The sequence below is a fragment of the Ixodes scapularis genome, unplaced genomic scaffold (genome assembly GCF_016920785.2).
Source record: "Ixodes scapularis isolate PalLabHiFi unplaced genomic scaffold, ASM1692078v2 PGA_scaffold2__306_contigs__length_199485367, whole genome shotgun sequence".
Classification (NCBI taxonomy): domain Eukaryota; kingdom Metazoa; phylum Arthropoda; class Arachnida; order Ixodida; family Ixodidae; genus Ixodes; species Ixodes scapularis.
The window spans coordinates 65,865,068-66,009,246 of record NW_024609857.1 but is presented as its reverse complement, the minus strand read 5'-3'; the positions used below and the strand labels follow the sequence as shown (position 1 = coordinate 66,009,246).

General features: G+C 45.9%; 1 protein-coding gene across 1 annotated transcript; it reads right to left on the bottom strand.

Moving 5' to 3' along the window:
- Positions 1-33,557: 33,557 nt before the first annotated feature.
- On the bottom strand, positions 33,558-110,273 carry LOC121047713. Its single transcript, XM_040503180.2, has 14 exons — positions 110,114-110,273; positions 109,475-109,542; positions 102,594-102,743; positions 98,900-98,947; positions 81,493-81,639; positions 77,771-77,809; positions 72,582-72,710; positions 71,622-71,660; positions 66,767-66,895; positions 48,238-48,282; positions 46,824-46,946; positions 44,549-44,587; positions 43,771-43,830; positions 33,558-33,668 (listed from the first exon to the last, which is right to left on the bottom strand). Exons 1-14 carry the CDS (start codon positions 110,271-110,273, stop codon positions 33,558-33,560), a joined length of 1,287 nt encoding a protein of 428 aa, XP_040359114.2.
- Positions 110,274-144,179: the final 33,906 nt, after the last annotated feature.

Here is a 144,179-nt window from a genome sequence, read left to right as displayed (position 1 = left end):
CGACGCACGAGACAGCTCTTCGACAAAAACCCCGAGACTGGGACAAAAGGGACGGACAAACACAAAGGGACGGACAAACACAAATGGACGGACAAACACAAAGTCCCTTTTTGTCCCAGTCTCGGGGTTTTTGTCGAAATGTTTAACCACCACCAGCTCGTTTGCGCCCTTACCTTTTGTTCACTAAGACAGCTCTCCGTGGGAGGCTCGTGTTTCTATGGCACATCGTCAAGTGCTTTGCTCCGATGCCCCGATTGGCTCACGAGGGTCGTAGCTTTATATCCTGTCTTCAAAGGACTGGCTCTCACAACGCTTGAGCGAGCACTTAACCCCTCGCCTTGTCCTGTGCGGAAGGTACTCCGTGATAATGGTTTTGTCCGGTTCGACATTCTGACAATATACAATGACACTTTTGTGAGCTGCTTGGAGATGTCTTCGGGGTAATCCGAGAAGTCAGACATACTGCTTTGGTACAAGATTATGTTCTGTATACCCAGGGATGGACCACACCGGACGCTGCAAGTCGTTCCAGCCAATGCAGCGCTGCGAGCGCTTCATTTGGCCTCGTGCCACACTCAGCGCATGTCACGTGTCACACACTCGGAACTGATTTACCTCCGATGGCTCGTAGCGTCCGCTGCGGTCCATTTTAAGGTAGAACGGATCGTAACAGAGTACGCTGCTTTGTGTTTGCGAATAATGGATCGCTTAGAGTGGTTCATTGGTAAATCCTGCTTGAGTTCAGCCTGAGCTCGCAAACTCTGGACACAATAAAACTATGTGGCGTAGAAATAAAAGCTTCTGAAAATGTCGGTATCGTTTTTCTTTTTTTACTTGTAACTTTTGTTATTGCTTGGGACCGAGTTCGGCCCTGGAAGCTGTTTGCCGCACTGTAAATTTGTCCAGTTATTAGTGAGTGTAATGATTTTCATGTAGGTGATAGGCCCTCTTGGGAAGAACACATCAGAAATAGTTCAATGCTATATCTTGAAGACATTGCCAGATAACAACTCACAAATATTGGGTAAAAATGTCAAAGTTGCCTAGTTCGTGTATTTCGAAGCGCTGCATTTCGCATGGAGACAAAATAATGCAACATGTTAATGGAACACCACGCGATATAGTGTAAAATATTTTCCTCGAGAAAAAAAAGAAAAACGAAGTTTTTTTTTAATTGCACGCTGAAGTTAGGGAACTTTTCACATTGAAGCACGTTTGAAGCGTTGTAAATATTTTCAGTTATAAAACTAGAGTAAAAAAATATTTTTAGATGATTTACCGTTCCGGAAAGAATATACAAAAAAAAATTCAACGCTATATCTAGAAAATATTACGAGATATGCACTCCTAAACATCAGATACAAATATCAAAGTTACACGCACGCACACACGCACGAAGGTACACAATAACCTGAAAGCCAAATGCAGTGGCTGATGTACGAGTAGTGATCAAACTGTTTCTGCGGTTGACATCATGGGACGTCGCGTTCATGTGGGAGCTGTAAAGGTTAGCTGATCAAAAATGCACAATCATGACAATCAGAGCACATATCTCCAACATTTTTTACCATCAACAACCTTCTCTCCCCCCCCCCCTTTTTTTTTCTCGCTCAGAAAAAAAGAAAAGAAAAAGAAGGGAGATCATTTAATGGTGCGACTTTTGCCGACGGTGCACGCGCGCAAAAGTACATGTCAATCGCAAAAGTGTTATTTTCAAGATAAAGTACACAAGAAAGTGAGTGTCGCTTTAGATGTCATTATAATTGGTTTTAGTAGTGCAACCATACAGTAGCCTAACCACATAGTTTAAACCCAACTACGTGAAAACGATCAGTTCTTTTGTTGACCCGTTCAAGACTGGCAGTTGTTGAAATATTTTAGCAAAGCGAAAAACGGGTATCGGCGCAAATGATAATCTCTACGCAAACCCGAGCCCCTGAGACTTCAACAGTGCCTCCGGTATATGTGTGCGTGTGTTCACCTCGATTAGAGAAGTCATTCCAGATATAGTCACGGCAGTCCGGAAAGTCGAAGTGCTTCCGTCGCATTCCAATTAATGCTCGGAGCCTTTATTCTTGGCTGTAGGTATAGGTTAGGTTAGCTCGCACCTCACGTGTGAACCTAAGAACAAACGATTCCGTCAAAGCATTTTATGCTGCACAGGTTACGCCACCTCAGCTTATCGGATATCAGTGATACATTACAATAGACTTGAGTAGCTCTTGCTGTGTTGCAACTTACAAGCACAAGTAGAGAATTAAAGAAAAAAATATTATCTTCTTTTTTTATTAAAAACGAGCTTGCGAGAGCACGGTTATGGTCTCATCTCATATGTTGCGCTGTAGTACAGCATGGCGACACTACTGATTCAGATACTTTGGAGTTACTAGCGCATCGTAAAACCTCATTGTCATCGGCGGCTTCCTGAACAAGGTTGCGGCATGACAGTAATATATTATATTGCGCCTACATTGCACTGTTTGCAACAGCAGACTGATATTCCATTATCGACAAGCAAACTCTACCTGCAAAAATTAAATGTAATACGAAGAGAATGCCCATAGTTTTAGTAATCAGTAATTTGTAATGTGATATAATTAAATTTTAGTGATTTTTAAGAAAGGAATCGGTAATGTAAAACAGTTAGTTTTGGAAAATGCTTTTGCCATCTCTCGCCTAGAAATCTCAAGAGGGCGACTGTACTAAAGTGATTAACCATTTCGAGAAGAGATAATGAGTTGAGAAAAATTAACGCAATATTGTAATTACACTCCCAAAATTTGACGGGTGAACTTGTACTTTAAACTTTTGTTTACGGAAAGGTGGAGTTCTAGTCACCGGTGTGGCCACGTGCAATATGACGTCTAAACGCGGCACTGGTCACTAGTAGGATCTCAAAACGCAATATAAAAATGCAAGGAACCGAAAAAAAAAAAAGGGCTCTGCTTCGTATTATGGATTTTTGCAGATCTCAATATTTGGAGTTTCGGTCAAATTTCAGAACAAAAACAACGGTCTGACAGCCCCCAGCACTGTTTATTTCAACGTGTGTCCCATTTAGGCAACACCAGGTGGGTTGGGGTAAAAGCACCGGACATGTTAGAGTACGCACGCTGGCATGAATTCCCGTCCCGTAAACACTTTTTGTAAGGCTCGCCACTTCCTCTTCAAGTACCCAGGGTCACAATACACTCTGTAGTACCGTATTTTCCGGACTATATAAGTTTAAAAGTTGAAAATTCACCCGATGCGGACTATCTACAGGTGCGGACAATACAATGATATAATTTTTCTAGATCCTTCACTATGACAATCGTGAAGGATTTTATGAGTAACGGACTATACTAATGTTGATTTACGTACGATAAAGCTTCATCGTGAGCTAATACAGTAGGCGTTTGTCAAGGTCTGCTGAGTATGATACTTTTTACGTTCGGACTAGGTGCTAAGTGCGGGTTTTGCACTGGGTGCCGTTTGTGTACCGGGTGCGGACTATCTAAGCAAGCACTTTTATTTTTGACGCAAAATATTTCCCTGCGGACTATGCACCGGGTCCGGGCTATAGTCCGGAAAATGCGGTAGTTCCTTCAAACTCTAGGGTTCTTGGACGATGGCCCTTAGCCTATGCCCATCCTCACATGGCCTTGGGTCACTTTACATGGACCGCAGAAGCAGTCAAATGCTCGGAGTAGCCAAGCATGCTTATCGCAAAACAAAACAAAAATTCAGAGACAAAACCGAGAGGCTACGGTCTGAAATGCTGCAGAGAGGAGAGTTCGGTTTCGGGCGCTTCTCTGGTATCGCCGGAGGAAAGGGGTCGCTGTGCCTCCCGCCGCAAATCGCCCATTATGCGCTTAGCTTCGCTTATCTGGCCCCGAGATGCAGCAACAAAAGGAGTCTCCCCGCCGTCAAGTCAACTGTGGGAGAGGAGGAAATGGGAAGTGTGGCGAGGGGAACTTTTTTCTGGTTGAAAAATATTTTGCAGGTTGGTCTTTGAGCGCCGCGTGGTGGCAAGTTTTGAAACTAGCCCGAATGTCTCGGAATCTTGGCCTTGTTCGTTCTAATTTTTTTTTATTACTTCTGTGGCGGCAGCCAAGAAACACTAGTCTAGGTTAGTGTTTCTTGGCTGCCGGCACAACATCGACCAGATGTAAACAAAGAAATAAGTACAGACATTTCGTTTCCGTACCCCTTTAAAGGGATGCTGAAACAAACATTTCTGTCTATAATTAGTGTCGCAAAATCTTTCCATGAGTCAGCAGCCACCGGTTTGCGCGAGCACACGCAACGACATTGACTTCATCATATCCCCCATTCAAGCTTATTGAGCGTGAATATGCTGACGTCAATTTCGTTGCGTGTGCTCGCGCACATCGGCGGCTGCTGACGTATGGAAACATAGTGCGCCACTTATTATAGATACTGAAATGTTTGCTTCAGCATACCCTTAAGCCTGCACAGCATCTGATATGGGGAAAGATGACAGGCTAATAGAAAGCTGACAGTGTGGGGTCACGGCAAGCATCTTATGAGTCACCGAGAGCAGCGTGCTATCATGCCACGCGAATAGGAGTTCGGTAGCAGGCGCACCAGCGGAACAGGCAACCAACCAATCGCGCTTAGCCAATACCACCTAGAACACAAGGCATGCGGATGACGTCATAGTTAGTGGACGCAGACCAAGCTTGACGAGGTCACATCACAAATACTAGTGTTGGACCGAATCTCCCGAACTTCAGGCTCGGCAAAGTGCGGCACATGCCGAATTTTCGAAGGAAAGTTCGGCAAAGATTTGGCGAAAATTCGGCAAACGTCTGCGCACGCGCGAGAACACGACTGGGCCATGCCATGGGGCCATGGATTTCAAATGAACGCCGTGCGGTCGTGCGGCTACCATCGTGCAGTTTAGTATTTCCGGTTACGGCGAGGTGTGGGGTAAGCGACGTGGTAACTGTGCTTTTTCAGCCTTCATTAGTGTGATTCTCTTTGATATTTCCTGCCGCAAAACCATAAGATCGACCAGGAATTAGCGCAGTCCACTTAGCCAGTGACGAATGATGTGGTTGATTCTGGATAACGTGATTTTAATTTCATCTCTCCAGTGATGCGACGACGTGCTTGCAACTTTGACCGACAAGTACTTTAAAGCACTCCTCGCAATTATAGCAATCCTGTTTCCGGCTCACAATAAGTTTGTGCCTAAACAGAAGAATATTGCTTTTTAATTAGCGTTATTTCGCGGTATTTATCTATCCACATAAAACTAAACATAGAACTATCATGCTCGACGTTACACATCCGACATTCCTAACCCTTCCCATCTTCTTAAACATCCGCTTGTGCCCTAACATCAGAAACCGGAATTTAAATAGTTAGAAACGAGACGTTGCGAATATGGGAAGCACACTTTTATGCAAAGCTGGCGTCAAGTGACTCGAATTGAAAAACATGGATATTTACAATTATATTCTTGTCAAGGCTCAACAGCCGTTGCATTGATTTTCGCCCAAAAAACGGTGACTCGCAGAGGAAGTGAGAACACAGTGATACCGCTTTTATTTTCACAACGTAAACACTTGTAGGCTTGCGCTCATGAGGCCTCAAAACCGAAACTGGGCTATCGTGACTGAGCACTGCGGCCGCTACTATACTCAACCTCGTTCTCACACGACTTCTGCAAATAGTCACTGAAAAATTGCTAGTAAACACACAGAAATGACACCGATACAATTATTTTGTAGAATACCACCTGATTTTGTAATAACTGTAATAGTATGCATTTTAAAGCAACCCCAAGAACGGTTTTCAACCGAAAAATACAAAATTTCATGGCTTAAGTCTAGCAATAATGTATTTTTGCCGAACCTTTGTCAAATCATTAGAAAAGTTCGGCAAAACTTCGACTTTGCAAAATCCCGAGATTCGGCGCCGTATTTTCGCTTCAGAAAAAGTTCGGCTCATCACTAATCAATACGTCACAGCGATCAAAACGAATCTATAGTAGTACGAAGCTTGGCTTGTTCTTCGTTTCGCGCTAGCTTTTTTTTTTTTTTTTTGCGCTTTAGAGTTTTTGCGGTATGTGCTGCACTCTAAGAAAAAAGGGAGGAGAAAGGTAGCAAAAGCGACTGTTCCTCCTTGTTGCGGACAAGTTGCCCAGAGAAGGGAGGAACGGCAGTTCAGATGAAAGGAGGAGGGCGAGTTCCTCCTTGTTCAGTTGGCGCAGGGGTATGACATCGCGCTACTGACCAAGTGGTCAACGGTTCGATCCCCAGAAAAGTGTTTTTTTTTTTTTTTGTAAAGTTTTTTTTTTTTTTTTTTGTTTACCAAAACACACATAAACAAACCCAGACCGATGAAAGGAAAATTGAAGCCCTTATTATTCTCCAAGACGTTTTCCTCCTCCAGGCAGACCGGAGAAAGCTTTCGCCCTCCCGACCTATCTTCTTTCGGTTTCGCTTTTCGAGCACATCGCGCACATTGTTTAATAAATTAATGTTGAGTTGATTGAGCTTCAGCGGCAGCGAAGGCCGCCTGTAATTCCGTCTTCTAGTCCAAACGTGCAGAACATTTCGGTTGCATTGACGTTTTTACCACTAATTTTATCAAACGAGCTAACGAAGCCGCTAGAAACAGCGAAGTTCCGGAGCAGTGCCAGCAGCGCTACATACACTGGGTAAGACGGCCGCACTGATCTCTATGACAATTGCTGGATCGCGCTTCCCCGCTTGTTCGCTGCAGCGCAAGTGAAGCCACCAGGCTTCACTCGCTTGGGATACGATTTGCCGTTTTTGCTAGCCTTTGCTGCGGTTTTCCAGCGTGCTGACGACACGTTTTCTACTCGTTCGTCGTCATTCGCCGAAGAAGTTTTTTGAAGACTCTGTGTATTGTTGAGACTTTCCGTTGTGAACACGTGGAAAATTTTACAAAAGTGCAGTGTCGCAGGAAAAAGGCACAACGCGTCGAAAGGAAGGGCTGGCGGCGTGTTCAAAGCATCCTTGGCACGCCGAAGTGCCGTGTCTCTGTGCCTTCGCACGCTTGGATACCGACCAAGAACCGACGCCGTGTGTATGTGTTCAGCGAGTGCAATGTGCGTGAAGCTGTTCGTGCCTCTGGATCAGCGTCTTTTCCCCTCGCGGTTTAGGAACGAGCTTAATCCAGCGTCCACTAGCGACGGAGGATGGGGAGAAGGTACGTCTTTTTTTCGTCCTTAGACGATTTACACAATACCGTGCACAACAGCTCCTCATCACTGATCAGTGCTGGCTTATTATCAACCTACGCGACTCGCCTAATTGTAATTGGTCAACAGATTGCACACGACCATATCGGCCGCGCTTCAAAGATTTTCATTCTCGCCGTCTTGTACTTTTGCTTTCGAAAACCCCCCTGGCTCCACGTACAACGTTGCCCCATTCGTGCTCCCACGGAATCTATTAGAGTAGATTTGGGACATAGCCATGGTTAATATAGAACATAAGAATACGTACAGATCTCCCCCTTTTATTGATAGCAACTCACCGGAATAGCTGGACGATCCAGAACTCCGTGGCCGATATATATAAATGATCTAAAGGCATCTACGCGCGACGCACGTTCAGAACTTTGGCGCGGCGTCAATTCTTGACCGGTATCCAAGCGTGCGAAGGCACAAAGATGCATCACTCAGCGTGCCAAGGAAGCTTTGATCACGCCGCGACACCGGCGACACGTTTTCGACGAGTTGTACCTTTTGATACGGCTTCACGCACATTGCACTCGCTAAACACATTCACACGGCGTCGGTTCTTGGTCGGTATCCAAGCGCGCGAAGGCACAGAGACACGGCACTTCGGCGTGCCAAGGATGTTTTGAACACGCCGCCAGCCCTTCCTTTCGACGCGTTGTGCCTTTTTCCTGCGACACTGCACTTTTGTAAAATTTTCCACGTGTTCACAACGGAAAGTCTCAACAATACACAGAGTCTTCAAAAAACTTCTTCGGCGAATGACGACGAACGAGTAGAAAACGTGTCGTCAGCACGCTGGAAAACCGCAGCAAAGGCTAGCAAAAACGGCAAATCGTATCCCAAGCGAGTGACGCCCGGTGGCTTCACTTGCGGGAGCGGCAAGCGCGATCCAGCAATTGTCATTGAGATCAGTGGACGGCCGTCTCCAATTTGCGGGACACACGCGGAACTACAGCAGCGAAACCACGAGGAACTGTGTCGACGTTTTCGACGTTATGGAAATCGCGGGAACTGCGTCCAAGGAAAGGCAGGTTTTCCTGCCGGCTGCCAGGGTGCCTTCCGTGCTGAGTGCGGTTCCGTTGTCCCGTGCCGAGTGCCAACCGGCGTTCAACGTGATTCTTCTGCGTGTCAGCAACATCGTCAACGTGGTTCTGTATTTCTTCGTGTCAGCGACATCGTGATGGCAGTGTTGTGGGTTGTGAACAGAAGACTGGAATTATCGCCGATGTGACCGTGTGTTCGCGTATCAGTGGTGTAACAACAAGATGAGATGACGTAAACTGTCGGGCATTGATGCCGCTGGTCGGGCCGTTATCGGAGGGGCCGGGGTATCGCAGGATGACATTCCGCTTTACATTAAAGAGTTTAAAACCACTTGAGGGATTAGGTGCAGTCGATCGACGTGTGGATAGTCATGTTGGAACGCTGGTCTGAACGGTAAGCTCCTATCATACAGTGGCCAATGTGACTGTCGGTCCCCGAGAGCGATTGCGCTCTGGGGAAAAGACAACACTACGAAAGTATGACGGAAAGTACGTATATTTATAATGGAAGTTTAGCATAAAAAAAAAAGACAGGCAAAATCGAAAAAAAAACAAAAAAACGCTATTCTTTATGAGTAAAGCTATACGCACTCCGGAGTGCGCTTTGGACGGAAATGGCTATACGCACTCCGCTTTTCTCGTATAAAAAGAGTGGACACAACGAGTTTCCTGAGCGGTGCCATGGCATAGCCGTTAGGGTGTCCGCTTCATACTCAAGTGGACGCGGGTTCGATCCGTGGTGGGCCTACTTTTTTTTTTTTTTTTTTTTTTCTTAAACATTTTGTTTTGTCGAGGCATTTGGCGATATCTACGACATTTCCTTTTTTGCGATGAACAGTAAAAAAAAAAATCGAATGTTGTCGAGAAATTTTGCAGAACTAAATGGTATCGGACTCCCTTTCCGGAGGTGCGATCGGGGACAGCGGGGCTTGGATTGCCGGCTGGACGCCGCGAAGCGGCGTGTACTGGTTACGCTTTGTAATTAGCAGCCGATACTGTCGCCGCGAAGCGGCGTGAACGCAGGCGGGGGGCTGTGTTAACGAGCGCCCCAGTGATTCACGCGCCGTTCGAAAAGGGTGGCCCGAGCGGCATGATCTCTTGGAGGAGTGCGTATAGCCATTTTCGCGCGAAGCGCACTCCGGAGTGCGTATAGCTTTACTCATCCTTTATTTTACTGTTTAAATATATTACGGTTCCTGTAGAAACTGCCCTCTAAGTGGCGCGCTGGGATGAGCGCTAGACGTTTTCGAGCTCGCAACGGCGCAGCTCCGTACACTTAACAGTTGTCGCAAGTCGCGGCTTTGACTGCATTCAAGTTGATCGAAAAGCGATTTCTCTGCCCGTGAAGCATCACTTCCAGCTGAGTGGATATCCGCTCTACAGAGATTAATTCAAGACGGCAATTTCAGCTTTGCGCGAACAGCACAAATGGAAAAACGAACACTACAATATAAATACTGGCTACGAAGGGCCATGCGGGAAAACAAACTCATGGCTTGGAACCACATTGGAGCGGCTCGATTTATTGGCTTTCAAATAATTATGGCATGATCGAGCGTCTTCTTTTTAATAAGAGATTCATCCCCTGAGCCCTTAAAAATAGCCTCAGATGTATGACATTGCTGGAAAAAAAATGAACATGTTCGGAATATTTATTTTTGCTTAGGGAGTCACCGAAAAATTCCGTACGTTCAAAACGACCACTATAAAAGACGGAAACGCAGGTCTCGCTAGTAGTGATCGGGGTAGTGTGCTGTTGTATTGATGTCTCTATGTGCGATGCCTGTGTATGCGTTCAATATATGTTGACATGATGTTTGTAGTGTGCGCAACGTGTCTACATGTGTTAGAGATTCCGAAGAAAAGGAAACGCAATTGTGGCGTAAGAAAATAAAAATATTTTTTTTTGTAAAACATGAATTGGGCGGTACCCAGCGCCACCTAGCCTAGCTACGCGCGATTACTCTGCTTGACCCTGCCATCTGGTGGCAAGCGATTTAACATCCTTTTACGCTACGCGGCTACGCCATAATTTCGTGTTACCGTGCTGAGATAAGCCAAGAGGTTGCTTCGGATTTGCTTTTTTTTGAAAGCGGCTTTTGGTTTTGCGGGCGAATGATTTTCACTCCTCCGTGATGTGCGGTTGACGCAACGGTTGACGAAGGAATTGTGGCTCGAGGAATAGCAAAGGTAGGACGTAAAGTGCGCGAACTGAGTGCCGGTTGTCTCCGTTGTACATCGCAGTGCTGACGATGAGAAGACTGAGTGACTGCATGCTTTCGAAACGTAAGTTTCTTTACCTGCAGGGGTAAAGAAACTTCGGAAATAAATACAGTTCGCGGAAATCTCGTGTTACGTTTTTATTTCCTGCTCCTCTCGCTTCGTGCAATAGACTAAGTGTTCTCGTTAGGCCTTACCGAGCTCGATTTGCTCGATTCGCTCGATTCGTGGCCGCCATAATGAGATGCAGTCGACGGAGGAACTTTTCCTCCCCTGCTTAAGGGACGAAAGTTTCTCCCTTTCTGAAGGAACATATGTGTCAAGAGCGTTCCTCCCTTTAGGGAGGACTATACTGACCCTTTTTTCTAAGAGTGTGGGGCTACCAATTTCTTGGGAAAACGGCTGACCGGGATCTTGATTACGTCAAGGACATGTTCTGCAAGCAATAACCGATTCTAATTCAAGCTCGCGGCGCCCGTCTTAGTGTGGTCGACGGACACGTCGTGACCAGTTCTACAACACATAATGTGTTGTTTTTCGTTTGTTTTGGCCCAAAAGATGTGTTCAGCCAGCAATGTCGAATTAGACAAAAAAGAAGAGTTTGGTGAACTGTATTGATCGACTGATGTGTGTTCTTTTATTTATTCGCTTTGAAGAGGATATGTAAATTCTTCAGCAAGGATTTAGGCAAAGGACTTGCACATGCTGCAGATTAAAAATGGGGATGACTATTTATTCAGTCGCGTTTCAATAGGTTACGTAAAAATACGCTGTTTAGTAACTTTGAAACATAAATGCGCCCGTTCACACATCACTGTCCTCTCATGTTTTATACGGTAGATATGTGCTTCCGGTTGCGCTTCCAGAGCTACTTCTCTAACTGGTTGTAACACTTCGTACGAAACTCGAATGTCCCGATGACTTGCGGTCGCACCTCGACTGCTTGTGATGGTCCCTACACAGCACATAAAACAAGATAGTCCCTGTAACTCGCTAATGGAGAGTTTTAGAATAGCGTAAAGACCCTTGCGTCAGCACTGCGTACAACGCACGCTAGCTGTCGACGTAGCGTTACGGAGCGCGTTGAACGCGCACTTTTAGTATAGCCGAAGGCAAACGCATACGTAACGATACGTGAAGACTTGCAGCGCCATCTAGATGTGCTCCTGCGAACTGCCTCAAACAATCCAAGGCGGGTATTCGGTCAAGCAAATTTAACACTGCGAATCTCTTCGCTTTGCTACGAAGTGCGTGAATCTTTTTCAGTTGCCTGTTGTTAACGTGTTTTTATCTTTTTTAGGGCTGTGCGACCAGCAGTTCGATCTATGGTTCGCTCCAGTGTGTTGTGGGATCCCTACTATCTTATGTTGGCCTTGTCATTTGCTTGGAAGTATGCAAGCAATAGGTCGCACCGCTCGCGTACCGACCGCACGGTAACACCGTTTTGGGTTTGATGGTGTTGCCAGCGTTCTCGGCTACCGACACCCATCTTCATGGGCGCTCAAAAGGGTTCGTCGCGTTGATTTTTTTGAGGAGGTTGTGGGTCGCCTGTCAATACCGCCCGGTCAGGCCGAGTTCCACTCGCTCCGAGGGAGTCACACGGGGAAGCCCTACCATTGGGAAAAGGTCTTATCTGTACTTAAGTTCAGAGTCCGATGAAGAGGAGGGCCAAGGCTGTTTAGTGGTCCGGGTCCTCAGTTGGAGGCCTTGCTCGGCACCGGCTCTTTCGTCCGTCTCCAGCTCCGAACTCCGCGTGTCCTCGCCCCCCACGACCCTCGCCATTTTTTCCTTCTTCTTTCTCTTTCTTCCACAAGGTTGAGGTCATCTTCAATGGTGAAGCGAAGCCGTACAACGCGCGTAGCACTTCGACTCGTTTGGCTCACTGCCGCCATTTTCCAAACTGGAGTAGTCTCGCGCTTTCCCGTGCGCGACGAGAGCAACAAGAATGGTACGCAGGGGACCGCTACGTACGCTCGCAAAAAGCGATAGCGAGCGTACGTACGCATAGCTCGCCGCAGTACGTACGTATGGCTCATGCGCAGTATGGAGGACGCAGCGTTAACGCTAACGTAGGGGGCTTACGTTTGCTGCTATACGTATTACTAAAACTCTTTGTATCAGGACGTATCGGTCGTAACGTATACGTATATTTTTTGTGCAAGCATCGCGATGTTTGTGCACACCTTTGAATATTTGGACAAAATACTGTCCTTCAAACGGGCTTGCAACCACCCCTGCCTTCAAGGTTCTTCCATCGGGACGGCAAAAACCGCTATTTCGCTATGAGACCTGTGCTCATTTGATTTGCAGCACTTCGCACAGCAGTGGCTAGGCATTTTCACTGATGCATTCGACGCTCCGTTTGAACGTCTAACTGCATCGTCCGCTACAGCAATGTTCACTCGGTCTGAATCTCTGTTTCATTATCTGCTACAACAACCATTGAATCATGCAAAGGAGCAGCCGATGTAGAAGACAATGGTGCTCATCCCGGCTTCCTAGGGGGCGCTGGATGGTTCCACTAGTGATGACGTTTAGTGAAGGAAACACGCAGGCCTTGTCTTCTAAGTAGTATTGGTTCAGCATCACAGTTAATGCACCCTTTTAAAAATTCAGTGCCGCCTAGTGGCTAAAATACCAGTTGAAATGTGTGTATGCTAATAATGGGTAAAATCTAACATCTATTAGGGGGATCGGTGGCCGAGTGGGCTAGCGCACAACAGCGAAAGCTCGCGCTGCAGAACCCAGGGATCCGGCCCGCTTCGATCTGGATGGGCATCTTACCGGCGTGCAGCTATGTATCACTACTGCGTGGTGCACGCTAAAGAGCCCAGGTTAGCGGTTGTACCGCACTGGTTAAATTGCTCATCTACAGCTGAGACACCAGCCGCGCACTGAGGCAGACTAACTTCCGGCTGTACACACAACAATTTGCCACTCACGCATACACACAACAATTTGTTTTTGCTAGCATCTATTCGTCAACGGCAGACATGCAAAAGGTTGCGGTGCTCTTCGCTGTACATATCTTTCTTTATTTGTTTCAGTTTAAAAATTGTCCGCAAACTATCACTCTGTCTGAGGCACCTGCTCGTGTATATCGCTTGGTAATATTCAACACATTTTATTGTCCCGAGTAGTGTGGGGCGTGCCGAAATCGGGCATTCCAAGGATTTACATGCAACCCTGAAATTCGTAGCGCATTGGAGCTTATGAATCTCGTCACGCTGACATCGAACAACAACGCGGTATAAAACGTCCTGCCGCTTGATCTGTAAGACTTGTTTTTCTTACCTCCGCCGAGAGCTATTCGCAGCACCCAAATTAAGGGACCTTCGCGCCCGAAAGGGCATCATGGACCAACGAGGGCCTCCCGACACCCTCCGACCGCCAATGTTTGACCCGGGAGGGACGACTTCAGTGATGTTCGAACATGGTGTCATGAACAGCGATCTAAGCCTATCACCTGAAATGGGAGACACGAACACTCGAGCTGCCAATACAGAGACAACCACGGCCACATCGGGCACAATAACGAAAGGCATCCAGAACATGCCGACCCAAGAAACCGTTTGCAAATTGGGCCAAATAGAAGTTGACAGGGAAGATGGCACAGGTCAGCTGCAGGGGACCCAGCCCGCCGGCCTCCAGACCCACCAAAGATTACCACCGCCGGAGGTGAGCCAACTTTTTCAAGTTCTGGCAGGAGTGATTGAACGCCAACCGGCAATCCTGGAAGCTCTGCAACAATTTATTGCTCGATTTGTGCCGCTACCACAAGAAGTCCTGAATAACCCGCCCCAGCATAAACAGAGAGACCCAAGGCAGTACCCACGGTCTAAACGAAATAACGATAGGTCACGGTCGCCCATGAGACCAACTACTGGGGACCGCGAGGCAGAGTCTTATCAAGGAGTACAACAAATGGAAAATGATGGCCGCTTCCCATCGGCAAACCCGAAGCCACAAGAAGACGGCTGGGCTTCTCAAGCTGGCGCGTCGACGTACAGCACGTCCCAAGGACCCGCGCCGGGTCAATCCGTACCATCGGCACCGCTAACTGCGACGTCGGTCTCCTAGACAGACGACGACCAAGAATGGCCGCTCCCAGGCGCTTCCTCGCAAATAAGAAAACGAAGCCCACAAGCGACGGAAAAAGACGACAAATCTACACCGGGGCCACTTCCGGTACAAACTGTGGTGCTTCGCTTCGTGGGGAAGAAAGAAGTTGGTGCATTCACTGGAAAAGAAATCCGCGATGCAATCCAGCATGCCGGCATTCACGCTCAAGCGGACTACAGCGTCCACCGGATTGAGAAAGCGAATGCCTTGTCCATCATCACCAGGGACCCTAACATCACTGCAAAGCTCATGACAATAAAGGAAATCCGCAAGGGGGACGAAGACAACACATTCGAACCATACAAGGCCCTCGCCGAAAACCAGTGCCGCGGTGTTGTGTACCTACGTGGTCAGGGTAATGAGGTGTCTCCTGTACAACTTCTGGAGGAGGTCGTGTGCAGAACCCAGAAGGTGGTAGCAGCGCGCCCCTTGGGGAAGAAGGGCAACGTGATACTCGTGCTATTTCAGGGCCAGACTTAATTGTCCTAAACGGGTGGCGTACATGCACGAGGTTTTCGCCGTTCGTGAGTACCGCCCGAGACCGCTAGTCTGCTTTCAATGCCATGCAATCGGCCACAAAATGGACGTGTGCTCACAAAAAGGTCAGCGCTGTGGAACGTGCGGCCCCCAGCACGATGGTATGGAGGAGTGCACGAAAGTTCCAAAGTGCGCAAACTGTGATGGAGCCCACGTGGCCACGAGCAATGAATGTCCAAAGCGCGCAATCCCACCGCGGCGCACTCCGAAGAAAACTAAGAGAACGGAGGAAAGAAGCAAAAAGCCCAAGCCTCTACCACCTGCAGCTGTACCAGTGAGTCAAGATGCCGGCGTGTCGTATGCAGCAGTGACAATGGGAGCATTCCAACCCACTTCATTATTGACGCATCCACCCCAACAGATGGACATGCCGACGCAAATTCTACAGCTTCGATACGCGGGATTTGCCCGAGTTGAAAAACAGCTGTCCGAGCTCACAGCGGCCATCCCCAAACTCATAGGCACTCGCAGTGACGGATAGTAATTCTCATACACATACAAACACCCGAGGGGAAAAACACATCCACAAGCGCAACAAGCTTCGAGTGAACCCACAACCATGGATCCTGCAGTGGAACTGCGGTGGCTTACAACAGAAAATTTATGAATTCAAAACGCGTCTGTCAATACTTAACAACAAGGCACCTGACGTTATTCTTCTTCAGGAGGCTAACGTAAGGAATCTTAAAATTAGGGGATACAACACTTACATTAACCCCAGTATACAAAGACAGACATCAAATTTCGGTATTGTAGTTAACTTATAAAGAAAAAGCACAAGCAGGCAAAATTGAACTCCGAGGCGTCATGTTGTGATGCCCGCGAAGTCGCCTCCACGCGGGTCAAGTTTGGAGACACACCCATCAACATACATAACACATACATAAGACCGTGCGGGGACTCGAACGAGGTCAATTGGATAAAGGGCTTGGTAGAACAGAACAAGCATATCATCCTAGCTGGAGACTTCAATGCCCGACATACCGCGTGGGGATACCCGAACAAAAGCGCCAGGGGAAAGCACATCAAGAGAGCATGCCTTGCAGCTGGGCTTCAGCTATGCAACGACCCTGACACTCCAACACGGCTGGCCCAAGTCGCGAGCCAAAAAGACACGTCTCCCGACCTCACTTGAGCCTCTCCGCGTCTACAGGTGCAATGGCAAGTCCAGACTGATCCATGGGGCAGTGACCACCTCCCCATACGCATAAAGCTCCCCATCAGCTCCTCGCCCAGGCGTCGAGTCACTTCCACAAAGTGGGACAACTTCCGCACCGCAATGAGCCGTCCTGCCAACGTCCCATTCGCAGACCGGATTCAGCAAGCCCTTCGGGAGTCCCGTGCGGAATACAACGTGAAGGAAGACACACCACCTCCCGACTTGCACCTGATCAAGCTGTGGGACAGGAGACTGAAGGCTCTCCAGCGCTACAGAGCCAGGAGATCCCTCCGGAATAAGATCCGCCTGAATCGCACGACAGCAAAGGCCAAAAGGTACACAATCGAGCTCCGCCACACTATCTGGCGTAGCCTGTGGGACTCCTTTAACGAACGGACAGGCTACCGCAAGCTGTGGCAAGCCTACAAAGGGCATGCCGGGAAAACAAAAATGTGCAACACCGGAAGCAATCTAGCGCTCCGCCTTGACATCAAGGAAGAGCAGCTTGCGGAAGAGGCAGGAAGTTGTTTCTTCCCCCAACAGCCCGAGCCACCCGCCGCCGAAGTCTACGCCCGGGAAACCATCTTGCACGAACAGCCGGCGGACGCTCTTTTCACGCTCGCAGAACTCCTGGATGCTCTTGGCGCGGCACGAGCAAAGTCGGCACCTGGACCAGACCGTGTAACCATCACCGCGCTCCGGAACCTTTCACAAGATGCCATAAAAGAGCTCCTTGACACATTCAACACCATTTGGGTGAACGGTGAACTCCCATCCGACTGGAAGAGGTCTACAGTGATCCCTATCCCAAAGCCCGGCAAGACACCACACGCGGTGGCTAACCTCCGCCCGATCTCCTTGACGTCCAACCTTTGCAAAGTTTTAGAACGCAAGGTCACAACACGCCTGACATGGATTCTTGAATCGACGGGTGCTTTCCATCCCATGCAAACGGGCTTCAGACCTCACCTTTCGGCACAAGACAGCCTGCTCCTGATACATCATGATCTCTACGAGCGCCGGCTTTTTAAAAGCCAACTGCGTACGCTCGTGGCCATTGACCTACGGAAAGCATTCGATTCGATACCACACAGCACAGTCGTGGCCGCCGCAAAGAAAAGGGGTATACAGGGCCGATTCCTGAATTTCATCAAAACATTCCTACAGGATCGCACGTTCCAGGTTTCTATCGGGCAAACCAAAGGTCAATGGAAAACAAACAATATCGGTGTTTCACAGGGGGCGGTTTTGTCACCGCTACTATTCAACATCGCCATGGTTGACCTGGCTCTCACCCTTGAAGCCATCCCACAAATTCGCTTCACCATTTATGCGGATGACGTCACCCTGTGGACGACGGCAGGTGGGGCGGATAGCCAACAACGCTACATGCAGAGCGCGCTTGACGTTGTCATGACCTTCGCCATCCGATCAGGGTTGGAGTTATCTAAGGAGAAGACCACGTACATGGTTATACCCAGCCGACGCAGGAGCGCCCGTACCGACATCCAACTGGGGGGGGGGGGGGGGGGGGGGAGGGAATCCCCATCGCCCAGAACAACTCCGTCAAAATCCTCGGGGTCCCATTTGACCACAAAGGCGGTGCAGTCACTTGGCTTCGGAGAGTAAAATCGCAGTGCAAGGAGGGCCTAGACTTGCTCAAGGCTATCTCGAGCAAAGCCTGGGGTGCACAGGATGATCTCCTCCGGCGACTCGTCCGTACCCTCCTAATCTCGAAGGTACTGTACGGACTGAACTACCTCCGCCTTACGAAGACTCAAGAAACCACACTAGTAACCATGCTGAGAGCGGCCATGCGGGTTGTTACAGGGCTCCCCCGCTTCACACCGGTTGAACAGCTAGAAAGGACCGCTCAAATGAACACCATCCGTGAGATTGCCGAGGAGATGCGGATAAGCCAAGCTCAGCGGCTATCTCGCAGTCCTCACGGGCGAATTATTCTTGCCTCGATTGGCCGTTCCGACCTAATTGACGGCCCACTCATGCCTACACCGACGCCACTTTGGGATGCAGAGGCAGTCACTCCCATCAAGCCCCTCCCAAGTCATCAAGGACCTGATCACCCTGGACGACGTGCTACACAAGTAGCCATCCACCGCGCTGAAGTCAGCAAGCTTGCCGCGCACGTGGATGTCTTCTACACGGACGCGGCGAGAGACAACAACGGCCGCACTGCGATTTCCTGGCATTCCCCTACACGCAATGAGACGAGCCACAAGCTTACCGCATGTACGCGGAGCAGTTGCATGGCGGAACTTCTGGCAGTTTTGTTCGCCGTTGAAAGAGCCGCGAACATGCCACGAGCAGAAACTACAGAAACTCGAATATACACCGACTCCCAAAAGGCGATGCGTGCACTACAGCAGTCGAGCACATGCAACGTTACAGTTGCGCGCATCCGCGAACTGGTTCGTCAAGCCGCGGCTCGACAAACAATCACCATCGCGTGGATACCGGGCCACGCAGGCGTTCCAGGGAACGAGCGGGCGGACGGGGCCGCGAGGGCACTGCTACAGGCAAATACTCAGCCCTCACAAGGCCCGGTCCCCTCGCCCGTTCAACGGGACGTTCCACCTGACGAGGGCTTTGATCTAACCGAAAAGAAGAAGGAAGAACAAAGAGCACGAAAAGCGCGCCTTGCAGCGCTCCTACCTTCAAACCCCCACCCGATCCCTCGCGGGCTTCCACGATGGGAGCAAGTGGCACTACACAGGCTCCAGACTCGGACTATGATGACTCCTCCCTTTTGGCGTGCCAAGTTCTACAAGTCAACAGATGAGAATGACACAGGTCCTGACCCTGGATGTCCACACTGCGGTTTCCCTGAGACTTGCTAGCATCTTGTACGGTCCTGTGAAGAGGCGTCACTAGAACGGATAGCGGCAATTAACACCTTACTACCGCGCCTTAGACCAGTGACCCTTCGGGAATGGACGCATCCGAGAACCTCAGCACCCGCAGAACGAGATCTGATCTTCGCATCAATCATCTCCTACCTCCGGTCCTCCGGGATCGGACGGTACGTCTAATCCATCACCATCCCATCACTACCCCTCTCCCACTCCCCCTTCCCGCATGCCACATGAGGTTTCATAGACCAGAGGCATGGAAATTAAATAAACGTTTCAATCAATCGAACAACAACGCAGCAAACTCATAGATTAATGTAGCACACAAGGGAAAGAGCGGAAAGTCCGGCCGGTTCGCGGCCCAGATACGCCTCCAATCCCGTCCGCGAACCGGGGCTACTACGAAAAGTAATCTGTAAGATTACTGTTTAAAAATAATCCCGCTAAAAATAGTTGTGCTTTAGTAATATGTCAAGAATGTAAAACTTTCATAGATGTCCACTCGGTTCTCCGTCAGGCAGTTTTGCAGGTGGTGCGTGCCACATGAGAGAAGTAGACGACGACTGATTGTCATGTCAGATGGACCATTACGGTGTAGGCCTCAGGGCAGACGTTCCACTTGTAAATAGACTTGTAACCTTTTCGCTATTAAACATATAGCATTGACGACGTCGATGGGGTACAAAGCAGACGCGCTCGGCCAGCAAGGTACGATGGGGGCAGCCGCGACATTTGGCACCATCGGCAAGTTCGTGCCGGGTACCGACGCTACATGGCCTTTCTACCTGGAGTGACTGGAGTTTTACTTCATCGCGAACGACCTCAAGGCAGCCGAGAAGATGCGTGCTGCGTTAAGGGCGGTTCAAACAGATTCGGAATACGGAACCCGGGAGCCGGAACCCGTACTAACGTAATCACTTCCGGCTCCCGTTTACGGGAACTGACGTCACGATTTTATTTGAACGGCGCGCGGCACGGGTCTCCGAATACGGGAGTGACGTCACGGCGGCTCTCAGGCAACCAATCAGCGGCTGTCGTCAAACCGGGTCGTCGCCTGGGCAGTCCGGGCGCGCGGCGCGCTCCGTCTAGATCGGCACTCGCTTTGTTTCGTGATGGCGTCGTCTCGGCAGGATCCCGGCTACGAAGCTCGAATTGCCTCACTTATGAACCTTTGTGTAGTGAGGTGCGTGACCAATGCAAGAACTATCAACTGGCGTCGGCTGACTGCTTTCGCGGCTGCGTGTGAGCCGTACCTACGGAGCGTGAAGAAAAAAGAAGCGAAAGGCCGTCCGCGAGTGCCTGCAGCCTCGAAAAATGATCTGCGAGCAGGGATGGGCAAAATACATGCAAATATGTATCGAAATACAAATACAAAATACTTCGTCAAAAATGTATTTAATTACAAATCTAATTACATTTCCAAAAAAGCATTTAAGTACAAGATACGAATACAACCAAATGTATTTGGTCCCCTACAAATACTTTTTTAAATACATTCCTCAAAATTTGTGTCAGCGACATTAGGGCACCTGCAACGGGTTTCTAAGTATCTCATTTTAATTTTGCATTGCAAACTCGGGAGTTAGTGTGCGAGGCTCTAGTAACGTAATAGAAATATAATCACAAAAAAAAAAATGTAATCAGCTTGGACGTAATAGGGGAAAAAAGTACAGAGCTTCAAGCAGCTTTTTTTGTCGATTACATTTTGGTATAGACCAACAAAGAACTGAGACGACCAAGACGCGCAGCACTAGCCAGAGAATTTTTTTTTTATTTTTGCAACTCGCACTAGTTACGAAAATCTGAACGACCCGCGCATTTAGAATGTTCCAGGCAAAAATATGGATGGAAATCAGGCTGGAAAGGATCAGAAGTTGTCACAGGCACTTATTTAGCCAGTCTACCTGTGAACGTCGATTTCTTCACTATTCTTGCCCTGGACTAGCACCGTAACCACAAAGTCACTAAACATTTGTGCTTGATTGAGAGACACTGCATTCGGTGCAGAACGTAGTTTTCTTCCTGCTCTGGACACGTCTTAGGATGAGCAAAATGAGTCGTGACAAGAAATTTGAGGGATGTATTTTCGCCCACAAAATTGTATTTAATTACAATTGTATTTGAAATACCCACGTTTTAGTATATAAATACACACGTCAAATACATTACCCAAGTTGTAATTAAATACAAATGCAAAATACACAAAGTATTTGAAGTACGTGTTTCAAATACTTGTATTTGAAATACTGCCCATCCCTGTCTGCGAGTATGCCACCATCGTGAGACAGATGTTCGAAGACCCCGACGGCCGGGAATTCTTCGAGTGCTTCCGAATGTCACGAGCGAGGTAGGGTGTGCTGCTTTTTATTTTGGATTAGTTTCATGTTATATATCAAGTGGCGTTCCACATGGGCCCGCGCGTCGCTCGCAGGAATACTCACCTGGAGCGTGCGCTCCCGCAGTGAAAGCACGTTTTTATCATTTTTAACGCAGCAGGATCGCAAGAGCAGCTTTCGTAAGAGTCACACGCTTGTCAAATTTTACTTCGTCTGTGCTATAAAAAAATAGCAATGGCATGCACATGTGCAGCTCGTACGACACGCTCTTTCGGTCCACTAAATCTGGTCACGGTGTTGTGCTTCTTTGAGTGCATGCATGACGGAAGCCCTTTGTGCTTCTTTGTCCTTTGTGCTAGCTACGATGTGTGCTTACAAGCTGCTTATGAGTGAATTCTGCACGAAAGCTCGCGCTGCAGAACCCAGGGATCTTGGGTTCAATCCCCACCTCTGCCCGTTTCGATCTGGATGAGCATCGTACCAGCAGACGTTCGTGTTTCACTACTGCGTGACGGGTGTTATAGACCCTAGCCTAGTGGTCGTACAGTACTGCATAAAAACTGGTCTACAGCGCGTACCAGTGTCGTTGACCTTTTTAACCTTTTACGTGTCGGATGTAGCTCGCACGCACAATGGTTGCAGCTAGGCACGTAGCCAGGATTTTGTTTCGGGGGGGAGGGAATCTTGTCGCTCGCAGAGTGCCCGAGGCTGGTAAAACATTGTGTATAAAAAAAGAAAATGAACAAGTGAGTTGCTTCATTACAATTGTAGTAAACAAGCGTGCCCTCAAAGCTGGAAGCTTAGCACATCTGCTTATTAATAACATCCCACTGCCTTTCCGGTCTCTTTGCAGCCAGCAAGCCAACCACTGCCTGCCTCTACAAACAGCCTTTCTAAAGGCCACTCATATTTGCATTGAAGATGCCGTTTCATCGGGTTGCAACCACCTCCCGTGTCTCCGAAACAGTGTCAATAAATTATTAAAAGCAGTATCGAGTTCTTTCACTTGTCCCGATCCTTGTGGTCGCTACGATACCCGTCGTAGATCCAGGGGTACCGCTAAACCCGCTGAACTAATCCATAGGCTTTCTCGGGTACGTCAAACGCAGCGGCAACTTCAGCCCTCTTCGCGTAAGCGGCACTCTTCTTTGCAGCTTGAGCAGCTTTCCTCGCGTCGGAGACGGGTGGAAAGGTCATCTTCGCAGCCTTTGTCGCGAGCAAGCACGGTGCGCCTGCGTCGGAGGCATTTGCACGCGGAACTGGCGGAACGACGGAACGACGTGAACGCCGGTGGCAAGGAGGGCGGAGAAGGGAAGCGCGCCGCGCTGATTTGCCGCGGAGAAAATACGGAAATCTACGTCACGACCCGGGAAGGAGAAAGTTGAAAATTTTTCAACTCTTCAGTTCGGGTGCCGGAAGCCGTAATTACGTCACCGCCCGTACGGAGGGAGCGCCGACGTCACTACGGGTTCCGGCGCCCGGGTCCGCAGTCCGGGTCTGTTTGAAAATCGTTCTCTCTGTTTGCCGGCTCTTCCGTCCGAGACAAGTTTCGAGGATATCGTCTCGAAGCTGACGGCTTTCTTAAACCCTAGGCCGTCCGTTATCGTGCAGCGGTTTTAGTTCGGGAGGCGCGACCAGCGGCCGGGTGAGAGTATCGCTGATTACATCGCTGAGCTTCGTCGGCTGTTGGAGCACTGCGACTTCGGGTCGACGCTGGACGATATGCTCCGAGACAGATTTGTCTACGGTCTCCGGGAAGAATCTTTTCAATGGATTCCACATGATTCAAGGTAACTCTCTAACTAGCTGTCGAAACTGTCGTTGTTCGTTTGGCAGGGTTGCACCTCCCAGAGGGGCAAGGAGAAAAACTCGGTCAGTATGCTGTGCGTCGCAGGAAGCACGCGGGGCGAAATCTGGCGATGTTCCACGCCGAACGCCGAATGAGATCCAGAGTTCAATCTCTCCCGCTGCCTGTTGCTACGTGTCGTTGTCTGGGGGAAAGGGAAGGGGGGGGGGGGGCGGGGTTTAGCGCATCTGCAAAGATACTATAGAATAAAGTGCAGCCTTAGGTTCCGCCAAACGCGACATGCAGCAGGAAGGATCCTTCACAAGCGTCTGTCCCTGCGCGCTAACAAAACGTTTAAAATAGCTAAAGAAAGACATGAAATTAACAAAGACAACTGCAACTCGCGCTTTTAGCATTCTGTCTAATAGCTAAGTATACTTGCCATTCAGCGTTTTGCTATTTTCTTCTTTGAGAAACCAGACCGCGACCTAAATACATTTTATTTTATTTTTTCGGAACGCTACTCCAAACTTGAGCGCTACGGGCCTATGAGCGTATTATCGCATCGGGATCGTGTAATTATCACTGCGTGACGTCCATTAAATGGCCAAGGTTAGCAGCCATACAGCGCTAAATTGCTGATTTACAACCAAGAGACCAATCGCCTTGTTTGGGTGGCATACTGATTTCACAGACCAAGCTTTTGTGAGATCTACTAATCGCTAATCACTAACACTACGTCAAGCGGTACCGTACCAGGCGCTGTCCAAACACAAAAAAAAAATCAATATGCTTTTCAGCATATTATATGTAGGAGGATTGCTTATCAAACCTTTTCTCGAGAAAATGACTCAGAACTCTGTCTGTTCTGATTCGCTGAAGGAGAAGTCTGAGAAGAAAACAGCGCTTCACCAGTATTTCCTGATGCTAAACCGTATAATGTGCCCGGCAAATTGTTTGGGAATCTAGTTGTACCCTCAGAGGCTGCTCTAGATTTTATCAGGCAGCTAGAATCTCACGTCCTTATCATTGTAGAGAGTGTAGCACATGTTCCAAATGTGTGTGTTGTTTTGTTTGCAACACCGCCGGGGTGTCGGTTCTTTTCGTCTCTGTTCCGAGGAGTGTCATAAAGGTTTTTAAAGATGTTTTGCTGAGTACGTCTCTGTTGGCATGCCCGTTTCGTTAACAGGGACCTAGATAAAGTAAGTTTCCAGTCTGCTTTTTCTGCGAGACAATTCGACAAATTAAAAGGGCAATGCTGTATTTTTTTAATGTGAAGTTATGTGTACATATTTAGGAGGTATTTTATTTAACAGTGCAGCTTCGGTTTCTATAAATCTGCCTGTACCTGGTTTAATCTACTAGGTATGGTTTGGTGCTTTCTGTTTTAATGAAAAACAAAATGTTAAAGTATGCTGAATTAATCTACCAAGACTGATGTGGAAACTGTCTATGGCGCTATGGTACACCTCGCTAGCAGGTGGCTTTTGGGAGGTTGAGAGGAAATATTTTTTATCCTGCGACCTTTGACTTTGTGACACTTTCTGAGCAAGCTGTGTATTGCTTGAGCTTCGTAAATTTTCATGCCACATGTTCTTGGTTGGCAAATTATTATTACGGATGTTTTCTCTGATGTTTGTCTCGTTCAGTATGTTGAAAATGATTCATTATGTTAATAATAATTTCCTTTTGTAAATATAAATCGCTGTCTTAGAAAACATGTTACTCCAGAACTGATTCATCTGTACATAATTGAGCTAAAAATAAATTGTGTTTGAGTTACTTCCTGTTTTACTTATAATATTTCATAAGCCAAGATTCTCTTTGTCTAATTTTAAATATTTTACCGCAACAACATATACATTTTGTTCTCTGATGTCGGCTAATTTTTACTTCACAGAGTATGCAATTCCTACTTTTAGAACTGCACTTATAGGTAGTAAATACTTGTAAATACAATAAAGATTTTAGCCAGAATTGCAACTAAAAGAGGAAGAGGCCGTGTTTTTTTGCCCGTGAGCCAAACTGCCGCATTCGAAACAAAAACTACCCCTACCGGAACCTGAAAACTGCCAAATGAACATTTTATCCCGTTCAATAGGTGCGTTGCGTATTATCTGGACGGCTGGAGCCTATGGCAGTTTCCGCTCTTTACCTTGTGTATATTACTCTATTGCGGACTAACGTCTGTAATGTTAAGGCTCCAAGTCTGCATCGGTGCCTATGTTTAAATCATTCACTTATCAGCCATCGTAAGGCAGCCATTAGCATGTACAGATCATATACACTTATATGATGGTAGCTATTGAGGTGGACAGATTGAATTTCGCAAAGGGTATACTATGTCCTGCCTTTCTATATCTGTAAATACAGTTTATTATGGTATGGATGTGTCTGTCTTACATAATCTGGTGGCTATAGCTGATAAATACCCACTCTCGTGAACGTATATTCATGGACTGCACTGATGTAGCCTAATCTGGATATGTCTTCGTATAGACAAGCATTGTACAGTGGTGCTGTCGAGTAATCACTATTGCGTGATTTATATTCAGGACGACATGTTGTGATGAGGTGGACTATGGAAGCGAGAAGAGAGGAAGACGAAGTGGGGCCGGGCAGTGTGGTGCGCGTGAAAAAGAGGGCTTCTGAAGGCAGATCGGCAACTGCGACGCTAAAGAAGACATCGGTGGGCTCCCGCGGTCCCGACGGCAGCAACGACTGGTTCTGGACGGGCGGCTAGAGGCCCGTGAGAGCTAGCCCTGGCCAAGGGGACCGCCGCCTACGCCGGAAAGCGAACATTCCCCAAGCCGACCCAGAAGGCAGCACCCGTGGCCGCCGCCGACGACGACGTGAAGGTGCGGTGCCTGACTCGAGTGAGACTACGTCATCTATTTTCGTTTTTTCTTCTGTACATAATACACCTCTCTTTCTTTCACTCGCCGTCCTCGGGTTCTTTGTCCTTTATTCACCATCTTTCCATCACAATATCTGGCGTCCGCGACAGGACTCTCTAATTGTTAACAACCCCTAGAGAGCAGAACCCCGGGACGGCTGTGTGGGAGGGATAAGAGCATGGATGCAGAAAAATTGCTTGGCGTTGGTAAAGAGCTCGGGTACGTGGGCGAAGAACTCCGTACCTGGGTTGAGCAAGAGCGTGGTAGGCAACGCGAAGAACGGGTCAGATTGCGAGAAGATGCGCGGGAAGCAGCTAAGGAGACACAGGACACCGCTGACCGAGAGCTCCGCAGGCTCCAACAGGAACAAGAAGTGTTACAGCTGCGCCTGCGCTTACAAGAGAATAGCGGCTCAGCTCATGATGAGGTCCACCACACCAATGGCAGGGGAGAGAACTCGGGAGCACAAACTTGTCACCGGAGTCCCCACAAACTAATTCCACCATTTAATGAAAAGAGAGACGACCTGGACGCGTATATCCAAAGGTTTGAGCGGGTTGCAACTAGCCAGGATTGGCCTCGAGAAAAATGGGCAATGTCCTTAAGCTTGTGCCTCACCGGTGAGGCATTGACAGTTGTGGGTCGAATGACACCAGAGCAGTCATTGGATTATTCTAAAGTCAAACTTTCCCTGCTACAGCGGTTTCGTTACACCACTGAAGGGTACAGAGAGAAATTCAGGGAAAGCAAGCCAGAGGAGGCAGAGACGGGGAAACAATTTGCAGCCCGACTTCTTGGGTACTTTGATCGCTGGGTTGAAACTGGAGAAATTGCGAAGACGTTCGAGGCCCTGAAAGATCTGATAGTTGCGGAACAGTTCTTAAAATATTGTCACCCAATGCTATCAGTCTTCTTAAAAGAGAGGAACTGCAAGACGCTCGAAAACATGGCAGTAACCGCGGACCACTTCTTAGAGGCGCAGGGCCAAACTAACTTGGCAAAAAGGAACAACGACAGCCTGAACAGTAACAAGGGTGGAGATCGTAGTAAGGAGGATACCCGAATGCCACCCACCGCTAGGGGGAGGAGTCAATGTTTTCTCTGCAACAAGCCAGGTCACAAGGCAGCAGACTGCTGGGCGAGCACCAAGGCTCAACGCTTACCCGTGTGTTGGAGATGTGGGAAAACGGGACACAAGGCAGCAGCATGTAACTGGAAACCGCAAGACAAGCAGGATAGACCTCCTCAGGCTTCCTGTATGCTTTCCGTTCGACGAACACCTGACGAGACCGACCCAGATGACACATATGTCCTACTGAAAAACGGGGACAAAATCCCAGTGGTGAATGTGGCACTTGGAAAGGCTCCACGATTTCTAGTAGAAAACATGCCAGTGGTTCGGGGAGAAGTGGGAGATCGAGCTGCCACAGTATTGCGAGACAGTGGGTGTAACACGATTGTAGTGAACAGAGACCTGGTTACGGATGATCAGCTAACTGGGGTTTCCAGTCCGGTGTTTTTGCTGGATAGGACGGTCAAATATCTGCCAGAGGCAGAAATTGATGTAAGAACGCCTTATTTTACAGGCAAGGTATTGGCGAAGTGTATGGAGAACCCTCTGTATGATTTGGTACTCGGGAACATTGAAGGGGCGAGAGGGATTGATGATCCAGATGAGGAATGGGAGGGAGAAGGATCAGGGAGATCTAAAAGAAGTGAGGAGAGTAACATGCTGATAAGCACGTCCGTGCGGCACGAGACTGCCGGCAGGATGACCCAAGACGAGGGTGAAAGGATGCCAGACGACGATGTTCTGGATAAAGAAAGAAAATACGCAGGGGCGCTCAGAAAGGGGCGCTCAGACAGCCAAAGGACGTTTTCCGAGTTACCAGTCATGACATTGGATCCGATTGACATTGACCACGCTAAGCTGAAAGAGGCACAACGTAGTGATGAAACACTGAAGAGGTGTTTCGCTGTCGTTGGCACAGCGTTTGTGTCGGGAAAATCGCAGGAATCCGAGTTCTTTCTACACAACTGTATTCTCTACAGAAGATACAAGGACTGGTCGCAAAAACAGTGGAAACAGCTGGTGGTCCCCAAAGAATTTCGGCAGATTGTGTTGAAGCTCGCTCACGAGGGGATCATGGCTGGCCACCAAGGAACAGGAAAAACCACCGATCGTATCCGTGAGGAATTTTATTGGCCGGGAATAACAGCGGACGCGAAACGATTCGTGAAATCGTGCGACATTTGTCAGAGGACTATCCCGAAACACTTGGTTATCAGGGCACCCCTAGAAAATATGCCTATCATTAGTACACCATTCCATAGAGTTGGCATAGATATCATCGGACCTATCAATCCGGGTTCAGAGTCCGGCAGCAGGTATGTTCTGACGGTGGTGGACTTCGCAACCAGATACCCTGATGCAATCCCATTGAAGAGCATTGACACCGCGGAAGTCGCAGAGGGTCTGTTACAGATATTTGCCCGAGTAGGCTTACCACGAGAAATTGTGAGCGACCGAGGGTCATGCTTCACTTCAGCTTTAATGAAGGAGGTCAGCCGCTTGCTCTCGCTCAGACATCTGACCACGACGCCTTACCATCCAATGTGCAATGGATTGGTCGAAAGGTTCAATGGGACAATTAAACAAATGATTAAACGGATGTGCCAAGAAAAACCGAGGTGTTGGGACCGGTACCTTAATCCGTTGCTCTTCGCGTACCGGGAGGTGCCGCAAAGCAGCCTAGGATTTTCACCCTTCGAACTTCTTTATGGCCGACATGTTCGCGGTCCTATGACAGTGTTGAAGGAACTCTGGACAAATGAAAGCATAGACCCCGAAACGAAAACAACCTATGGTTATATGGTGGATCTTCGACGGAGACTAGAAGAGACTTGTAAGACCGCCCATGAGGAATTGAGGAAAGCTCAAATGACCCAAAAGAGGTACTACGACAAGAAAAGTGGAGTTAGACAACTGAAAGAGGGAGACAGAGTCCTCATCTTGTTGCCAACGGACAAAAACAAGTTGATTCTGCAATGGAAAGGACCATTTCCAGTATTAAAAAGGAGGAATAACGTGGACTACCTAATAGACCTTGGAAGAAAGTCTACTGTATTTCACATCAACATGCTCAAAAAGTACGAAGAGAGGGAAGTTCTATGTGCTCCCCGTCAAGCCCTGGTTGGCATTACCATCGAAGAGGAGTCAGAGGAGCAAGACATTCCTAGTGTCTGCCTTAGCCAACTGGAAGGCTACAACGATGTACAGATGTCAGAGGAGCTAACTGAACGACAAGCAGGAGAGGTCTACCAACTGCTAGAAGAATTTCGAGACGTATTTTCGGACTGTCCCGGTCGAACCAGTCTCGTACAGTGCAAACTGAGATTGACAACGGACACACCAATTCAAGTACGCCCGTATCCTGTCCCTCTAGCACTGCAAGACGCTGTGGAAAAGGAGGTAGACGAGATGCTACAACAAGGCATTATTGAGAAATGCGACTCAGGCTACAGTTCACCGGTGGTTGTCGTCAAAAAGAAAGACAAGACCACAAGGCTCTGCATCGACTTTCGTCAACTGAACAAGGTTCTAGTACCTGATTGCGAACCTATCCCCCGCGTCGACGTGATGTTCGCTAGAGTGAGCACAAAACGCTACTACTCCAAATTTGACTTTGCGAAGGGCTACTGGCAGGTACCAATGGCTCCAGGGTCAGAGGACGCAACGGCTTTCTCGACAACAACGGGATTATATCGATTCCGGTTTATGCCCTTCGGCATCAAAACAGCCCCGGCAGTATTTACACGGCTGATGAGGAAGATTCTTGATGGCGTACCGGACGCTCACCACTACTTTGATGATGTTTTAGTTGCGTCTGACTGCTGGGAAGATCACTTAAAAGCAGTGCGTCAGTTTTTGACCAGGGTGAGAGAAGGAGGACTAACGATCAAACCCAAAAAGACAGAGATTGGCTTCTCCAAAATAACATTCCTGGGCCATAAGGTTGGGCAAGGATCCTTCGAGCCTCTAACGGAGACCCTGGAGAAAATCCAGGACTGTAAACAACCTCGAACCAAAAAAGAAGTAAGATCATTCCTGGGATTAACAGGCTACTACAGGGAGTTTATCCCAAACTACGCGGAGACCGCACTTCCTTTGACGGAGCTGACGAAACAAAGAGCGCCTGACAAAGTTATCTGGGAGAACAAACACGCAAAGGCATTCGATGAACTGAAAAGACTGCTTTCCAGAAAGCCTATCTTGAAATCACCAGATGTGACGAAGATATTCGTACTGAGGACAGACGCCTCAGAAAGGTCCTTGGGAGCCGTGCTCATGCAAGAGCACGACAACGTTCTTCATCCCAACGCTTATGCTAGTCGTAAACTACTACCCCAAGAGATCGCCTATTCCACCATAGAGAGAGAATGTCTAGCTCTCATATGGGCAGTAAAAAAGTTTCATGTATACTTGTTCGGAAGACACTTCATCATACAAAGCGATCATCAACCGTTGCAGTACCTTAATTCAGCCAGAAAATTAAACAACCGGGTACTGAGGTGGAGTTTACTACTCGCCGAATACGACTTCCACGTCGCGTACATCAAGGGAAGCGAAAACTTTGGAGCAGACTTTTTGAGTCGCTTGTAATCTGCACTGGCACATCACTGTCATTGTGAAGGCATGTCCATCCCTTTGTGTATTCTATGACAAGATGAAAACATGGCTTACACATGCAAGTTTGGGAAACACAAGCAATATGATGGCTTGCGAAACTGGGACGTGAGAACGCGAACAGCCAGCTGAGTGAGTGTCAACACCAGCCAAATTACTTAGTTTAATTTAGAAAAGTAGTGCGATGTTTCTTACTCATGTTCTTGGTTTGATTGTTTGTTTGTCCCTTTTTGAAACAATTGGAACAATTGTCTTAAAGGGGGGGTCGTGTGATGAGGTGGACTATGGAAGCGAGAAGAGAGGAAGACGAAGTGGGGCCGGGCAGTGTGGTGCGCGTGAAAAAGGGGGCTTCTGAAGGCAGATCGGCAACTGCGACGCTAAAGAAGACATCGGTGGGCTCCCGCGGTCCCGACGGCAGCAACGACTGGTTCTGGACGGGCGGCTAGAGGCCCGTGAGAGCTAGCCCTGGCCAAGGGGACCGCCGCCTACGCCGGAAAGCGAACATTCCCCAAGCCGACCCAGAAGGCAGCACCCGTGGCCGCCGCCGACGACGACGTGAAGGTGCGGTGCCTGACTCGAGTGAGACTACGTCATCTATTTTCGTTTTTTCTTCTGTACATAATACACCTCTCTTTCTTTCACTCGCCGTCCTCGGGTTCTTTGTCCTTTATTCACCATCTTTCCATCACACATGTGTTAAAAGTACAGAACTGGTTACATTCCTAATCTACAGCGGGGAAACCAGAAATAATTTTAATCACATTAACTCCACATAGTCTAAATCTTCATCTGATATATCACCTACTGCGAGTAAGTCACGTCTGCACACCAACACGTGACTATAACGTAACGCCGCTGTCGGCACGGCCCATGAACTTGCAGGGAAATCTCAATTCACTCGATTCTGGTTGGCTTGCACGCGTATCCGGGAACATTAACGGAAACGTCGTACTTGGAATTGTGTAGAGGATTAATTAAGAAATTTAATGACGTCGTGAAACCTCAACGTTTCTGCAGACCTTCTCAAGCGTTTTTACGGCATTGTGTTTACAAAATCTGCTCTGTGACATTACAGTCGGACATGCGATTGTACTCTATGGTAAAGGAGATTTTAAATTATGCATAGGTGTTTCGACAACAGATTGCAGATCCACAGGTCAACTTGTGTATCTTCGGGTTCAATGTCTCCGACATGTGATGTGGGTGTGGGCGGCATATCTTAATATGATGGAAACTTTCGGCAGAGTGTAAGCTGCGGTACGGTTGCTTCTAGCCACCGTAGCTGCGGATCGTGGGCCCAGCGGTCACGTGCTCAATTCATGCCTCAAAGTGACGGCACGAGCTCCCGCTGGCGAAGCGAAGCTCTAGTGCAAGCTCTACTAAAAGTCCCTTTTATTAATTATAAAACATGCTGATATCGAAGTAGAAAACGTGTGGCTCATACGTTTTTTTATTATATCGCCTTTTTGGTCAAATTAAGCGAACAAGATTTTTTCCGAATAAATGTTTAAAGTGCACGCGAGCTGGTGTAAATTAGTCATGACTTTTGAAACCAAAGACTGGTCAAAAAAAAAAGAAAAACAAATCGCCAAGAGAAGGAAAAAAATGAATACTCCTGTCAGACGGCATTCTAAAGGTCCTTTTCACTAAGCTCCTTTATAAAATCGGCCTGTCAGCACGCAATGTTGAGTGCGCACGTGCCCTAAGGCAAGCGCTTGTTCGCCGATTTTATAAGGAAGCAAGTTCCAAAGACCTTCAAAACCCACGTCTGACAGGGGTATAAGACTTTGCCTGTGCACTCGGTCCTTCCCTTTTACTAAGTTTCCTTTTTGTTTTTAAATCAGTCTTTGGTTTCTACCATAACGATTAAAATTGTTTCTTTCACTTCCCTTACAGGGAACTAGCAAAAACTGCGGTGGTGATGTAAATAGATTATGTACAAATAGGAGTGAAGCCCAAACGACAACAACCAAGGGTTTTGAGGGCACTAATATTCATGCCGCGTGTGCAGTGCAAACCTTATTTAAGTTAAAATTAAGACGACATGCCCGAGTGTATTTCTTTAGGTAGCTGTGCATTTTGCAGTCACTCAAGAAAATATCCAAAAATTTTGCATTACCAACGAGGTTTCACCACGTTGCGTTCATACGATCACCTTCGTTCTGTATGAACAGTAGGTTGCTCTGCACTATAATGGGTGTCAATAATGATTTCTTACATTGCCAAGGCTAGCGTAGCTTCCGCAGTGCTCCAACACTCTCCATGCTAGTCGTGCGAGCTCGTGCGAATGAGGAACAAGACTAATTCTTACCAGGTACTCTCACAACAGTGCGGGGCTGCAGATCTGTTAAACTCCGTTAGACATGACAGCGTAGCGCAAAATAGTTGATGCCCGGTAAAAGCTGATGCTGCTTATCTCTTCATATATATCTTCAATTATTTCTAATAAAATGGTAGTATACGTGTGAAATATATAACGCTGACCACCACAAGACAAGTTTTCAAACAATACGCTCAAATAATGTCAAAAAAAAAAAACGAAGTCAGTTTTATTGCGTAATACCATGCATTTCGGCTCTGTGTTTTTTATGCTTACCTTTCATGTATTACCGACGAGGTAGAGATATGCGAACGAACTCCTGCAGTTGACAAAGAGCAATGTTTATTTGCGGCGTTCACCCTTTTGTCGGGCGCGTTTTTCGGGGGTTTGCGCTGGCGGCGGAGGTCTTGGGTTTCATAACGGCTGCCTGACTGCGTTTTTGTCCGATTACTTCGTAGACGCATTTCTAGACAAAACAAAACAGGAATCATGTTCGTCAAGCTTCTATACGCAACAAAAATTTAAACTGATAGTCATCCAAGACCAGGGTTGCTGCTAGAAGGAACCCGACGTTCTCAGTTAAGTATCTTAAGTTAGCATATTTCTACTTTTTTAGAATGTTAAACTGTTGGTCTTGTATCATAAATGTGAAGCCAATTGGTAGGTGATATGTTTGTCTATTGAAAAATAGTATAAACTCTAAAGATTTGCAATTTCTGTACTACTGCGTAGCGAGCAAAGAGACGGACATAGTTACGACTATTTTTGAAAATAGAATGACACAATTTACAAGTGTAATATAAGCAAATATAAGGCAATTCCTCAAAAATTATTGATTCGCCGAGTTACCTCTGGTCTAGACAGTTAGCGAACATATCAAAGTGTCTTCTACTAGTTCTATAGATTTATCCTTTTTTTACAAAACCACATAGCACTGGAAGCGCAAGTATATCTGATCGTCCATGATCACATATATTGCCGCGCGCAGACTTGCAGAAGGTTCTCGTTTATTCTTCCTGCGAACATAACTTCTATCGTTTTTGTTGTTCTAGAAAGTGCGTGTTCATTCTCGCCCCAAGCGCGCTACGCTCGAACCTTCCCCGCCGAATCTTCGAGATAGTGACTCACTCTAGATAAGAGGCCGCCCGCAACCTTGTCGAGCCAGTTTTCGCCCAGCGTTGGACTGTGCTGCTACGCCGACTTCGACGCCCGCGACGCTCCGTTGTTATCTTTAGTACCCTTTTATTTTTGGCACAAGTTCGCCACATTAAACGTTTATTTCTTTCTGTTTATTTATTGTTTATTGGTCACCACCCGTGACATTTTGGCGGAGGTGCGGGGTACCGCATGCCCGTGCAGCGTTCCCCTCCCAGGACCCGCAGTACAAGCCCGACTCAAAGCTCGCTGAGAAGACCACTCAGCGCGGAACCTGAAACTCGGACCAGCCGCCGCACCAAGGGAGAGGATCCGGGGTTTGCTCCTGGACAAACCCAAGCCGAAGAAGACGACGATGGACAACCAGCCGCAGGCCCCCGCCGCTCCTGCCGTCGTCTACCTACCCGTCGCTCCTCGGACACCGGCTCCCTTCCACGGCGAAAGCCACGAAGACATCGACGACTGGGTCCAACAGTACGAACGAGTGGCCCGTCATAACGGGTGGACACCGGAACAGTGTCTGCAAAACGCTTACTTCGCCTTGGAAGCCACCGCCCGGAACTGGTTCGAGAACCACGAAGCTTCGATCACTTCCTGGGAGCAACTCAAGGCTGAGTTGCGAAGAACGTTCACGAACCAACAACGAAGAGAACGCGCGGAAGTGCTTCTTCAAGCGAGGGTTCAAGGCCCTAACGAGAGCGTCGTTAGCTTCGTGGAAGATGTCCTGCGACTGAGCAACCACGCCGATCCCGAAGCATCCGAAGCAAAGAAGCTCAGAGTCTTGATGCGTGGCGTCAAGGAAAACATTTTCGGTGGTCTTGTGCGGAGCCCGCCTACCACCGTCGAAGGCTTCACGACAGAGGCCACCAACATCGAACGAGCCACCCACTATCACCGAGTTCCCGGCCTCGGTTCCTTTTCGCCTTCCGGCTGCAACACCACGGACATCCGCGAGATGATCCGAGACGTCGTCCGGGAAGAGATCAAGAAACTTCTACCTGCCGCCGCAAGCCCAGCTTCGCCCTCAATCGCCGAGATTGTCAGGGAAGAAGTCCAGCAAGCGCTGCAGCCTGAGGTTCTCGTTAGCACCGCCCCGGAACCACCGACGTTGAGTTACGCCGCAGTGGCCCGACGGCCACCGCCTCCTCGTCGCACCTATGTCACGCCGCCCCGACGTCAGTCTCCTGCGCCGCAGCAGGACCGACGCCACGACGACCAGGTCCAGTACGCCTGCCCGGAGCCTCGCGCACCCCGCAAGACCGACGTGTGGCGAACGCCCGACCGACGCCCTCTGTGCTTCCATTGCGGGGAAGCGGACCACACCTACCGCCGATGCCCATACCGACGACTCGGGCTACGCGGGTTCCACCCGAACGACCCGCGCCCCCATCATGGTGAACGCCCTCGGGAGATCGACGAGTACCTGCGACGACCTCAGTCCCCCGAGCCTGCGTCCAGCCGAGAGTTCCGGTCGCCTTCGCCACGACGTCCAGCTTCGCCGATGCACCGACCCCGACGTGAAAGCCTGTCACCCCTCGCTCCTCGCCGGGGAAACTAGGCGCGGCAACCCCTGGAGGTGGAGTTGCCGAAGACGACCGACGTAAAGAGCCTCCAAGAACGACGGAGCGCTCCCACTCTCCCGACGCCACGCATCGCAACGAAGCTTCTGCATCGGTGTCCAACAACCTAAACGTTGTTATTGACGGCCACGACGCATCAGCACTCGTGGACACCGGAGCAGACTACTCAGTCTTGAGTGGGAGGCTCTTTCGCCGTCTTCGAAAAGTCCCGACGCCGTGGGATGGACCTCAAATACGAACCGCCGGAGGGCACCTCATCACGCCGGTTGGGAGATGCACTGCCCGCGTCGAGATGCATGGTGAGACGTGCCCTGTCAAGTTCGTCGTTCTGCAAGACTGTTCGAGGGACATTATTCTCGGAATGGACTTTCTCTGCGAGTATGACGCCGTCATCGACTTCAGAGCAAACCGGATAACTCTGCGAAAACCTGCTTCACCACCGGAGGAACCCAAAGCGACGTCATCCGCAGTCCGAGTCCTCGCAACTCACGTAAACTTACCGCCGCGGTCGAGTGTTTTCGTACCTGTCGGGATCACCGAAGCTTTCTGCGGCGAAGTTCTGCTCGAGGTGAGCCTCCAGTTGCTTCTAGGAAGAGGAATAGGCGTCGCAAGAGGGGTAGCAGAACTCCAGAATGGCCGCACTGTGGTCCTCATGACGAACTTCCGAGGCGAAGCGCAACACCTCACAAAAGGGCGCAGTGAACACCGACGACATGGCCCGACGTCAACGAGACGATCCTGAGCTGCGCGCACTAATAGAGCACCTGGAAGGGCGTGGGAGTGCCATACCACGTGTTTTTTCACGAGCCCTGCCGACCTTCGCCATTAGACAAGGAGTTCTCTACAAAGAGAACTTCGGCAACAACAACTCGACGTGGCTGCTGGTAATCCCGACCGACCTTCGAGAGGAGATCTTCCAAGCTTGCCACGACGACCCGACGTCCGGACACCTTGGTTACAGCCGGACACTGGCCCGTATTCGTGAAAAGTATTACTGGCCCAAGCTCCCCAAAACCGTCCACCTATACACACGATCATGCCATGAATGCCAGCGACGAAAGAAACCTCCAACGAGGCCGGCCGGACTCTTGCAGTCAATTCCTCCGCCAACGGCACCCTTCCAGCAGATCGGAATGGATCTACTTGGCCCTTTTCCGCCGTCGACGTCGGGAAATCGATGGATCATCGTTGCCACAGATTATCTCACGCGGTACGCCGAAACGAAAGCCCTTCCTTTCGGAACTGCTGTGGAAGTTGCCAAGTTTTTCATTTCATTTCACTGTCTACGAATGAGTTTGAATATTTAAAACGTGGTCTGGGAGACTAACGTGACGTGTGGTGTCTGATAGTGTGCTCCCATTGGTATATAAGTTTGTGTTTTTTCCTAATAAATTCAGTTGAGAGTGCGCCCTGTGTCGTTGTCAATCTACTCTTTGTCCGTGTTTTTTTGGCGCTTATTTTCCCACAATCCATTGTCCTCCGGCACGGCGCTCCCGAAGTCCTGATCTCAGACCGTGGATCCTCGTTCATGGCCCAGCTTACACAAGAAGTCCTTCGTCTCAGCCACACCAGCCATCGTCGCACCACGGCGTACCACCCTCAGACCAACGGGCTGACGGAAAGACTCAACAAGACCATCGCCGACATGATTTCCATGTACGTCGGCGTGGAGCACAAGACATGGGACGAGGTGTTGCCGTACGTCACCTTTGCCTACAATACGGCCGTGCAAGAAACCACCGGGGTTACACCCTTTCAACTGGTTCATGGTTGCAAAGTGACGACAATGCTGGACGCAATGTTACCCCACGAACCGGCTGTCGACGGAAGCGACGACTCCCAGGTGGTTGCCCAACGGGCAGAAGAAGTCCGTCAGCTCGCCAGACTCCGGATTCAAGCCCAACAACGTATCGACACTGGCCGCTACAACCTTCGTCGCCGGGACGTCCACTTCCAGCCGGGAGACAGGGTGTGGGCCTGGACACCGATGCGCCGACGTGGTCTGAGTGAGAAACTCCTGAAGCGCTACTTTGGACCCTACAAAGTGCTTCGTAGACTCGGGGATCTGACCTACGAGGTGATGCCCGATGGAATACGGACTTCATCACGCCGCCCTCCAAGACCAGAAGTCGTCCACGTCGTGCGCATGAAGCCGTACTACGCTCGATAGGACTGTAGATCTTATGTGTTCCAAATGACTCTCGTCTGTTGCTTGTTGAAAGATGTGGTTGTGTTGTCCCTGTTTTAATTGTTTTATTCTTTCTTCATCCATGACTCTTTAGTTTACCGTTATTTCTGTTTACTTTGTTTTCGGTTTGTGCTGCATCGGGACGATGCGCTTTTAAAGGGGGGATAATGCCGCGCGCAGACTTGCAGAAGGTTCTCGTTTATTCTTGCTGCGAACATAACTTCTATCGTTTTTGTTGTTCTAGAAAGTGCGTTTTCATTCTCGCCCCAAGCGCGCTACGCTCGAACCTTCCCCGCCGAATGTTCGAGATAGTGACTTACTCTAGATATGAAGCCGCCCGCAACCTTGTCGAGTCAGTTTTCGCCGAGCGTTGGACTGTGCTGCTACGCCGACTTCGACGCCCGTGACGCTCCGTTATTATCTTTGGTACCCTTTTATTTTTGGCACAAGTTTGCCACATTAAACGTTTATTTCTTTCTGTTTATTTATCGTTTATTGGTCACCACCCGTGACAATATTATTCGGGGTATCTAGTGGTGAAAACATATATTGCTTATTCACGCTAGTCTTTATGCAAGCAAAGCTTTTCTGGAGCAAGAAACTCGCACCACGCCTTTGCTGTCTCCGCATGAAAGCTAAGGAAGGAATCATAAACAGCTCTTCGAACACATCGCCCCGAATAATAAGAAATATTTTAATGCAAAATATCTGTATTTTGTTACTTATAACTGACTCTTTCGCTTTTAGGAGCTAAAAGCTTTTGAAAAAAAGGATTGGTCGCATGCGGAATAAAAAATAAATTTCAAAATTTGCAGAATATACCTTTGCTATTAAATTCTATATAAGCACGTTTAAGCACGATATAAATGAACGAGTTAAGTACCAATTCGATCACATTCCGTAGCTAACCTATCATAAACGTTGGAGATAGTTTTGAAATACAGCATAAATAATTTTTTTTGGAGCAACATTTCTACGAAATTAAAATTAAAAAAAAAATCAAGAACTCATATTGATTAATGTTTTCAGAAAACATGAACCAGGAACAAAAAAAAAAACGCCATCGCTAATTGCATTTAACGGTTCCTTCAGGCATAAAAAAAAAAGTTACCCGCGCGAGCATGCCCTTAGGAGCATCTGCGGTACACAACTAACCAGTGTATATTAAGATTCTATAAATTGAGCAAATGGCACCGTGTAACTTTTTATAAAAACGAAAACAGCGTAATGTATGCCTTTAGGAATCAGTTGATAAAACCGGGCAGCAGGACAAAAATATGATATATAATAATAGGGGGGAAATCATACAATTAACTCGACTGTGAGCCTTACTATCGTCACCGACAAAACGAGAACGGCAGCGACAGCCTCTCTCGGATGCCACGCCTTCAGCACTCGCGCGTCGCCTTTCACGATGCTTCGGCTGCACGAGCACGATCGAGGCTCACAAGACGCTGAATTGCTATCGAAGGCAGAAAGGTCGCGCTGGAGGCGGGAAGACGAAAATACCTCTCTGCTGTTGTTATCATTCTAAGCCACGGATCCACATTACTCGCTCTGCTAAAACGAAGCACACACCTCCAATACTCACTGCTTTCACCGATGGCATCTCTACCACCGTCACATGAGGCCCCAAAAGAGAAACAGTTTGACATCATAGACATGTACCCTCCCCTACAGCGGCAGAGGCACAGTCCATCGCTGAAGCCATCCTCTTACAACCGCACTCTGCCGACTCCATTACCATCCGCTCAAATAGTCAGGGAGCCCTCAGAGACTTCTCAACCAACTCCGTACCGGCACACATCAAACGCGGCCTTGCATCCTACATGGCAGCCCAGCCCCACCTCCACGTCTCCTTTGAGTGGGTCCCCGGAAACTAATGAATCGCAGGGAACGAAAGGGCCCACGCCCTGGCTCGCGCAAGCGAGACTCCGAGCAACCCCAAATCCTTGCCGCTAGACTACAACCCGAAAGAGGAACGCGCCGCTCATCGCAAGTCTCAACGACAGCGCCTGAAGGACCTCCGCCTTACCTGCCGCACCCTTCACCCTCTCACCTCTAACCTCACACGCAGCGGGGGTGCATACGTTCGCCAGGCACAGAGATTCTCCCTGCCATGTGACCTTATAACTAGGGTTCCGTGTTTTTGGTATATACCGATAAATAGCGGTCATTAACCCGCGAGACGTTTTTTTACATCGAAGCTGTTAAGGGCTAGTTTCCCCGGGATCGTGTCATCCCAAAGAGATGAAGACCTGTATTCTTCTTGTCCTTGTCTGTTTTACGCTATTTTGTATGTTTAACTAAGGTGAACCAACTAGCCCAGCAACGTACCCTACTAAATGAAGACACCGAACTCTGGACACCTACCACCATCTATGAGCGACGGCGGCAAGTCACGTATCTGGTTGCCGCCTTTGCTCACAGATGGCGGCGGCCTTTCGACCCTGGCTTGCAGACTTGCAACCGGCCATTACTTTCTATTGTACAGCCCCGCTGGTCTTCCTTCTTCATCAGACTGAAACGGCTGAACGTTTTTCTGACTCGGTAGAAAACGAAAAACACTAAATTCAAGCTGCCGAAAAAATGGCAGCTTTACGGAAATAATCTTTAGGCCATATTTTTGTTTTCTCGTTGACCCGGAACACAGCCTCACTGAGCTGTCTTCGGGCTCGTCCCTTTCTTTTTGAAACCATGCTATTGCCCCGCTCCCTTCCCTTATCTTTTTAGCAAAACAGTTTCCAAGTCTTTTGTCCAGGCATAGGTTTCCTATAAAATAGAAGAAAGAAGGAAAGGGGAATAATGGCGAGGAGAAGGGAGGGGGGCGATAAGGTCCACAGACTGTGTCCTCGTATCATGGGCGTGCGGAAGGCCCAACGCCGGCCCACTTCGTAGTCACTGTTCGGACGAGTTTTGCGTGCCCGTTAGAACGTTTAGCCGATCATCACAGCAATGAAATCTCCGGAGTCTGAGGAAGTACTAGTCTGCCATAAGTACGTAATCATGGTTCATCTGGAGTTCACCCTTGCTAGCCAATGCTTTCCTGAACGGCAGGCGTTTGGTGTAAAGACCGACATACTCTTATACACGATGAGCTTTGACGTCCGAGAGAAATGTGTGCGCAGCTTCCGCGATTTCTCCCTTTATATTCAGGCAAAGTGGGAAGCCGTTGTAAAGAGGAACATTCCAGCTAGTTCTCATTTCTTGAGAAATTACTTCTGGCACCAAGTGCAAGTTGTGGACCCAGCCAGAGAGCAGGAACTAATGACAGCAGAATCATACTTCAGTGGTCTGTTTTCGCCTGTTGTGAGCTCCGCCGACCTACCATCATTGAAAGAGGAACTCCTAGAGTAGTCATTGTATAAATTTTTATCTGCTGAAGTTTGCATTGACAGCTTCTGGAGAGCGCACAGCACGGAATGGCCAGTCTTGTCAAAAGCTTCTATTGATTTTCTTGCCATCTCTGTTTCAAGCGCGAACGTGGATCGTGCGTTGTCTAGACTTCGCTTCGTCACCCGCAAGGAACGTGCTTTGATGACTGACAAGTCTCTGACAATGTATATGTCAATTTTTTTTTAATAAGTTTAAGTGTTGATGTCATGCTTTTGAAAGCGTCACGCTTTCTGTTATATCTATACGTGTGTGCATTCATCGTGTGACGTGCTTTGTATGTGCTCAATAAACGTGTGTAATGTGAGGTGCGCCACGGTTTTTGTAGTGATTATGCAGTCGCTTTGCAACACAAGCCCTGATAATCACCGATTCCTTTTCGGCATTGAAATTAAACGCCGAAAAACACCGATTTCGAAGGGAGAAAATAAACACCAATTAATAATTCCCAAATTTGAAGAAAAATAGATACCGAAAACGCGGAACCCTACTAATGAAGTTAAAGCAAGGGTGCAGGCAAGCTGGTTGAGTATACACATTTTAACCCAGGTGAGTGGGGACAGGGAGGACAACACGACACAGATCTCCCCCATATAATGAACCACCCCGGTACCCCCTAGTCAGGTCTGCGGCGCCAATCCCGACGCCAGACACATCTACTGAAAGAGGTCAGCATTTTTTAGGTCCCCCTCACTCACAGCCACACTCACCTCAGCAACTCACTCACTCTCACCATCACAACTACAAACACCATCAAAGTCACACCCCACCTTCAGCCCTTCACTCACCCTCACTGAACCTCACGCCCCTCACGCACTCACCCCGTCAAGGCCCTCACGCACTCATACCCCTCACGCACTCACGGTCCTCACAGCCCTCACACCCCTCACGACCTCACTGTCTTCACAGTCCTCACTCACCCTGACACACATGAATTTTCAAGTTCAGAAACTCACGCAATTTCACCTCACCTGTGAAAATGAGAGTGAGTAAGGGTCCTCATGGGTGAGGCCTGCCGAGGTGTGGCCGCGAGAAGTCACAATACCTGCGCGGCCGCTTACAAATTCTCTACGCCTTCAAGCAAAATTAATCCTCACTGAGAACTCGTCGTCCCGCACAAGCCCCACACGCAAACGCAAGCGCTTCATTTGAGCTACAACCCTCACGAAGGGATGCCCCTTACTTCCCTCACCACTCTCGATGCCCTTACACCCCTCAGGCACTCTCGGTCCTCTCACCCCTCACGCACTCATAACCCTCGCGCACAAAGCGCCCTCACGCCCCTCACAGTCCTCATGTCCCGCATGCACTCATGCCCTTCACGCACTCACTAGCCACACAGCCCTCACGGTCCTCACGCCCCTCGCGCACTCATACCACTCACGCACTCACGATTTTACAACCCTCACAGCCCTCGTGTCCGTCACGCCCTCATACCTCTCGCGACCTCACGATCCTCACTCACCCTCACGCTCATGAATTTTCGGGGTTCAGAAACTCACTCAACCTCATCTCACCTGTAAAGATGAGGGTGAGTGAGGGTGAGTGAGGGCCCTCATGAGTGAGGTTTGGCGAGGTATGTCTACTGGTCTTGCCCTCGCACCAAACAATCTCTCCACTTTCTTTTTCCACATCTCCTCCCTTCCCACATTCCCGTTATCTGGAAGAGCTGGGACAAGACCCCTCCCCCCCCCCCCCCCCCCCCGTCGAACTTCCGTCCTGTCCTCTGGCCTCACCTAGTGCAACACACTTCCCATGTGCGGGACCCCTTGACTTCGACAACACTCATTCAAGCTCCGACCTGACCGCCAAAGCCCCCGGGAAGCCTCACCATCTTAGTAACCACTGCCCGGACATGGGCGGCTTGAATAAAGGTTTTCTCTCTCTCTCCCCCTTTCTGATACCCCGATACACACTTAGCGCTGGCGCGTGGCTTCATCTATAGTTTCATTTGCGCGAGAACACGTGCGGATGACCTGGGGAATCAAACCTTATGCTCGCGCCAGCGGCTTTGACAGCGTTGTTCAATCATTATTAAACATAGTGTAAACAGAGCACACAAATTAAAAATGCTTATTAGAAGAATATTAAAAATGTAACCTATGAGGTGATTCAAAGACCCTTGTTTTTCTGTATGGAATACAAATGTAACTGCAATATGGCCAAGTCTTCCAATTAAACAAAAATAACGAGCGTAATTACGTTAATAAAATTACAGTGAAGTGGAAGGGGGTCGCAAATTTGGCACAAACCTCGATCGCTTCCGTCTTCTGTTGAACTTTCTCCAAGTAAGCCGCATATTCTTTGTATAACTGCAATACATGCCACAAAGAGTTTCGTTGCATCTTTTGTGCACACTTTCAGCATAATAGCAGTATCCAAATCTCGTAACACAGTAACATAAAACCAATAACAAGCAAGTCGAGAATGTGTAAAAATAGAAGCCTATATTGACATAATTGACAACCGCATAAAAAAAATTCTAGTTCTGAGATCTGCAGCTGAGATCGAAGGAAACATATGTTTTTGAATATATTGGAAGACCGCAATGTCATTAGCAATTTGTGAAAAAGAAATATTGCATAAAAATGTTACCCAGAAGCGTTTAGTAAATACTGAATATATCACATGGTTTCAAAGATATACTGTGAATCAATCCCTTGACTCTGTCACTGCATTACATCACTTATAACCCAAATAAAAGGAATTTGAACCTTAAGTGCGAATGGGACACAGACTCTTTTATATTTACGTTATACGAACCACATAGTAATTGATGACTTGATCAGCTGCAGATGTAACGATTCAAGTAAATTTTGGATAAATTACTTTTATTCGAGCACCCCGGCAAGTACTCATGTCTTTATAAATAAATAAATATATATATATATATATATATATATATATATATATATATATTTTTTTTTTTGGGGGGGGGGGGGGAGGGTTTATTTTTTTATATATTTTTAAACATAAGAAATTAAAAAATTTAGATTGCTTTTGATAATTAACGATACATTGTAGACTCACGGGATGCGATTTTTCCTTTTTGCTGTAGCATGCATCCACCTATGGAATAAATAGAGCACGTGTATAGGATCAGGTCTGGAACAGCTGCCCACCGATAACAAAAAAGAAGTCATTTTAATGAATAGCGAAAGTCGGTCTGACTCGATAGAGGTATGAATCACACTAATTCGTATCATCTCCTCCTAGCGAGGGTAAGCAGTGAACCACATGTGCGCACAAAGAACCGAATTCGCCCTTTTTTTTAAGGCAACAAACTCATTGGTGCCATCTATTGAGTAGCCAAGGCACATTTCTGGTTCACGTAAATTTCCTAATCTTTTACTCTAGATTATTTTATAATAATAGTGACTTAAATCTGGCAGTGCTATAAGTGGTTGTTTCCCTAGGATAGCGTGTAAATTTGATTTCGCAAATACTGCCCAATTCGCCTTCTAGTTCAAAAACGGAATTGGTTGGAGGCTATTTGCACACTAGCTCCACCACGTTTCAACTCACGCGAGAAAGAGCGGATAGCGGACGAAAATTACAATAGTCCCACTTCCTCTAAGAACAGAAAAAAAAAACAAAAAAACATGTCGATGTTTACGCAACGAAAATTTAAACTGTTCTTTGAACTAAATATTTTTTCCCGATTTATGTTCAGTAAATATCCTCGCATTTCGAGAATTGCAGAAACCAATCTTAGTGCCATCCATTTTTTCTAATACTGTGTTTTTAGAAACACTTGTTTTCTTAGATGGCCCCATGATGCGCGCATGCCCTCATAAGAGAGAACGGTATAGAGGGCGAAAGGTCCGGGCTTGTAGCTCTTAGTTTGTTCACAATTAAGCTGAATGAAAACATATACAGATTCCTCACAAAAACTAAATAATCAAATTAATAAATTCAGATTTTTGATTGTATAAAAAACTATACATGGCGGAAAGCTGCTACTCCGTATGAATGCGGAGCTTGCGGGAGAGATGAAATCCGAAAGTCAGAGAATAAAACGTTGCATGTTTCAAGATATGAAACCGAAAAACAAATTATTTCTATAAAACCGGGGTCACGCTGCTTCTAAATCATACAAATGGCAGTCTGCATATAGGTTCCAACGCCAGTCACCGCGAAATCCGTGCTTCAAACACCGCATGGCAATGACTTCAGCGAGAAAAGTTTTACACGCGGCATTTGAACCACGGATATTGCGACGACTAATGTTTGCAGAATAACCTTTGTATGATGTATCAGCAGTGTTAGCCCGGTTTAAGGCGACGTACTCTTAAACATGACAATCAAGAGAAAATAGCATTGTTGATACGGGCATTTATTAGTATTATTACTATTAGAAAAAAAAAATCAAACCGTAATATTGTCACCAAGAAAGATTATCCGTTTTTCTCTCTTGTGGAAAAGAGGAAAGGACGTAAGATGAGAAGTGGAATACCCCATTCACATGACCGTAAAGGTACCTTTAGTTGAGGGACCTTTATTCTCTGCGGCCAATCAATTAACGATCTTCCGCGCGTGGCGTGTGCTCGCGTCCCAAGAGCACGGGCTCATTCGCCGATAATAAAGGGACCTTTGTTAAAGGTACCTTTGTGCTGACCGTGTGAATGGGGTATAAAACAGGTTGGTTAACCTGGGTAATTGTCCAAGTTGGCTACTCTGTGCTGTGTGAAGGGGATGGGGAGGTTAAAAAAGAGTTCGAAAGAGGAGAGAAAAGAGAAAATAAGAGGCATAAAATTGCGAGTCCTGATCACCAAGGACACGGTACAGTTCACGAACACCGAGAGCCACGAACACCGAGGCAAGATGCTTGCATTGAACTGAATGCCACAAGAGTCCACAATGCGATTTCTTTGTTTGACTAATATTAAACCTAAAGGGTCGTCAGCTCATAGAGAAGTTATATTTTTATTTGTTATATTTTGCTTCAGATAACGTCACGTTTTCAATATATTGCATTCTACAATCATCGCTATAGCGTCATCTCCACACGGTGTTTCTTCATTCTGAGATGCCTAGTTTATTATTGCGGTCCAAAAAAATCTGGGTTCCAATCTCTCTTTCGCAACCGGTAGATTCCAAATAGAGTCTGAAGTTTATATTTAGTTCCCAGATAAATATTAATCAGGTTAGCCGTGCTTTCTTTGGAGATATTAGTTGATTTCTCTCTGAGCTTCCTGCGAGACAGGAAAGGCACGGAAATTGGTTGAATGTAGCGAATTCGTCTTACAGTGCCTTTACGTCGCGAGAAATGTTTTACATATTTCACAGGGAAGAATAACGTTACCGTGCTTTCCACTTTTCCAGCGTCGACTGTGGTGTAGATCTCTGAGGCGCACTGCGGGCACTTTCGGGGCGCCCTCCCGTGGGACGTGCAGTAGACATCCACGTATCCGGTGGGACCGGTGGGCTGGACACGAGATAGCACCAGTGGGTTTTTACTTATCTAACATTAAAGAGATTAAACGTAGCTGCGGCCTCGAAATATAAGAATATCAATGGCACAGTTTGATTTCAGAAACCAGATGCTCCCTGCCCCGAAAGGGAGCAGAAAAAATATGTTCCACTCAATGAGGCTCATTGCGTCAATATATGTGCAATTTAGTTCCATAGCCAAGCGTTCTTGAGGCCACGCCTCAGGGAGTTTGCCTAGAAAAGCTGTCCCGTGCGATGACATTCATGGATTCCTAATGTGTCGTCCCTGGTGGAGACGTCTCCAAATCTGCCTTGACCCCAGCGACCGCGGTCATTGTTCGCGAACCGCTGACATAAGAAACGTTATCCATAACCTTTCTTATCGTTAGTTTTTTATAACGTTTATCTCAGGGTGAGAACGGCAGGAAAGTTTTTCTGCTATCCCGCCTCCTGAGCGAGTTCTCTTACCTTTGATAATGTTCCGGCGTCTCGCCAATACCGCGCCGTGCATGCGCGGCCATAGCGCCGACGGAAGTCAAAGCTTCCTGCTCGCTGGATGCATGGGCAGTTGTAAGAGACGCCGCAGACACCTGTCCCCTCAATGACTACAGTTAACGTTGTCCCAGCAGAGGTTGTGCATAAGGGCTCATGTATCTCTAATCACTCATTAGAATCCTACGGAAGGGCGATGCTAATCTTATTATCCAATGGTTGTACGCCTCCCCATCCATTAGCATGTTCACGTAATCCCAACAGAGTTTTCCTTGCTAGGATTCAGCGCCCATGCTAAATACTCTTCGCAAATTAACTAATCACACAAACTCTTTCTCTCTCTCCCCTTCGTTTACACATGTATTATACGAGAAATTTGAAGCGCATGCTGGGTTCATTGAAACATCACAGTTCATCCAGGTAACAAATAAGGTACCTAGATTTTCGTATTACATGTCAGTTACACAATACTTACAACTATAAAACTTCACTATAAAATTTTGCAGCTCACAAAACCTTATATTTGTTGGTAAAAGTACACTACAAAAATGACTCAAATTATTTTATTTCGACCTTAAGGCTTACGCATGTAATAAAAATGCGTCAAATCTAGTGAGTTGATCTGGCACAATAATTGCATTACACATAGCGTCGTAACATCTTTGCGTGCGTCAATAATACTGAACATCTTCATTTAAAAAGACCGGACTCTACGTGAAAAATAAATTACCAGTAGATGAGTATATTTTTTGGCGTGGTAAAGTGCCAAGAACTGTCATGTCGACATCACTTACCCCGTCAACAATTGTGTCTTCTTCGTTTTCAGCACAGGTCAGGTACTGTCCAGGAAGGGGAAGATGAAACCACAGACCTTTTGAATTACCCTTAACACTAAGCACTCAGCTAAAGATGCATTGTTTAATGAAGAGTGCCATTCATTTTTTTTTCTAAGCACAATGCACACTTATTATAAGATATTTACACTATGCTTAGATCAGATAAAAAAAATCTACTACTCGTTTTCGTGCACTTCTTCTCTATAAAAGGGGGGGGGGGGGGGGGGGGTGACGAGGAGGGGGTGGGAGTATGAATGCGTTAAAATGTGAGTGTAGTCAGCATGTATATCTACGATTATTACACGAGATATTACCTTAATTTCCCACCACGGTAAACTCTGAGCCTCGTCTCCTTTTTCTGAGTACGCCATTAGAAGTGTGTAAAAACTCCGTTTTAGTGCGTTCAGAATCTGTTGATATTAAAACGGGCAGGAGCTGAATTCTAACTCATAATTAGGGTTCAGAGTTTTCGGTTTAAACCGATAAAAACCGATAAAAGTACGCCAAATCTATTTTCGGAAATTTGGTTTTAACCGAAAAAGGTCAGTTTTTAGGTTCAGCGTTTTCGGTTTAAACCGATAAAAGCCGATAAAATACCCCAAATCCATTTTCTAAAATTTTGTTTTAATTGCAAATATTCAGTGTTCTAGGGCCGCGTCGAGATAGGCGGTAAGAGGGTGGGGGAGGGAGGAGGGGAAAGAGGGCGTTGCAAGGTTCGACAATGTGTGACATTTTCATGACTGCCCCCTGCCAAGGTTCAACATGCAACAAAAAAGTCTTGGGTTGTCCTTCGCGAGATGTCTGTGTCTTTTCTGTGATCGGGCTTAGTGTGTCAAGTCCCTGGCCCTAAAAAAAGTTCGAGTGTCGGCTAGTATAAAGTCTTTTGCTCGGTGCAAGCTCTGCCGCCAGAGTTTACAGAGTACACGAAATATGTTGTGCTTCAAAACGTTGCACCGTGTCTCTTTTGGTAGTAACATTTGGTTGATTGGCCGATATTGGCTCAGGCAGCGCTTCATCTCCTCAGCCCGCCAGTGTCCAGTGCTAACGTTAAGAGGGCATTCTCGAAGATCAGTGTCATTAACAGGAAAGAATGAGCGTGGATCAGCGAGGAGAATCTGGGGAAGTACATGTCTGTTTGCTATAGTAAGATCACGTAATCCTGATGTACAGAAGGTGAAGTTCAATATTTTCGGGCACTAACTTGTTTGTACTTATCTGTTATTTTATTTATTTATTTTTTTTGCAGTTGCACATATTTGTTAAATAAAGTGTCTACGTTTTTGTCTTTTTTTTTCAACGTATCTGCGCCGTTATTCTTTGAGTGAACACAAATATCAGAGCTAGAAGGATCACCTGATCCGGTGTTCGATGGTGTTTCCTTCAGATTCACCGAAAAAAAAAAACGGTAAACTTTTGTGGGCACAGAAACCGATACACCAAAGATTAAAAAAAAACGAAAAAAAAAAGAATTTTAAAATAAACACCGAATAAAGTACGTCGAATTTTGAAAAAACTAAAAACCGGAAACGTGCAAACCTACTTATCATTTCAAGGTCTGCAGCACGACTCTTCGCTTCTGTGCCACTGTGCACGTAAAGGTTAACACAAGAAAAATTAGCAGGTTCATCGCTACATTATATCATTGTGTTTGACATCCCATCTTTTTCATCTTGATGATTGAGCTCTAATTTATCGTTTAGCGCCACTAGTCCCCCTACTAATTTGGCTGTTTTATCTTAGAATATATGAAAAAAAAAAAAAAAACTAGCATCGACATTTTAGAACATTAGGAATAGTTGAACAAAGAAGGCAAACACATGTATTCTCGCAAAAGGGATAAACAACAAGATGTTCGTAGAAAGGGCAGCCGTCCGTCCCGTCTATCCGCGTGCACGGCTGGTTGAAGTACGCTCTCCTATCTTTTGTCTCGGAGTGCTTTGTTCTCACATAGTTCGTAAAGTGGGGCCATGAGGAGTGAGACCGGCGCAATCCAGGTGCGCGAGATGAAAGTGTGAGGGTGGTATTATATATGTAAAAAATAGCGTCACGTAAATGAATGTAGTTGCCTTTTAGGGGACACTGTTTCGTTGGACCTTATTTTCTACTGTCAGATTTGATATCTGTGTTGGCTTCCTTTTAGCAATAATGCCGTCAGCGAGAAAAGAGAATTGACCAATAATCTCTAGGCCGTGACCTTGATTTAAATGTGCTACAATGCATGAAATGCAGTATTGAAGGTGCGATCGTTTAAAATTAGTTGGAAGACGTTAAACCGTCGTTTGGGGGTGTGAAGAACCAGTATTCTCATCAATTTCCCCAGTACATTGAGCGGGGAAACTGGGTACATAAGTCACATTGCGTAAATTTTCCCGTTAAATTTAGCGGAAAAATTAAATTGGTGTACAACTCATGTGACGTCCACTTTCCTGCAAGAATTAGTGGGGAAATTGTATTTAGTAAACAGGATAACTGGGCGAGTTAAGGTATGGATTCATAATGGATCAGCGCGAATTTTTGCAAGGACAGAGGAAGGAACTGGGCAGGGCGAGCGCTCACTAACAACTGAAAGGTTTATTTTCAGGAAACCACGAAGAAAAATATACGAAACACGACTCTCTAATCACGATGTAAATGCGCATGCGCCTCACAAAGTTGGGTGCTATCAGTTACACAATGTTATATGCGTCATCCCCGATCTAAAAACTCCACCTCATTGTCCAGCAAATTCAAGGAAGCCTGACTCACGCGGGCTGACCCCTCCTTCTTTATTCTATGAGCTTCAACAATCTCTCAAGCTTTTTGGTCCCTGTGTTTATACAAAACAACGGCTTTTTCAAGTAACGGTGTGCAGGCGCAGTCCCTGCAGTGTAACGCCAAGTGGGAGCTTGCCGTACCTGTTAAAGAACTACGGTGTTCCCGCAGGCGAATGTTGAGGCACCGCCCCGTTTGTCCGATGTATTCGCCTCGAGATCGAACCGTGCCGCCACCGTGCGGCCGAAATTGGAAACGCGCGAAAGCGGGGAAACCGCCGTGCGTCGTCTGCTACGGGCGCACGCTCAGAAGCATGGATCTCGACGACACAAGCCCGTTTCAGGCTGAGCTTGACATTCTTATTAAACGTTTTATGTTTTTGTTGCCGTTTCTTCTTACTAAAGGTTGTGTTGTATCGTTTGCCATGCGTAGAAATTCAGCAAAGCGATTATTTTTAAGTCGGAAGCTTCCATAATCTTAGTGTGTTGTTTTTTATGCAATCGCTGGTCCCACGTATTTTTGCTATCTCGCACAAACCGTGACTTTCATAAAGCATTGAATGTTTAGTGGGTCTGTGGTTTGATTAGAAATTTAACCCGACTGATCGCTATCCTTCAATAGACTAATCAATCACTTAATCCGTATGTTGATTTTTCCCCGGTCATATTGCGTGAAAGACGTTAAAACTATATATATATTTTTACTGGTTTTACTATGTCATAAATGGCATATTGGATTCCCATTCTAAACTTCACGTTGTGAGTCCTACATAAATATGAACACAGAAGCCTTTTAAAATGAAGTATTTTTAAGTTATTATTTAAACAGTATAATCACCCTCGGCGAAATGCCAAGCACGCTGAAGTGGTTTACCGTGCAAGCCTGTGTCACAAAAGAAGTAAAGACGCCAAAAATATTAGAGCAGGCATATTTTACTCCTTGATGACTTTCTCCAGCACAAGACTCCACCGGCAAAAAAAAAAAAAATTGCAATAAAAGCATCACTCGAATAGTCGGAAAGTTAATCGATAAACTGCCGTGTGTCGTGGTGCGCGTCGTTTGCTTGGGTTGCAAAGTCTACCGTGTTTGAATACAAGATTATTTAGCCAGAAATTTATAGTATTAGCCTCTTGACATCCGCGGCTCTCACCGAGAAAATTGAAGCGGGTAAACCCGCACTACCGAGAAACGCATTTAATAATAGAAACATTGTTACGTTGCTCGGTTACACTCGTTTATTACAGTCACGGCAGATATATTAAAACAGTTTGCTTCACTTGTTTCAGTTGTGCTGCCAACGTTCAGTTTGCAGATTTTAACTAGAAGAGACACTCTCTCCTCATCGGAACGCAGTAGATTTGTTCAGACTCCAAAATCCTTACCCACACTATGGCACAGTAAAAAGGCAGAGGAACTCAAGAGCATGTTAATTTCCAATACAGCGCTAACTTATCTTCATTCTAAATATTTATATTACTGCAAAAGCTAGACGTTAAAAAAAAAAAAAGCCCAGAAGCTGCGATTTCACAGCTCACAGTTGCAGTATTATATTAGCTGGGTTGGAATTTATTATTATTTTTTAATTCCCACGTTGATAAACCGATACATCCATTCTAAAAGAAACAAATATTTAACATAAATATTCCAGTTTAGCCGCAGACAGCCATCAGTCGTGGTGATCCATGCTTTCCAACGTCTACCTAGAGCAGACGACGCACCCACAGAAGCGATTATATAAATTTGGGCCGCACGCTGGCAACACGATTCGATCTTCACTGAAGCATCGAAAAGTACTGCATACTTTTCCGCTAGAATTGTTTTCCCACCGATAGTATGCGACAAAATAAACGCAAGAATCTACGCCGTCTCGCGCGCGACCGTGGAGAGCCTATGGGGCGGCCGTTTTCCTATCCCCGCTTTGATGATGATGATAGCGCGACCGCAGCGCCACCTCTAGGTCGATCTCGAGGCCAATACCTTCCCGCAGGTGAAGGGTATCTTGTATAGACGCTTTGCAGCTGCTGTGCATGGACGCCGCCATAACTGACCTTCAGTTTTTGTTTCCTCCTATTCCGTTTATTTCACTTCATCATTACCATAGAAGGCCAGGTTATTGCCACATTGAATTCAACTGTGTCTTTTTCTCAAGCATCGGCCTTTGTAGAGGATCGTTAACTACCGTTTTAGTTGCTCGGCATCTCGGTAAGACAAGAGAAGGTCACCAATGGCGGCTGTAATTTGGCGCGTGTGCAAAGCGTCTATACTACACCCAAGGTGCATGGCACGAACTCAATGCGGTGTTTTATGCCGCACGGGCTCTCCCCCTGTTTCTCTACCTTGTTAACGCGCTTTTCCACTGCAGAGCAAATACTGCTTAGGTTGTTACGTGCCGAGAACACAACATCTACCCCGAACTTCGAGGCTGCTCTTTTAAAGCCGTGTGACATGTGGTGCACATACGGGATGATTGTGACCTGCTTTTTTACTTTTGTTGCTACTTTTCCCCGCGCCTCACCCTTAATGCTTTTCACTATTGCTTCCGCCGCCGAGGCGATTACCGATTCCGGGAAACCGGCGTCTTCTAGTCTGCCTACCTGGGCGGCAAGGCTTTCTCCCACTCTGTGGTAGCAAGACTTTGTTACCGCGGACAGAATACATGATTTTGCAATGCCTCTTTTGACGAGCTTGGAATGCCCCGATCTAAAATCAAGGAGATTCTTGGTGGTCCTGGGATGATGCCACCAACAAACGTGGCTCTGGCTCACATCCACGCTCAGATCCAAAAACTGGATTGTCTGGTCTTTTGGGGTTTCAAAAGTGAGCCTCAGGCCCAAACCCTGCTCCTTGAACGTTTTTAGCGCGAAATCAAGGGTCGGAATAAAGTTACCTTTGTCGACGAAAACTAAATAATCGTCGACATACCTAAAAATCTTTTTAGCGGGGGCCTTCAACAGACCGTCAAGTGCCCTGTCAACCTTTGCAAGGAAGATGTTACTCAGCACGGGTGCTACCCTGGACCCTATGCACACTCCAGACTTTTGCACATACACCTTGTCATGCCACCCGATAAAGGTAGCTCTCAAATAAAATGACAACACTTCTAGAAACCCTTCGACCGGAATCCCGCATTGGGACCTAAACGGGAGGGCACAAGGATGCGCTGGTGTACCAGGACGCAACTCTGGCCTTGCACACGTAAACCGCATTCAGTGAAGACAGCACGTTGGGGTTAGACAGAAAGTCGTAAGAGCACTGAAAAGAGCCCCTTGTACTAGAAATTAGACTTAGTAAACAGGATAACTGGGCGAGTTGGTATGAATTCATAATGGAACAGCGCGAATTTTTGCAAGGACAGAGGAAGGAACTGGACAGGATTGCGGTTTACGTGTGCAAGGCCAGAGTTGCGTCCTGGTACACCAGCGCATCCTTGTGCCCTCCCGAGCTACATGCCATCTTTGGTTCGATGGCCCCCGCGACCGGACACTCGAAAAGGATGTGCCGCATCCTTCGCTCGGAGTGGTGGCAGCAGGTTCGTTTCTTCAGGGATTGCCTACGGATAGCTTGCAGTCGCCAGCCTGAACAGCCTGGAACTAACCACCGGTTCCAAGACTGGTCAAGGACATCCATCCAGCTCACCGAGTTTCTATGGAACCAGGTACGCCCCAATCTACCTTCGAAGAAAAAGCAGCGCGTCAAGGAAGGCACTGTACTCGTCCCCGGCGACCAACCAGTCCCGGAGCAACACAGGCGGATCCTCAAGTTGGGCCCGAAATTCTGTTTTGAGCCGGCGCTGAAACGAGTGGACAAGCTGGCCCTTTCAAGGTTGGTGTCTCGCCAGGTTCCGGAAGAGGACAAACCGAGGTGTGTCGCAGGATGCGTTGATGGGCTGTTGAGGTTAGAGGGGGGTCCCTACGAGGAGTAGGAGTTTAGAACCTGTTATTGACTTTCTCGCTACTAGTGGGCTACGTGCACTTGTGTCCGATAAGGAAGGCTTCTTCGTCATCATGCCGGAGGACATGTTCGCTGAGAAGGCGACCTGTGCTGTGCAGAAGAACTTCAAGGCGGTCCTAGAAAGACCAGCGAAGGTTAAGGAAAGAGTCGTGGAGCTTTTGGAAAGATTGAACCTTAAGCAGGTGTGTGCAGGGGTAAAAAGGGAAAAGAACCTCACTTTGGAGGTTTTCTTCGCGGCCAAGACGCATAAGGCGGAAATTCCGTTTCGCACCATTGTGTCTGAGCGCGACACCTGGTTGCGTGTTGTGTCTGGGTACCTCAAAAAGCACTTGGACACGTTAAATGCCGAGGACCCTTTCGTGATCCCTAGCTCAAATGCCGTTGTTTCCTATTTCTCGGATAGTAACCCTGTACAGCGTTTAGCATAGTAACCCTGTACAGCGTTTAGCATAGACGTTGAAGATCTGTATTACTCAATGCCCCACGATGACCTCATGCGTTGCGTAAAAGAATGCATTACGGACCTCAACGATGAAGTTGCGTTTAGGTCCCAATGCGGGATTCCGGTCGAAGGGTTTCTAGAAGTGTTGTCATTTTATTTGAGAGCTACCTTTATCGGGTGGCATGACAAGGTGTATGTGCAAAAGTCTGGGGTGTGCATAGGGTCCAGGGTAGCACCCGTGCTGAGTAACATCTTCCTTGCAAAGGTTGACAGGGCACTTGACGGTCTGTTGAAGGCCCCCGCTAAAAAGATTTTTAGGTATGTCGACGATTATTTAGTTTTCGTCGACAAAGGTAACTTTAGTCGGACCCTTGATTTCGCGCTAAAAACGTTCAAGGAGCAGGGTATGGGCCTGAGGTTCACTTTTGAAACCCTAAAAGACCAGACAATCCAGTTTTTGGATCTGAGCGTGCATGTGAGCCAGAGCCACGTTTGTTGGTGGCATCATCCCAGGACCACCAAGAATCTCCTTGATTTTAGATCGGGGCATTCCAAGCTCGTCAAAAGAGGCATTGCAAAATCATGTATTCTGTCCGCGGTAACAAAGTCTTGCTACCACAGAGTGGGAGAAAGCCTTGCCGCCCAGGTAGGCAGACTAGAAGACGCCGGTTTCCCGGAATCGGTAATCGCCTCGGTGGCGGAAGCAATAGTGACAAGCATTAAGGGTGAGGCGCGGGGAAAAGTAGCAACAAAAGTAAAAAAGGAGGTCACAGTCGTCCGGTATGTCCACCACATGTCACACGGCTTTAAAAGTGCAGCCTTGAAGTTCGGGGTAGATGTTGTGTTCTCGGCACATAACAAGCTAAGCAGTATTTGCTCTGCAGTGGAAAAGCGCGTTAACAAGGTAGAGCAACAGGGGGAGAGCCCGTGCGGCATAAAACACCGCATTGAGTTCGTGCCATGCACCTTGGGTGTAGTATAGACGCTTTGCACATGCGCCAAATTACAGCCGTCATTGGTGACCTTCTCTTGTCTTACCGAGATGCCGAGCAACTGAAACGGTAGTTAACGATCCTCTACAAAGGCCGATGCTTTAGAAAAGGACAGTTGAATTTAATGTGGCAATAACCTGGCCTTCTGTGGTAATGATGAAGTGAAATAAACGGAATAGGAGGAAACAAAAACTGAAGGTCAGTTATGGCGGCGTCCATGCACAGCTGCTGCAAAGCGTCTATACAAGATACCCTTCACTTGCGGGAAGGTATACGTCGGACAAACGGGGCGGTGCCTCAACATTCGCCTGCGGGAACACCGTAGTTCTTTAACAGGTATGGCAAGCTCCCACTTGGCGTTACACTGCAGGGACTGCGCCTGCACACCGTTACTTGAAAAAGCCGTTGTTTTGTGTAAACACAGGGACCAAAAAACTCGAGAGATTGTTGAAGCTCATAGAATAAAGAAGGAGGGGTCAGCCTGCGTGAGTCAGGCTTCCTTGAATTTGCTGAACAATGAGGTGGAGTTTTTAGATCGGGGATGACGCATATAACATTGTGTAACTGATAGCACCCAATTTTGTGAGGCGCATGCGCATTTCCATCGTGATTAGAGAGTCGTGTTGTCGTATGTTTTTCTTCGTGGTTTCCTGAGAATAAACCTTTCAGTTGTTAGTCAGCGCTCGTCCTGTCCAGTTCCTTCCTCTGTCCTTGCAAAAATTCGCGCTGTTCCATTATGAAATTGTATTGATGTATATGTAACTTGTCGTCAGGTCACTGGACGTCAATTTTCCCGCTAAATTTAGCGGGGAAACTGAAAATGTTTTATTCACATGACATAAATTTTCCAACAAATTTTGTGGGGTAACTAAATTGTTGCCAAGATGACGGGACACCAGCTGACGTTACGTAAGCTTTTCCGCAAGGTATAGGGGGGGAACTAAATTGATGCGTAGCTCTGATGTCGTAAGGTCATGTGACATCCCATTTCCCGTTAAATTTAACGGACACACTTAATTGGTGTATAGATTACGTGACATCAATTGGTGTCACGTGACCTAAACACCAATTTAGTTTTCTGGCAAAATTTAGCGGAAAACGCATGCGCAGACGGAAGGACGGACAAAATTTTCGATTTGCAGGTTCCGTTAAAACGTCTGTCATGCTTTAAAAAAAAAACATTTAAGTGTGTTTAGCGACTACACTATTCAATAATAACAAATTGCCTGTTCTATTTTACTTTATTCCTGTTCGCTTAAATGACTTTTATTGGTATTGATTATTAATACGTTCGCTATCAAGTTCGTCTTGATCCCCTGCCATCAGTTGCGTTGCTTGATTGCTATAAACGAGGGGTCTAGCTATGAACTGCTTTGGGAAAGGGGCGGGATCGGGAATCTGCCTTTGTCTCGAGGACCATAAGAGAAAGTAAATAAATACATAAATAAATATTCTTAGTGGGGCATTTAAAGATAAAAAAATATATCATAAAAATAAATAAAAAGAATGTAAGGCTCACTTTATATTTAAATTCAATAATTATCTGAATATGGCATTACACACTGGTTGGGACACGGGAAACTCGTTAGGCATAAATCAAAGCGCATTGGAACTTTGGCATATTCACACAGGGCAGAAGTCTAATGAGAATGATAGAACTGGATGCTGACCATATGCAGTGGATACTGCTGTAGAACCGGATTGAACGATCTCAAAAGAACAACTGTTTATGAAACGTATACACTGAAGTTTACGTCACTACAAAGACAATTCGAGCAGAAGACGCGTTAGCCTCGTCCTTCATTTAGGAGGACCCAACACAAAGAGAAACCCGATCCACACCTCGGCCACCCAGATTCCCCCATTTCTTCTTGTTCTGGTCATAAACAACACCACGCTGACCACGACCGAAAAGCTCTGTGTACCTGGGTTGAGTTTCCAAACTCCGTCGCCGCTCGCCCCGGCTCAAGTGATTTGTGGTTCGAGCCAGTCGACCGAGGAGGACGTTAAACTCTACCTGCAACATCCTCCCCGCAGATGAGTTCGGCTCATCTCAAGTGAGTAGGGGGGACGCTGAACAGGGCGCCTAACCTCTGAAATGTTACATAATTTTACCATGTAGGCGCGCACATTTCCGTCGTGATTTCGAAAACACTCTATAATGCTGCCGGTTCTCCAAAACAGCAGAGGAACGTGGTCGTCACGCACAATTGCAACATCACCGACATTGAGACTGCTGCTGTATTAAGGCTTTCTGTTCAGCTGTTCTTTAGCTCAACTGTTCTAAAACATTTTCACTAATCGCTGGTGGTGTAACCATCTCCTAATCAGCTCCGTTCGAGTGGATGTCACGCCTCCTCTTTTTATGATGAGGTAAAGTAGCTAGCCTCCTACCACAAAGGAAGTGAGTGGGAGTAAAGACATTTGGTTCGTTTGGTTCGGAGTAGACCTACGTCATTGGTTGATAGTTGATCACAGCCACAACTTCGGTTAGTACAGTTGTGATATGATTGACATCAAGTGCAGTTTTTCCTATGTTTTTTTGCTTTTTTCAGGCAACTCTTAACCGGTCTCAACACGCGCTGTCATAATCCACCCCACCATGGGGCTGTTTTAGTTATAAACTTCCGAGCGATCTAGTTGGTGGCGCAGTATTCTTTCAAAGCGGAACTACATAACATTGCGTACATCTGCTTTAGATCTCTATCAGCTCGTTTGAAAGTCAGTGTATTTTCAGAACACATGATTCGAGGCAACCCACGCCTTGACACAAATTGTCTGAATGGCGTTGGTAGAAATATCCAACACAAGTTCTAAATGTATCGCTCGCGTAACAGTGAATGTAAATGCAATTACATATGCTTTGACCCTGTTTGGTCCGGATTTCACGAACCTCGGTCCAGTAAAGTCCACGCCACAGACATCGAACGGTTCCGCCTTTGTTACGCGGTCTTGAAGGAAAGCTGCCATCGGGGCGGCCATGTGTTTGAGCTTGAGTCGAAGACACATTTACTGCGTCCGATCACTGGTTTTACACTATTTTGCCCTCTCGCAACCCAGTAATGCTTTTGCAGTTCACACAGAGTAGCATTGATACCACCATGCAGAATGCGAACATTCCTGTGATGAAGGAGGAGCTTCGTGAAACGGTTCTCTCCCAGAAGTAGTACCGGAAACTTGGTCTCGTCGGGTGCCGGGGAATTCTGCAGTCGAGTCTCAATCCGGATGACACCGTCTTCATCCAAGAACGCGCGCAGCCCCCAGATACGCGAGCCTGACCGCAAGCGGTCACCATCAACGCGGTTTGCCTTTTCTTTGCTGTAGCTTTCTTCCTGAATGTGTTTCATCCAGTACCTCTCTGCCTCCTCTAACTCATTGGTGGACAAAGAGCAGTTGACTCTTCGACCTTTGACCTCATTGCCTTAAGCCATTTGCTTTACTCACCCTCATTGCCTTAAACTATTTGCTCTAGTCTGTAAGCACGAGGAGAGGCTCTTGTACGGCTTGTGTTGCTGTGCAGTACTGTGCTTTTGCCTCTCCCCACGGTCCTGTGATTTGCCGCAGCATTCAGAACATTGTCGTTTGTCTCTCTTCTTTGAGGCCAGAGCTCGGGATAACGTGACAACCACTGCAGGCACTGCCGCCACGCCTGGAAAAGGGTCAGGTTGGAGCCGGGTACTCCTCGGGTGAGCATGTCCGCGGGGTTGTCCGTCCCTAAACAGTGTCGCCACCGAAGAAGGTTGGTGTTGCTCTAGATCTCCACGACCCTGTCGCACACAACTGGCTTCCCTTTGCTTGCCGATGCCTGAATCCAACTGAGGGGGATGGTGCAATCTGTGCAAATGTAGCATTCCAGGTCGGGCAAATCCAACTTCTCAGTCAAGAAAGTCATCAACCTTGATCCGATAAGAGCGCTGACGAGCTCCAGACGTGGCAGGGTAAATATCTTCAGAGGTGCGACACGTGCCTTGGACATTGCAAGCCGTACGCTGATGATTCCGTTGGTGTCCTTGACTCACATGTAGGGCACTGCTCTGTACGCCTGAGTGCTTACGTCCGCGAAAGCATGGAGTTGTCTGAACTTAATTGCTTACTCTTCCCTCAAGAAGGATCTGCCATTTGAGAGGGAGTCAAGTTCGGCAAGCTCGCCGCATCATGCAAGCCATTCCTTAAGAAATCATTCGGCAATGAGGTGTGCCAGTCTATTCCGCTCTCCAAAATATGTTCAAACAGAAATTTGGCTCGGACACTAAATGGAGAGAAAAGTTTCAAAAGGGTCAAAGAGTCTCGAAGTGGCCTTTAGAACTCACCTCTTGGTATCCATTCCTCTATCGACAAAATCTGACAGTGACTGGAGGTTCACTTGCAAATCGTCTTGTTTGGTGTCCGAAAATACACCCAGTACCTTGTCAGAATTGACGATTCAGCGGACGCGGATGCCTCATCCGCTGTCTTTTCAATGGGATCCTTGAGTTCTGTTGAGCTCGTCGACCACTTTTGAAGCCTCATTTCTGCCTTAGCACGAATTTCCGTGTAGTACTCGTAGAGTTTCCTCGCTTCTTCGTCTGATGAGACACCCACAGTCAGGTCGTCAACATATAAACACTTTTGAGGTGCCTCGCCGTTGCCTTGGCGTCTCCCTCGACTGAACGCCAGTGATGCTGCAAGGTCGTTGTGAAGAAAAAAGGGCTTGCAGTAGACCCGAGAGGAACGATTGTCATTCTAAACTCCTGAATGGGAGCATATTTCTCTCTAAGAACGGGAGAGCTGTCAAACCACCGAAAACAATAGGCGTCCCTGCCCTCAGGTTTCACGCTGATATGAGAAAAGCCTTCTGAATGTCGGCGAATAGCACTATCCTTTCGGAACGGAAGTTCACCAGGATCTTCAGAACGTTGTTGTTCGAATTGGGCCCTTTCTGCAAATCATGATTGAGCCACAGCTCTCGCGTAGTGTGCCGAGACGCATAAAAAACCACCCGTAACTTTGTAGTGCTTGAAGCTTCTCGGATGACAGCTCTGTGCGGCAAGTAACAAACATTTTGCTTTTCGTTGGTTTCTTCCGCGACTTCCTCTGCGTGTTCGTCGTTCAGCTACTGCCCCATAGCAGAGTCGCATATTAGACGAAGTTCTCCGTATCGAGCCAAGCGATGGCAGAGCCTTGAGTCTTTTCTGTCACCTTTTGGTTATTGCCGAGATTACTGAGGTTCTGAAACTTCTAGGGAAAAGCAACTTCGTATTTTCCCTCTGTCAAAATGATGGTCTCCTCAAAACGATACGATACAGGCTCGTCGCGAGGAGATTTGGTCGTTGAGTCCTTGATGCCGAAGCATTCAAGTTCCCAGAACTGTTGCAGGGTCGACCTCACTTTATCGTTGCCCGTTGCACCGGCTCTCAGCACGCACACGGTGCTGGTTTTGGTTCCGTTTTAGGTTCTTCGTGGTCACGGGGCCCTGAAATGCCCATCACATTGTTGTTTTCATGGCTTATAGACACGCCTGTTGTTTTCATACCTGCATACTTTATGATCCAGCAGCTTTCTAAACTGATCCGCTCCAACTATGAGGCTGATTCCGCATTCTCTCGGAACGCATAGAAAGACCAGCACACACACTACATACTTCTTTTTTTTCGCGATTTTCTGCACGAAGTTAATGTCCATCGGTACCCGATCGATGTCTTTGCATATGACCGGTACGTCAGTCGCCTCAATCCTGTGCTTCTCATTGTCGTACTGACTAGAAGTTCGATTTCGACCAATCTTCGCTCGTGCCTTTCGCTGTCCCGGACATTTCCGAACGCGTTAAAGCTCAGATTCACTTTACAAATCCCCTTCAGTTTCAGCTTTCTTCAAACATCTTTTCTGATGAAGGGTCTTTGACTGCCGTTATCGATGACGCCTCTAATGTAGCAGCATTAATTTTTTTTTTCATGAGGCAGCCTCGGAACGTTTGCAAAAGCAAATCATTGTTGTCATAACAACCTCCGTTTGTTTTTAAAGCTATGTCAATACTCATGTTATTCACTTCGGTTCCTCTAACCTCAGTCGTCTTTTTTGCATACCGCGAGTCGCACATTGATGGGGCATGCCTGCCTTCGGAGGTTTCGGAAGTTATCTTGCTGCGGCATGTACTTGCATGGTGACCTCGTGTCGTGCATGTGAATCACCTGACATCTTTAGACAAGCGTGTAAGCCTTTCGCTGAGGACTATATGATGTTTGAAATCATCGGTGCTGTGCCCACTAGAATTACAGAAAAAGCAGTCACCATAGACCAGCTTTCTGTGGGCGGCCATGGAGGTTGGGAGCATCTTTCCTTTAGGAGCAGAGCATCGTTCTTTATTTCTCTGAGCAAACGCATCATGTCCGCTACGCTCTCTGCTTTCAACTTCGAACGACAGGAACTCCAAAATCTTATTAAAGTCCCGTCCACTCTGATGGATCAGCGTCCACTGGGCCGTTATAGCTTCTGTGTCGATGGAAAGCTACAAATAGGTCGCTGGGCATCACTTTCAAAAGAACCTCACACATCATCGACGAGTAGGACGCCGAATTTACACCTAGTGATGTCAACCCCCGAAGCTACATGGTCACGTAGCTTTCGCAATCCAACGACATCGTCTGGAGGCATCGCCTGGTCTACCGTTCTAAGCCTGTTCAGCTGCTCTGGCTCGATCTCAGTTTTATTTCCAAACCTCTTCCGTTGTATCTTGATCACCTCGACGTAACCTTCCTTTGTGGCTAAAAGCCCAGACATAGCAGAGGCGGCCGTTCAGGTAAGTTGAGAACGTAAATAATGACATTTCTCAACATTCGACAAGCTGCAATTAACGTGAACCGTTGCTCTGAACTTGAGGGGATTGGAGACCGAGTGGGTTAGCGCATACCAGCTTGGAGCACGTGGAGCGAAAGCTCGCGCTGAAAAACCTAGGGATCCTGCACACTAAACATCGTAACACCCTTGTGGGTGTAAATGACTTGTCCTATAACTAACACCCCTAAAATAGGGTGTTTTTCCCTAACACCCATAAAGGACGGCGTTACTCCGAACACCCTTAAGTTAGGGCGTCATTCCACTCTACACCTTTTTATTAGGGCGTTATGATTGCGCAGTACGCCCTCTAAATTGGGTTTATCGCCGCCAGAAAGGGAAATAAAAAAGGCGCGATTAGCAACCGCCATAAAGAAGGGCGTAATAACCCCAAAACGTGCACGAAAAAATGACTGCAAATGCATGGTTCACTTTTTATTATTTGATCAAGGTTCTACAGGTTCTACAAAATTCTCTATAGACGATTGCAAGCAAGTCATCTGGCCGCAGCCATGTCTCTGCTTATGCGAGCAAGTGTGTGCAATTACAAGCGCACCAAAGGGCGAAGCTACGTTCACACGCACGTCACCAAACTTGGCGAAGGCAAGACTGAAAGAAATAGTGCTCTTTTATCCTCGCAATTTCACCACGACCAAGACGCTTCTAAACCAGTGGCGGTCCGTGCGTGTAAGGTCATGAATATTTCAAACGGATATTGTTTTATAACCCCTTCAAATCGTACAACCGAAAGCCCTAATTGAATCTCCAACTCTACTTTTCTTGTGACGTTTATGTCTTCTTGCACTGGTCACGTGGACAAAACTGGCAGGCTTGCAAAGACGGTACGACCGGGAGTTTCTTGGGACGTAAGTGGCAGTTCATGTTTGTAAACAGTAAAATGGTCTATTGAAACGGAAACAGGGGGCTATGTTTCGCTTCTCCTAAAAATAAACGGAAGTGACGATATCGCGTTTGATTGGTTAGAGGTTCAAATGACGAAAGTTACCTATTTTCGCCATTTGACCTTCTAACCAATCAAACGCGATATCGTCGCTTCCGTCACTTCCGTTTCTTTTTAGGAGAAACGAAACATTTGTCGAACATAGCCCCCTTGGACTACAATCAGAAGCATGCTTGCAGAGTACTTACAGATAAAACAGCAATCTCATGTAATCCGTGATAGATGCATAATCCGATTCGGGCAGCACAGAACTATCCACAAACACAATGTCGAGGATGAAGGTGGTCGATCACATTCAACGAAAGTCTCGCGGTCACCGATGAGCAGCTCTCTGTCGTGATAGATGCGTAATCTGGTTCGGACAGCACAAAACAACGCAAACACAATGCCGAGGTTGAAGGCGGTCGATCACACTCAACAGAAGTCTCGCGGCCACCGATGAGCAGCTCTTTGTCGAAACGCGTTCAACAAACACAGCACAATAATTCCATGGACACTGACGAAATAAACGACCATTTCCGAAAAGTTGGCATGGATGTATTCCGGCCGTTCACGACGAAAAATCACGGCCGCGACTGAAATGCACGAAAAACAGGAATACACTGACGGGCGCCCCTCTTTTTGTAAACCGGGCCTACGTGGCCCCTACAACTCACCATAACTTGGCATGCGGCAAAGACTACGGCCCCAGTAGCCCATCAGCGCGTCAGAGCGAGTCATGTGACAAATTTTCGTTCAAGCGCCCTTGTCCTACGGAGAGCGGTCACGTGTTTCGCGCCACCCCTCTGATTTGCTAGAAGCGGCCTTCGCAATCGCTCACAGCAACACGAAGACACAAAAGAATGTTTGGAGGCTTATCAGAAGACGAGGTCAAAGGGGGTTGGACAAAGCAGCTAATCTCCCTCTGCTGCTTTGTATTGCCACCTGCCCTGTCCAGGGAAGGTCGCGGGCTCGCCAGGACTTGCTTTGCGTAGTACAACCTTGAGCGTCTCAAACTGCCACTCATGTAGACGCGCATGCTCTGGTGTGGACCGCGAGATCACATAATAAATACGAAAAACAATTTCGAACGCCGTCGAAGACGCGGTTTCACGTGTACCAAAGAAAAACCGGAAAAAAACTAGAAAAAAAAAGAAGAAAAAAAAACGTCGGGAAGCTAGATATTTTGGTGTCATTACGCAGAGATAAGAGTCGCGTCCCTAGGGGTGTCATTAATCCGGCACTTTCGACTGTCTTGCGACATTGTTTCTTCAGAGCTACACTCCAAAATAAAGTCTAAGTGAAGGTGCAATAAGTAGTGCGAAACCCAGTCAGGTGAGTTTGTAATATCCGAAATGAGGGCGCCACAGTTTGTTCAAGTCTTCAGCTTAAAAGGTCTTTCTCAGGTTAAAAGTATGCTGATTCTATTTCGCTTAGTCTTGCTTTGTTTTGTTTTTTAACGTCGGATTTTGGGCAGTCAAGAAATAGAGATACCTCGCCGCCATAGCCGATTCACGCAGGACACTCTTGACAGTCAACCAAAAACGGCGCCACGTACGGTATGTCAGGATAGCGTCGGCGCGACCGATTTCAGTTTTCACAGATATTGCCTAGACCAAAATAATATCAGCACAATCTTTCCGATTTAATTCCACAACAGCGCAATACTGTGTGCTGCCTAGGTTGTATATTGACACATCTTCGTTCATTTTTTTTTTTTTTTTTTTTGCGAGCGGAGATGATTTTTTTTTTTTTAATCGATGTTGAACCGATAAAACTGATGCACGCGCGAAACGTTATTTTAGGCTCGTGTCGGACGAAGATTTCAATAGGAGTTGCAAAACCTATTCTCTAGCACTTCCTAATCATACGCGACTCCGAGTGCGATTAATTATACTCGATGTTTGTACCGCCATAAATCAGCAACAGTTTCACCAAAGCAATAAATATAAACGGCTATGAAATCATGGGTGTATTTGACAGCATCACCATTACGCTCCTTTCACACCGTGTGGATGAAGGACGCAAAATTCGCCCATACATCCTTTTTACACGATTTCAGACACCATCGCTGCAAGTGGGGCGTAAAGAGGGCGTGCAAAGGGTGTAAAACGGCAGCACGCCCTTTTTACACCCACCGATATTCAGAAATCGTGTAAAAAGCGTGTAAAAAGGGTGTTTTTCCTAGCCTACACCCTTTTTACACCCTTTTTACACGATTATGGGTGTTACAATGTTTAGTGTGTGGGTAGAATCCCCTCCCCTACCCGTTTCGATCTGGATGAGCATGGTACCGGCGTGCGGTCGTGTATAACTACTGCGTGGTGCATGTTAAAGACCCCAGGCTTGAGGTTGTAATGCAATGGCTAAATTTCTCATTTACAGCTGGGAGACAAGTCAATCGTGGAACGCGCTTTGAGCATAGACAGTGACTCTTTTCTGCAGAATACCGAACACCGAGCATGCGCCCACAGACCAGTGACTGGGCATTTTTTGCTTGTGTGACAAGCACTGGAACGCTGCTCATTCCACTGTGTTTCGGGCGCTTTCACCGAGCTCCAAGTTACAAGGAAAAATAAAACGTGAAAGAAAGGAACTCACTGTTTTCAGCGCCGTGTTGTTAAGGTGCAAGGCGTAGAGGAAGCTGAGGTCGTTCTGTAGCTGGGCGGGGAGTTTCTTCTTGGCTTCAAGAGCGCACTCTTGAATCATAATTTGCCTCGCTTGAACCCACTGCAGGTAGATTAACAGTCTGTTAGCCGAGATAAAGACTCATTCAAGGTTGAATTGAACTTCTATTCCTACGGAGGAAATAAAAAACGCGACAAGCACAAAACTATGTCAGTTTTTTCTACAGTTTTCCCCGTACACGTCCAGGCGCCGCTGCCACCATTTTGGCAGCTCCCTGATTATATTATGCGTAGAAAGAGCTGGGATGCGTGATTGCAGTTGGCCAAAGGTGTCAGCGTGGTTCGTTTGTCACCGACTGTCGTTCTTCACCGAACTGTTCACGACACGTGTGCCCTCTTGTTCGTGACATCCTTTGTTTCCCACACTGGGCATGCAATCTTCTCAAACGTTCAGCTGGTTTAATTTCTTCTTTCACTCACACCTGATTATACACCGCGGCTCCACAGCTACACACACATTGCTCGCCACTATGATAGATCAAACGGCTGCGCCTAAATAAAATACGTCATTCCGGGTGCGGAATATTCAAGAAGGAATACTTTAACGCCCCCCGCAAATTTCATCAAGCTACACTCGATCAGCCATTTCATGCCACGTCAACCTTGACCGACTCTCTTATTTTATCATAATGCTGTTTACGGGCTGGAGGAGAATTCTTTGACTCGTTTAAACTCATCTTAAAGTACGGAGGAGCCCAGGACCAGTTTGCTGTTGAATGCGGGTATCGCTCCAGGCGGCTGAAATAGTTGCAATCGAGATTTTCTGGTCACATACCAGTCTTAAAGGGGAAAGAAGGAGAGAGAGGAATAACGTTTCTTCATTCACTTACAAGGAAGAATATGCCTTTTGTTACAGTCAATTCGGCTCAGCAGACGTAAGCCTTGCCTTCCAATTTATTTATTAATATAATAATAATATCAAACTAATTCTCGCCTAACGCGATCTTCCCTAGAAATAGCTTTACATACTGTTCTTAAGGTAACGAATGCGGCTGATTTCACTTGCTTTTCAAACCTCTTCACCATTTCCTGCGTGCACAATCGAATTTAAATGATCGAAGCGAGGACGGAACTATGGCAGCCATCTGCCTGTCTTGGCGTGAATTATGTGTTGTGCTGCGCAATAAAGGCTGGCACAGCTTCCACAGTGCTTTGACGCTGTCAAATCTACTTCCGCGAGCGCGTCTCTTCGTTTGGCGTCTCCGTCGCGCGAGAACGCGTGCAAATGAATAGCAAGGCTAAGCCACGTGCCCTCGGAGAAGTGTTTGGGTTGCAACCTTGGAAGCTACGCTAGCCTAAACAACTTTTCCACGAAAGGTTGACACGGAGTTTTTTTTTTTTGGTTTTATACGTACGTTGCTGTTACTAGAACCAGAAGATTCTTATTGCGGTTATTTTAGTCGCCGGGAAGGATACCCGGTTTCATCAACAAGCCGGAAAAAAATACAAAAATAATGAGGAATAATCTGTTTTCCCATTTCATATATTTTATTAATTTTACTTCGAAGGCATTTAGTGATGCGCGGTGTGGTGCACCTCAGTGAAACATCGGGCAATATTCACATTCGAGACGATCGTGGAAGTGCACGGTTATTAGAACATTTAGGAAACGTTAAAAAGTAAAGGAAGAGTCACATCGAAACACTGAAACCAACAAAATGCACCAAACATATTTAATCAAAAAAAAATCGTCTAGTCATTTTTTTTAAAGGAGGGAGCACTGCAGCTAAATTTTAAGAAAATACGTTTCCGCACGCATTTTACTGAAAATAAAGGAGATTAATTTTTTATTAACCATTCCACATTTAGGATAATAACCACAAATCATGCAAATTGGTCCGGAATGCAAGCATATTCCATAAAGATGAATATTACAGTTTAAAAATTTGATATTACAAGTGCATAGATTATGTGCTCGAGTTCCAAGCCAGATGTATTTCTAAACTTTAGAGGCAATTTTTTGTTTGTTTTTTGTTTTGTCTTCTATAACAGACTGAGCCATAACCATTCTGATCTTTTCAATATATAATTAAAGTTTCTTGTAATATTCACCTTGATAACTACATGTAGAATCTGCGAGCCATTTTCCGTGCGTTTCTTGGGGCGCCACGCTAAAGCAGATTACACCGTTATGCGATGCAGCACATATAAGAAAAAGCCAGTCGTCAGTTTCTATTAATATCTGCCAAACGTCTGGATTTGAGGAACCGAAATTAAAGAATGGATCATGAAGTTCGCCACCTCTTTTAACGTGTTTACATGGCAACTCTAAAGAGATGCCAGATGGCATGAAATAGTGTGTGCGAATTTGTCATGCTTGTTATTGAGCTACAATGAAGACCGAAGAAAAAAACACACACACAAAAGCCTTATTTTTTTTTCACAGTATTTTTTCAAATCATCTCATGAAAGAACCCAAAGAACATGATAGTCCTCAACGGGTAAGAGATTTAGAGGGTATATTTATCCCTGAAGTCCAGTATACGACACAACTTTGTAGTAGAGAACCACATGCCGGTTTGGACACCAGATAGACCTAGCCTGGCATATCGCTTTCAGATTTCATGCGAAGAATCCAGTCTGTGCTCTTCCGTACTTTCGAATATCTTACCGGTTTATTGTAGTATATCTTGAAACTTGTTAGAGGAGTGGTTTTTGGGGAACAAATCATCATTCTAACTGCACAACGATTTATTGCAAGTACCTTTTCATTGCACGTCGTGTAAAGCCCCAAAGTTTGATCATATTCAATTATTCGGCATACCGGCAAAGCTTGAAGGCATATCCTCTACAAGATAATGACAAATTAAGAATAATGTATGGATATAGTTTGTAAATGTAAGAAGTAGAATGATTATGTTAGGGTTCGTAATGTAATATTCATACAACAAATACGTGACCGCATGAGCCTTCGATTCGAATGTAAACACGCAAAGGGATAATAAAGATTTGAAAGTCCCGCCCGTAGCGACTGTATAGCAGGTGAGTGGTGCCCTCTAGGAAACAATTGGCAAATCAAGCTTGAAACTCCTCTCGCCATTTGGAGGTCGCTTGGCAATAAAGCCGTTTCTTTTTTTCTTTCTCGTTTTCTCTAGAGTTTCTTATATACTCTGTCATACAGCACGGTTTATATGTGTTCCATGTGCGGGTCACTTTACTTTAACCGAGCAGATCATCTGACGTAAAACTTGCAAGCACGATTGAAGAAAGGTCACAGTTTCAATGGGTGAATGTACGTGGAGCACAATACGGAATCATATACGCTACGTAGGCAAACACGCGTGACCAGAATCATGTGTCCGTTCATACAGTCTAGGAGCTTCGAAAGCGGACAACTCTATCGCAGTATAAAACATGGCACGCGCTTTGACTTTGAAATTGCTAGAAGATGTGTATATCTTCTAGGTACCTGAAGCCATGAGCCACGTTCAGTATTCGAGAAACACTGCCAGCCCTTGCAATAGGTTTTCGTATAAAGAAATATAACTTGGTGCCTTGCCATTCTTAGGGTTTTGCTTTGTTTCTTACTGGCAAGCGTCGTGGGGCACTGCGTAAAGTTTTATATAAAAAAAAAAAAAGAACACTGCCCGGGTTTGCGACAGGTGCTGTTTAAAGTAAGTGTAATCTTTAGTATGGAAAATGCTAGGTTAAAACGACGGGACGTGTCCAACCCGATCATTTCATTATTCCTTTTTATCGGTGAGTATCATGGCAGTACTCTCTGACAAAAACAGCCAGGAACAAATTCAAAGCCAAGAATGCCTTCGCGCTTTGTCACGCCAATACTCATCAACCCTGGCGCTGGTAATGAACTCCACACTCTATCAAAATCAAGTTCGTCTGTACTCCGTTTCATCTGATGTTGTACCGCAGCGAAGGCTAGAAGCGCGAGCTCATAGCGTTGGCAGCTGCCCTTGGCGCACGAGAGCTTGTGCCGCCGAGATGTACTCTAGAGCAAGGAGCTCGCGCTTGTAGCCTTTCCTGCGGTACAACACAAGGTGAAACAGAGCATACATCCAGTCAGAACGCTAGTTAAGCCAATCAGTGTCAATCACGAGTGATGTTCGATGAACCGCGAGGACCCCGGAAGAAGACGTTTTCCCCAACAATTCAGACTGCTTTGTGAAACTGAGCGTACGTGATTATATAAAACGCCGCGCACTGCAGTGTCATTGCACACGCTTTATTTATAATGTTTTTATTTTGTTTTGTCACACGTCGACCACTTTTAACAAATTAAAGTGATTGACTTTCGAAATATTCTGGGGAAAATAGGGATGTGGGCGTTTTCTGGAGTGTAGCGAAGCAAGTTTACTGAACAAAGTAGGGAGATCAATCGCTCACTATTAGCTAGTTTCAGCATTGCTTTACCGCACACTGCCATACGAAGTGACATTGCTACCGAAAGCTTGCGCTGCCACTTCAAAACATGCTCCCAGGCGCGCGCAAGGAGCCGTACCGTACCCGTGGTAATAAGAGTTAACGCTAGGCGCAAACACCCTAAAATTTCAATACGGAACTAAAGTGGCGAAGCGGGCGAGTTGGTTAAGAACTATACAAGGTACAATACGGCTCCTCATGCAACGCTTTCCGTTTCGCACACGGGATACTTTGAATGAGCAGATACTGAAAAGCAAGCATGCGTTTTGTGGCGTTTCTTTTACAGAGTCGTCTCGCACGAGAAACCTATAAGATGTTCTGTTGTGGCCACAAATAACCTCCCGGTCTACGAGACAGGATGAGAGAGGTAAATGAAGGCCAAAGCTCACCTTTCCTCTTAGTGAGTTTTTGTAGGTGCACACGTCGATCTGAAAGTGTGAATCACGTAAACGTCGCAACAAGCGAGCCAAAAAGATTCAAATGAACTAAACGCGAAATAAGTAAAGTGTACAGTGGGACCTTCATCAATTCATTCATTCGTTACTTTTTTTAAAAAACAGTGGGTTGAAAAAAAAAGATGTAAAATTGCGCTATCACAATACAAAAAAAAAAATATTTATTCCGAAGAGCTTTGCAAACGTAAAGCGTGAATAGGAACATTAATAACCCGTAAAGTTTTTCTGTAAGTTTCAAAATCTATTCGCAATCACGAATGAAAACTGATTGAATCTAAAATTATTACGATGCAAGACTGTAGACGGTTCCAATCACAAGAAGTAAAAGGCTCAACTCTTCCCCAGAATTGTTTTTTTTACATTGTTTTTATTGTGTTAAAGTGAACTACGGGATGAAACTCCAGTACCCTTACCAAAGGTTTTGGCGTTTTAGAAAACTTCCAGAAGAACAACATTTTTTTCTTCAGTTTTTTTATACCTATTCTTGCTTTGGGTATCTTCAGGAAATATTCTAACGTGTTATAGTAACTGTCCATATATTACTTTGTAAGGCTGAATCATAATTAATTGTACACATTGTGATTTTTGTTCCTACGGTCGTATCAAAACAAAGTTTCTGAGTACTTTCTCAAAAATGACTAATAAATTAATCTAGTCCAAACATTTAAGCAAAAGTCGAAAAGCATGCGGTGATAACTATTCTTTAACGGCATAAAAAGACGTGAGGAGCATTAGTAAAAAATACAAACTGTCCGGGTATTCAATCGTCTTTACAAAGAAATAATACTTATGACTATCAATGCCACGTGCTGCAGTTTACTCGCGAGCGTCCGTCATTCATCGGGATTCGACATCACACGAAGTTTGCGTTTCCAGTTTTGCTTCTCGGATTACCTTTTTCTTGGTGTTGAGGTCTCCCTTCTTCATGAGTGACGTCACGAGCTCCAGGTACTGTGAGGCCTTTACCCCGGGAGCCATTTGAGCAAGACAGGTGGTTCGAGCTGCGCCATTCATCTCCAGGGTCTAGTACAAGAACACGACTATCAATATCGTAGGTGACTACATCCTGACGATATAAGAGTATCATGAAACTTAGACGGAAAAAGGCGGTTCTAGCCTTGGACCGCCTTCAGGGTTCGAACTATTCTTCCTCCCCTGACCTGAGATCCGGGCACTGGCAGTGGCATGTCCCCGTGGCCAAGTCAGTCAAATCTAAAACAGCCTTTTGGTTCCCGCCAGATTGTTCGTATATAAAATTGCACCTTTCGGTTTATGTAACAAGCCGTACCTACACCACTTCTAACCCCCCATTCACACTGGAAGCGGATCCGCGTTCGCGAAGCGGTTGCGAAAGCGGTTGTATAAAGATCCAGTGCAATTGCACGCGCATTTGATGTCATCGTGTGCGCGTGCAATTGTACTGAATCCTTATACAACCGCGTTCGCAACCGCTTTGCGAACGCGGATCCGCTTCCAGTGTGAATGAGCCCTTAGGCTGAAACTATGAGATGCTTTTAATGTGGCGACTACACGCGCTGAAGATCAGATTCGAACGGAATTAGTCAGCCTGCACCAGGTGATCCTGTTGATGGTGCTGATGGTGAGGTGGTTGATAGGGATGAAGACGATGTTAATCTTCGACTTAACACTATGTTAAGCTAAAGGAGGTCAGAGGGTAAAATTACGCACCCATAAACAACGGCGTTTTTGAAAAAGGCATTTTCCTCAGGAATATTTAGTTTTGCGTTTCTTAAATAGTTGTGGTATTCCGGTGGAAGAGTGTATAGTGTCATTCTTAGCACTGACAGCGCCGGATGAGACGGGATTTTGCTTCTCTTTCTGCATTAGTAGCAGTGACGGAGCAGCTTTATTCTATTAGACTTACTGATTTTTAAAACATGGCTATAACAAACTAAAAGCGATTGAAAAACAACCCGAATGCTTCTGGCGATTTGTTCTTTTGTAAACCTCTGATAAATAAACTCGCACTGGTCTCAGAAAATTATGCTGTTTTCTGCACCACCGCGAAGCTACTAGAGCGTCGTTTTCTTTCTTTATTTTCGTGCTTTTAGTATGGGGCCCTTCAAATAAGAAGGGGAGTTACAAAATACCAAAGAGAGGAAAATTCTGCTTCCTGGGAATTACCAACATTAAAAAAAAGACATATTAAACTAGATAACGCTGGAAGGGGACGAAAAGGGAAGTTGCGAGGCATATAATTCCATTCAGCAGGGTGCCAGTCCGTAACATTCGGTTGCCTGATCCCCGCAGTTTTTTTTTAATAAGAGGTACGTATCTCGTTCAAGGCGACCTTCATACGATAGCCACACAATACGGAAGCCTCAAATGTTAGCTGAAGCATAAGCACGCTTCGCAATATTGTGAACCTATGCTACGTAATTCTGGTAGTCTGAACTCGTAGTGTGATACTTGTCGGCATTGTGGTTTAAATCATACTCGGTTTATAATAATAGTCAGAAACCTTAAAAATTGAGGGGACCGCACAATCCCCTCCTCCCCCAAGAAAAATAAATAGACAGTACTGTTAAAGGGTGGAGCGTTGACCACAAATGACGAGATATGGATAATGCGAGAGTCACAAAATGAATGTTGATGGCCGATAAATTCGTAACCAGTTTTATAACCGCGTCATTAATTTATCTGGCGATAAGGGAGGAGTGTAGACGTCATGCAGTTCCGTAAAGCCCGGTGGCGGCATCATTGCAGTCAACATGGTGGCAAGACGAACAATATCTATTGATGTCTTATGCGATTGAGATGCTTTAAAACTCACATGTATTTAAGATACTAGCGAATAAAAGATCACAATAACAAATTTCCAAAACTGGTTTTTCTTATTCGCTAATTCTCCCATTAAAAATTGGACTGATGGTAAACCTTACGACTGGGGTGAACAAAAGTAAAAATACAGGGATACAAAAAAATAATGTCGCACAGTTTATCTTAGTGTTGTCACTCCTTTCTACATCAGGTTTACCGCCATGTTCAATATACTACAGCCCGCTTGCGCCGTGATGTTTGTTTCGGTAAAAATTAATTATCCAGTTTAGTTTTAACTTAATTTATGCCAGGTATTATTACTATCTGTGCAAAGGAGCTGTTGTATCAGAATGTTTAAGAATCAAGAAATATATCTTTTCGTTGAAAGAGTACCGAAGGGGAGAGTGAGATATTTTTTTAAAAACCAAAAGATTGGTCGTAAGATTGCGCATTTCCGTTGCATGCTAAAGCAATTTTACTTCGTTTGATACGTGCAGCCCAATAGACATAGAAATCGGCAGTTCCAGGAATTGATGTTGTCAGATGCAGCAAACGCGGGTAATGCGACATGGGCAGTTTTCTGCTTCCGGGGCAGATGCAGTCTGATCGGTCAACAATCGTTGCGTGTTTCTCCGCACTGCGCTTTCGGCTCCGAACGATGAATTATAAACCGGCGCCTTATTTCAAACTGTAAGTTTTTATTCAACTTCGTCTTGAGAGAACTGCGCTCTGTTGCGAATGCACTATTTTTCGCGTCTATACGCTATTTTTATCGGCAATATAATTTTTTTAATCACTGCGATATACATGACGTGCTTTTGCCCTTGCAAGTTCTACGCTATGTTAGTATGTGTTCTCCGGTTTCATATTGCTTTATTCTCTTATTTTGTACTTCCCCATGGTATAATGTAGAACAAGTTTTTCTTTTGTCCGTGTACGGAGTTCTGTACTGCGAGCTGTTTTTGACTGTGTAGCCTGCCAAAAGCTAAAAAAGCAGCATTTAGCGTTTGAAATAAACAGAGACAAACTAAACAAAAAAAAAAAAGCGTCAAGAGGGCAAGAGGGTGCCTTGTTTGAATTGCCCGTTTCTTATTTTTATTATTTTCAGTTGAGTTACACAACATGCTGCCATTCTTCCTCCTCATCCTCCACTAAAAAAAAACACCTTACTTTTAGAAATATTTACCGTCTTGCTGCTCTGCTGAATATCAGTATTGTGCGATATATCTCGCAATTTTTGTGCACAAATCTAACCGAGATTTCATTCAGTTCTCCGCTAACAATTTTGAATACAGAAAAAAAAAGCTTTCTTCTTTTGGATTTAAATCCTCGAATCTCCCCTTTTCTAAATAATAATTTAGGGATCAAGACTTCAAAGCTTACGTACTTTGCTCATGTCAAATTACGGAATGTATATCCATGCGTAGGCGGTGTCTTGTACAAATATTTTCATTCTAAGATCTTCAACGCGCAAATATTAATTCGTCGAAACTTGTGGCAGGTCTCTGTCGGAATGTATTTTTTTCTTCCCTTTAAAGGTTTAAATGTAGGCAACGCTACACTGACACCCTGCGCCTACTAAAATAAAGTGAGCCCAATTAAACTAAACTATGAACAGATCATTAAATACATACATCTGGTTAGACTGAGTCCACGAAAAATACCCGATAAAATGCCGTCATTTTGTTTTATTTTATGGAGTGATGACATAGGCATCCAAGAATACTGCTTGATTTTACTGTCTTCCTCGAAAATTTCAGTTTCAATTCGATAATGAAAAAAAAAGAACATTAATAAAACAGATTCATAGCCATTACCAGCTTCGACTGCTTTAGTATTTGGTCGAGTGTACCTTTTGTACATAGACGTTAAAGACGTGTTCTTTTCACTTCTATAGGAAGTAAAATATTATACTATAAAATGTTTCCACTAGGGGACGGCAGAATTCCATACGCGTTTCACATCATGAACCCTGCCAAAACAATGTAAGCATCCGGACAGAGCGTTGATAATGTCTCGTCCGTGTAGCCAATAAAGATAGCTGCATGTACATTTAAGAGCTGTTATTTGTGATGCTATCTAAACTCACTACCCTAAACCCATGATAAGCCTATTTTTTATGTGTTTTTGTTTTTTCTATTGCTCACATCCAAATAATTTAACTACATACCTCTCGCAGCGTTCACCTATACGAGAAACGTGTTTTTTTTGTTTCAGGCATTGCCAAGTGGACATTTTTATTACTTGAACGAAAGCTATCAAATACGCAATAAATAGGTGTCCCTAAACAGCAATTTGCTTTTTTTAACTACATGCGAGTGCTCTATTCGGCCCTAAATTGCCCATGTTTCAAACGAACAGGTATCCATCGAGCAACTTTGTGGGCCTTAGAATAACCTCCGATTCAAATTGAATAGGACTACAAAAATATTTGGTTTATGTTTCCGGTTCCCGTGGAAGAGAAAAGACGCGCTTTTTATTATTCGTTGTTTATTCTTGAAACACTACCTCCATCAAGGCTTGCAAAATTATCCCTACCCTTCTGCAGTCGCTCTGTATGTCACAGACACACGAGGCAGTTCTTAATAAATCCCTCGCCGTCAAAGTTTCAAATTGAATGTGAATAGCCAGTACGCCATTTTTTATGCGCAGAAACACTTAGAAAGAGAAGGAGACGAACGCTAATCATTCAAAGCAGAGCGATTATTATATTACGTTGTAGTTCGTGGAGGAAGCTTATTTAATTAGTGCGCATTACTGTCTATTTTTGACGACAAAAGTAAACAAGTACGTAAATCTAAGACAGCCGAAAACATAATTTAAAATATTACAAAAATAAAAATAAATGGAAACTCTTGTGTTAATGCAGCGTGCCTGGTATGCTGCAGTACAAACACAAAGACAATAAATACACTAAATATTGCAATCTGGATGTTTTTGTCATAATACGCTCGAGAAAAATATTCGGATACGTCAGTCAGAGCATCAAATATATTTTCTTGCTTATAGACATGTATTACCGGAGTGATTCTGTACGGCACGCCGTTGGTTTGCTCACTACGAGCCTTACGATTATGCTCTTAATTTTACATTACACATCAAATTGGCACTTCGGTACTTTGAAGCACACATTACGTAAGGATAGCCAACAGCACATCGGCCTAACGTCAAGTGCACGCAATGTATGGTGTACACACTTGACAAAAATTTGATATCTAAAGCATTATGCAAAAAACATTTTTCCAGACTAAGCGGTTATATTTTTTATTTACAAGATATATGTTCACAAATTCTTTGCTTACCGGTCCATCGTCCAAAGTGAAGCGCATTGCTGCCTCGAGCTAGAAACGAAATATTAATTAGTCCTGAAACTCGCGTCCCTCAACACAATAATGTTCCGTGTTTCGTTGTTGTTTCGTCATTCGTTATTGTGGACCTTTCGCAAACCTCGTCCGCGTTCCGCGCCCCGCACTACCGGAGCCTTTGAAGCATGATTTTAAGCACGCCGGTCACGGTATTACCCGGGCGCGCGCTTAAAAGCATATTTCAAAGGCTCCTAGGCAGTACGCGGAACGCGATAACGCTTTCCTAAAAGTCCCTCTCGTGTTTCGTTATTCGTTATCGACAGACATACAGTCAGTAGAAAAATAAAAAGGAAAACTAATTAAGTTAAAGGGGCGATGCATCAATTTTTGTACTTTGCGCAAATACCGCTTAGAGCGGATCCCTGACATTAATGACCCATGAAACATACGTTCGTTTTTCACCCCACGCAATAGAAGTCCCAGAAAAAAATTAAAGAAAAACGAGCAGCGTTCACCCCCTCAAAAGCGGCCACCTGATCTGGAGCCGATTATATGCCGCCAATGTAGATCATAGCCACGCGCTGGGGTTGGCAAAGCGCAGGGCACGCGCTGAGTTCCCGATATTGTTATGGCTCGGCTATTGTCGTCCTTGCAGCGATTGGATACGGGCCACTTCCCGAATGCTTCTCGAGCTAGTAATTATCACGAGCCCAAATTGAGTGCCCACGCAATGCTCGGGTCTAATCTATGAACAGCATTCAAATATCGTCATGTGGGTGTACTGCGATACCCACGTTACGTCATGAAATTTTTCGAAGGAGAGATTAAATGAAAATGATCGCTTTTGTCCTTGAAATTACACCGCAACAAAGGAGTTTCTTGGCCAGCGGAGTTGCGTGCGAGTATCCTTGACCCCCACTAGTGCCAGTAAGCTCGTGTATACTGAAAAACATTCCAAACGAATATCTTTGCACAGCTCCTTTAAGGCAGAATATTTTCGGACGACTCTACAGCTGTTACTTGTAACCACTCAAACACAAAAAGAAACGCATGGCGTGGTGAGTTACTAGCGTCTTAACGCTGCACAACCAATGAGATTGCGGCACTAGTCAATAAAAACGCAGAAGAACGAATCACAAAGCAACAAGCGTGATCATAATGGCCATGCTATGCATTTCTGAAGCACTTATAGCGGCTCTAGCAAATACAGTCATGTATCCTTAACATGGACACTTCCGTTCTCCCCCCAAAAAGCGTCCGTAATGAGAGCTGTTCATATCAGGAAGACAAAATGCACGCATTTGCCCAGTTCGCCCCCTAATCTTTTGGCGATAAAACGTATGAACGAAGTTCGTATTAACGAGACATCTCAGTACCTTACTACAACAACTCATTTTGCTCCGCTCATTTGCATAGAACATGGACTATTAAGAAGACTCTCCACCTGCCGCCCGATCGAGGTCACGTGGTTTATGGGCCGCAGTTGCGATCAGAGGTCGGCATTTTTGGTCGCCCTCACTCACCCTCACCCTCACAGCCACACTCACCTAAGCCCCTCACTCACCCTCACCCTCACAGCTACACTCACCTTCAGCCCCTCACTCGTCCTCACCCTCAGAGTCACACTCACCTTCAGCCCTTCACTCACCCTCACTGAACCTCACGGCCCTCACGCACTCACCGCCCTCACGGCCCTCACGGCCCCCACGCCCCTCACTCACTCATAGCTCTCACGCCACTCACCGCCCTCACGTCACTCACCGCCCTCACGGCCCTCACCGCCCTCACGGCCCTCACCGCCCTCACCGCCCTCACGGCCTTCACGGCCCTCACGGCCCTCACGGCCCTCACCGCCCTCACGGCCCTCACGCACTCATAGCCCTCACGCCACTCACCGCCACTCACCGCCCTCACCGCCCTCACGACCCTCACGCCACTCACCGCCCTCACGCCACTCACCGCCCTCACGCCACTCACCACCCTCACCGCCCTCACGCCCCTCACCGCCCTTGTGGCCCTCACAACCCTCACGCCCCTCACGCACTCATGGCCCTCACGCCACTCAGGCCAGCTTCAGATGAGGCAACTTCGCCCAGAAACTTTACGTCGCAACACCAGCAACACGGGCCGCCCGCGATCACACGCAGCAACCAATCGCTGCAATTGGCCATCGTCATCATAAAATTTTATTTTTCTTGCACTATTTAGACACAATTACGCGTTATAAACCTGTTTCTATGCATTTAAATCTCGTTAAGAATACTAATGCACCTTTCTGAAACAGTTTATTTCCAGAAAAACTATCGATTTCAAACCAGAACCAAGTCTTTCGGTGTCATTATCACCGGCACGAGCTTTCACGTGAACATTTTGCGTCCCTGATTGGATGCAGCCGCTTCAAACGTATTCGAATTGCTCCGAGTTGCTTGCTTATTTCCAGCCGGACCCGATCTCAGCAATTCGTGTCGATCTAGGGAAAGCTAGAGAACAACCCGCCATTAACACCAAAATTGTTGAGAAAGATGCTCGATCTGAAGGGCGCTTAACGCACTCACCGCCCTCACGCACTCATGGCCCTCACACACTTCATTCACTCACCGCCCTCATGGCCCTCACGGCCCTCACGCCTCTCGTGTCACTGCCCTCACGCCACTCATGACCCTCACACCCCTCATGCACTCACCGCCCTCACACCACTCACGCACTCATGGCTTTCACGCCACTCACCGCCCTCACTCCCCTCACGCACTCATGGCCCTCATACCCCTTACCGCCCTCACCGCCCTCATGACCCTCACGGCCCTCACCGCCCTCACGGCCCTCACGGCCCTCACGGCCCTCACTGCCCTCACAGCACTCACAGCACTCACAGCCCTCACAGCCCTCACCGCCCTCACGGCCCTCACCGCCCTCACCGCCCTCACGGCCCTCACGGCCCTCACGGCCCTCACCGCCCTCACGGCCCTCACGGCCCTCACGGCCCCCACCGCCCTCACCGCCCTCACCGCCCTCACCGCCCTCACCGCCCTCACGGCCCTCATGGCCCTCACTCACCCTCACTCACCCTCACACTCATGAATTTTCCTGGTTCAGAAACTCACTCACCCTCACCTCACCTGTGAAGATGAGGGTGAGTGAGGGTGAGTGAGGGCCCTCATGAGTGAGGTTTGCCGAGGTATGGTTGCGATACGAGCTGCGAGTGGGTGACGAACGCTCTTATCGCCTGCAAACGTCTCCGCCTTTCCTTCTGCTTTCCTTCTCGCCACGCGAAAACGCAAGGCTTGCGCTCTTGCAACCGATCGTCGTAGGAGGTGTCCACCATAAAGTTTCAAATACTCCCTACGATTTGAGATGAACCCCCTCTTCGTACTAGGCTCTTTAATAGGACAGCGTGGATACAGCACCAAATTCTCCCCTATCGGTGGGTACTGCGCGCTTCCGAGAGAACACGTGCGCACCGCGCTGTCAACATTTGACCAAGACAGCAGAGAAGGCGGTATGAGTTCTCTCAGTGACTGTTCATGCCGATAGATGGCGATAGCCATCCCTCCAAATTCAAAGGGTAAAATTTCCGAGGTTGCCAGCCTCCGGTCGTTTCTACTACGTGAAAGCTTTTGATTGGTGTTTTGCGGGATTAAGATATATTACTTGGTAAAGTAACCGACTATAGGAAGAATATCCCAAAGTAGCAACGAGTGGCTTGGTGGAACGTGCCGAACCTCTGAACTGACGCGCAGGGCCTCGGCTTCCATCTTCTCAAATTTCTGCATCACGTCTTTGTAGAGGTTCACGGCCTCCGCGTCGCTTGCCTTGGGGAACGCGCACTTGAGGCACTTCATCTGAATGGCCCTGATGTCCAAGCTTGGCTACGAGAGAGAAAGGAAGCCAGCATCCATTGAAGTATTGTAATACACTTTATATACAATGATAGGGAAGAAAGCGGGGAAAAAATGCTACACTCTAAAAAAAGCCCGTGCGTCTTCTTTCCCGCACAACACTCGGAGAGTCAATCACCGCAATTTTGAGAGGCAGCTGAGCGAATGACGATGCCGAAACATATGTTTAGACCAAAAAACGCAGTCTGAGTTGTGACATTAAGCAATGTAAAACGTCACGCTTGCATTGCTTAATGTCACAACTCAGTCTGCGTTTATTGGTCTAAACTTATGTTTCGGCATCGTCATTCGCTGAGCTGCCTCAGTAAGTTGCGCTGATTGACTCTCCGAGTGTTGTGCGTGAAAGTAGACGCACAGACTTTGTTTAGAGTGTACAGCCACTGGCAGCTCAAGAAATGTAGGTCATGGTTTCTTTTCCTCTCGTTTCTTGCTTTGAGATTAGTTCTTGTGCGTTCTTATTGGCAGATGCAACAATCTTATTGGATGCTTCGCGATAATGAGGTACTCGAAAGTTGCCACGCAATATGTCTCTTAAGTTACCAGTGACCATGCCAGGGAAGCCAATGTGGACATACATCAGCGGAAATTCACTGTCTTCGTCACACCTAACTTTCTTGGGCATCAAAGCCTTGCGGATGTCCAGAAAGAACTGAACAAAAGCCAACATCGTAGTGTTCCCCAGGAATGCTGTAGGTGACAGTCATATAGTATCAATAAGCACCAATACTATTTTTTGAGGCATATAGTTTTTACTCTACGGCTCTGCAGTTTTGTTTGCATTGAACCCTACAGGGCACATTCACAGAATTATCAAGTTCATCTTTTCTTGACAGAATATCGTAATGTTCCCAAGGACTGCAATCGCATGGGCATCATAGAACGCAAATCAATTAAAACTTAAATATTTTCTTTAAAAAGCTTTATTCCACGGAATGTTCCAGAAAGATGTCCATGAATAGTCCCATCTTACCGACCAGTTTGGCTACGCCACCGCTGCCACAATGCATAGAGGGAACTAGTCCCACTAAATGAGCTACTTTCAGAGCAACGACACTTGACCATATTGTGGCCAAGTGTCGTTGCGAGTATGCTGTGCCAGTCATCCTGTTTTATATTCTCCTCAATGGGCTTTTAAAATTAACCGTGCGCCGGTAGGGTTATGCTGCACTCTGGAGCGGTAGCCAAGCCGCCAGAGAGGCATGTATCCAGGGGGGCCCCCCCGAATCGAAATCCTGGCTACGCGCCTGCCGCCAGAAATCTATCGGACGCGGCTGGCCGCACTACTACCCTTCGCCAAGTTTGCACTCTAAAAAAAAGTCTGTGCGTCTACTTTCACACACACCACTATGAGAGCCAATCGCCGCAAGTTTCGGAGGCAGCTCAGCGAATGACGTTGCCGAAACATATGTTTAGACCAAAAAACGCAAAAAACGCAAAAACGCAAAAAACGACATTAAGCAATTCATTGCTTAATGTCACAACTCAGACTCCGTTTTTTGGTCTAAACATATGTTTCGGCATTGTCATTTGCTCAGCTGCCTCCGTAAGTTGCGATGATTCGCTCTCCCAGTGTGTTCCGGGAAAGCAGACTCACGGGCATTTTTTAGAGTGTGGGCAGGTCCTTACGGGCCACTGGAGGTCAGTGCTTCGACGGGGGTTCTTACGAGGATGAATAGGTGCAGTGGAAGCGAGCGCTTACTTTTTATTGACGCAGAGCTAAGATACGCTACTCCGATCGAAATCAAAACTATGCTAGTCCTCTACATGGCCAAAAAGGTCACATAATGCAACGCGTGCCATACTGCATGCCCTTTTTGTTTTAAGCATTTTATTATATGGCATGAAGATAATCTTCCTTAAAATAAAGAATTTCGCTTATTTCATGAGCACTAAAACGGCTAAACTGGGTATTTTAATAGGATTTCACAAAGACGCACAGGTATATAACTCTCGTTAATACTACAGGTAAATTTGAGCCGGCAGCGCGAGCTTTCGCTCGATGTGTTTCCAAGCTGGTGGCTAAAACACTGTAGTAACCGCAGTTTTTTTTAGCCACGTGTAATGATAGGTTTCACCGTGTTGCATCGAGACATTAAACGCGTGGCGGGAACCACGTAAAGCTACTTCCATGTGCAAAAGCAAAGAATCACAGTTGGCGGGTGGTCCAGGGCGAAATACAGGGTGTCACAAAAGAAAATTTACACGGTCTTTTTTACCGCAAAAATAAACTAGGCATCGCCGAACGCTCATTCTCCGCCCAAAGGTAGAGCTAGAGGTCACAACCAGATCTCAAAGTTTCTGCCCGATCCGATAACTTAATCAAAAGTTATGTGATTTTCTAAAAATTTCAATGGGAAAATGGCGGCCGACGGAGTTTTCAAACACATGGGGCTTTAAGGCACCAGAAACCGAAAACGAGCAAAAATGAGCTCCATTTTCCCATTGAAATTTTCAGAAAATCACTTATAACTTTTGATTAAGTTATCGGATCGGGCGGAAACTTTGGCATCTGGTTGTGACCTCTAGCTCTACCTTTGGGCGGAGAATGAGCGTTCGGCGATGCCTAGTTTATTTTTGCGGTGAAAAAGACCGTGTAAATTTTCTTTTGTGACACGCTATAGAAATACGTATCCATGTACGGGCTTTCGTATAAGTGTACACGAACGGAATAATATCCAAGGTATCGGTATATATTATATTATGATTCATGTGTTATATGACAATACAAGAAAGCAAGGGGACGTATATATATCTTGTTTTGAAAAAAGGTTTGTTTCAGGCCGAAATGGTGACGGAACTTGGGAATAATATGGTATAAAACTGCAAACAGCCATTTAGAGTATGTTTTTACGGCCGTATATATATATATATATATATATATATATATATATATATATATATATATATATATATATATATATATATATACATACAACCGGCATGGTGGCGGGAGGCCGAAGGTGTGGGTATAGAAGAAGAAAAGAATCCTTAGTGAAAACAGCAACGACGGACGATTTAATCTTCGACGTTTCGGCCGGACACCGGACGAAACGTCAAAGATTAAATCGTCCGTTGTTGCTGTTTTCACTAATGGTTCTTTCCTTCTCTCTCTCTCTCTCTCTCTCTATATATATATATATATATATATATATATATATATATATATAGTGTTTTTTTTAAGCTTAACAGCATTTTTTTTCTCGAAAACCATGAAAGCTAGATTAATGCGGTCTGTGCAGGTGAATTATACGGCCAGGGGGACATAATATAGGAGGCTAATCGTAACGATCAGTCGGTTAATAAGTTGAAATTCGTTAATGAACTTTTTAATTAATGAAAATAGACATATAGTTTTAATTAGAAACTTGCTGGGCGTCATCGAAAACCCCTAAATCAGTCATTTTCAGAAAGACTTTGAGCACGTGAGAAGCGTAGTAGTGCACTAAAGTTAGCACTCGTGGAGCACGTACAAAGCTAGCGGTTGCGATAAGGCGCCCGCGCAATTTTTCTGCCTCTTATCTAGCCCCAGCCTTGTACCTGCTCCACGAGCGGTAACTTTAGTGCACTACTACGCTTCTCACGCGTTCAAAGTCTTTCTGAAAATGACTTATTTAGTGGTTTTTGACGACGCTGAGCAAGTTTATAATTGGAACTATATGTCTATTTTCATTAATTAAAAAGTTAATTAGCGAATTTTAACTAATTAGCCGGCGGATCGTTACGATTAGCCCCCTATACTATGTCCCCCTGGCCGTATAACTCACCTGCGCAGACTGCATTAACCTAGCTTTCATGGTTTCTTTTTAAAAATTCTGTTAAGCTTAAAAAAAACACTCTGTATATAGATATATAACTGAGAAGAAAAACCCTTAGTGAAAAAAGCAGCAACGGACGATTTATTTTTTGACGTTTCGGCCGGAGTTCGGCCTTCGTCAGGAAGTCTTCCTGACGAAGGCCGGACTCCGGCCGAAACGTCGAAGAAAAATCGTTTGTTGCTGCTGTTTTCACTAAGCGTTTTTTCTTCTCAGTTATAGACGATTGCAAGCTGGGCGACTGGCCGCCGCCATGTCTCTGCTCGAGCAGGCACGCCCGTGCGATTACGAGCTTGCCAAAGCTACGTTCACCCGGGCGTTGCACGCGCTTGCACGCATGGGGCACCAGTTGTGGCACCATGCTTGCAATTGTCTATATACCCACGCCTTCGGCCTCCCGCCACCATGCCCGTTATGTATATATATATATTGTAAGGAAGAAGAAGTGGCACGGACAGACAGGCAGGGGTTTGACCAAGCGCGCGCTCGGCACGGGCGCTTCTTGAATGCTGTACCGCCATTCCTCTGTCCGCCGGGGTGATAGGTAGCGTGTGGATGGAATTGAGACGTTGTGAGAAGTTTGCAGAGCGCAAATGTGTGGTGCTGAGTGCTGTAAAGAGCAGATGGGTGGTGAGGAAGTCGATGGTGCCATGCATGTGGGAGACGACGAAGAAATAGGACGAAGGGCAGCACGAAGTTCGTCTTTGATTACCTGTTCAATCTTAGGTGCCTCGGGTTGCGAGATTGAAGAACTGGCTGAGAGGCGCAGGGATCCCAAGAAGTCACGTAGTTCGTCACGAATTATTCGCCTGATGAGATTGGGGAGGTCAGTGTCGGCAGTTGTAGTTGAAACTTCAGGGAGCCGTTCAAACCCGGTGTTGGAGATCCGACCACTTTGAAGGTCTTCATAATGCTTGCATTCTGCAATGAGCTGCTGCACGGTCTGAGGTGACCTGGGTGCGACGATGGAAAACAGCTCTTGGGATAATCCTTTGAAGAGGTGCTTGATTTTTTCGTCCTCCGGCATAGCTGCGTTGACAAGTCCGCAGAGGCGAAGGACGTCCTCGTTGTAGGACGTCGATGTTTCGGAGGGGGCTTGGTACCTCCTGGAGAGTTTGTCCCGCGCTTGTTGTCTTCTGCGTTCAGGTGTACCGAAGACGTCTGCGAAGGCGGTTTTGAACGCATCCCATGAATTAATTTCTTCCTCGTGATTGTCGTACCATTGGAGCGCAGTCCCTTTGAGGAAAAATACGACGTTGGCGAGTTTGATGGTGTCGTCCCAACGGTTTTGTTGGCTCACCCGGTCGTAATTTTTGAGCCAGTCCAGAACGCCAGCGTCGGCTGAACCGGTGAAATCCTGGGGGTCACGTTGGCGAGTTTTGACCGTTGAAGTGTTGGTGGGGCGCTGGTCTCTTACATTCCCGTTATCGTCAATCATGGTTGTGACAGTCGACCGTCCGCTGCGCAGCTTCAGGTCGGAATTACCAGATGATCAGGTTGGGGATCGCTGGCGCACCTCCACCAAGTGTTGAGACGTTGATAAAAGAGATTTAATAGAAGATAGGAGGAAAATGCGACCAGTATGAATGGCGGTACCGCATTCAAGAAGCGCCCGTGCCGAGCGCGCGCTTGGTCAAACCCCTGCCAGTCTGTCCGTGCCACTTCTTCTTCCTTACAATATATATATATATATATATATAGCGGGAATGGTTTCTTGATTTCGTCTTCCAAAAGTGCAACAAAATATATTTAAACCTTGGCTCAAGTTATGTGGAAAAACCTATATATTATATATATAGGTTTTTTTCACGTAACTTTTGGAACTTTTTCACGCTTAAAAGATTTTGTCTCACTTTTGGAAGACGAAACCAAGAAAATAAGCATGCTCATTGTTTAGAGCAAGTCAGGCTATTTTGGTTCTTTGCCCAATAAGTAACTGAGATCAATTAATGACATTTCTGAAATATTCAATTTAGAGCAACGTTGCAATGACAAAGTTGTAGAGAGCCCTCAGAAACATAAAATTCAGTGTTTTTTTATCTAGAAACCTCTAACACTGTTCGCTTTACAGGGTATATATATATATATATATAGAGAGCGAGAGAGAGAGAGAGAGAGAGAGAGAGAGAGAGAGAGATAGAGAGAATGAAAAAAACTTAGCGCGAGATGACGAAAAGCGTCTCAACTGCGTTTTTTGCCGTATATATATATATATATAGATATATATATATATAGTCACGTAGGCGTAGGAGACGTTGACAGTTGTAGGACCCAAGAAGGGTTTAATGAGCAGACTGCAGAGCAGGATCAAAGAAAAAGGCGAAGGACCGTTCGCGGGGCACGAGAGAGCGCCAGGCGCGAGCCCCGTGCAGGACCGAAAAAGACCGAGGCGCGCTGTCATGCGTGAACAATCGAGGCGTTAATTAACTCTGGCAATATATACATATATACATATATTTGGCAAAAAAGTGTTTAAACATGAGTCTTGCAGATAGACTGCTCAGCCCAAGTGCAAATGCGTTTAACAGGAAATCAGTTCTATTATCTATAAATATACTCGTTGTCAGGTCAAGAAGGACGTTTTGCGCATTGTTCACGCGCTGCACGAAGTAGTTCTTATATGAATCGGTTGTTTTAAGAAAAAGCGATTGTTTTTTTTATTTCGAAACGTGTACGTCTTGATAAAATAGCATAAATCTAATCTAAGATGCACCTGCATACATCTTAAATTAGCCTATGAAAGGGGAAATTAGAAACGTTCGGTAAACAAAATATTCTTTTTTTATTACGGTTTTTGAAGTGCATACGAGTAAAGTGCTGAAATTATTTCGTACGAAATAGTGCTTAGGATGATGAGTATTTTGCTTAAGTAACCTTCTCCTACTGCAGGCAGGACTACACTCACGTTCAGATGGATGCTTTACAAAAGTACGCGATTTTTACTTTTTCATTCTCAAGTGCGCTCGCTAAGATTAGTTTACTTCCCACGGACGTGAAAACCCCATGTCCGAAATTCATCGCCGCGCTTCCTAGTAGACCGCAAAGCGGCTAAAACTACAGAGATGAATGTAACACTACGCCCGTACATGGCAAGAAGAACGAGGGTCAGATGCCGAACAAAGGACACGTAGCAAATAGAAAAAAGAAGAAGAAAAACATGACACGCTTATTCCGATGTAGCTGCAACCTTGGTAGGTTTATTTCTACAGCGTCCTTGGGGACTACCGATCGTCCAATAGCGCCTACGGCACGCCCGCTGCTATTTCGTTTAATCTCGCGTCATATCGTGAGCTGTAACACCCGCCTCCACATTAGACGTAGACACACAAGGCAGAAGAATGACAGTAGGCAGTGGTGCCTTCCGGATTGATCGCAGCACAAGGGTATACAGTACATCTGTTTCCGAGCAAGCATTTCCTGTTGTTTTAGCCTGGACTCAGTCAGCGCGTAGTCGCTCTCAATCACCCACTTCTTGCAAAGCAAATAATCCGAGCAAAACATCCTGTGCGAGAGCAGAAGGCAGCTCGCGCGCGCTCTTAGTAAAAGCGCGCGAATCAGCGATTCGGCCCGCAACCCATTGTTTACGCGAACACGCTCGCTGTAGTCGCGAAAAAAGGAAAAAACAATAACAATCGTCTTCAAACGAGGCCAGCTCATCCCCCAAGCGGACGTGGCCGATATCACTGAGGGTGACGGGGAGGAACAAACAAAAGCATACGATCACACGGGAGACAGCGACACGCGCTGTCGATCTTCCGTGACGTCGCCTTGGGATTCGAACTTGGGCCGCGTCTCTGAAGCTTCCGGTCTTTTGACATCGTTGGCGACAAAATCCTGCTCTAAGCCCCCCCCCCCCCCCCCCCCCCAAATCTCCTGCAATTGTCGCGGCTACTAGGGGAATTTTATTTTCGGTAAATGCTGATAGACACCGAAAATTAACCCCTAATAACAGATAAAAGCCAAGATTAAGATCTATATGAATAAGAAAAACTAAAACAAGTTCAGCAGCTTCACGGGAAGACACTTTTTATGTGCACCTTTATCTTGTGTCGACAAGCAACACCGCCTCAATTGAACCAAGGAAATAATAAACTCCGACAATGCACCCCTTGATTTCATGTAAAATAAAATGCGGAACCCTAGTCATTTAGTGCACAGGGAGTGGCGGTAAGGACCAGCTAATTTGGCACGCCTTACAATATTTAAATTATAAACGATCATACTTAAATTTGGGCTCACAAACAGCGTTTCATAAACAGCTTTATGTCTAATTTTTGAGGGATTAGCTCAGACGTGCATGAGCATTAGCTCAGACGTGATGAAAAAAAAAAAAGAATAGAGCAAGAATAGAGGCCGTGCGTTCAACTATGTCACATATACCGGACGCTCGCCGTCTGCACAGTGATTTGCGAGGTTGCTCACAGGTGGTCAACGTTCCTAAACATTGTTCAAGTTATCACTTATCGCGATTATCCTGCTCGTCGCGAACCTCTGTAGACCTTTTCCACAAGGGCGCCGCCATCTTGAATATCCTCACTTCCAGAATAGGCGAAAACATTATTTTGCCGTCGCTACGCAATTAGAATATAATATTAATAATGAGTTTTATGTTCTTGGCATTATTTACAGAGGGTGTAATCAAAAAGTTGCGGGACTGATTTGGCAGCCTAAAAAGAGAGGGCAGCACAGGGATGCGCGTGTAACAGTCGAAATCATGGACCTTCCTGCGTCTTCATGTCGAAGGGCGTCGCATCTGTGAAAATGTGAAACTGTAATACCCAAGTTTGTTTCACCACATGCACGAGCATAATGGCGATCTCTCCATAGACTGCAAACCAAAGCGAGAGGGATCATCAATTTTAAGTCATACTTGGCAAATAAAAACAGAGACCCTTTGAAATGATTTAGAACGCTTCTGTCAAAACGCAGTGAGGTCAGTGTGCGAGGTGTTTTGAGTGGCACTCGCGCTTCAAGAAGATCAGAACGTCACTGAAGTCAAGGAGAGGGCGCATAAGGTCGCCCCACTGCTCTTCATCTTCCAGCGATGTTCTGCCGTTCCTGAAGCGCGAGCACCACTTAAAACACTTCGCAAAATCCACCGCTTTTTAACACAAGCCTGCTGAATGAATTCAAAGGTCTCTGTTTTATATTTGACAAGTTTGACGCAAAATTGATGTTCGCTCTCGCTCTGATTTGCAGTCTATGTTGAAATCTCTATTGTGCCCGTGCACGTGGTCGCAAAAACTCGTGTAGCGCAGCTTAGGGCGACGCCTTGTCCTTTCCTTCGACTGCCGAGCGCCCATCGCTGTGCTGCTCTCTCTTTTTACGCTACGATACTAGGACCGGAATTTTTTTATCACACGTCGTATTATCCTTACCAACACGCTCTCCATTCCAATAGAATACATTTAGAATAAAAGCGTAACCGTCACCCATTCTCGTTTTGCCTCTCCTTTATTTTTAATTTTTACTATTTGCAGGTTGACATGTTTTATTTTCCTTTTGTGGCCCATACTGGACATGTGGACCAGGTGGCTGGGGACGACAGTAAACACAAAAAAAAATATGTGTACTATACGCCTTTTCCACAAGGGCGCAGCAATCTTGAATGTCGTCATTTTTATTATCCGTTGAAACATCGTTTCGATTTCTCCATACCGCTGAAGGTGTTCACGAAAAATGCGGGATCGTGACACACTGCTGTTTTGCTTAATCTATATTTTCTAGCATATTCAAGGTTGAAATGTTTTATTTTTTTCGTCGTGCATACCAAACACGGAACATACGTGACTGAAAGCGAAAGGAAATAAAAAAACGGCTCCAGACCCCCTTTAAAAGTCAGGTGCCGATTATTAGAAGGTCAGAACCACAGCACAGCGGCGGGAAAACTGACATGGTGGAACATGCAAGTCATTCCATAATATAGCGAACGTCGGAGCGCGGTCAACGATAGAAGCCGACGAGCCAATCAAACAACGTCAAAAGTGCGCAACTTCACTGCGCTTATCACCTTTTTTTTTTTTTTTGCGGGTGTGTTTTTTGCTTTCTACTCCAACCAGACGCATAAAGTGTGCCATGGCATCGGGGTTGCAGTCCGCCATTGTGCAGGAATTTTACACCTGCTAACAGAGGGCAGTCTTTCAAAAAGGGCTCATACGGCCAGCAAGTGTTCTGAAATGCGTCTTTTGCGCAACGGAACGCGAGGAGGGGTACGCCAAGTCAAATTTGGTGGTTTTACGTGCCAAACCAATGAAGGGCATTTGACGCGCCCCAGCGGAGGACTGAGGATTAATTTTGGTCACCTGGGGATCTTTTGACCTGCAACCGAAAGCTGGGTTCCACGGCACCTTGAGGAGGGGTACGCCAGTCAAGAGACAACGTAGATATAACGCGTATAAAACGCATGATGACGGGGCAACCAAGCGCACGCCGTCATTGGTTAAGGTCGGGGGGAAACAAAGGTCCGTGGACAAATTTGAGGCTAAAGATACGCCCGTGGAGCGCAAGAAGCACACGAATTTACACGCCGAATTGCATCTTTCAGCGGTTTTGCGTTCAGCAAGCCACCCAGGAGCGAGCTCACGGAGCAGTGTGCAGACAACGCACGGGCTGGTATCGACATAGAAAATGTACAGACACTAGCTAATGCATATGTAATGCATAGACATATAAAATCCACAGACACTAATTTGCTTTATGTTTAAATGTTTAATGCGATTGCATTTTTCAGCTACTTCACCCGGTTTTCGCGATACGCTGTCTGGCCTCGAATGCGGCGCGCCGCCGCGCGGCGCCTACACATACGCAGGACGTCAGCAAACGCAGGACGTCCGCATACGCAGGCGCCGCGCGTGTGCGGAAGTGGTCCTAGAGGTCGTGCGACAGGTCGTCCTAGAGGTCGTTTTTGACGTCGTCTTTGAGGACGTCATTCTTGAGGTGGTCCCACAGGTCGCAATTTAGATCACCCTAGAGGTCGCTCTGGAAGTCGTTCTAAATGTCGTCTTTGACATCATCCTCTAGAATGTCATTCACGACAGCGTCCTAGACGTCGTCTTGGATGTCGTCTTCTAGGACGTCTTCTTTGATGTTGTCTTCTAGGACGTCGTCCTCGACGTCGTCCTAGCAAGCGCCGCGTCGCGCGTTCACGGTGTGGCAGTATTCGTACACATTCACATTTGCGCCCAAGCTACGAACCAATCACTCATGGATGCGGCGCAAACAGATAAACCCGCGCCGCGCATACGCGGAGCAGCAGTACGCGCACGTTCATATTTACGCCCAAGCTACGAAGCAATTATCCGTTTGAGTAGAGCTACTTGGTGCATGGTCACTGATGGGGGTAAAACAGCTTAAGCATTAAACGATTAAACTGAGACAGGACAAGACACACACACGAAGCTGCAATGATATGGTGGGGAACCAGCTTGAACATTAAACGATTACACAAAGACGAAACAATCCCTCAAATTAGAAGTGGCGTGCTGCAGTCGCGCTGACGTCAAAGATTGTGTCGTAAACCATTCAGAAAATGATGTGTTTAGTGAAAGTTTGCGCCGTTGTATTCACAGTGAGCTTCGCCGTGACTTTCATGACGAATGCTATCGCAATTAGTAGACAGCCAACAGTCGTGGTTTCTACAGGCAATTTTTTCACAAGCTCAACTCGAAGGTGGTAAAAAATTAATCATAAAGCAAAATCGATCGTCTTTCGTAAGAAGCTTTATTTATGAAACTTCTTACGAAGGACTGTCGCCTGCCTAATCTTAGGTGTGAACATTTGAAATTCAAATTTTGCAAGGCCTTCAATATGTTATGGTTCTTACGACCAATCCCTCTACAACATAAGTGAATTAATGACGTTCAATCCCGCCTTTCTTTTTTGTATTTTTCTTTTTCTCTCGCGAAGGTCAAGTGTTTGTTGCCCTACTCCACTCGATACCGTATCAGTTTGAAAGATACCATTTGTGGGTCTTTCGGTTGCTCCTAAACAATAAACGACGTCACTGATTGTAAAAGATTGTTTTCGAAACTTGAAGAGTCACCAACGCAAACATTTATTTTACATGTACTGCACTATACTCTATTCACAGATGCAGGGAAGCCCCGGCGATTTTTCAAGCTACCCCAACTAACTATATCTTTAGAATCACCGGCCTTAACATTTCCTGCATGCTTTATAGTATCGCAAATTTCATAAGAGTTATTGTGAAATCGACACGTGAAAATTATGCCAAAACCGATATTCAAATATTCTCGTGTTTTTCAGTGCCATGACTTCAGGGGAAGTCAGGCTTAAAGGTCGAGCGGACAGACTAAAAATTGACTATGCCGAGCATTTGTTTCGTGCTGCTGCACGGGTGTTGGAGCGAGCTTCCAAAGCATTTATTTGATACCATGAAACTGCTTGTAATCAGTTGGGAACAAATTCTGCAGTCCAAAGAGTGAATCCTTTTTCTCGCGCTGACGTCACTTTTTCATTGCTACCAGTAGACTTTCGCTTTGAAAAACACGGTGAGGACCGAAACTGTAAATTCAATTACATCGCAAAAAAAAGAAAAACTATATTTCGAACCAATATTTGTGTTACTATTTCACCAATATTTCTTGGTGTGTTTATCAGGCCAATCGTGGACTATGAAGAAAATGTCGGAGTGCCCCTTTAATATGCGAGCGCACCGATTTCGCTTTCGTGCTTTATCTAGGGTGTTTTTGTTTGTTTTCCTTTCGAGGTGGGTTGTTTGCGCAAGTGCTCGCGCAAATAAATTAGCTTGCAGAGTCTCTTCGGAAACCAATAGCTTTCGGCTTGCCATTTGCAGTGTCCATACGTATGTAGCATGCGAAAATGCCACTATTTCTTGACGCTTTAATGATTTAGCTCTGGGCTCCACATAATACGCGCCGTAACTTCAAGAAATGTTTATTTATTATTTCGTTTTACCAATGTTCGTTAAAGCAAACTTTTTTTCAAATCTGGGCTTCGATTCCTTAATTTGATCTTGAACAGAAAGTGCCAGGTTAAGTACAGTTTCCCCTTTACGATGAGCGCACAGCCCACTCCGCCTTTCTCCCTCATATCGTCCACCTGTAGCTTTTAAAAAATGCCCCCCCCCCCCCGCCCCGCCCCCTGAAAAAATGAAGATACACGGCTAGTTTTAAAATTTTCGCATCTTCGGACCGCTAGCGCTACATTTGAGCGGAGAATTAGCGCTCCGCAGATGTGTAGTTTAGTTTTGAGCTCAAAAAAACAAAAAAAAAAACAAATTGCGGTGGCTTAGCTCGGCTATGCCAGGATATACTAGCGTGAGCTTATGCGCACAAAATGAGAGGCGCTATCAAGCTGCTCCAATGCAGCGTCAGACTTGGCTACTGCGCAACAGAGGCGCACAGCTGGACGCGCGGCGGCGCCAGCGCGTCTGCCGCGGCTATGACGTCATTCCTCTGGAATGGGCAGACCGGCGAGGCGCGCGCGGCGGCGGCGGCTCCGGGGCGCCAGCTGTGCGCCGTGTGACGTCACTGCTCCTCGCGCTTGCACAGCACGGCTCTTTGGCAGCCACGCGAAACTGCTCAACCTCGGCCACTGTAGCTCACGCTACAAACCGTAATGTTTTTGGGGCACGCTGTACCTTGATCGTCACTGGAAACAACACAGTTGGGTGCCTCATAGCCACAGGGCGAATTGGCAGAGAAAGCATCCCGGTGTTAATTTTTCACCTGTATTGTAGAATTGCCGGAGAAGAATTTGACACATGCGATATCGATCCGTCGTTAATAATGCGATAATTAGTATAATTTGGCTTTGGTTTAAGGCGTATTCCAACAAGGGATGTTTTTCGGGGATGGGTGATCGGCGGAACCAGAGAGACTCCCTCCCCGACTCAAACATTCACAGGAACGGCGGGGAACTGAGAGAGAAGCCAGTGTTATCAGACGCATTTAGTGGTCTCACTCTCGACAACAGGGCTCTTGCGCGCTGACAAGAGTAGAAAACGGGAGGCACACATAAAACAGCACTACGCGTTTATGGGGGAGCACTGATAGGTGCAGAGGACGACGAACTGCTTACAGCTAAAAAAAGATGCTTCTTGATTGGGTAGATGCAACACAAAAAACGTGGAATCAAAAACCAGTTGTACGAGGAGCGACTTCAGGACCGCATTGATGAATACTGAAGACTCATTCGAGTGCCTCAGGCGACATGCTCAACAGCGCAAGCCACAGCAAGATAGCCGTTCCCGATGCCACCGCCGACATCTCTCTGAGCAAAATCTGTAAAGTTGCCAGACACGCGAATAAAATACCTCCAATAGACCCTGTCGAAAATTCAGTCTGGCCACTTTGATAACTATCATCATCTGAAGAATGAAATATGCGTCGTACTAATGGCGGCCCTGTGGTTACTGAGTATCGCAAACGGGAAAGCTGATTCGAAACGGATGATGCGAGGCCAAAACATTCGAGACGTTAGTACGATGCGACGCAGGAACTGAATACAAGAGCTGCGTAAGCGTTCCTTTCTAACCCGGGTTCAGTCAGTCTGTTGGCGGCACATAATCGGCTCTTAAGCCCCTTGGTGTATAAAATTTTATCACGGCGCCAATGTGGGTTTGTGCATCTGTCTCACCGCTTGTTTATACGTCACCATCAAAACTGAAAGATCCAGAAAGAATTGTAAGGTAAAACCACATTATCGTATGCTCTAGCGAAAGTGATGGTGCCCGGCAAAATACTACAGATTGCCGGTCGATTACCGTCATGTGTACGGTAAACCGAAAAGCTACCATTTAAGCCACCAGATGGCATTTAATTTCGGAAAGGGTCTATTGCAAGGAGATCCCATGCCAAGGCGGGGAGCGTTTCTCCTGCCCGAGAATTAAAAGCTCCCCCATCCCCATGGGGTGCCTACGTCAGCGCGGTCCCTCGCAAAGGCGGGACGTTGTTACCACGTGATGCAGAACCCGAGAAGCAAAGCAAGGAATTTCTCCCCAGTGTAAATTCCCGTTTAGAATTTCTTCTAAAGCATCAGATCACCGTCACCGCTTATACAAAGGTCATTAGTGTGGGACAGGGCGGGTAAAAGGCAGGCGCGCCTGGCGCGCTTGTGCGGCACCGCTGGTAACGCGCTGGTTTATTTTCAAATGTGAGTTTAATAGATGCATGCTCAATATACATAACTAAATAGGCATCTCAGTACCTCCCCGCCGACACAAAATAATGAATGCTGGCATTTTTGCGCCTTATGCATTTTCACAAGAAACCGCTCAAACGGCAATCGAATGGCCTTCATTAATGGGGTGTTTCTTGAGGGTACCGAAGCCTGTTGTTTTCGAAGCGAAGCAAACATTTACACAGCATACAGCCTGAGCAGAGATAACGGCTCTTGGCATTGTTTCTCTATACCCGAGTGAGTCAGAAGCACCAAGACAGAGGACAAACAGGTGAGCCAAGCCTTTACGCTGTCGAGTTGGTCGAGCGTGTTTACGCAATGAGAGACAAAGCTTGGAGCGGCACTCCAGCACGACAACAAAAGATGAAGGGGAAATCAACACATTAGCGCATCCGCGTTTGTGTTTTGGCAAGCTGTCTATCGCACGCTTGTTCAGCGTAAGCATTCACAACAAACAAATTCAGGTACTGCTAACCAGTCTGTCGTATGGGTTGCCTCGATAACAAAAGCTCATTTTGTCATCCGTAGGGAAGGGCTAACGCTAATGTTATGTTATTCTGTTGTGTAACAACACAATTATTTATCTAGTTTACGCTTCTTTTGAATATTCTGCACGATGAAGAAACAAGCCACATTTTCACAAAGCTCACCTAGGTAGGGTTTCCATATTTCGTACACAGTTAAGCACGCCACTGCATAATCGCCTTCGATCTTCCAATCTTGAACCCACCTCAGAAGTTCATGAAAATGCGTGCCAAAATATTCTCCTATCCGAATTCAACTGGGCTAAAGAAAGCTGTTTGCCAAAGTATTTCGGCCTCAAGACGGTGTCGTCACGAGGGTCAGCGGCAACCGGGGAGGTAGCCCGCCATGACCCCCCCCCCCCCCCCCCCCCACCGCTTTCGCGTGGCCCGCCGAACCCCTCCCCCCGCTCTTCTGGCCCGTCGCAACACCCCTCTGAGCGCTGCACCCGGGGCAACCCCCCCTCCCCCCCCCCCCCCCTTGTGACGCCACTGTACTGAGTGAAATAAACTCTGAAGAACGTAGCCATGGGCAGCGTGTCTGGTTTGCCAACAGAGTTAACGTTTATTCGACGCTGCCAATTGCTTTTATCGACTCCAACGATCTTGGTAGATCGGCCGGGGAAAGTTTATAAAGAAAACAAAAATGCTTCGTCAGCCTCAGAAACCGCAGTGCAGTCGCAGCGTGTGCAGCGTCATTCGCTCCCCAACACTGAGCCTCATTTAAAAAAAGAAACAACTGGTGCATTATGTATTTTCTGTACATCGGTTTAATTGGGACAATAAGAAGGAAGCCGAAGGCCTTCCATATAAAACCTACGATAACAAGAAAGAGTTTGATAGAAGCGATTTTATAACCTAATAGCTCGATTTTTTTTTTATTCCTCCCGCGGGGCCACCACGTCAGGGCAGAGATAAAGGCGTGGTGCCTGGTAAAACATTTGCGCCCTACACTTTACAGCACACAAAATGTAGATAAGATTTACACCAAAAATCCTTCAAAACAAACCAAAATGAGAGTAAAAGAAGAGCTAATGGTTTGGCAAGTTATATCACAACTAAACATCGATATATACCAATCGTGTGACGAATATTCGACAGAGCCCAATAATAAAAAATGACACTTCTCGTGAATGGTTAAATATACTAAAATTTCAAAAGGCTCAATTACATAAATGCTTCGCTTATTCGTAATACTCGATCGTAACTTATTTCGCATTAAATCCAGCCATTAAGACATCCTGGAGCACTGACAAAGCGGCGTACGCCACCACCCAATTAAAAAGTTTAACCATATTCATATGACATTAATTCATAAATTCAGGGTACACGCCAGAACTCAGAAAAAGTAACGGTGTACTTGTAAATTGAATTCAATATCAAATTTATAATTTCTTTATTAACGTATAGCACGACCGTCTAACACAGTTCAGCAGAAGGTTAGGGCGCAAACGACCTGATGGTTGTTGAACGTAGCAAAAACACTCCTCGTCCGGAGCTTGTTTTATTATTTCTGTCGCCAAACACAGTCAGTCCTTTTTTTTTCAGTTTCAGGGTGTTTTTTCTTATTCAGATTGAACACTTCATTACACAGAAGGATGTCAGTTGCATAATCACTAGAACGATTATAATTACGCTGCTGATGTCCTAGTCACTCGCGTCCAACAGGTTATCGTATTGCAAAGAGTATCTTTCACGCCCGAACGTGAGATATAAAATGCCGGCGACTCTCACCGTGTCAATTCCTTTCGCCGACAGCTCTTTCTGTACGCAGCTCATCATCTGCACAGAACCCCAAAAAACAGAACGCATGAGAATTTTTTGCCTGAACATTTTAGCAAGGTTTATAATCAGAGCGATGCAACTTTCGCAAGCAAAACTGCACTTAACACATACATTACAATTAGGTAAAAAACGATTCTAAGCTAAGAAATTTCAGCAGATACTCGAAGGACTTTGTCCGGAAATGACATTCAAAAAGGAAACCGTAAAAATAATAAATACTCAAAAACCTTCTGCTTACAGGCGTAAGAGGCTGACAATGGATTTTGATCAACCCTAAATGCTATGGCGCGGTTTGTTTGGGGCCATTAAAGCTTTTCAAAAATGATATTGGCAAATCGTTGTTAAAAAGTAATCATGAAGCAATATTTATAACAAAAAAAGACTGACAAGATGCGCCAGCGCAGGCGTAAAATCTGAATAAAAAATACGTCAAAACGGTAAAGTTCCTTTACACTACAAAAAGATTATGCGCATCAAATTTCCCGCAAAGCACTAGGAAGAAAGAATCAGTAGCTGCTATCTACGGAAGGAGCTCGGCGAAAGGGGAAGCCAAAAATATGTTTCAATCTAAAACAAAAGTCTGCGCTGTGACACTGACCACGAAATGACACTGGTTAGTGTCATTTCATGCTTGGCACGTAACATGCCATGCTTAGTAACGCAGCCAAGAGGGTCTTTTTAGGTCCGAAAACATTGTCAGTCTCGCCATCCGCCGATTTTCTTGCATAGATTGTATCCATTGGTTCTTCCCAGTGCTTTGAAAAAAGCAGATGTGCGAGAGTTCTCTAGAGTGTGGACAGCATGGAGGTAGGCACCTTCTGGAGGCGACATGACGTTGCCAGAAGTGAAGTCAGAAGTGGGTAGAGAAATTCCCCAAACGATGACTAAACCCACAGCTGTTTTGACACACCAAGGCGCACACTTCTGTTTTCACCTCTGCTGGCCTCATGTCGCCTTCAGAAGCTTCTTACCTCCATGGGGGACAGTAACAGCTTATAAAGCTAAGAACTTGGCGAATCACAAGCGTCTGACCCCCACCCCGCAGCCAATGAGATTGCGGTGTTAGACGATGAGAATTCCGGACAAGTCAAGAAGGCACGAGGCGTCAGCATATTCAGCCACACACTGTATTCCTTGAGTTGCCGGTGACTACATAAGGCGAGCAAGCGTTCCAAAATGCGTTATGGCGAAGCGGAACGCAAGGAGGGAGCACGCCTATCAAAGGGCAACATAGAGAGGGCGAAGGAGCAGGCGAACTTGCACGCGTTATAGCTAAACCGTTCGTGTGTTATTTTAAGCAAAGGGTACCGACAAATGTTCATTCAGTAACGCACTGAAAGGGAAACAAAAGTATCGTCTCGGTACGTTAGGTGTTAAAAAAATAACATAATTTATGAAATAAAAAAAATCAAAGACGTTTACAACTCTCTGTAACGCCGGATTAGAGCGCAGCTCTTGAGGAGGCGAAGGAAGGGTACGGAAAGAAGGGTATGCCCCTCCTCCTCCTCGTCCTCCTCCCCCTCCCTCCCTCCCTTTTCCCACGTGACGTCACTCGTGAAGCTCATGACCTTCGTCATGACCTTCGTGACGTCACTCGTGACCCTAGTGACGTCACACGTGACGTCACATGTGGCGTCATTATGGGACACGTCCCATAATGCAACGCGCGGTTAGGCCGACGGCGACGGCGACACCGGCGAAGCCGCAAACGGACCCTTGGAGCTGCCTTTTTAAACAAAAATGCAGGCGGCTTGCATCCTCGACTGAATTGCGAAACGGGCAGTCAGTCATGCACCTACATGGTGAGGCTGTAAAGACCAGCACGCTTGACACGCCTTGCCTAATTTGAATTCCAAACGGTCATACTTGAAACTGGGCACGCGAACGTCGTTTCAAAAGAAGTTGTACGTCTCTTTTAGAGCACACCTCAGAGGTGGAGAATATTAAAAATGAAGCAAATACCGCGGCCGTGTATTTTTATGCACTATACACTTTTCCCGCAAGGGTGCAGGCATCTTGAATGTCGTCACATCTGGTATGCGGTGGTACATCGTTTTCACCTCTTTACGCCGCTGAACGGTGTTTACGAAGAATCCGTGGTTGTCACACATGCTTGTTTTGCCTCACCAATATTTTATCGCATATTACAAGTTGAAATATTTTGAGTTTAGTTCGTCCCGCATACCAGATACGGAGCCCACGTGACCGAGGACGACAGGAAACAGTAAACGTATATACAAGCCTGCTCCCTAAGTAGCAAACTTCCTCGGCCTAGGCTTGGGCCCGACGGACGCGAGCTAGAGCCAACCCGGCTCAAGTCAGGCACAAGCTTGCGCCGAAGTGGCCCAAGTATAAGCCGGGGAAGTGTGCTGCTAAAGTCATAGTCAGCTCAGTTGTTTGTGAGCTCGCTCCAGGGTGGCTTGCTGAACACACAAAAAAACACTGATACCGCCCTGTAGAGTCTGGCAACAAGCAGGATAATTGAGACAAGTAATAATTTGAACGAAAAATTTATTAACGGTGACTAGTGCGCAAACGACGGGCATCCGGTATTAAACAGAAAATGCATGACCGCTGTCTCTGCCTCATTTTTTAATATTTCCCCATTTCTGGTTTAAACCCTAAAAAAACAAAAAAAGGAGTATACAAGTTTTGCGAAAGAGCGTTTCCTTTCCCAGTTCAGGCATGTACAATCAGAATTATTATTCTGCGGAGCGTGTCAATCGCGCTGGTCTTTACGGCCTCACCCTGCATGTCGTTAGAGATTGTGTCAAAACGGCGCCTGCTCCTCTGGTTACGCGCCTTGGCGCGTGTCCAAAGCAAGTTGTTGGATACCAACATAAAAAACAATGTCTGGTAACTAATCATTTTTACAGAAACACGACGTTGAGTACAAGAAATAAAAGATAAGACAAGACGCTCGGTTGTCTCACTTTTTTACATCTTGTTCTCTTTTATTATTTTTTTTCCCGTTCACCTTGGAGTTTTCGTTTAAAGCTGTCAGGTGTATCCCTCCGACTACCGCTACTAATGTTTCTAGCTCTCACGTGCCTAAAGCAGAAGTTCTTATAAAACATGCTGTACACTGGTCATGGTTACTGCTCTAAGGCAAAGAACGTAAACCTGAACATTAGCAGACGCATTGATTGTTACCGAGTGCAGCCCGAATGAGGACGTCGGGCTTGTATCCGATTTGTGAGCTTGATTAGGCCGAAGTGGCGCAGCAAAGGATGAGAATAAAATGACCGCCCAATTTGTGTATAAGAGACACAATATATTCATCTTTAGATTTGGAAATTTTATAGCAAGAATCAGCTTTCTGGCTCCCTACTCTCCCGGGGTACTTCACTTCCCTCAGGTAGCGATAGCCGATAGGCAATTGGGAAAATTCGAATCAATTATCGCTTCATGGTTCGTTTTATGGGAACACTAAATTTATTTTCATTCCTAGATATCACGACCACAAAAGTGAAATAAAAACCCCTTGATATTTTATTCGTTTATATTTCTTTCCTCCACCACTGCTGTGAACCTGTAGGTATAGTCTGAGGAGCAGATGCTGATTGAACAGATTTTTTCCTTCAGCTCCTACAATGTTTATATATGGTGAATAGATATAACTTATTTTAATTTCTTAACTTACGATCGCCTTCCTCTTGACGATCTCGCTGGTTCCATCCGTGGGCGCCATCATGAGAACGCATGCCGTCTGGCTCAGCTTGTCCCTGGGCGTGCCCTTGGGAAGTATTGCTTGGAGAGCTTCCAAGCGCAAACCGTCCATCACTGCATCTTTCTAAAAGAAATACCCAATCGTCAATGTTTCGATAAAATATACACAACTGAATATTTACAAAGTACCATTATTCCTCAAGATATTGTGCCCCAGTAGTCCCGCGATGGTAGTGAATCTATAGCCACAGAGTTAATATAATATTCTAGAGCAGATGTCTACAAACGTTTTGGCTAAAGGCTCCGTACTAGCGATCGGCCACAGGCTCGAGGGCTTTGAAAAAAAAAAGTAATAATAAACAAAGAAAGACCAAATAAATAAACCTAGATGAGCATTTAAAAGCATAAATGAATGTTCCATTAAGCATTAAAAGTTCGACCCTAAGGTGGATGAATACATATCATTTTATTTGAAATTTTATATTTAGCTAATTATGATATTACACAACACTTTTGGCCAAGAAAACTCACCAGTCATGAACCAAATCGCATATAAAATTTAGCACATTGGCGCAGTGCAAATTAGTAGTGAGATTGATAGATCTCATTCTGTCAATATGCAATATTTCTGACAGAGGAAAGTAAGCGCAGTGAAATTTTATCATAGTTACATAGACATAAAGTAGGCGACTAAAGAACTAAGGATGGTAATGCTGGTGATGACAATCCTCAATCAATAATATGGAGAGAGCACCCGCGTTACAATGCAGTTTTTCTTGGTCTTTCTGGTATCTTAGTTTGCGCATTTGGAGCCTGTGGAAGCACCATTTTGTTACGCATCATTCTTTTTGCACCGCTAGCAGCGGGTGTGCTGAAAGCCTGCCGTGTGCCGGGTTTCATTGGAATAACCGCGGCCAGTGGCGTGTGGGAAGGCTTTCGCGGGGCGAATCTGGCCCACGGGCTGGGCTTTGGAGGCCCCTTATCTGGGGGGAATGGTCCCATGCACTGGGGTCGCTTGGGAACTGCGGTGCATAGACGCGGATATCGGCGGACACATTTGGCGGTCCCGATGGGCCCATGTCGCTGGCGACGCCCTAATATACACGGAGAAGCAGTAAAACATCTACTGCAGGACCGTGCTCTTTTCTTGTTTACTTTGCAGAAAAACACCCGAATGGCCCACTGTATAAAAATTAAGTTGACAAGTGCTCGAGCAGCTTCTACGCGTCGGGGCAAAACGAACGCGCCTAACATTTGTCGACTTTCTTTCTCCGCTCTTGTGTCGCTCTCTTTCTTGTTCTTCCTCTCGAAACCGCCGATGTGAGCGTCCAGGATTTGCTGCGTCCTACTCCCCCTTTTACCCCCTGTATACGGCATTCAGATAGACGCTCTCCGGGCGACGCCCTTTTGTTCGACTGCAGCGCCCTCTACATACATTCGGGCACTTCAACAGATTGGGGGAAGAGAGGGGGAGAGGTAAAATAGGAAAAGCGCACATGCCCTTATACTTACGCGTAATCACCTACAATTTGGCACAAATAAAAAATAAGGGCAATATATAAAAGTTCCTGATCGTGCGCGCCATCCACGGTACGGGATAAAAAATTAGGCCAATCAATATCGGGTAAGTTGAAGTCTTCGCCCAGAATTGCTCTTGTGTCTGATTCTACGTGTTGAGACAGAGGCCCTCTAATATATTCAAGGAGAGAGAGGGGTTAAGCTTGCTTTCCTCTACCTTATCCAAGGACAGCTTTCGCCTATCCCCAATTTTGATAAGAGAGGCTCGGGGGTTGCTTTCCAGGCTTTATTGGTATTTACCGAAAACATGATGTACTACTGATAAATATTAAATGCTCTTTGTAGTTCAAAAAAAAAAAAAAAAACTCTTAAACTAAAAGGAGCACCAGAGCCACAATAATATGACAGTTTTACGAACAGTGAAAGCCTTTTTTAGGTAAACTTTAAGAAGTCTCATTAAAGGAGCTTTTCTATATAACAACTGGATTCGATAAAGCAGTTTCTCTAATTTGCGGTGCATGCAATAGGGGAGAGTTTTATAAACATTAACGGAAATGTATACTTCAGTGTGGAACAGAGTCTAGGGGTCCGATTTTGGTTTAGGTGAGAGCGAGAACGTTCCCGGCTTCTGATTGGTCGTCGTGTCGCTGGTTCCCACCGCGCGCTTGTAATCGACCGAGAAGAAGAATTTTTGTCCATTCGCTTGTCCACGATCGGGCAGTATTTTTGTGAGAACCTCTCACAAGCACACCTATAGAGGGAGAGATTTCTATTTCTTTGAAGCGTATGTCCTGAGCATTTGTTGATGCCAGCTTGTGTACGGCACCATGACGACTTCCAATTTGTAAAGGAAGTACAGCTTGTCAATCGCTTTCAACGTGAAGAGACTGATCTCACCAAGCGCTCGGCGCATGCGGGACATCGACATAACTTTGGTTCTCAGGAGGCCGGCTGCCGTGCACGAAGCGGTTCGTGCTGTCTCGTGCTCTACACGCGCAGAGCTCCAGCGAGGTTGTCAGACGTTCAGAAAGACTGAACTTCCCTCGATGCAGTGTGAGAGCAGTGGCGTAGTAAAGCTAGCTGGTGAGGTCGGTTATATTAGAGGAACGCTATTTCAACCTGCGTTTAATCTCACGAGCAGACAATCGAATTGTTTTTTTTGGTTTGTTAGCCGATTACGTGCGGTGTTCTGTTGACTTATATTTTTCTGCGAATGACGGTTTGTAGCAGACAAATGCCGTAGTTCGCTTCTCTTCGCAGACAAAACCATAGCTCGCCTCCGTGTCCCACTAGAGCGACAGACAGAAACAACCGACACCGAACAACCTCAAACACGTGCACACGCACGTTCTGGTACTTTTGGCAGGCTTTCAGTCTCTCGGTGACCGTGACGTAAGCATGAGGGATTGCAAGCCCGCCAAAGATGCCTTCGCGTGCACGCTGCAAGGACTTGAGGTTTGTCGGTGTGGGTTGTTTCTGTTTGTCGCTCTAGTGGGACTCGGGGATTAAGGCAGCAAGCACTCCGTGGACTGAATATACGGCGAAAAAGCGAAGAAATTCGCCCAGCGGCGCATTCGCTTTGTCCTTGGGGCAACAGGCACTCTTCTGACACCACGCGAAGAACGAACGCACGACGGGCAAAATTCGTCGCTTTTTTCGCTCGTCGATAAATTAGGTATCGATTTTTTCATCCTAGGTCACAAAACGTTGGCCCCAGATACCTCGAAGAACCCTTTGGTGTGTGTTTTGCACCACATTATTTTTCAAGATATGACCTTATCGGCCCATCCATAGGTAGCATAGCGCGATTTCGTCTAGCAGTCAGAAAGACGTCGGTTCAGCGCATTGATTACACGCAGACAAAATGGTCTAGTCGCGATAGATAAAAAAACTGGCTTATCAAAGGGCTCCGTTTTGTTACGTACTGCTTCTGTCATGTCGGCTGCCTACATGGCTGCTAATATCCGCAAAACTTAATTGTTTACGGTTTTTTCTTAGTGCGATGTTATAGGCAACCTGCAATGCTGTTGGGCTAGGCACTATCTTGCGACTGAAGCAAGAAATATTGGGTATGCCTGGGAGTGGCGGCTGCATTGTTCAAACGTGAGCTATTACTCTGGTGGCGCCGCTTAGCCTACTGTCTGAAGCAAGAAATACCGGATAGGCCAGGAAGCCGTGATCACATAACATGCCAGTACGGCGGAAGCTACGGCCCTGGCGGGCCTATCGGAACATCACCACATATCACCGGAGTGATTTTAATGCGAATAAGCATAAAGCTTTTCGCTGCATCATGCATATGTCTGCGTTGCGCTCCAATACGTAGCGCATATTGAAGCTGTCTGCACACAATGTGGGGCTTATCGGTCACCCTTTGCCAATTTACAAGACAAGACAACAAGTCAATCTCTCCCTATATACTGGGAGAGATTGGCCGATGGGCGGAGCCTGTCGCCCGCTAAAAGAAGCGGACATTACGATAATACAAACTTGATTTTGCTTTTGGCCACTCTACTTACGCGCGCTAGACCAAATGCGCGGTTAGTATTTGTTTTGTAAACACAATTTTTTGTATTTTCATTTTAAACAAAAATTTTGGTTTTCTCAAACAAAAAATTAATCTGGTGATTGAGCGCAAGGGTTCGCATCGCCTCCTCTAGATGGCGCTCGTGACAGCACTGCATCTTGGTCATTTTTGAGTCCTAATAATCAAAGTATTCAAAAGTCCCTGTTCACAAAAGAAGAATAAGTTTAAGGTTATCTAATCTTAATAAATCGTAGCAGATAAGTAAGTTTCAGCTTATGACTACCTGTGCAGCGCCAAAAACACTTACATTAGCGATAAACACTTTCATTAGAATGGCGGGTCACCGCACAGCTTGCGTGCCTAATTCAAAGCGGGTTTGGAATTCGATAACACAAAATGGCTAAGGCAAGTAGCCACCTCCTGGTTGCCTTACTTTCAGATGTAGTTGCTGCATTGTCGGCCTCTTCTAAACAATGCCAAACTCTCCCAGCATAGAGTGCTCTGAGACAGGGTATACAACCTTGGACGCTCACTCTGCTGGCACCGCCTGGCTGATGCCAGCTGGTTATAATGCACTCAAGGCTGCCTGCCATTGGAAGAACTGCGCAGCGCTAGCTACCGTCAAGTCTAAAGATTACGCTACAACACAGAAAGAGTCATCGACAAGAGCGTCCGACCAAACGTATTATAAGGGTTTATTTACAGAAACAACCTGCAGCGCCGAAGCATTACAGCGGGGAAACAGAAAATAAACACATAATCACGAGCATATATACAAGGCACAATGCAATAAATTGGGATAAATAAAACACAATCTCTTCAATGTTAAAATTTAGGATAATTAAAAAAAAATATCTTACGCCATCTGCAGTGAATGCTGATGCAGGCAATGTATTCCAATCCGTTATTGTAAGAGGGAAAATTAGGATTTTTCTATAATCAGTTCGGGAAAATATTTCTTTGATCTTATTACAATGATCAACTCGGGTTGAAAAATATTTTGGCAATTTAAGATATTTATATTTATCAATTCTAGTTAAGTTACTAAAAAAAACTTAAGACGAAATTTCTTTCTTTTTAAATGCAGTAATTTCGAACCGATCTCACGTTTAATTTCTGTTACACTGGATGTTCTATTGTACGTTACCGATACAAACTTTGCAGCACGGTTTTGAATTTTTTTCTATTTTAGCGGCAAGAAACGCTTGTTGCGGGTCCCACAGAACACAGCCATATTCAAGCGTCGGTATTATCAAGCATCAGTTTCACTGGAGAAATAAGAAAGGGGCGGCTCTTTTGATTAAATAAAAGCCTCCGAGTAGGTCATGTGACAGCGTTTTATAGAAGAGAATACGTCAGAGCTTGTACACACATGAAAAAAAAATGTGCCTAACTTTTCACGCAGAATTTGCTGCTTGCGAAACTGGTACTACCTTATTCTCAAGAAACGAGGGAATTTAGTGCACGCCAATAGCAAGAGTAGTTTGATTTCCTTAGTACCAATTTTGCAATATTTGTGCAATCAAAACCACGAGCAGTTCGTTTTTCAAAGAATGGTCTTCACCTATCTTCACTTGGGTGATTTCGTTGGATGTCTTTTTTAATTTTGTTTTAAGATTAATTGTGCCCGCTAGATTGGCTGTATAAAGCCAGCTACTGTCTGGAAGTCAGAAGTTGTCTGCTACGGAAGCAATAAACTTGATAAGATGGTTTACTCGTACTAATCGGTGCCACATCTACCAGTAGTTTTAAGAGAAGCTTCATATCGGTGCGATAATAACTTATTAAACAGTTGAAGTACGTATCAAATACTGCAGAAGGAAAAAAATACTGAGGGTTTTGGTTTCGGGTTAAGAGAACCCCGATAATGTTTTTCTTGTAGTCAGTAACACGCACATTTAACTTCAATAAGTTGTACCCATCGGTTATCAAGCCGCTGGTGAACGATGGTACCGTCGGTTTGACGTCAGCGCGCTGTACATCGAACTGAAGTTTTTGGGTGTCTTATATGGGAAAAGGGGTGTAAGAATATACCTCTTTTTTCTGAGAGTGAAGTCTATAGATGACGTGCTAACCTTGGTGGTGAATGTCTAGGCGCGCCAGTACCTTTTCGAACTAAAATTCGAAAAAGCACCGAAGTCGTGTTCGCACCTGCAGTGACACGCCCTGTACTTAAGCCGTCCTCTTCTTATTGCGTGCATACGCGGATCGAGGAACGATCCGCTCACTGAATATGCCACGGTCTTTGCAATGCATTGCAAGAGTAGGAAACGAACTGAAGAGCAAATAACCGAGCACAGTTTCGGCGGTGCGTTGAGTATGACCGTGTTAAACGTACCAAAAAGACGCCTGAGCAGAGAGAGGATGTTGTTTATAAAGGGATAGAGAAGCAGGGCAAGGGACAGAGATGCAAGGCGAGAAGCAAGGCGACCTTCTGTCGTAAAATAGAACGAGTGCTGCTGAAGGCGAGGTGTGGGCAACGTATACGGTGCTTAATCAGGGCATCGCCTTTTATGAAGGCAAAGTTTTCATAGAGCACGAGCAATGCTATCGCACTTCCACGTGTCTTCAGCGAAACACCACAGAAACAGAGTCCCGTTCTTTCTTGCTACGGTTTCTTATAGTTATGCTGACAGGATTGGCAGTTCTTTCTCATTCACACACGGCAATAGCAGCGCGCGCTTCGGCGGCGCCGAAACTCTGACTTTTCTTTCTGGCCACTAAAGCCGCAGCGTATTCTACTCCGGTGCAGACTTGGTTGGAGGCATAGGATCGGCGAAAAATCTTAAGTTAGGTAGTCGAGAGCTTACCCGCTGTCCGTTTGCTGCAGTGGTTCCAAAGCATTTGAGGAGTCTGTCTCTCGACTCCGGACTAAATGCTGAAAAACGTATCGACGGCCGGGAAATTAATTTTGCGAAGGAAAAAGTGATACATCACATAGTTAATATCAATATCAGTGTTTTATTTGCATGGATGACCAAATTATTAATGTAATATGTTACGTTAATTCTAGGGCTTTTTAATATGAGTTATACTCTATAACCAAAGTTGAATTAGGACACTGCGCAATACACACAGCCAACTAGCATTTATATGATAATCTATAGATGATATGTAACTTGTGAAACGTATTAGGATAATCTTTAGCAAGACATAGACTATGGTCAACACGGCCAGTTAAACTCGACCAATAGCTTGAGGGTTCTTACAGTGGGAATGATATGTATTTTAATGCGAAACTACGAAACTAAACTTTTAGGGAAGTTTCAGAAGGACGATTTATGTTTCTCAAAAAGACTCAGTTTCTTTGGGTCCTTCAAAAACCCAATTGTAACAACCGCACTTTTAATGTCGTTTTCAGACTCATGAGATGTCTTTTTCTAGTCCTTTCTATTCAATTATGTGTGACTACGCATCCTGTTGGAACGCAACATGTGTGAGAAACTTACATTCAGCATGGCGAAGTCCGTGATTCCAAACCAAGGGCTTCTGCTGGGCACAGATCTCAGAAACAGAAGGTCTGCCCGGTGCAGAGTCTCCGACGTGTAGCAGAAGCCCCACGAGGAGCAAGACGATGGACGCAACCACTACGGCGAACTCTGAGGTCATTCTGTCTCTGACGCGAGCTGATGAACCACTCAGGTGAAAGTGACATGAACCACCAAAGCGCCGAATGCCCAAACTGTGCTCGTCCGACCACACCAAGGGCGCGGACATGTTGACCGAGGCGCAACGGGGCGGGCTTGCTGCACGCAAACCAGCAGCTGGTCAAGCCACTAGTTCGTCGCGGAACAATCTTCTGGCGTGCTAGTCCCTTCGCCGATGCTCAAATGTGAAAGCACGTCACTTTCGGATTCAATCGCAAGGTCGAAATTCTTTACGCTGTCTAGAGCAGCTGTCTGAACCAACAAAGTCGGATGAGGCAAATTCTTGGCAGAGAAATTAGGCAAGATACAACAGTGGTCTAGAAATACCTGTTTAAGGACTCGAGTTCGTGACCTTCCCACGATATTTATTTTTTATCTAAATTACGTAGGATTATAAGCCTGACTGAGACGTCTGTTCACTCGTTGTCTAGTAAAACGGGGTGTTGTTTTATTTTTTTTTTTCTGTGTGTGCGTGTGTTTGTGTTTTGTGTTTTTCGTTTCAAATTAGGTTCCGTGCACTTCTATATGTGTCTTGACAGTAATAAATAAGCTGGTTGTAGGATGTTTTATCTCAAAAACATTTTGAAACGAAAGCATTAACAAAAAGTCTGCAGAAAATATTCAAATATATTTCAAAGCAAATCTGCCATTTAACACCGAAGATGAGAGTTCACATGTTCCCGGCATAATCAGTTTCAGATTCACTTTCTTACGTCCTGAAGGTGACCTACTTGTGCTAAAACGAAATGCTACCAATATACGGGCGTTCTAATACATCATCGCTCAAGGTGTCTACTTTTTCAATAATAAACATTTCAGTGTCTTGGCCTTCACTAAGCTGCCTCCTTACATATTTCCTGAGACCTTGAGTGTCTGCATACGCTTTGCATTGCGTAATGCCACAGCAGAGACTTCATTTTTAGGTCTAACCAGATGTTCTGTCTCATGATTCGCTGAGCTGATTTCCTAGATCGCAGAGATTGGCTCTTTGAGTGTTTTGCGGGTAAGTAGATGTGAAGGCATTTTTTTAACGTGATAGCGCACGACCGCACGCAGGCGCTATCCAAGTCAGACGAGTGAAAGCGTAAATCTATCAAGTGATATTTTTCTGCAATATCTCGTGCGAGGAAGTCACTGGCAAGAACGAAAGTCATTTGGCCGTGCATCTTAACTGGGCGAAGGTATCCAGCCAGTCGTTTCCACCGAACACTGATTCTACGCATTTATGCTTCATTGAATACATCAGAGTCACGTGGACATTTTTTTTTTTCGAATATCAGCCTCCTAAGTGACACCGAGCCAAACGCAATCCGTTTTGGAGCGTGCACGGTTAAGCCCCAGTTGCCTTGAAAAGCGCTGAAAAGTTAAGGAGGTTTCAAGTTCGCTTTGCTGGCGATAGCTTGGTCTCCGTATGCGTCCTAAATAAAGCTAGAACCAGTGTCCTGGGAGGCCTATTCGCTTAATACGAAACGCGACTAAACTTCTATTTGACGTTGATAATGGAAGGCGCTTATTAAAGTGGTAGGGTATCAGCAAGCACCCTTCAGCAAACTCCTGATGGCGGACGATTATCACCCCGCTCCCTCGCCGCGTGGGACAAGCGGCTTGCGATCGGCTAACGGATGACTGTTGACATTCGACGGGTGAAATATGCACCTCCCCTAATCAGCGCCACATAAGTATTTAGAAAGATCTCACCTGGCCTGGAAGAGACCCTAAATACTTTACAAGGTGAATACATTCTATTCCGCTCATTTGCATTAGACAGCGCATATTAGCGAGGTGCGCCACCAAAAGCGTCGCTGTGGTCGAAGTTCGCGATTGGCTAAACTACAGCTTCCTGGACACTGATAATGCCTGCCCAATCGCCAGTTCACGGCGAGACAAATCCTTCCAATCACGGTGAGGCAGAGGCAAATCTTGCAAATCGCGGTGAGGCAAATCCTGGTCGTGACGTCGGGAGCGGAAATCACCAGAGGGCGTAACCGAAACCTCCCGGCGCTAATGCAGCGCCACATCCTCCCCCATCAGCGTGGAGAGACTACAGACGAGAGAAGGCATGCGCATGCGCGCGCTGTCCACGTCGTCGGGCTTTCGTACTGCGAGCAAAAAGCGCCGAAAAAATACGGGGACACAGACGAAGGGAAACAGGACAAGGCGCTTGCAATCAACCGTACAATTGTTCACACATTATGGTATAATAGGCGTAAAAAATATTGATGATTTTCGTTTACTGCACTCTATATTCGCGTAAAGTTTCAGATCATTTTTAAGAATGACATCTGACTTATCGAGACAAATAAGTGACTCTCGCACCCGCAGCTGTGACAGGTGGTTAGTGCCGCGTTGGCGCACTGAATACTTCTCGCAGTCGTTGACATTTACCTTTTATTTTAAACAAGTATCTAGAACTAACTATTAACTGTTATAAATTTACTAGTAAAAAATGCGAGAATGGTTTTGTAAACAATAGATGATAATGCATTAGTCTTTATCTTGTATATGGCAAAGTTTTGGTGTTCAAGCCTTTATTGTAATTTTTACTAAAAAACAAGCCATCTGGGAAAATTTGATCTATGTCATTTATAATTCCATCAACTATTGATAATCTTTATATAGAGTTTTACATGTGTCATATAGAAATGTATACATTCATACGGTGTTTACGTGTACTCATATTTGTTACGCGTCATATTTGTTGTATTTTTCCACAAAACGTTGCTGTCTGTATGGGCCCCCAGGCACTTTCAACCTGCAAACCACAGCTTTTTCGCCCGGGGACCCCCAACACTATGTTGGAAAATAAAATTTAAATTGAAAAAAAATTGAAATTGAAATTGAATGGAAATAATACCCGGGAATCACCACACCTTTCTTTTCCTATAATGTTTAAATAGGCCTCTTACAAAGCAAAGCAGACCATGTCAGAGCCATACACATGAGAGCCCAAAAAACCCTTCAGTGCACTTTGTATGTTCGTGGCGTACAAACGCCAGTCGGCTAAATAAGAGGCAGTCGAACACATGATTTATGGGAGCCTAAGATCGATCAAGCACTCGATAACGCAATGGCATTACCATCAATATGTTCTGTCAATAGCAAACAGCGATCAGCGAGAGGCACACCGGGTACAAATATTTTGAAGGTCGGAATCGATCATGTAACGAGGCACGCGCGGAAAACTCGGTCAACCAGCTATCCCTTTGATATTTTCGCACTAAAGAAGGCAGCGCCAATCGATAACGGGTGACCTCCCCAATGTCGATCCAAAAGCCACAGCCGCACTGCCTTTCAAAAGAGTGGACGTGTCACACTGATTTCAGCGGGTAACTTTAACCAATGACAACCGCACGAACCTCTTAACCAGCTATTGTTTAAAGCGGTCATACATTGGAAGGCTACAAAAACCGTCTTGGATATTCGTTCGTCCGAGATCATCCAAACGAGTAAGTCGACAAATTATTTACACGGTATCGCCCGTATCTGGCGAACCATACCTGATAAAACCGCACTAATTTGGGGCAGTCGTGTAATTATAACACGAAAAATATTCTTGCGTGTCTACATTCCTGTTGAGCAAGCTCAAGTACCAATCATTGCCATGTGTATTAATGTATATGGAACGCACGCAGCGAATGTAGAACGATGGAATTAACAAATATTTCTGGATATGTCTCAGTCGAGTGAGATCTTGTTACACCCCAAAAACGTTGTACGTGACATTCACTTGGGACTCCATAAGAAGGTCGATGGTCTCTTTTAAGCAATTACGCCATTCTTTATGTTAATATTATAGCCGGGAGGTAGAATCCTTTAGTCAATATATCCCGGGAACAGCTACAGTTTCAGAAGACCTGAGCTCATCACTTCAAAGAAAGGGAATCCCTAGGTTTATCTCTTTTGCAGCAGAAAAGTCGCCTGTGGTTAATAAGATGCTGAAGGCTTTCTCTCTCGAGCCAAGTCAAGTCAAATCACAAACATGTCTACTGCCTGTCCTTTCAGGCGGCAAGCTCACACCCGTCAAATATCGGGGGGACGATCAGTACACCATAATAACTAGGATTCAGTGATTTTGTAGTTTGTATTCTTCGAAGTTTCTTTTTACAGGATTTTTGTTTTGTTTTGTTTTACGCCAGATTTAGAATTTTTTATCGCTGATTTGCGGTTTTGGGGCAAAAACTCGACGTTGATCGGGGCTTATATTGCAGAAAACGGGAGGTGGGAATCGGACTCCACGACCACGGAAACATGTGTCGTAACTAATATTTGGAAAACAGACCGGAGAAGGAAATGAGATAAGCAGCCTCACGAATTGCTCAGTAAGGGCTCTGTTCTATGTAAACACAAATAAAACAGTAGATGAAGGTTAGGATAAAGAAAAGCACAACAAACAACGGCAAAAACTTAAAATAAAGCGAATTATCCCCGTGACTTACAATGAAAAGGGGAGCTGAACAAAGTAGAGTCCTTGAAATAGAAATAACGAAAACAAGGAGGACGTTCACAGACCACGCTCTTTCAGTTAGCTTGTTAGAGTGTGGGTGCCTGTGAACGTACTCCTTTCTATTCTTTCTCTTTTAGGTATTCAGAATTACAACAAGTTTACTTTAAATAGTCCAACGAAATAGAGCTGAGGACATCCAGAATACAGCTCCCTCATTTTGTACTTGTGACAAGCACAGAACCATAATTCTCGCACTTCACTATAAACTAGTGAGTTAATCCTGTTGAAGAACCGTGCACGAATGTGTCCATCAAATCTATGATAATAAAAAAAAAATTCATATGAAAACATTTGCGTTCCTCATATAAGCCTTAAATATTTGATATAAATTGCAAATGTAATGAGCAAAATATAGATATTTTTAATTTTTTTTTATAAAGCCTGCGGTCCAGCTAGCCTTGCATACCTTGAATTGTTTTGACGAAGGATAGAATCCAAAGAAGTAAGGGGTTGACATTGGTTACATTTCGTAACAATATTTCCTCAAACCGCTGTCGAAGACACGGGCGGATGATGTAAAGGTTGGCAATAGTACATTTAGGCGAGTACTTCAAGAAATGAATACCGTTGCAGAGCAGCACTCCCAACCATTTGGTATTGGGAGCAATGCGTAGAACTGGTGATATGGGATTGGGGTTCATTATGGAGGCAACAATGATCGACTCTCGGACCGCGGGATCATATAAAGTTTATTTGAATTGCTGAAGCGTGAATTATTTCCGTTTGTTTTGAAACAAAGCAACTGGAGTGGTTTTCCTCGAGTGCGACAATCGCACGCACGCGCAAATAAGATATCACACTTTCGAAGTACTCGAAACAAACTCCCCTTATCGATTGTGCGACATTCCTTTTTTATGTGTCGTTGTAATCGAGCAATTGGAATTTTCGAAATGAAAACAAAAGGACAATAGCAGATAGACAGGAGACCGTTTTTTTCCAGTTGCGATATCTGCACAAACTCTCACCGTTCGCGTGCTCGTGGTTACTGGCAGCCCGCTTGCTCCTAGTAACTAGAGATCCGGAAAGCCGAAGATATGATGAAGCAATCAAACAGACAGTTGACCGTTGCACTTAAGTATAGATCTGTAAGGTCGGCGAAGTGCATCCCTTTTTTATGTTTTGTGCTTTAAGTGTGTATGCGTTTTGTGTGGCTTATCACCTGTCTGATCATTTCGTACATACCTTCACCGTTATAACACTCCGAGGCAAGAAATCCCGACATAGTTTCTAGCATTCTGTGCACAATGCTTTGTTAGCACCTTATTGTGTCCACTTCAACACGAAAAATTAATACCATGCTGCTTGGCTGTCCAGGATTCAGTGCTCTGCAATCGTTGCTCATTCGTTGCAGTGCTTTTTGTATACATGTACGGGTGACACTAGACATTGGAAACATAAAAAACATCGGGTAGGAGGAAAACAATCAACAGCATGGAGACAACTACGATGCAGAGACGGAAGAAATAAACAATACAGTAAACCAAAAATGATCGAATTTTATCTCTTAAGCAACCAAAAGGAAGGCCCTCCAATTTTGCTATTGGCGACGAGATGTTTTGGTGGCGCCAGGTAGCGGGAGCCCTCCTGGGACTGAGCTGGTACTAGGATGTAAGCAGACGACGCGCAATTTAAAAGTAGAGTGGCCATGTTAGTTCGCATCTATGCCGATTAAATACGGTTTAGTTATTAAGGAAACGTATATGACGTTTTTGTTAGTCACCTTTCTAATGAAAGACAGCGCCTCAAAGTTGGTTTTTATATTAAAAAACACTTTAGAATGCTCAAAACAAGCCTGAAGCTTCACATTACAGCTTGCGCCACGTGCGTCACGGCTATTCACAGCCTCTTTAATTCTTGTTTTTTTTTTATCTTATCTGTGGAGGCTGCTGTAGGAAAAGGTTTTTGCACTCATCAGAGAAAATGACGTGCTATCTTTTTATACTCCGTTCACTTCTAAACTGAGACTGCAGTAGAGTCTACGTCCTCGTTGGTCCAGTCATAGGCCTCTCTTTCGCCACGTTATCACGCTCCCGGCCATAAAATCGCGCGGAGAGCTCGATCAGGCGCTAAGAAAGAGCCTTGCTCATATTGCGTGATGCACTTCTCAGCACATCACGTATTATGCGCATTTGGGTCCGGAAAATTAAACCTTCAAGTGGTAGTAGTTCATAGGAGGTGTATACTAGTGTACACCTCCTTCATTTCTTTTTTTTTTTTCTGAAAAAAAGGGCGGGGCACTGAAGTATCATCGACTTACCAGATTTAATACTTAGATCGTGAGAAGTCTCGCACGTTTCGCGTCGACCGGGTGAATAAGAAAGGATTTAATTGAAATGACTCCGAAAGGCAGTCACCGCTTCTTCCTTCCAGTTACTTTGTAAAAATGTTAGTCTACTTGTTTACAAAAAGTCAAAAAGGAATCAGCTTGGAAGTAATAAGAAACCAGGGCCGGCTTGCTAGAAAAAGCATCTTAGCTGTAACGGGGTGAAAGAAAGTGCTGCCAAAGCCAGCGCACGAGCTGAGTGGAACTCAAACCGCGTCTCAAGACGCTCACGCACCCAAGCCTTTGCAGTGCTTTCTTTTTCACAGTCTCTGCTGAGACGCTGGTCTAGCAACACATTGCAACCAACAGGATACACGGAGTCGCTTTCACTGAAATGTTTACTACACACGCGAGAGCTTCTTGAATTTCGCGTTCCTACTTTCAATTTAATGAGGCGTTTCTTTCTCAGTTTTATTTTATCAGAATGATTATAAAAAGGAAAAGTCCATATTCGCCGTAGTAGATGTTCAAGTTGGGTAAAGCGTCGTATATCTTCTTTTCATCATCCAGCTTTTTGTACTGGGGTAGAAAACAGCACACCACAATTCCAGCGCTTCGACACCTACGCGCCGAAAGTGTTAGCACGACTACTCGTACCTCGTTTTCAAGCTTTGATAAAATGTCCTACAACAAATATTACTACTCAAATAAATACAAAGCGTGAAACTGGCTTTGCAACGCGTTATCCTAGCAGCCCATGAAGCGAGGGGACAATCCGAGGGATCAAAGATCTGCGTGGCCTGTCCCATATCTGTCCTACACGTGACCTCACAAACGATGACGATGAAAGCTAGAGACGCCCCCCTGGAGTTCGCGCACGCCGCCAATAGTCGGTGACAAGTTAAAAGGGAAGTGGAAGCTTTCCCCATCTCTTTCCACTTCAGCAGAGCGAACGCTGGAGAGGAAGCGACCGACACTTCAGCGTTTGTTCAGCTAAAGAGTAAAGAGGTGGGACGAGCTTCCACTTCTCTCTTAACCTTCACCGACGATAATAAAGGCACCCCCAGTGCTAGTCTTTACCTTCCTTCTTTCATGAAGATACGTAGGCTTGAGAAGAAATGTTAATCAGCTCGTACTAACATTTTAGTGATCCCGAATTAAGAACACCAGGGCGCGGCCACTCTTGGCAAACTTTGTCTTTTCCCGATTGGCTCCTGTTTGTTCACTTTGTCTGATGCTGCTTCCCCCTGAGCAGCCTAGCAATGAAGAGGTTATCGATGCTTGCTTCTCCCGTTTGTCCTTAAAATATAGGTCATATAGAAGCCCAGCCATTTGAACTGCACGTTCTAATTTTCCTTTTTAGCTTCAGAATCACTTAAAGTAAGCTTTTGGTTGCCCGGTCTACCCACGTTTCTCGCACCCTAACATAGCCACTGAATCACAAGGTTTCAAAAGCAACTGCTCCTATGTTTGCTAGTACATTCAATGTCGTGGATTCGTCACTGTAGTCTTCGTCGCATTCAGCAAGATATAATGAAGCTCAGGAAGCGGCTCTTGCTTGAAAGAGACAATGAGCAGAGAGAAAATTAGCATGAAGTTTCGTTTTGTTCGTTGTCCATGTGCAGACCCTGTTTTCGAGTCCTACTGTTTTTTTTTTTTTTTTTGTCTTGTCGTTTGTTGAAGAATTCCCGGAGACGGCAGATATTAGCCTGTGATTGTTTCTGAAGTAGACGCGTAGTCATTTTTCGAAACTCGATTACACTGCCAATAGATCACATACAAGTCTGTCTGCAGACGATGTCTGGGGCGTGTTCGTTTCTTGTATGTCGGTCACATTGGTCATAAAAACTCTGTTTGGAAGCATCTTCGAAGCATGCATATGTACGAAGCAAACATCCTTCGCACGTGCCTGAGGCCTGCTCGCAGACAATTCTGTCGTCGTGTGTGAAGCGAACATCCTGTCTTTTTTACGGTGTTGGAGCAGTGTGACGGCGGCTGTGGGGCGTATGGCACGAGCACATCCAGCGCGGATCTAGTCTCAGTGAGTGTCGAGAGCGAGCTTCCGAGACGCATACGCAACGGGAAAATTTTACGCTTTGCAGAGTGTGCCCCACAGTACAAAACTTGGCGGCGAGCTTTGTCTTTTAAACACTGTAATGCCTGCGACGCATTATTTAAGAAAATATTGTTTCAATTGCTATACAAGGGTTTAAAGACTGGTCTGAGGGAGTGAAGGACACATTTTTTTTTATTAATTCATACGAGTCTCCTCTACAACCTCAGCATGCAGTACATAGAGGATCTGTATTTGGTAACTGTAGGAGACTTAAGTATAAAGCTTAGCCAATGCACGTAAAAAAAAAATCGTCGGGCTAATGCAGAGGTAGGGTTCTGGGCTGCAGACCGACAGGTTGTGGGCTCGGTTTCTGGGTAGATTGAGTTTAAAACAATGGTGCAATTCGAGTAAGTTCTTTGCTGACGTTCCAACGGTAACCAAACCGGTTGTGCTAACATGCCCTGCAACCTAAGCATCGCTGGGGGAATACGCACGGGTTTACGGACGGACGGATGGACGGATAGATTTTAATTTTTAGTAAGGAGTTTCCTTATAAAAAAAAATGAAATACATTTACAACTCACTGTAATGCCGAATTAGAGCGCAGCTCTTGAGGAGGAGGAGGGGAGGGTACGGAGGGGAGGGAACGGGGGAACCCGCGGGACCCTCATGGCGTCACTCGTGACGTCACATGTGACGTCATTGTGGGAAACGTCCCCTAATGCAACGCGCGTGTCACGTGTGACACCCACGCATTGCATCATGGGACGTTTCGGCTTAACCGAACGTTGCATTATGGGACGTTTCCCATAATGCACCGCTAGGTTACGCCGACGGCGACGCCTACGCCGACGCCGCTCAAGCTGGAAACGGGTGCCTAAGAGCTGCGTTCTAAAAATGTGAAATCAAATAGATCACCGACCAAGCAGAGACAGGCTCCAACAATAAGTCCAGGAATTCCACCTACCCGAAGACTAAGCGACTGACATCCGCAAAACGAATATCAGGGAATGTCCAAGCCAAAACTACAGCTCAGCCGAAGTTGAGTTCTGTGGTAGGACAATAAACAAATTGAGCCTGCGAAACCTCACGCCAAGTTACCAGCACAGGCTGCGTCGCTTCTCTATCAAAACACCCAGTGTGTCTCATTTTTTGCTGCGCTCCTTTTTAATGATCCGCAATTATTAGTTTCTCGCCTGCTGATTGCGCTTGCAAAAAGTACGGACGGAGGAGTTTTCTTTAGCGTACGCACTCTGCTGCATATGTGAGCTGCAGGTAAGGCTCCATCCCAATATTCCCGGGAACATGTGACGTCACCGCGCCTCCGTACCAAACCACTAGTATTTTTCTGCAGTCATGTAAAGAGGCGGGTATTTTTCAGCGCATTTTTACAGAGACAACATTTTTGGGATCTTCCCACCAATCGAAACGATGTTGATTGTGGAGTCTCTATTGTCAATATGGTAACAAGACACCGTAAAAGCAAAGAGTCACGTGACGTCAAGAACTTAAGTGACATCAAAGGGTTACAGGACATCACGCTGTCACGTGATGTGGTGTCACATAACTTCATGATGTTACGTGAATATGCTATTAGTCATGTAACATCATATATGTAGACATTTTATAATTATAGAAGAGCGCGTCTCTCTCCGAGTAGAAATTTGCGATGGTTCCTTGAGGTGAAGAGCAGGATACATAAGTACAATTTGCATAAAGATACATTCAGGTCCGATAAGGTACCGCAGCTCTTGCGGTTTCTTTAATGTAAATTCACAGGAGTGCTCTTTTTCTTTTTTCTTTTTTAAAGATTGGCTTTAATACAAAGAAAGCTCCATACATTGTCCTGTGCACATCAGTCCATTGGTCGTTGACCGGACAGTTGTTTTGTTTGTGAGCAGAGCTTCTCCCCCCGAGCTATTACTTGCGTAGTATGTATGTCGCAATAGACTAAAACAAAGCTATCGAGTGCTCCTAGTCGTTTTTAATTTCCTCTGTTTTTCACGACAGGACACACTGAGAATGGCCAGCTGTTTCCTCCGCGCGTCGTCGCCCGTCCCGTGGAATAACAAAGACGCCGAGCACTGACTGAGGAAGCCGACCTGGAATTCGCGGGATTGGGCACATTCTATTTCGGACGGGGCACCTCGTGCGCCTGCCGCCAGAGGCCGCTCCACGCCGCCCTCCTCCTGACGTCGTCGTTGCTGCTTGCCCCCGCGTCCCTTCGGGGCCGGCTCTTGGCCTGCAACCAAAATAGTTTCAAGACCAGCGCAAGGTCGCACGAGATGCGGGCCCTACTCGTGCCCGTCGAAACGTCGACCGCCGGTGGGTCCCAGTGCAAACGACGGTGCTCGTCCGCTTTGGAGTTCGAACTCCGACGCCAGGGGTTGGATACTGCTCCGCGCGGCACACGACAGACATGCTCAGGCAAGTGACGCTTTGAGTCGGAGTAGAAGGCGTGCAGTGTACACTAGGAGGAGCGAGTTTCCCGATGTTGCTTCGGTGTTTAGGTTCGGTGGGGAAATCGTTGGTGTATTTTGGTCCGTTGTCCCGCGCGCGGTAGGCTTCATCGCCAATATTTAGCGACAAGATCCTGGCAGGACAGGTTTAAAATAAAAGTGAATAAGCACGTAAATCCAGCTTATTTACAGGCTGAAAATATATTCGGGGTTTGTTTTATTTTTTGTGCGAGCAAAGCCAAAGCTGCAAGTGCAAGCATGGTGCACAGAACAGCTTCAACGGTAGTAGAACATTTATTCAGTTACAAACAGTGATTTTCGAATATTTTTTTTTAGTTAAGGATTTTATACTTGAACTAGAAAATATATTATAAAATTATGGAACGCCCATCCACAAGTGCTAAATATATTTCATTTCTCAAAAGTTTATTAGAAACAATCAGAAGCCTTTGACTTAAAACGAAAGAAACACACAAGAGGACGAAACAGACGACACAGCCTCCCCAAGTCGAGCTCTGAGCGGCGAGCCGCCCCAGTAAATCTGTAGTTGCAAGCCGAGAGCTGTGTCGTCTGTTTCGTCCCCTTATGTGTTTCTTTCGTTTTAAGTCAATGTAGATTACCAACACGCTCAAGTCAATAATCAAAAGCCTTTTCGACGAACTGTCACTGCTCTTCTCTTTTGGCTATAAACCCGTTTTTCGGAGTAACGCGTTTATTTTTATACGAATTTACTTAACAAAGCTAGTGTATTGTACTCGTGGCGAGACTGTACATATGGGTCTAAATTCAACAGGGGTCAAATTCCAGCACACAAACATCTGAATAAAAGTATAGTGGAGCAGTGCTTCTAGACGCGGCTTGCTGCAGTAATATTACATAGGTAATTTTTTGTTGGTGGTGTAAACCTTTTGTACTTATCTCATTATAAAATATGGCATTTACGAAACCAACTTCTTCACTCCTAATGACTTCGCAGCACTTGAGATACCATAAATCCACGCAATCTACATAACAAAATACAACCCAAGTCAGAAAAACGTTCAATCCTTCGTGTTGGACGCCATTTAATATCGGTGGAGATTTTCTTAGTAAACACGAAGTAATGTCTTGAATAGCTGTTTTCTTGAAAAGATTGGCGATACGTAGTGACGTTTGCGATATAATTTTACCTAAGCATATAGTACGTCACTCACTATGTGTCATAAACGGGCGGCATATTATTGCAATAGTGTCAAACCGTCAAATATATATTTTTTTCTACCACTACTCTGAGAGATCAGTTCGTTGTATTTCGTAACAAACATTTAACATCATTTTCTACTGAATGCATTCCATGTTTCTTTTTCATATTTGGCACTGTGCCCGTAAACTGTTCTTTCATGTTGTATTGCGAATTTCCCTAATGAGTGCGGGACGAGAGACCGCAATCTTTGATGTGATACAAATGTGCCATTAATTTTCCTAACGCATTGCAGAACTGAGCTACATGAATGTTCTATTTAAGATTGTTATAAATGTGCTAACTTAGCTCTCCAATTAGTTTGCACTTTCAACATACTTTAAAGCAAGTCATGGTCAAGTGCTGCAATTACGATCGTACTCTTGTTTTTATCGTTAATTCAGTCATTATCAATTTTCTTGAGTGCCTAAAAAATCACCTTTATTTTATAAACATTCATAATTATGATATGTTTACGGTATTATGTAAGAATATTATAAATATATATGTTTTCTTTTCATTGTCTTTTTGTTCCTGAGTGGGTGCCTAGAATAGTAAGCGGTCACTGACTATACTACAGAGAACGTGGGGTCGTACTTTGTGGCGTCTGTTGTAAACCTCCCCCCCCCCCCCCCCCCCCCCCCCCCGCAGTTGAATGCATTCTCCTAACGTCTCGGGACGTCATGTCGAGTGGTCACTCTTTTTACCTGGTGGTACGACGAAAAAAAGATGGCATGAACAAAGCGTTTAGCGACACTGTATTGGTGCCATAATTGTTTTTTCTTTTTACAGTGTAGACATTATACTGACTTCCCTGCAATTTTATCACTTTGTAGAAAATAAGTGAAATGTGAACACAAAGAAGGCAGAATCAAGACTGGATTAAGCAAGAGCTCGCAATGTCCGCAATTCGGAGCATAAGACCTAAAAAAAATCTTTATTGCCTTCCCCATCATGTTTTCCACCCCTGTGTCAACACTTCAGCTGGGCCTTCCGCTAGGCAAAAACCAGTGACCATACCCACCAATTCGATACGGGTTTTCTTAAGACATGATATCACGGACTCAGTATTTCCAAGGACCGTCAATTGGGAGTTATAGTACATCGTTCCGGTAACTCCATCAAACATACACCATACTTCTCCAGCGACTGTTTTGCATGCATCGCATCGTTATCTAATGTCGTTTTCAGAAGTATCGTAACGATCTGCGAAGACTTCCCCTAACGGCAAAAGCCTTACACTGTCGGCGCTTTGTATCTTCGATTAATAGCTTATTGGCTTTGCACTATCGATGCTAGGCGTACGTACCGAAAAAAAAGGCTATCACTAGGCCATAGAGGCGAAATATGAAAGTTAAATTGTTTACAAACTTAATGGCGAGGTATTAGTCTAAACACCCTTCAAACTCTTATTCTCGACAGGATTTCCGTTATCGTGATTGAAACGCCGCCAAACTATTTAAGGGTGGCCCGAGTGGTGCAAGGAATGAAAGGGATACTGAAGACGAGTGTGGAAGCTCAATTTGATGATTGAAACAAGCGTCAAGCGTAGCCCAGGCAATGCTGACTCAGTTTTAAGGCGAAATTAAGATTGCAGGCCACACGAATCACTTAAAAAGCCCGGTAATAATCAATGTCTGCAAGTACTTTAAGCACAGTGTACTTAAGGTACTACTTCAAGCATGCTTAGAAAATGTGTGTTTTTCTTGAAGTACATTTCTTGAGTATGTACTCGTACGGTATTTCAAGCATTTCTTTTCTGGTAGTTTCCTGGGCAAGTACAACTTCCGACTTCAAAGGGCATTCCACAAAATTCGGTCTTGCTAAATTAGAAACACCGAATAATAATTAGTGAATTCAGAAAAAAAGAAAAGAAAGGTATTTGGAAGTATGTTCTGGTCTCACCAGAAACGCCCGCAGACAACTCTGTTTGTACTAGGGCGGCTTTTCCGCAGCATTTCAAACTCTCGCTACTTCTCGTTCAGTCAGCGTAGGCGAGGGGGTTAAAAATATTAGGAGAGAAAACTCCACGAGCGGATTGCTTATGGAAGCTACGTGGCTGATGTCGTGCTCTACCCTAGTACGTCTAAGCCCCTTCAGTGCAAGTCAGTGCAAGCTCTTTGAAGGACCACGCACTCAAGTCCTTGGCTTTTTACAATAAACAACTTCTGAGGTTGAGTATAAAAGTTCACCAACCTGTAACAAAAATAGCGTATTGTCACATGAAAACACGCTATCGTGTTTCGAGACATCACCTGGTCATTTCTCTGAGTGAAGTAATGGCGGCTATAAGACTGATAAAAATGAGTGCCTTATAATTTGATTGTTTTCAGTAGTTTGTCTGCGAAAGTGAATCTACTTTTTGGCCACTTCACATTTATCTAACGTTTGCAACCATTTCCGAAAATAACATTCACCCCCGATGACCCTTAATACAATGCATACCAATTAAAATAAAACGGCATTAGAGAATGAAAGGGATTTATGGAAGATTCTGTTAACAAGTACCCGTACTTCAGTATTGAAGTTCATTGCATTTATTGTACTTTATTTCAAGCATACTTCGCTCGGTATACTTACTATTTTACTTGAAGTACATAACCTCTGATTTACCTTGAACTTTACTCGAAGTACTTTCTAGACGCACTTTATCCGACGCTTATAATAATCATGCCGGCGGCGACACATTGAGTCTGTGGTGGACAAGCATGACGTCTTCTAAGGCTCGTCAGTTGCTTCATCGAAGCGAACGACACTCTCTCTTTTCTTGTCTAGCCTTGAGTTGTTTAAGAAAACACGTTTTCAAGTTCAATACCAAAGTAGATGCGTATTTCGGGTCAGAATTTTTTTTTTTTTCATTTAAAGAAATGTGTCTTATAACAAGAAATTCACATACTCGTCACTCTACTTACTGACAGCATGAGAACGGCAGGACGCCTCTTTCGACGGGTATTCTGGTGATAAAATGCGACTCATACAGGCGTCTAAAAACAACAGGAGCACCTGCAACATGCGGGATTCGGCGTTTTAAATTGCACTTTCTTGTGTGGGTTGTACGCATACGCTCAAAGCCACCGATCATGGTTGTATCTCGGTTAACAGGGTCTATACGACATGCTGGGAACGTCCAAGTTACAAGAAAAGCTTCAATTACTGAGACCAAATCTCTACTAATTGTTCGATCTTTTTATTTAAATATTTAGTGGAAGAAGCATACAATTTTGTCTCTCCAAACAGCTTTTATAGACTAGGTTATTTATTGCACGCTTTCCCTTTTATGTTACGGTAAATTTCATATGAAAAGCAAAACATTACCTAGGCTAAACCTTTACCTGCTGGAGTTTTCCTCGCTGAGAGCCGTCGATTTATCTGAGTACGAAAGTTGCAGTGATTACACCCTCGAAAATGGCCCTTTCTCTGAATTTCTGCAGAGCAGTCCGGCGAGCTCATCATCGCGATCTAGAGAAGAAGCTAGGTAAATGATCACATTAAAAAAAAAGAAACGTCTACGACGAAAACATAACGTCTGCGGCAGGACACTGAAAATGTGGTTTCACGTACTTAGTATATCCTCAGTATCATCTGACCCGGGCACAATGGTTCCGGACAAATTGATATCGAATCAGACGGTCACCGACAAAATGGTCTCGGTTAAATATGTGAACCTTATTTACTTTGTTTTTGGAAAGTTTGTTAATCTGTTATACTTACAGTAAATTAAACACGTAGACAAGCTTTGCAAATGCTTGCAAACTATGTTTTTTTTGCGCTATGTTTTCCCTCAACGATAAGGTGCTGCTAACGTATGCATAACTTATCGAGGATCGTGTATCTCTACTTCAGCACTATCATTGTTTATTTGTTTGTATGAACTAAGTAACGCTATCTTTAAAAAAAAACTTTTAAATTAACATTACCGGGAAAATTATAATCGATCTTAATTAAAATCAATAACTAGCTTCTGGACAAGGCGATTACCCGTCTGCTTTCACATAAGACGTGTCTTGCTCCTTTTACAGGGCGACGAACATGTTGTTACTGATCTGTTGAGGTAGCGCACCTGGATGTGTATTTATGAACATCGGAGAGGTATACTATAAGGGTGTACTAAGAATTCCGCTCTTATAGAGAGCGAAAAGTTGTATGAAGTTTATTTAAATTCTTCTTGTTATTAGGTGTCAGAGCAAATATTTTCTCGACAACTTTCTCGGGTCCGGTGCTTGGCATATTTTTACAGAGCTACATTTGCTGAATTGTATTTTAATGTTTTTCTGTTTTACCTAAAAGAACTCGTCCTACTTAGAAAATGATGCAATGCAATGGCACTGCGCTCTAGCCAAAATATTCTTGCTTTGTTTTCACGTGGAACAAGCCAGTCAATGGTATCCGTGCCTATAGAGAATGAAGGCGAAAATGTATTTCGCATGAGGAATGGAAACTCGGGTATGGCAATGCAGGGCGACACTAGGAGCATTATACAATGACGCCAAAGTTCACTGTAACCCTTAGTGATACGAATCTTAACAAGTTAATTAATTTTTTTTCCGAAGGTTTGGAAGTACTTGTACATGCAGTAAGTTTATCTTACAACGTTCTTTCAAAAAACTTCGTTGCTCGCGTGTGGTAACTTTCTGCATGCCTCTGTTCGAAGCTCCATGGCGCAGAAAATAATTGACTTTCAAGCTGTAACCATATTTCGTTTTATTTTGTAATGCTAGATATCCGCGCTCTTAACCGACCATTTTTTTAACTTAGAGCTTTGGATGAAGCCATATCATATAGATTGCGAGACCTTAGCAAACTCTTGCGGAAATCAACTCCGCGCAGGTTTTAAGAGCGCTACTTTTAGGCGCCCGTTTCCGGCTTGAGCGGCGTCGCCGTCGGCGTAACCGCGGGGTGCATTATGGTACGTTTGCCATAATGGACCTCGAGTTTACGCCGAAAGGTCCCTTAATGCAACGTGCGGTTACGCCGAAACGTCCCATAATGCAACGCGCGGGTCTCATCCGTGATCCGCGCGTTGCATTATGGGAGGTTTCCCATAATGCACCGCGCGGTTACGCTGAAAGGTCCCATAACGCAAAGCGCGGTTCTCACTCATGACACGTTGCCCATAATGACGTCATACGTGACGTCACGAGTGCCGCCACGAGTGTTACGCGCGTTGCATTATGGGAAACATCCCATGATGCAACGCTCGAGTCTCACTCGTGACCTGCGCGTCCACTCCGTCCCCTTCCCTTCGTACCCCCCTCTCCTCCTCCTCAAAAGCTGCGCTCTAATTCAGCATTGCAGAGAGTTGTCAACGTCTTTCATATCTTTTTGCTAAAAATACGTTGTTAAAAGGTTTGATTACATTTAAAGCTACATTGAACGTTCGGTTATTACAGTTCAGGGCAGCAATGAAAGTAAAAAGAAGACGACTTTGAGTTAATGAAAGGTACCGAGCAGGAGCCTTTAGACGATAACTTAATTTTTCTGTGACCGTTTTGTAGAGCATCCTTGGGTCATATTTCTAACTTAATTTCCCACTTTAGACGTATCGTTGGCATCGTAATTCGACAAGCTTTTTCTTAGGTTCCAGTGATTGAGTATCAAAATGCTCTGCGGGAAAGTAAGTGTCCGAGTATTGTTTAGAATGCACTTTATCGTATTTCTGCGCGAACATCTGGCTAAATCTACTGGCGCGTCTACCGCCATGGTATAATCAATTAAATAATTTGGGATATATTTCCTATTCAATCAATCACAGTCACCCAGTTCCCGCCTTCTTTCTGTAAGCTGTTCACCTACACATTCAACGGCTACTCACGACGAACTACGACTTCAAGTGATTTCTAGTGCGACGCTAGCCGATTATCGATGAACCAGAACACATATCTGAAATTAGAAATACGATGCAGCCATCCTATTTGTCCATAGCTCTTACGGATTTCTCGTGTCATTTGAAGGGCCGTATAGCAAAGGCACTACGGCGTAAGAGCGTCAGCAAGTTTATTGAACGAATTGCGTAAGCCCCCCTAAACACTCATACAACTATTCTGTGTTCTTAAGCTAATAATGCTCTAAGCATATGGAGGCCGCAGCTCTAAAATGGAAACTTTTTGATTAAGTGAACCTCATTCTAAAAGTGTGAGTCGAAGGGGTGGAGGGTCGCCGGCCCAAATAGATCCTGCGTACTTACAATTCTTTCGAATCTTTCAGAGCAAAACCCAGTTAAAATTACAATGAGAAACGTTCCTGATCGGACTTGAAGTGTGCTGGAGGAGATACTTATAGACCTGACTCAAAGAGGGCACAAAGCGACTAGTACAAAAAGAAGTGCGAATGATGGGGATATAGTGACCCGTCTATTTAAAAGCTGCCTACTTGTGCCATTCATTACTGTAGGAGTTTCTGAGACTAGGGGTTTTAATTTAAAAGCATAAATATATCAGTTTCCTTTGTATAAACTTGCCATAGGAATATTGTAATATATAGCACAGTGCAGAACTACCAATCTGCTTTGTGAACATTAAAAGTTCAAGGCAACAATCCTTGTTTTAGTTGTCGTTCTTTTTTTTTAAAGCGCATCACAAACACCTTGCAAACTAGGTGACTAAAAGAAAAAAAACGAAAACCTTTAAAACGGGGAGGTCGCTATTGTTATAGGTATTAAAACAATAGTAGGACGAGTAATTTGAGCTCCTAAACAATAGTCACTGGTTGCATAGGAGCAGCATTGTCGCAGGAAGGCCCTGGCTTCCTCATTCATTACAGATCTCTATTTCAGCCTTTCCACCAAGAATTAAACGTCTGTGCATCAGCGTAGACAGCGCGCTACGCATGCGTTTTCCCGGAAATGAGGTGGTCATGATTTTTGTTTCGGGGGGGGGGGGGGGGGGGGGGGGGGGGAGGGGGAGGGAAGAGGGTTGGAGGTTAGGCCTGCCCATGATAAAATGCTCCATGAGGCGGAGGGGAAAGAGGAGTTTCCAGCAAAACTAAAAACTTCGGAGGGGGGGGGGGGGGAAGGAACCGGGCCCCATCCCCCCCCCCCCCCCCCCCCCCCGCCCCCTGGATACGTGCCTAGCAATAAGGATATCGGGCGCTGTGGTAGAGCAAGGCCGAGATACATGCGGACGATTGAAGCCTTTGCCTCCTCCTCGCTCCTTGCATGGCTAGTGCAGTCTATGTGCCACGGGACCCCAATCGAACAGCTGGAGATGCTCTCAAGTATAGGAACTCTGGGCACCTGGCGTAGAGTATTTCTTAGTATAGCTCAAAAAGAAGCCTTGAGTTCGGGTGACGGCCCTTGGCCTTTTGCGTAAAATGGCTTGGCCGTCTTAAATTACGCGTTCCAGCTAAACGTTCGCAACCAAAAATTATGTCTGCAAAACTTTCTCACGAAATGTTTCATACCCAAGAAGTATCTAATAAAAATAAGTTGTTTGGAATTACCCGAAACCAGATTCGCAATCCCGCAACTAAAATTGACACCAAAAAACGCCGAATCTGGGAGAAAAATTAACCACCATAAAACGTCCTAGGAAGACGCGGAACCTCAGCTATAAAGCGACAAAGTGGGCTTGCGATAGTTGAGAGACAGCTCTCTTCCGTCGCACGTTTCGGCTCATTGAGGCTGCATGGTGCAAAAGAGAGGATACATTTATATACTTTGGTGTCCGGCCTCTCACAGATTGAAGTCAGAACACCGCATGCGTTGCTTCAGTGCTGTTTATGTTGGTGCAGAAATCTTGAAATCTTACCATGTGAGCACGGCAAAACTACGGCATAAAGCGCAAGTATTCTCGCTTTCAAAGTCCCTTCACTGAGAAACCCCAATAGAAATCATCTCCTTTTCACGGAGAAAAGAAAATTTGACTTCTCAAACATAAAATTGTTGTGCGAAAATTTTTTTTACCTCAGTGTCACCTATATATACCATCTAAGACAATGGTACGTCGTCCCCTATAATTGTGCGTAAAATTTCGTCGCGTTTCTTCTTTTTTTTATAACGTTGGCATTTCTTTTTACACTCGTCTACGCTGATTGAAACACTTTGAACTAAAAAAAAAACAACAAGAAAAACCGTTTTTTTTAATAGTTTTTAGTGTTGTAGCGTTGTAACAGAGCATTAGAGACTTTTAGTAGACCGCAATTTAGAGCTACGCATTGCTAGCAGGAGCTCCTTCCGTCGCTTTAAAGCGTGGGATATATTTAAACACACTAGTAACTCAGGCTACAGTACAAAGCTGGTACAGAGCGCAACTACTACCGCGAGCTTGGGCTGCCACTTTACATGCTCTCTGGAGTGCACCAGGAGCCGCACTGTACCCGCGGGAAGCAAACACTCTGCTAAAACACAATATTGTGAAAGCTCCAGATCAACACCAGACAACCTGCGACACATTGGCCTTAACGTAACCGACTTGTCCGCGCACGTGTGACCTTGACGGCTTTCTTTGGACAGCTGACCACTCGCCACGTTGACGATGGAGGACTTCGGCCTCGCGCGACAGTCCTTGTCTAAATGAGCCGTCATCAGGCATCCGCACTCGCCGCTTATCTCACTGACATTCGACACGCGCCCGCGCTTCCTGACCCTCTGCGGAATCCCAACTACTTGCGGCGCTCAAAATATCATAAAACGCATGACGCTTTTAATTAAGGTCAGATGGTGTACGCGCGGTTTTGTCACTCCCACGAACTGGAGGTTTATCTTTACGCCACACTGACTGTTGTTTGTCTGTGTGCGAACAGCAATCCTCCCTGACGGCGGATAGTGGTAAAGGGGCCCCTACTCGTCTGACTGTAAACAAAGCTGTTATTCAGTACCTAGCCCACAACAAAAAAAGAAAAAAATGTCCGAACGGTGCCGGGGCTTGAGGGAACGTCCCTATTCGCTCACAAGGATTGAAAACAGCGCGGCGTGCGGCCGCGCCTAAACCGACGCTTAAGGGCTCAACCCCATTGGACGTTTTTCACGCGCTTCGTCCGCGTCACCGTCACCTCGCGTCAGCGCGCGGCGCTCTGTGCCGATATCTGTGCCGGTCAGATTTCGGCGTCGGCCAGCGCTCCTGGAGCGGCGCTCGCCGACGCGGATGCGGGCAAGGTGCGTTAAAAAATGCCCCATGCTGTTCGACCTTTAAGAAGAGTCCAAACAGGTTACTTCAGTATCGCGTGAAGGGACACATCTCCGCCATATAAAGTGCAGCACTCTGCTTCCGGTGCTTCACCCTCCAGTTCGTCCATCTCAGTATTCGTTGTTCGCTCTATGATATTGGTGCCCGTTGCTTGTGGAAAGAAATGCGGCCCCGCTAAGGTTGTCAGCTCCTTTCCCGTTACTCTTTTTTGAAAGGCCAGATTCTGAGCTGCCGTCCATGTCTTGCCACGGTTCCGCATTCCTCGAAAGGTATTCCAAAGTTCGGGCAAGTCTTGTCTTGCATCCAAAGGAGGTGCAGTGCTTTCTCCACCTTCGCCGGCCGAGCTCTAGAGAGTGCCTCTTTCCTATCGTCGTGGCGCAGTTGAGCTTGATTCGTAGTAGCAATGTCATTCTCCTTTTGCGATAGATACCGCTGTAGGGTTTGCAGTCTTGAGGCCCAGAGGTTGAGCAAGTGTAAGTCGGAAGTTGGTGTACAGTCTTTGATTTACCAATCTTTTTGTGGCAAGGCAAACTGCCGCCTGAATCCTTGTCGTGATAGAGGTATTTTCCTGTTTCCTCTGGTCAGGGGTCGCCCCTTGATCTTCAACCAATGCCTCTCGGAACATGTCCTATTTTTACAATTGGGTTAGTTTCTTTGACTTTTGAAATCTTCGCAACGCGGTGAAAATTGCTTCAATGTGTAGGTATTCGCAGCCCATAGGGTCCGGCATGTATACCCTCCAGGTGCCAGGGAGCTTCCACAAGACCCCCGACAGACCCGAAAACGTGTCCTGCTGCTTGTTGTGCGTCGCGATCTCGGTTTTAACGTCGTGTTCGTTGAGTTGTCTGAGCTAGGCTTGTGATGCAGCCCGCACTAGGCTGTGCCCCTTAAAATGTCCCGGGATTATCTCCACATGGTGCGGGCAGCGTTAAAATCTTCACCTATGTAGATCTGCCCCGCCGAGGGGCTCGCAGAGTAGAGCTCCCATAGCCAGTTCGCTTTCTCGCATCCCTTGGCTCTGGGTTTGCAGTGCACTGAAACGAAAGTAATCTTCATCTTCCCGACAAGCGCCTTGACAGCAACCACCTTCCTTGATTTGGTTGCAAGAACGGGAGGTGTACAACTGTGCTTGCGGGACGTCCTTATCCATGAAGATTGCCGCCTGGCCCTCAATCTCTTGAATCGGGGGTACTCTTTTTCTTTAACAGACTTGGGAAGTAATCCGTTACAATTAAGGAATTACTTGTAATTCGCTACTTTTTCAAGAAATTTTGTAACTGCCACTTTATTTTGCGGCAGTAATTTGTAATGTAATTCCGTTACAAAATGTTGGACACGGATTACTTCAATCACTCGTTACTTTTTAAAAAAATATGAGCATAATAGAGAAACTGCAGCAATATAAGTCTGGGACCAACCGCTCGACCAAAGCTCAAAAACGAGCGCTCGGGCTAATGCATTTTTCAGTACTGCTGGCAACGTGCGCGATCGTAAGCGTTGTTGTGGTCGGCTTTCTACAATTGGCCGAAGGCTGATTATTACGTCAGCAAAGGATTTCTCTTCGACGGAAATAAGAGGAATGGAATAACTTCAATTTTGGCAGTGTTGGCAGTGTTCGTTTCAGAGCGCAATGATTTCAAGCTTCCACCATGTTTATCACAAACACCATCCAACTTGTTGCTCGCAAGGTAATGACGTCACCAGAGGGAACCACACGAGGGTGCCACCGATACACCTCTCAGCTATGCTCCGTTTCTCCTTACGATGGACCGCGGAGGACGCTACGAGCCATCGGAGCCAATCCAATGCCGCATGAGCGACACGTCACCTTTAAAATGGACACAGCAAGGCGCGTGGTCACGTGATACGTTCACATGCGCTGGATTGGCTAGTATGACTTGTAGCGTCCTTTGCGGTCCACCGTAAGCTGAAACGGAGTATAATATGGAATATTCACTGGCGGCCATTGGAAACTAGTGTTGCAGAACTTTTTTTAAAACATCAAGAACATCAAGATTGTTTCAATTGTTTCTTCAGAAGAGTACGGGAAAAGTATCGCGAAAGTAATTTCTAACGTAACGAGTTAAGTAATTCGTTACTTTTCAGCAGGAAAGTAATCTGTAACGGTAATCCATCAAATTTGAGACTCGGTAATGTGTAATTGTAATACATTGCATTTTTCAATCAACGGGCGCAAGTCTGCTTTCGACGGACAACTTTCCAAATCCTCTTGATCGTGAGTGTCATGTAGCTGTAGTGCTCTTGCAATTTTATATGCGCCTTTGTCCGTCTCTTGAAGGAGGAGGCCCTAGGGTCTGCACTTGGGTGTCTTGCTTGCCCTTTCGAGGCGGAGTCGAATTTTGGTGAGACGCTTGGTAAAGTCACCGCATTTCTATTGTAAGATCCACGTGTACTTCCCTCCGACGCCTCGCCGGCGGCTTCCCCTTAGCCATTTTGCTCCAAGGTATTGTATGTTCCTCACGTTGTAGTCACCACCTGCTTAGCTGCGAGCGGAGTTTTCCTCTTTTCTTTTTTGTTTACGGTTTCCCGCGATAGGCGGGTAATTCTCAGTGCCTGTTGAATTAGTTGCTGTTGCGTTTGCACCGGTTGCGGAAGTTTTGTCTGATGATCTGGAAGTTCGGCAATTTGTCCCACTAATCGCTCCATGCATAGCGACCGTGGGGTCCTGAAAGTAGTACTGATTTGTGGCCATCTTTCGAAAGGAGTCCTTCTTTGGATGCCTCCCTAAGCCTGCCGGGATGTCGTCTTACTTAGGTTTGGTTCATCGCCGCTTTGTTGTGCTCGACAATTACTTCGCTAAGCTTGGGCGCCCTTCCGACGTCGGGTCGTTCAGAATCGAGTGGAGGGAATGTTTTCTGTGTTCAATTGGAGGGTGCCGCCTTCCTTTCTTGGGGGTGTTGTTGACCCTAAACTTTCAGCTATCTTGGCCGGACTCTTTAAGTTTCCTTGAATGTGGCTTCGTAGCCCTCTTGGAGCCTACATTCCTGGGTTGGAGTTTTTGTCTCATTTGCTGCGTAGCCTTGACTTTCCTGGGACATTTGACATCGGAGACCACATGGTGCTCACTCCAACAATTTAGCTATTGTGAGGTTTGGGCCAGGCATTGGGATATTTCTTCTGCGTGCAGGCGCCGGCAGCGCTCACACAATTTCAGTGAGTCTTCTAAACACACGTCTATATTGTGCCTTATTTGGTGACACTGGTGAGAGATGATCGCCCAGGGCCGGTTTGAGGCGACTTTGCATACCATATGAAAATACGTGAATTCGTGAGGGATTTTCATGCCCTCAAACGTGACGACTGCAGTGTTGCCGCTTCTACCCATCGTCGATTGCGATCGTATTGTTGCTCTCTTGAGGACGGATTCTAAGGTCTGGTGGGGACCCAAAGGTTTCCCCTGCATTGCGTGTAGCTTCTAAAATATTCTTAGGTAATATTTCGGCAAATTCGACACGTCGCACAGCCGCAAAATTAACATCCGACGCTGTGGCGTCACGTCTTCCGCTAGAGTCTTCCATGATTCTGTCGTGGCGCCTCTTGATCGGGCGGCAAGCTTTTTACGCTTTTTCCCAAGCATAATCGTAAAATCGTCATTGACATCCGACATGTCAGTTTCCCCGCAGTGTCCGAAAATATCCGTAAATTTCGTACGGCCGCCACTTATGGCGGCGTCCTCTTGAGTGGAGTTATGCTTTGTGCTTTCCGACCTGTTTATGTGGGCTTCGCCTGGTTCCGATCCGATATCCGTCGTTCTACCTGGTGAAAACGTGACTTGGCCTTCAGTCCTCTGAGCCCATTGATATTGATAAGGATCGATAACTGGGCGAGTTGGTGAGAATTCATGTTGAAAAACAGCGCGACTGGGACCAGGACACACAGAGACGAAGAGAACAGCGCTTTGTCTTGTGTTCTCTTCGTCTCTGTGTTTCCTCGTCCCAGTCGCGCTGTTTTTCCCATTGATATGTTGCGTGGTCTGCGGCAACGACAGGGTCCGAGATGTCGACGACGTCTCCTCCGTGGCTTTCAGGGCGGACTGTAGAGTAACCATTGACAGCCATTAGTCACCACGCTGCGGCGGAGTTCCACTAAAACCCGGTTCAGTGTTCACCTGTGTCCGATGGCCATCTCAAAGAGTAGCCTGGGGTTCAAAGCAGCCGACTCGACGGAGTCGCCGTTAGGCTTAGCGCGGCCGCCACAGTGGGCACGTACGAATGAACTTGTGGTTCCCTGAGATCAGAGGCGACCACGCTGACCCTCGTCTCTGCTGCGGTGTTTTGTTCAACAAAGAGCGATATACTTCGATCACTCTTTCTGTGAAAACAACAACCGGTAACGGAGTTGGACGACGGAACGGGTTACACCCGTTCCTCTTCTTGTTTCCAGTCTGAAGACAAAACAAGGAAATTGTGCAACGATCACACCACGTGATGCTTTTAGACAGTGATAGCTATGTTGCTTATTCGACGATATGATGATCAGTCTTGGGTAAGTTACTTCTAAAAAGTAACTAGTAACATTTACATAGTCTTTTTTTCAAAAATGTATTTAAGTTACAATTGAAGGCCCGTTCACACTCTTGCGACCGAGTACGACCGAGTACGACTGAGAGAGACGAGGATCTCTTAAAACTTCTTAAATGTTTTTAGAATGAGGGAACACACTGGTATTGTGGCGCCATCTATCCGGTGACCCTGGAACTGCATTTCACAAGAGCGAAGGTTTTGCAGGATTTCCGAGGTCAAATGTGCGTAATAACCATAGAAAGGCTCGTTTATAACATTGACAAAAGTTTTTCGAGCCAAGAAAGAAAGGATAATGCGCGAGAAATAAAACAAAATATGCCGGACCGCCGAGTTTACACTGCTTCCCAATAGATGGCGCCAGTGTGTTCTCTGGTTTAAGAAGTTTTAAGGAACCTAGGTTTAAGAGGTCGCAAGAGTGTGAACGGGCCTTAAAGCTACTTAAAAATTTAAGCAACACGTTTTAGTTACGGTTACTTTCTCAAAGTAACTTAGTTATTTTCAAGATACTCTCGTTTTTTTTATTAATTTACCTATGCAGACGTTGATGACAACACACACTGACCACGATTGATGTTTATTTGAAATTCTCTGAAAACTATCATTTCACTTTTTAAGATATATATTATTACTGTCGCACGACTTTATTGAATCAACTCGTTGGTTGCTTCGATACAAGATGGAATAAATATTAAATTATTTAGTTCATGTTGTAACGCAGCAGCAACTGCTTTTCACAGATCACTGAACTTTGCCCTTTTGATGCACATCCCGGCCCTTGCTAAAGAGGCGCTCAATGGATGCACCGGACGGCAGCGCAGTATTCAGGTCTAAAAAAAACAAAAAAACTTTCTTAATGGTGGAAAGGTCGTTGAGCCTGGAGAGCGCTTTCCGAGGTTTTAGCCTTTAGTCGTTCCGTATCAAATGCGTAGCGGTCGTGTACATAAATGAAAGTCGGAACTCACCCTGAGAAGCTGGCGAAGGAGAAGAAGGACCTCCCGGCTACCTTTCCAAAAAAAGGCTTCTGGCCGGTTTCATTTTCAGTGTTCATGCGTATGGAGCGAGATTTGCTCGCGTTCAAGCGACGAACATGCACGTGCTGAGCTGAGGAGATTGCAAGCGGGGCTGAGGACTTGCAAATATTGGAATGGTGCATACATTTTGCTGTGTTTGCAGCGAGCAGTGAAGTTATCACGATTATATTCGACAAGGTCAAACTGAAATTCATAGCCGGGCCACGCTAACGCCTGCCGTTCGTCACTCATGACAGCCTCTCGTTCGAGCTACAAAGGTTAATTACCATCCAGCTGTTTGCTTTCTATCTTCTGATGCTGTCTCTCCCTCCCTCGTTTTCTCAAGGGGCCACTGAAAATAAGAAAAATAGTTTATTTTTTATTAGTCTGTATGGCACACGCGCGTCAAAAAATAAATGTTATATGAAAAACATTTTAGAGCAATATTGACGGCAGATGATTCATTTTAAATTCCGCGCACAACGTCCATGACGTCACGGAATGGTCATTCGCTCTTTCCACCTCAACGTGAAGACGAGCTGATCTACCTCTCCTCCACGGGCCCGAAATGCCGAGAGTGAAAACAAGTGAAAAGGAGGTGACTACCGACTAAATCGCCATCTCGCGCCGTCAATAAAACCCCCCAAAAAAGTTTTTTTTTTTTTTTTGCGCAAGATCTTTTTTTTAGTTGCCCTTTATTCACACGAGGGAGAAATCCCGGGGATTTCTCCCCGGCACGCGCATATCACGACGAAAACGACAGGCTTTGCGATGTGCAAAAGCCTCGCGTTTTCATCTCGTGATGCGCGCGTGCCGGGGAGAAATCCCCGGGATTTCTCCCTCGTGTGAATAGGGGTACTAGAAGAGGACAAAGAAAACCAAATGCTGCTCGAAGGGCGTACCTATAAACAAGAGCGTTCAGTGACGACATTTGGTGGTTCGTTGTGGGTATGTTTATAGAGCCTTGGCGTTAGTCTGCCCTTAACGAGCGACTTGCCTCTCAGTAGTAGATGAGCAATTTAGCCAGTGCAGTACAACCGCTAGACTTGGGTCTTTAACGTGCACCACGCAGTAGTATACACGACCGCACGCCGATGCTTATTCAGGTCGAAACGGGCAGTGCTGATGATACAACCCAGGAACAACACTGGTTTAATGCGTCGGATAAGGATGATATGAAACTCCAGAGAAACACTCTAAAACAAAAGTAAGTAGTCTTTACTAGGTAAGAGCTAGTACCGCTTGTCACATATGTTACTAGATGCCTAGTAACCGTAGGTAGTAACAGTCAAGCTAGTAAAGGTTACTAGTTAAGGAGCTAGTACCTGATACTAGCCTCAAAGTAGAACCCATGTATTTTAGTACCTCTAACTAGTAACTCGCGATACCTCCCAACAGAAGACCGGAAATGCAACGAATAACGTCATTGCCGAAAAAAAGAAAACTGCTTGTGGTTATGCCACTTACCACCAGATGGCAGGCGCAACGGAAAGTATAACTGGAAATGAGTAATGCAGGTGGCACTAGTTACCGTTCAATTAAAAGTAAAAAAGAAAGAACCAATATTATGTAGTTTATTTGAAGGCTTCCACATTTGCGAGTAGATACGGATCTTGTACACGAACATTTTAGCACACAATCGATCAAAGGCATTCAACACAGATCACATAAAATACGACGAACACACGTGACACGCTTACCCTAATCACTCTAATCATTAACTCCCTCGACTGTTCATCAGTCTTTTTATACTCACCATTTGAGTCCGCAATCTAGTCGTCGTGCTTCACCACGTCAGCCGATAACGTTGTCATATAGAGCTCTTTTCGCACCAATATCCCTCCTCAAGAAAGCTCTTCAACTACTCAAGGCTTCTCTCTCTTGGTAGAAAACAAGGGTAAACACGGAAGTTTGTTGGGACAGTCGATAAAACAACCTTCCTCACCGGTACTGAGCATTCATGTCTTGGCTTCCCCGCATAACAGCCGCGAACCAGCTTTCAGGTCGCTTACGTTAATCGAGAATTAAAACGAATACGGCCGCCGTCGGAGAGGAATTGCTTTCTTGTCGTCACCCGCGGCGTACGAAGGCTGTAATTGGTGGTTACTACAACAGCAGCTGCACTCTTTTCGCGCCGTCGCGCGCCAAAAATGCATGCAAAATTAATATCGCCGGCGGCTCGTATCGTAATTTGTGTGTAGTCCAATGACGAATGCTCGCGTTTCTGGGGAAGATATAAGCCAATGTAGAAAGACTCATATAATGCCGAACATTTTAGAGCGCAGCTCTTAGGCGCCCGTTTCCGGCTTGAGCGGCGTCGCCGTCGTCGTCGGCGTCGGCGTCGCCGTCGGCGTAACCGCGCTGTGCATTATGGGTAAATTTCCCCGCTAAATCTAGCGCAAAAAATTCCCCCGCTAAATCTAGCGGAAAAAATTCCCCGTTAAATCTAACAGAAAAAATTCCCCGCTAAATCTACCAGAAAAAATTACCCGCTAAATCTAGCGAAAAAATATCTCCGCTAAATCTAGCGGAAACATTCCTCGCTATACCTAGCGGGAAAATTTCCCTGCTAAATCTAGCGGAGAAATTTCCCCGCTTAATCTACCAGAAACATTTCCCGCTAAATCTAACGGAAAAATCTCCTCGCTAAATCTAGAGGAAAAAATTCCCCACTAAATCTAGCGGAAAAAGTTCTCCGCTACCTCTAGCGGAAAAAATTCCCCGCTAAATCTAGCGGAAAAAATTCCCGCTAAATCTAGCGGAAGAAATTCCCCGCTAAATCTAGCAAAAAATATCCCCGCTAAATCTAGCGGAAAAATTTCCCTGCCATATCTAGCGGAAAAAATTCCCCGCTAAATCTAGCGGAAAATATTTCCCCCCTTAACCTAGCGGGAAAATTTCCCCGCTAAACCTAGCGGAAGCAGATCCCCGCTAAATCTAGCGGAAAAAAGTCCCCGCTAAATCTAGCGCGAAAAATTCGCCGCTATACCTATCGGATAAATTTCCCCGCGAAATCTAGCGGAAAAATTTCATCGCTAGATCTAGCGGAAAAATTTCCTGCTAAATCTAGCGGAAAAATTTCCCCGCTAAATCTAGAGGAAAAAATTCCACACTAGCGGAAAAAGTTCCCCGCTAAACCTAATGAAAAAGTTTCCTCGCTAAATTTAGCGAAAAAATTCCCCGCTAAATCTTGCGGAAAAAATTCCCCGCTAAATCTAGCGGAAAAATTTCCCCGCTAAATCTAGCGGAAAAATTTCTCTGCCAAATCTAGCGGAAAAAATTCCCCGCTAAATCTAGCAAAAAAATTTCCCCGCTAAATCTAGCGAAAAATTTTCCCCGCTAAATCTAGCGGGAAATTTTTCCCTCTAAATTTAGCGGAAACAATTCCCCGCTAAATCTAGCGGAAAAAATTCCCCGCTAAATCTAGCAGAAAAAATTCCCCGCTAAATCTAGCGGAAAATTTTTCTGGTGGTCACGTGACCACCAGAAACTCGGGGGTCACGTGACCGCCCCCCCCCCCCCCGAGGTCACGTGAGCCCCTGTGACCCCCCCTTCACTCCTCCTCCTCAAGAGCTGCGCTCGAATTCGGCGTTACAGGGAGTTGTAAACGGCTTTCATTTCTTATTTTTCAATATAGTACTAATGCTAGATATACTATTTACGACGCACATCAACGGTCGTGACTGTCACGACCGAGCACAGCTCAGTCAGAATCCTTCAACAATCGAACGCAGACAGACCGTAAAGGCGACGTTCTGAGTGTCAAGTAGGAGAGAAGCTTCTCGGACGGCGGAACCTAATCTGGTGACGAGAGACACCGAATAGTTAGAACTATCCTTTGTGCAGTCCACGTCCAAGCACACACTTGCCCAGTCGGGCGCACAAACGTTAACTATATACTTTAACACAGGAACACGAGAACAGCCCACGAGATAAGGCAAAAACGGCAGGTTTGGATCCCAGAAATGAGCGTCTCGCAAACCCCGATTGGTCCGAACCCAGTGTTGCGGAATGGGCACCCCCATTCCATTCCAATTCTATTCCGGGCAGTGATTTCTCTACACACCACCTAGGGGGGGGGGGGGGGGGGGGGGGGGGGGGTTGTACATCTCCCCACTTGTTTTTCTGAAGGCATTCCCTTAATTTGCAAGGACTCCTCTATTCTCAATGTCCCCCTCCCCCCTTTAAAAATGTAGACCCCCCCTCGTTTTAGTTCCTGGGGAAACCCCTGATTCCGAGAAATGGGAGCTTCCAACGATTCTATTCCTTTCAACTCCTCGGAATGAAAACATTCGGCCTATCCCCACTCCTGGAGTGGCTGAACTCCACCATTCCGTTACTTTAATTCCTATAGGTGAGAAAATTGCAAATGACAGCCACAATGTGTTGCTGGAATAAAGCAGCATAACGCTGCCGATGTTAACAAACGTGAAGACGACTGAAAAGGTATGCAAAAGCTTCTTTAAATCCTTCATTGTTCTAAGTCGAAGGGTGGTCGCACAAAGTGCTTGTGGCACGGTGGCACTCCAGACGTCGGTTGCGCTATCAAGTGTAAAAAACTTGCCAGTCGCGCAGCACAGGCCACCCATTAAAACCACCCCTTTCCTTCGAAAACAGACCGTACAACGGAGCAGATACATCGTTAGCGTGTTGTTTGTTTGATAAGATCTTAAAAATGTATGGTTCGTGCATGGCGCAACGAGACGCTACGTTGTTCTCTGCTTGGAACACCGGCACAACAGCACCGCTAGTGCTTTGTTAGAAGCGATGCCGCGTATACCTGCCCCGAATCACCTCACACTGCGGAAAGAACGTTAAACCACTGACAAAGTGCAATCAGTCGCAAAAACGACTCGTGCGGCTCGTGCGAGCTCCGGTGCCGCGCGTGCGAGCACGAGGAAAATATAAAAATAAAAAGAGAGAAGGAAGTTCTGCATGGAATCTCGGAGGCTGACGTATTTTTCCTGAGCTCGGAGCCTTTTTCTCTTAACGACCACAACGAATCGTCACATACGGCGCTCGAACGGGGAACAGGGTCTTCAGAGAATTCATGTTAACAAACAAGCTTGGGACAGCGCTCACTTCGACCAGGTCTCCACCAACCACTGTTGCTTGGACGGCCAAGGTTTCAAGGTAACTCCGAGATGGCGGAACGTTCCATCGAAGCTTTTCGTAGGGTAGATGAGGACGCCAAAGCGCAGCATACCGATCAGACGTCAGCGACACAGATATGCTGAAAGCCGAGGTGGAACAGCTACGCCTAGAGTTAGCAGAGCTCAAGAACGCAAAATCAGCGCAACCGATAAACCGGCTGGAGGACAAATCGTGCCCTTTTGGCGCCGCCGCCAACAGACAGCTACAGCCAACAGAGAATTTAATCTGCGCACTGCTGGCGCCTGTCGTGGATCGTCTTGATCAGCTCGAGGCTAAGATGGGAAGACATCGTCGGCCGAATCGCGGTGCAGCGCGATTTCTATTGAGGACATTTTCGAGAGCAAGTCCGCCAATGAAAAGAGGGTCAAGGCACCCAAGAAGAAGGTTCCTGTTCAACCTGAGTCAGCTGCAGACACTGCAGTCGCATCAGATAGGCCGGCAAGGTCGCTGATCAACGTGGCTGTCAGCTTAGTTCCTCAGCTAGGCAAGGACATCATCGGCTGGTTTTACCAGATGCATTTCTGGTTCCAGACGTTTAAAGTCGCATTAAGTGAGGCCATACCATTGAGTGTATCCAAGCTACCATCTAAGGACTTCATGTGTGTGAGGTACCACCTGAAGACAACCGAGTTAACGATGTGGGAGCAAATGAAGACCGCTTTGCGTCGTCGTTACAACCTGGACAACCAAGTTGCAGCGAAGCAGAAGACGTTCGCCGCAAGTCAGCGTTCGGGAGAGTCCTGCATAGACTTCGACTTCCGCAAACTGGAGCTCATCGACGAGTGCAACTACCCGGAGGCTGAGGCGGAAAAATGCAGGGTTATCCTGGCAACACTTTCTGGCAAATTACGAAAGCGCTACTTCGACAGACTCTTTGCTTCGTGGGATGAGTTGCTGGACTCATTACTTCTCTTCGACCAGGTAGTCTTCAGCGAACCAAAGACACCGGCATCGACTGTAGCTACAGAGCCAGTTCAAGCGGCGCAAGTAACCAAGAAAGCGCCCCCCTTCCCGCTCTCGAAGCAGTACCGGTCGCAGCCTCGTCAGAACTCGGTCGACGGCCATTGTCAGCAGCTTCTTTCTCCACGCGAGAAGCAAGAAAATCAGCATGAGTCGCCTCAATGCACGTCAAAAGCTTCGCAGGATCTCCGACGTCCTTTGTTTTGTCACCCGGAACATCGTCCGCTGTGCCTCAATTGTAAGAAGAGCGGCCACTTTGGTCACGCGGTGTGGGCACGAGCTCACACCATACTTTTTGGAGTGGTAACAGCGCTTTGAGTCCGCTGCAGCACTGACGCAGGGAAACGATAAAATGATGCCTCTGACACCTGCGAAAGGTCATCAGTGATTTGGCGCATTCATTTGGCGCAGCAGTGAGCCCCAAAACAATTGAGGTTCAACTAAAGAGACAGCCTTTGACAGCTTTGTTTTATTCGGGGGCAATGAGAAGTCTCATCAACGTTTCCATCGCCGACCAGTTGCACCTTCGGATTCAACCTTCTGTCTCCATGGTGCAAGTGGTCAACCCCTCACGAAC

Coding starts and splice junctions, on each gene's coding strand:
- LOC121047713 (XM_040503180.2), bottom strand. CDS start 110,273: ATGACCTCAGAGTTCGCCGTAGTGGTTGCGTCCATCGTCTTGCTCCTC. Junction 109,543..110,113: donor CGGACTTCGCCATGCTGAAT/GTAAGTTTCTCA, acceptor TACGTTTTTCAG/CATTTAGTCCGGAGTCGAGA. Junction 77,810..81,492: donor CCCTGCGCGTCAGTTCAGAG/GTTCGGCACGTT, acceptor TTTCGTTTCTAG/CTCGAGGCAGCAATGCGCTT.